The sequence below is a fragment of the Populus trichocarpa genome, chromosome 19 (genome assembly GCF_000002775.5).
Source record: "Populus trichocarpa isolate Nisqually-1 chromosome 19, P.trichocarpa_v4.1, whole genome shotgun sequence".
NCBI lineage: Eukaryota > Viridiplantae > Streptophyta > Magnoliopsida > Malpighiales > Salicaceae > Populus > Populus trichocarpa.
Genome location: NC_037303.2, coordinates 9,528,663 through 9,662,508, shown reverse-complemented (window position 1 = coordinate 9,662,508; position 133,846 = coordinate 9,528,663). Strand labels below are relative to the sequence as shown.

Below are 133,846 nucleotides of genomic sequence, written 5' to 3'. Positions count from 1 at the left end.
TTCGAGCAAAAAAAAAAGGCAAGAATGAGGAGTCGTATTTCTTGAAAAAACAAAAGAAGAGAGGATAGGGTTGGAACCAATCTCTGTGTGCTTTTCTATGGTGTTTTTTACCCTGTTTTTGCAGATTCTTTATCATCCATGTTAACATCTCTTGGGCTTATTACTTTCTTTGAAAGCTGAAAGGTTCCATGTTACTTTTCTTGGACATGGAAGAAAAGAGAATTCTCTTAATATGAAAGTAAAATATAGATTTATGTTCTTAAGGGAAAGTTTTCAAGTGTCCAGGGTAAAAGTCATTTTTGTTGGAATCAAGATAGAACAGAGTTTTAGTATTGGAAGAACTGTCTTGCCTATGTTCTTTTAGGATGATGATGCTGCCTATAAAGGATTTGATAGGGTAAAGAGATCATGTGGGATAAAAATAGGGTTATGTAAAGAGAAGAGCTTGCTCTCAACAAGATTCATGGTGAGGAACAAAAGGAACATGATGTTATCCATTCAAGTCTCAAGAACAAGCTATGATGATAGCGCAGTGTGTGCATATAACTAGTTGTCACCTTGTAAGGGCCAGCGGGGCCCTACGCTCCCAATCCGCCATTAAAATTCACATGGGAGGGAGTGAACACTGAGTTTGAACTGCAGCATGCATGTTGGAAACTCTTAATGGGGCTGTCTGTGGATGCTCCGAGCTGTGACCGCGTTGGAAAGAGACTGTTCAAGACCCCCTCGGCATGGTCCAGAGGGAACTGTTGGTGGCCAGTTTCGATGGGAACTACGTACAAGACAATCCCTAGTGAAGGACATTTTCGGTCCCAGCCAACAGCAACATGAGCCCCTTTATGTGAATAATCGCACACCAATCCAGTAATGAGAGCTGTGCTGATTTCCCTCTTTGCTGCTTTAGGATCCCTAGTTATTATGCTGCTGGTGGTGGACACTTGCTCGAAAAAACTGAAACCATGCACTTTTCTTAACAGTTTTCGAAGGAAGGAAAACGGCTCATTGCCTCCTCATCCATTCATTCATTAAATAAGAAATAATGATTGTTCATATCCAGTTACAAGGCAATTTTCTAGTTCTGCCCTTTCTTTCTTTATTTTATTTTGTAAATAGTACATGCTTCTTAAGTTTAAGTCATAGCAGTGAATATGAAAGCATCTAATTAAATAAATTAATAATTATTTATGTAAATAGAAAATAATTATTAATAATATCAAAGAAAAAAATAAAAAAATTAAAAGATAAATATAATTCAAGATTTATATTCAATCACATAAAATGATATATTAACCCGATTGTATTTACTGAACTTATTTATTTAAATCTATAAAAGATAAATTCATACCCTAAAAAATTCGTAACTTAAAATATAACTATAAATAAAACTCACTGAATAAACCCACACCATAAAAAATATTATGCAAAGTCGAACACATCAATAATATTATTTAAAAATAAATATTTTTTATTTTAAAAAATCAACCTCATTTGTATAAAATAAAATAAAAATTATAGATGAATTAGAATAATATCTTGAAAAAACAAATAGAAACAGAACAACTAAAAAAAAATTATATTAAAAAAAGCATGTTAAACTCATGACCTAGGTTGTCGCACGTGGGTGCACAGCGACGAAAGGCCAAAAAGTTGCCACCTAGTTATTTGGTTTAACGTTGCTAGGAGACCCGAGTGTACTGGTGTTTATCAGAAATTTCAAGGGTAAGAGACTAGTTGTGACTAGGACACATATTAGCACCCCTAGCATAACCTACCTGAGGTAGGCTATATTATGTGATCTAGATATGGTTTAAAAGTTTTGATGGGTTCTTAACCAGTGATCTGTCTATGTTTAGAAAAAAAAATTACTCTTATGAATAAATCTAGCATTTCGAATTTATCATAGACTCGTATGCCCAAATAAATTCTTATTGAAAGAGTCCATGTAATTACCCTAACACGGTTTACCTATCCCAGAAGACAAAAGGGTTTTCCATAACTAGTATATTATGGTGAAAAAATTCCTCTAAAATTGATGAATATTCAGAATAATTTTGAGAATTTTTTGGTCAATTTCTGATATTTAAATATCAGCCTATTTATAGATCCAATATTTATACTAAAATATTAACTATTAATTCTCATGAATTAAAAATTTTAAGGGTTATTGAAATATTGGCAAAATCCTTAAAAAAATTTAAAAACTTGTTGTAACTTTCAAAAAAGAAAAAAAAAATACAAGTATTTTTTAAATGAAAAAAACATTTCTTATAAAAATACAATTTATATAAGGATGGGGTCATATGTAACGGACAAAAATCATTTTTTAATGTTACTATTTTTGTTATCTTACTTTTTTATATTTTTATAAGCCATGTTTGGAAGAAAAAAATAAAAAAAAAAAAACCTTTTGTTTTCTTTAGAAAAAATTGCCAAATTAAAACAGGCCTAAGGAAACATCTCCTTGAGTCAGAAATTTTTTTATAAAAAAAAAATAACAAACCAAACAAAGCTTTAAATATATAAACTGATTTTAACCCGACCAGATTGACCCAAAAACAAATAAAAAACAAAAACTCAAAGCCATAACAGATCAAACATAAAATTAAACTTAACCAAGTTAGAAAGATTACCTAATTGAATAGACACCGAGCCCTTAAGACTATTATTAGACAAAATTAGGATACCAAAACAAGATGAGTCACACTAATTCAAATCCAAATTTTATCTTAAACTTTCTCGACCGCCAAACACAAAACAAGAAGAAATTAAACCACCTTGCTTGGCCTTAAGACTATCCAATTATATATTCTTCCAGCGAATTTCAAGAATTGAAAACAGTAGTTACTCAAATCACCTTGCTTGGCCTTAAGACTAGCCAAACCCTTGTCATGGTTACTTAATCATCTCCTTCACTATACCAACATAAGAACAGTACTCTAAAACAATGTACAAAGCAGTTTCTCTTGACTTGGTATGTTTTGAAAACATCATAGTCAACTATGCAGCTTCTCCACTGCATGAAACAGCGTGTCATCTCGTTTCCTATCAACTGTTTTTTCATCTTCTTCTACCGGAAAATTTGCCACCGCACTGGAGGTTCCATTTCATAAAAAAAAAATTATCCGTTAAAAAACAAGAAACCCCTTTCTCTATTCCTTCTTCTAGCCTTTCAATTTTGGAGAGAAATGAGGGATTTTTTTTCCTGCGACATGTCACAAAGAAAGAAATGAAGAAAAGATAATCAAATTTCTAAAGTGTTATATTTTATATGATAGGTGGTATAGTCATTTCACAAACAATAATTCTTGCTTTGGGAATTGAATAAGCTTGCTCTATTTCCTTTTAATGGAACAAAAATTACTTTTTTAGAACAATATTAAACATAATAAAAATTAATTTTTATATTATCTAAAGGTGCATCAGATAACTTCATAATAAAATTATTATTACCAGACATGATTCTTAATGTGAATATTTGCCTTGAAAGATTCAACTTAATTAGCTCGAACAAGAACCAAATAAAATAATGAAACAACTCCATAACCCGCTACTTGCTTATATATATGAAACTACGTACATCCTAGGTTCTACAACCTAGTATGCTTCAAACATGAGAGTTGCACTGGATGTGGTTAGAATTTGCAATTGTGTTAATTGTATGATGTTGTACCTCTTCCTATTTTGGTGTATTTTTTATAGACTCTCCTTGAAAATTAACTTCAATAACTTCTCGTGGTGGTTACTTCTTCTACGATCTATATGGAGAATAATCCCCGCTAAGTAAAAGAAACATCAACATTTTAAAATAGATAGAAAAATCCTAGAAATTATAGGTTAGGGGTCCGATGGTGCAAAAATTAAAAAAGTCAGAGCTACTTGTCAAGGTTAGTATATGATCCCAAAAAAAAGAGGAAATGGTAGAAAAACTATACATACTTGAGGTTTTTATATGATTCATGGCTATAAATCATGGCACTATATATTTTACTTTTCATACTTAAAGAACAAATTTTATTTTTTGTTGATTTAATATTATAAACAATACATTTTGACTTTGATTTTGTTGCTAGATGAGATCTCGATCATATACATGTGAACCAAGTGATCTTTGCAAATTTTTCTTGCTTTGGCCACTCCTACTAAAGCATTTTATGAGAGAGAAAAAAATATAAATAGAAAACATTGAGTGATCTTAGATAAGAAAATAAGTTTTTTCTTTATTTTTTTTTCATTTAAAATTCAAAATTAAACTAAGCGTAACTATCAAAATTTGATTCATTTGTTAAAAAAACATGTATGCGACATGAAATAATTTTTTAATGATAAAAAAATTTAAAATACATATTTTAGTCGGTATTTTCAATAAAATTAATCCACCAACATATAAGTTAATTAATGTTAAAAAAAAACGATAATGATAAACAAATATTTAACCAAGATTTCAAAAAATGTTTGCAGACAAAAAAAAATAATGTCATGACACATCAAGTCATTTAACATCTTTATTGAATTATGCATCAATTTTATTTTTTGAAAATATAAAAAATAAAAATTGAATAAAAAAATAAGTTGTTAGCACAATTTATTTGTTTTTTACTTTTCTAGCTTTGCTTTATTATGGACTAATTAGAATTAGAATTTTTAATTTCTAGAATGGTTTTGAATAACAAGAAAAATAAAAAACTTTAAAAGAAGGTAAAAAAATACCAAAAACATATACACTAATATCAATATATATTTACATTCAAAATCAACTTATTTATTCTTAATGCAATATCCTAGGAAAACCATAATTAGGATTTAATTACAATTTCTAAACTAAATTTCAGTTACAAGGAAAACAAATATAAATAAATTGTCATGACAAAGCAAAAACATGAGAATAAATTTACACACACACACACACACACACATATATATATATATATATATATATATTCATCATATCAAGACCAAACCGTTTAATATAAGATAAACAATTTTATTCTCTCATGTCCTAGAGTTGTCACACAACATAGCTAACCCTAATACTTTAAATATTTCATCATAATTCATAAAACAATTTAATAATACGTTAAGAATTATTCCAAATAAACAATCCAACAAGTTAGGTTGTCTAAAAACAACCTTTAAAGCTATCGACATCCACCAAAATCTGCTAAAATGCAGTTTTACTAGTGATAACGTATGGAACCATGCACCGCTACACACATATTTATTGTTTTCTATCTCCTTTTCCCTCACCTCTACTCGTAGTTTACTGGACTTGTATGCAATAGTTAATAATCAAAGGTGATCTTCTTACCTCAGGCAACAAATATCCTGTCAGCAAGTTACATGAGATTAGAGAAAAAGGCACCGAACATAACTAACTAGTTGTCACCTTGTAAGGGCCAGCGGGGCCCTACGCTCTCAATCCGCCATTAAAATTCACATGGGAGGGAGTGAACGCTGAGTTTGAATTGCACCATGCATGTTGGAAACTCTTAATGGGGCTGTCTGTGGATGCTCCGAGCTGTGACCGAGTTGGAAAGAGACTGTTCAAGGCCCCCTCGGCATGGTCCAGTGGGAACTGTTAGTGGTTTCCATGGGAACTACAAGACAATCCCTTGTGAAGGACATTTTCGGTCCCAACCGACAGCAACATCAGCCCCTTTATGTGAATAACCGCACACCAATCCAGTAATTAGAGCCCTCTTTGCTGCTTTAGGATCCCTAGTTATTATGCTGCTGGTGGTGGACACTTGCTCAAAAAAACTGAAACCATGCACTTTTCTTATCAGTTTTCAAAGGAAAAAAAAACGGCTCATTGCCCCCACATTCTTGCTAATGCTTGTATGCCGCATCAATCCATTCATTCATTAAATTAATAAGAAATAATGATTGTTCATATCCAGTTCCAAGGCAATGTTCTAGTTCTGCCCTTTCTTTCTTTATTTTATTTTGTAGATGGTCCATGCGACTAAGTCTTGGCGGAATAAAGTAGTAATCTTTGACAATAGATGTAAACATTAAAATTTGTAACTCTGATGAAAAAAAATTCAATGTTTTTCTATGTAATAGTAAATAAAACTACGAAGAGGTATGATTTATACCCTGCATATATAAGAAAATGAAAATATATGGTTTATATATACTCCGTCCTATTATTTTAAAGATTACGAATTTAAAATAAAAAATTAATTATAGCGGTTACTATTGATAGGGTATTGTTGTAATCTTCGTTGTATTCTTTGAAATTTATAATTCTAATAATAAAATACATTAATTTTGGATATAAGGGATGTGATTATTCATAAAATAACATGAAAATATGAATATGATTATTAAATATGAAGAGTACTTAATGAGTACAGGAACAGATTGATAGGCAAAAGTTCAAGAAGTTAGCTTGAAAGGATAAAGGAGCACTACTCCTTGACTTGGCTATAACTTTTAATATTAGAGTTTGATTAGAGCCATAATCCCGATCATGAAAGCTATTTCAGAGCTCCACTAAATATTGGCGACAACAAATGGAGTAGAGGCTATTTTCAAGATCAAAATTTATTTTGAAGACCAAATTTCTAGCCTTTTTAGCGATTCAGCTCACATATTTTTCCTAAATATTGCTCTTGTTCTAGAATAAAATCTATTTCATTTATCATATTTCTTATTTTTACATGCATTTTCATTATTTTTATAATTATTGCTTATTTTTATCCTTGGTTGTCTAGGATAGATTATTTAAACAACGTAATACCATGATTGTCCACTATCTTTAAATTAAAATTACAAATTCGAGAGTTTCTTCTAATAACTTATTATTTTGTTTATAGCATAGTAAAAAAATTATAATAAAATACCATAGTGAATAAAATATTTAGAGATATAGCATACTTTTAACGAGTTCTAAATGACATCTGTAACTTGCAACTCCAAATAAAATTAAATAGCCCCCCTTCTCTCTCTCTCTCTCGCCACCATGAAACACACCCAAAACACCATAAGATCTCTCTCTCTCTCTCCCCTCCCATCACAGGTCAGGCTATTTCTGACCAAAAACTGCCACCACTGGCCACAACCAGTACTCATATTCTATATTTGGAGGTATATTCAACGCTTCTCCTTTACCAATTTTATGTTGGTTAATTGTTGATTTAAAAATGTTAGGGTATAGAGTTAGGGATTTAAACAAAAAAATAGGGTTTCTTTTATAATTATGTTAATTAAATATAATTTGAGTTGATAATTATGTTATTGTGTAAAATAATCAATGATTCTGGGTTGTTGTTGATTATGAATTAAGATTAGAGTTAAGGTTTATTCAGGTTAAATTAAGGATTATATCAAATTATGTATAAAATAAGATAATTGGCTATAAAATATATGAATTGGGTTGATAATTTTGATATGATGGCAAAATTTGATGAACTTAGGTTTTCGTCGATTATGTTACCATTATGGTTTTGTTGATTAAAATATATGAATTGGGTTGATAATTTTGATATGATGATAAAATTTGATGAATTTAAGTTTTCACCAATTATGTTACCATTATGATTTTGTTGATTAGATTATGTACCTTGATTAACCCCACAATGTTAATAAATTAGGCTTGTGTTTTGTTGTGTTGTTTGATCGAATATCCGGTAATTTCATGGTGGTGTCATTGTCAATATCGATATTGGTATCACTTATAATGGAAGCCATGAGTTTCTAATTGCTACATTAGATATATCTCTTAATGAGCTATCTAAAATTTTATGTGATCAACTTGATTGGAATATGTTTGAAATAGAAGTCAAAATTACATGAAAGATGTTGCAAATTAGGGTTAGTCAAGCTCGTTATGTCGATATATCCATATGTAGTGATGTATGTGTGAATTCAATGTATGGGTTTGCAAGCATTAATATGTTAGGCGTAGATGATTAAACTCTAGTATGAGTTCACCCGGGGGCCATGTAATAGTTAGAGAATCACACAAGCATCACGAATAGCTGATCCACCTAGATTAGGTGGTAGTGCAAAAAAACAAACATTGGCACAAGAAAATGTTAATATGGAACCAGGATGTACATGGTATGAGGTTCATCATTCAACTAAAACTTATATTTAGTTGTAATGCATACAATAACTAGAATATAAATGATATTTGTATGGAGGATATCACTAGATATTTAATTCATAGGAGATCTCAAAATTAAAAGGGTCACGCATGTCAAAACCTATTTATTTTGCAACGACGTCGTCAAATCGACTTAGATCTCGTTGTTGAGATAATGTTGACAATTGTAAAAATAGATATAATAAGTACAATTGTTACAACACTTCAAGCTACAAGAGAGGAATTATGTGCATGACGTCTCATATTGAAAGCATGGATAGCTAAACAAAAAATATTGGAGTGGTTGTTTGGTACACATGAAGAATCCTTTCAAAACCCGCATAGAATGCTATTAGCTATCAAAGATACAAATCCGAGAATGATTGTCTCTTGAGATCATAAAATGGTTGATGGAAATAAGACAACATTTAGAGAAGCATTTTGGGCATTTGATGCTTCAATTGATGGGTTTCAATTATGTCATCCTTTGATTAGTATTGACAATACTCGCATTTATAGTAAGTACAAGGCAAAGTTGTTGATTCAGTTGCTTATACTAATTATTTGGTTTATCCATTGTGTTTTTCTATTATCAAAGAAGAGGTGAACAATATTTGGTGTTGGCTTTTAGAAAAGAATTTACTTATACAAGTCAAAACTCATTCAAGTAAAAGTGAAACCTAAAGAGCCCAAGTAATGCATAAAATCCACCTCTCTGAGATTCTTGTCGTGGGTTATTTTTTAAAATGTTAAAAACATGAACAATTTTTTTTATTGTGTAATTAAATCTAACTTAATGAATCAATTTTGAAGCTTCATAACCTATTTGCCTAACTCTAATTTCTAATTAAATCGCGTGAAAGTTAGCTCAAACTAAATTAATTGATTTCATTTGTCCAATTGCAATCTTGATGACTGCTAAAAAATATAGCTTAACTTAAAAAAAAAAACTTCAAGATAATAATTTTTTAAGAAAACATTATTGAGATAGTGATAAATTAGATTGATCTCAGTCCCCTAGCGACCCATATCATGGACTCCATTGAATTTAATAACTTTTTTTTACAAATTGTTTTAATTATATGATAAAAATATATGGTCACAAAATTGAGCATCAACCTATAGAAATAATCACTATAGAAAGCAAACAAAAATAAATCAAGTAGTTTATTTTCAATCCAATCTAACATTGAAGTATAAAATCAAAAAATAATTAAAAACAATTAAAGGAAAACAAACATATTCGATTAGTGGGTGAGCTTGTCAAATCTATAAATCGGATAACCTGAGCTAGCATGTCAAATCTGTGAACCGAGTTATGGACTCTAGTGGGATTATAATTTGTTTTTTTTTTCAAAACTATTTTTTATTTAATTATATGATAAAAAAAATAGGCAATCACAAAATCAAACATCAACCCAACACTAAGATGTTAAAAAAATTAATTAAAAAACAAAAAAAAAGTTAAATTAGCCAAATCTTTGAATCAAGTCAACCAGCTAAACCTGCAAACATGTCATGAATTTTATAAAGTTTAATAACATGATTTTTCTCTGAAACTATTTTTTTCACAATATGAAAAAAAATTCAAGTTCAATAAAAAAACAGAGAAAAAGGACACCCCAACAAACCAATTATGGCTTTGTAATTTTTTTTTCTTAAACAAAATCAAAATTAGAAAAACTAAGAGACAAATATAGATTAAGATATTTAATATTGCAATATGAATTATTTACTTGATTGTATTTAATGATTTTATTTATTAAAATGAATTTGAAATAGAAATTGACACACACATAAGATTTATTACATAAAATAAAAAGAAAACACATAGTATGCAAGGCTGCATATATTAAAAATATTATAAGAAATAAATATTTTTTTCTAAAATAAATTAAATATACATGAAATATATAAAAATTACAAATAAATCATACTAATTTCTTCAAAAAATAAACATATTCAATATAATTAAAAAATAATCATTATTTAAAAAATGATATATAAGCAAAAATAAAAGAGATGTGAAATACAAACTTAAAAATCATTTTAAGAAATAAAAAAAATCTAAATTAAAAAAAATCAAATATATATATAAGAATGAGGTCAAGCCAACACGGTAGCCTAGTAATCTGGATATTAAGGGGCGAGTTAGTCTGGATTAACCTGATAAAATTATGTTCTAGGTCATGATATCGGGATAATTTAATAAAATAAAAAAAATCGACACACACATAAGATTTATTCCATAAAATAAAAACAAAAAACATAGTATGCAAGGCTGCATATATTAAAAATATTATAGGAAATAAATATATTTTCTAAAAATAAATTAAATATATATAAAATATATAAAAATTGCAAATAAATCATACTAATTTCTCCAAAAAATAAACATATTCAATATAATTAAAAAATAATCACTATTTAAAAAATGATAAATAAGCAAAAATAAAAGAGAAGTGAAATACAAACTTAAAAATCATTTTAAGAAATATAAAAAAAATCAAAATTAAGAAAAAAAATCAAAACTATATATATATATATACACACGCACCCAAGCCAACACGGTAGACTAGTAATCTGGATATTAAGGGGCGAGCTAGTCTGGATTAACCTAATAAAATTATGTTCTAGGTTATGATATTGAGATAATTTAATAGAAAAAAAAAAGAAACTGAAGAAAACCACAAAGCTATTTTTTTAAAATAAAAAAAAAACAACAATATCATACAGAGATATCGGAAAAGAAAATAAGAAAAAAAAATGTCAACCCTTAACCCGAGTCATCAGACAGGAAGCACAATATATGACATAATCATGGAGCCCCAACTCTAGAAAATAAAATGTTGAAGTATGAAATCAGAAAAAAAAAATACAAACAAAAAAATCCTAAGTTAAAAATAGCTATTAAAGAATAAATTAAAGGATAACAATAAATTTTCACTTTGAGATTTAAAATGAAAAGAACAAAAACATTAACAAAAGGAAACCGAAAGAATAAGGATGAAAATGAAAAAAAAAAACAGAAAAAAACAATACGCTTTCAACTTGAATTGAAGGGTGAAATTAAAAATATTTAAAATTTTATAAAAGGGTTAAGAAAACAAATAAGAAATTATAAGAATAAGGATTAAATTGAAAACACTAATACATGATAAAAAAAATTTAACATGTAAAAATTTTCAAATTGTTTTTTTTTTTACATTAAAAAGATCGTAAATGTAAATTGAAAAACTTATGCACACATACAATTAAATAAATTATGAACTATTGTGTAAATCATGAACAATTTAAAAAAAATCATTAACAATAAATAAAAACATAAGTGGAAAAAATAAGAGACAAATCAAGATATTTAATATCGCAACACATGTTATTTACAAGGTTGTGTTTAATAAATTTGTTTTTTAAAATCAATTTATAATACAGATCGACACACATATAAAGTTTATTTAATAAAATTAAATACAAATATTATGCAAGGTTGTATATATTCAAAAAATTATAAAAAAAATATTTAATCTAAATAAAATGCATTAAATAAAAATTATAGATAAATCATACTAACTTCTTAACAAATTAAACACACCCAATATAATTAAAAAAATAATCTCTATCTAAAAATGGCTAAATAAGCAAAAACAAAATCATAAGTAAGGTGTATTAATTAAAATATTAATTAAAAAAAATACATATAAAAACATGTATTAATTTTAAATAAAATTAAAAAATAGTAAAACCAAAATAGGCTAGACCATGTGTCTGGCACACATTGAAAGGGCCCGTGTGCGGGCTAGTATTTTTTTAAGTTAAAAGGGCGTCGTCTAAAATCCAAAAATCTGGCCACTATAATGGCTGGAAAAATAAGGTCCATGGTTCTTTTTTATCTAAAAACTCATTTTCAACCTATTTTTTATCCAAAACAAGAAACACTCTAAGAACCTTGTTAAACCAAATCATAGCCTCCAAAAACACACAAAACAATCATCCCAAAACTTGAAATCAACCGGAAACTAAAAATCTTCCCGGGCTCAGATCTGTTTTTTTATGTGTTTTCAAGATAAAAAAAAATACATAATCTTAACTTCCTCATTATATGGAATATTTTAACACAAAAACTATACGTTTTAATGGCCTAAATCTTTCCCAACAACAACTTTCAAAAATATTGAGAATTTTTAAAAGTTTTATTATTATAATCCGCAGTAAAATATAAGAAAATAAACAGTAATTAAGCTACCGTAAAAACACCGCACCATTTAACTTTATTATAATGCAAAACTGACAAATACAAGGATATTGTGGAAAGATATTCTTGCTGAGATTGGATAATGAAAGGACGTTTCTCCGGGTTCCAGTTTCCTCTTCATATGATATTAATTGATATATAAAATTGTGTTATCCAAAGTTTTATATGTGTTCTTAATTTGTTATATAAATGTAGCGTGTGTGTTTGGATCAAATCAGTATCTTATTTATTTTCTTACAACATGTTTCTAATAAATTAAAGCCTCTCAAATTTCATAGGAAAGTGATGCATGAAGACAAGTGACCGTGAGGTGCGGGAGTTGCATGTGATACTAACATGGTAGGTCCGTATCAAGCCCTATATTAATTAATTAATTAATTAATTAATCAATTAATTAATTAATCAATTAAGTAGAAATAAGCATGAGAATCCTTTAGGCAGAAGAAGAAAAATACATGTAAAAGAAGACATCTTTGCAAAAGACAAAAAAAGCAGTTGCGTTTTTCCAACAAAAATAAAGAATTTCTGATCAACTCCCACTAATGTAATGATTTTATAGTTAGGTAATTTATGTTCTTGAAATGATTTTATATTTGTTGAAAAAACACTTCAAGAAGTCCTAAGATCAAATAATCTTATTGAATGTTAGCGAAAGATAATGAGAAATTAAAAGAGAAAAAATAAAAATATTATTTTAATTTGTTTAATCAAATTATTTACTCAAAGACGAATAAGATTATTTTTTTTATTAACGTGGGTGTCTGGGTTAACTTACGTGTACCTCGACTAATCTCACGAGCCCTGAAGTTAACGATCATATAAACCTTAGTGACCCTGGGGTTTGTGGGACTCGAATTAATGACCTCTGGGATATAAACTCAGGACCTGATCAGTTGAGCTACACCCCTCAGAATTAGACGAATCAAGATTTCATTATAAAAATAAAAGAGAACCAAACTAAAATAAAAAATATCATAAATATATATATATATATATAGAAACAAATCTCTCACCAATTTTTTTCTCTCCCAAAGCTCACACAAAGAGCTTTTTATTTTATTTTTTCTCAAAGCACTCTCTAATGTACATGGTGCCGTGTGCCTATAAAAAAAATCCATTTCATTCTAATTCCAGCAATAAGTAGCTAACATAAAAAAATAAAAATTGAACCATTCAATTTCAAGGGTTCAAAAGTCTAAAAGTTTATGCAAAATATTGACTAGGTTTTTTTTAATTATTTACACTGTTCCCTTGTAGAAATAAACTGGTAATCTCCTTGTTGGCTGTTGACTTTTGTTCGGTTGTGTAATCTCCCTCGTGTGTCTTATTTAAAATCTACTACGTACGTGTGCTGCTGACTTTAACCCCATATATTGACAAATAGTGTTTTGTGTTATTAATTTATTAATCGCGACGTTGTCTTCTTTTTTTTTTTTTGTTCTCTCTAGCTAATCATGTTTAAATTTGTAATTAATGTAGTAACTTTATTAAATCTGTACCGGCCAAACAAATTAACCTAGAATATAATTAATTTAATGGTTGGATTTATTTAGATAAAATGAAAGACCGGCAAAAAAACAATTATCAAATTTGATTGATCTGGCGAGTTGATCCATGACCTCGGTGACCCGGCAAAACTTGGTAGAGATTTATTTTTTCAAATGTATTTTTTCTCCTAACTAGTGACTTTTTTTTCATATTTTTTTAGTTAGATATTAACCATTTTCAAAGTTTACTATATAAATATTATAAAAATATTTTATTTTTTAAATATGGGATTTGAAGTATATGTACTTTATGTTCACAAGAAAAAAATTATGTTTTTTAAATATGGGATAAAAAACCTTTTTGATTTAAATACTTCAACTTAAAAGGATAGCATAGTATCTTTTTAATGTGAAATAAAAAATATTTTGAAATAATATTTTAAACTTTATTATTTATAATATATATATAGCATATATTTACATGAATTATTTTTTATTTTTTTCAAATAAAATATTAAAATTTCAATTATTTTTTTAAATTTTTTTCAGATTAATTTGAATTTATCTAAATCAACTTATATAATCTAAAACCGATTCCTTCACCAAATAAACTCCTAATCAGGTTTGATAACTTATGGTAGCCACCGACTAAAGATTCTTGAAGACACTGTCCACAGTTTTGCTAATTATGTTTATTGTCATCCACGAGACTAAAAAAAAAAAGGGTTTTTACGTGGAGGAATTAGGGTTTATTATCATCCTCGAGACTAGAATAGGGATTTTTTTTTATTTATTCTAAAATGATTTATTCGTGAAAAGCTAAATATAATAATTTTAAAATTGAAAATACTAAAAGGAACGAGCATGAAATATTAGATGAATCAAATAAGATCTTTATTTTTATAGTAGGGAATTAATTTGAAAGGGAATTATTTTGTTTTATATTTTTATTTTTTCAGGAAAGTGAAGAGTTAAAAAAAACACATGTTTTTCTAAGGAAACAATTCTCATTGCAAGCTAATAGATATATTCATTCTTTTTCTCTTTTTCTTAAAAAAAGTATTTGAAAATTTAAAAAATAAATCGCCACCTATAATTGAATTTATGTAGAGCAAAAACCCTTCAATGAAACATATCAAATGCTTCTCCCCCACTAAAAAAAAAAAAAAAAAAAAAAAAAAATGACCCCTCAAGTTCCTCAACCTACCTGTGGACTTTGAAAATCCAAATTCCCCAATCAAAGCCCTGAAAACCGCGATCAGCAATTTCAGGCAATTTAAGAAGAAAATTCCACGTTACCATACGTAACAAGCACCACCCACACACACACACACACAAAAACGAAGAACTTAAGCAGGGAAAAAGAAAACAGTCGATGAATGCATGTGCAGGTGGGGTCCTGGGCTCTAGTCTTTGTCAGCTGGTATGGTATGCCTCCTGAGAACATCTGCATGTGCCCTCCGATTCTTTGAAAGAAAATATGACAAGGAGTATCAGTATTTTTCGTTGTGGCTTTGGCTATCTGACATGATAATTTATTAGCTTGTCTCAGCCTCCTCCATACGTCCACATCACAACCGCCCTCGACCTCCACCCCCTTCATTGCCTATATAAAGCGTTCATGCTCTCCTTTCCTTAGCACCAAGCGTCGAGTCTTTCTCACACAAACTCTCCCTCTCCTCGCCTGATAGATACACCTTACCAGCAACAATGACAATGGCAGCTACTATCTCTCTTCTCTTGTTTGCGCTCCACTTGTGCCTTATAGGCACTTATGGGGACTCCGGAGGGTGGCAAGGTGGCCATGCCACTTTCTATGGCGGGGGTGATGCTTCTGGGACAATGGGTATGTTTCAGCAACTTTTCTTTCTTCATAGGGCAATAATGCTACTTCTACTGAAAGGTTTTTCCAAATTCACTTCCTGAAAAGATTTCAATGTAAAATGTAAATATTATTATATATGATGAATTGGGCACATGTCAATCAGTCCATATATCAAACCATTGTGTTAAAGGGGAAAAAGAAATAGTACTCTACTCTTGCACATGTCACGAAGCTCAAATGTCACTCAAAAACTATAGTCCTTAAGATGTCACAGATTGTCTAGTGGACTCAGAGTGTGAATTACATCTTTGATTTTTCCTTTAAATAAAGTTTTGGCTCTTAATGGATATATATACACTAAATATTGCAGGAGGTGCTTGTGGGTATGGCAATTTGTACAGTCAAGGGTATGGTACTAACACTGCAGCACTTAGTACTGCCCTTTTCAACAATGGCTTGAGCTGTGGTTCTTGTTATGAGATGAGATGTGACAATGATCCCAAATGGTGCCTCCCTGGGTCCATCACCGTCACAGCCACTAACTTCTGCCCCCCTAACTCTGCCTTGTCTAATGACAACGGTGGCTGGTGTAATCCTCCCCTCCAGCACTTTGACATGGCTGAGCCAGCTTTCTTGCAAATTGCTCAATACAGAGCTGGAATTGTACCAATCTCATTCAGAAGGTAAAAATCAACCTCTCATTTGAAATATTCAACTTTCATTTTCATATAATTTCACCTAATTGTATATTAACAGATTGGCAAGTGGCTTCCGTCGGTTACAATTAAATATGCTGCAAAATTAAACGAACCAGTTCTAGTTTATTCCATATGCTTATAGATTATTTATACAGTGGCTAGTTATGATCTTTGGCTCTGCGGTTGCTCAAGCTCATGCGTTGGGGCAACATAGCATCCACCATTATCAGATAGATTGAGCTCATCTCATTAACACACTTTGTTTTGGTCCAAACTCCAAACAGGGTCCCCTGTGTCAAGAAAGGAGGAATAAGGTTTACCATCAATGGACACTCTTACTTTAATTTGGTGTTGATCACAAACGTTGCTGGAGCAGGAGATGTTCATTCAGTGTCGATCAAGGGTTCTAAGACAGGGTGGCAAGCTATGTCAAGGAACTGGGGCCAGAACTGGCAAAGCAATTCTTACCTCAATGGCCAAAGTCTTTCTTTCCAAGTCACCACAAGTGATGGTAGGACTGTGACTAGCTACAACGCAGTGCCAGAAAACTGGCAATTTGGCCAAACATTTTCAGGCGGTCAATTCTAGCTTTTGAGGACAAACGATTCTCATTGATTGTTGTGTGATGACATCTATATATGGTTTGCGAGAGAGGAGAGGGGGTAGGGTAGGAAAGGCATGGCCAATATGTCTGGCTGTTGCTGAGGTGGTTTATTAGCACCCGCTGGGCCTTTATATATGCAGCATAAAATTGAAAGATATAGTTCCTTTACAGTTTACATACATAGGAATGTTCATTCGTCGCCTTCTGTTTGATTTCAAGGCCATGAACATCGTTATTGGTTTGGTAGATTTAGTCCCCAATTTGGTCTGAAACCCAGTTGGAACATTTAAATTTGCGTAGTTTTACTGTATACTAATTAATTTCTTTGGTCTTGTACTTAATCTACGAATAAAAATCCGTCATGCATTTATGTATCATCAAATTTCTAGCCATTCTTTGCACTGTAAACGCCATTGCGCTCCACCGTTTTGAGCTTGTAACAACTGGAATGCCAGTGTTCGCCACAGCAAAAATAGAAATCTCTTTCCACAAACCAGCTCCCTCTGATGAGGATCAGCTATATCCCCAGAAACAGTAGGAACATGATATGTATGATCAGGCTACACAACAAGATGGTTGATCAACGAAGGGAAAAGACGAGTGTTTACATGCGACAGCAAATATTAGATGATACCAACCCAAATTATGCATGTATTGACCAGAGGATTCTTTCTTTGGCTCAGAAGTTGTTGTTGAGAAAATGTTTGCACAGACATGTCATTGGTGAGCGTTTTCAAAACATTGTATGTGCTGCTTTTTTGCCTGCCATAGATGAAACTGCTGAAAGAATTCTCAGGAATTGAGGTTGAACAAAGGGGATATGTTCTATCCTCATCCGATTTAAATTCTCCTGGATGATCATTAGAAGTTGCTTCTTTGATTTATTTCTTAAAAAAAAAAAAAGAAGAGAGAATTGCTTCTGATAGAGTACTGAAAGTCTCATATTTCCAATTCCCATAATTGTTATGGAATTAAAAGTTGTTCTGGGGAAAAAAAAGAAAAGGAAAATCAACTTGTTAGTAATCAGAGAAGCTCATGCACCATGGTTCAAAATAGAGGACATTGTTATGTCAATTGATTAACATGATCTATAATTCTGCAGAAAAAAAGAAAAAACAGAGAGATAGGAGCAGCAGAGAATACTTGATAATAGTTTTTATTTTGCATAAAACCATATACCACGAGATAGTTGTGTTACTTGTGCTAATTAACTAACTATCCACTATATTAAGATTGTGACAAGTGTCACAATCTGAAGCAATGTACTCTAATATACTCTAACATCCCCCCGCAAGATCAAGCGGTGAGGAACCAAGCGTGAGATTGCAACAATGAGTGTGGAACAGAGGAGCACTCAGCCCCTTTGTAAGGATATCAGCAAACTGCTCCTGGGAGGACACAAACTGCACTGAGAGTTGTTGACGTGATACTCTTTCGCGGACAAAATGAACATCCACTTTGATATGCTTAGTCTTTTGATGCTGAACAGGATTGAAAGACAAAGCAATGGCAGACAGATTGTCACAAAATAGAACAGGCACGCCAGGCAACGAAATGTGCAGAAAGGCTAATAATTGTTTTATCCAATCCAACTCAGCTGAGGTGAAGGATAAGGCACGATACTCAGCTTCGGTGGAAGATCGAGAAACAGTTTGTTGCTTCTTAGAGGACCATGAAATGGGATTGTTACCCAAGAAGACCACCAAACCAGTAGTAGATCTCCTGTCATTAGGATCCCCTGCCCAATCAGCATCACTAAATGCCTTTAACTGTAAATCGCCTCGAGTATATGAAAGACCAAACTTAAGAGTGCCTTTTAGGTATCGTAGGATTCTTTTAACAGCAGTAAAGTGAGACATCATAGGGTGTTGCATAAACTGGCAAACCTGATGTACAGAGAAAGCAATATCTGGCTTGGTGAAAGTGAGGTATTGCAGAGCTCCTTCAAGACTTTTGTACAGCTGAGGATTTGGATAAGGCTCCCCATTTTCTTTGAGGAGTCGATGATAAGGTAGACAAGGAGTATCACACGATTTAGCCTCACTCATTTCAGATTTAGCTAACAAGTCCTCAACGTATTTGGTTTGGGACAGAAATAAACCAGCAGCAGTGTGAGTAATTTGGATGCCCAAGAAATAATAGAGGGAGCCTAAATTTGTGAGATCAAATTCAGAAGTAAGAGCACTAATGACTTGCTGAATCACACCAGATGCACTCCCAGTGATAATGATATCATCCACGTAGAGAAGCAGCACCACAATCTCATGACCGGCATGTTTGACAAAAAACGAAGAATCAGAATAAGTGGTTTCAAAACCCAAAGAAGGAAGGAACTGAGTAAACCTGTCATTCCAAGCGCGAGGAGCCTGTTTGAGGCCATACATGGATTTATGCAATTTACAGACGAGTTGAGGATGATTGAGATCTTCAAAACTAGGAGGTTGAGACATATAGACTTCCTCTTGGAGAATACCATGCAAAAATGCATTTTTGACATCTAACTGTCGTAGAGACTAGTTAAAATATGCAGCAAGAGCCAAAACTAACCGGACTGTGGTAGGTTTCACCACAGGACTAAACGTCTCCCCATAGTCCAATCCAGGTTCCTAACTGAAGCCCTTAGCAACTAACCTTGCTTTGTGCATGGCAATAGAACCATCAGAATGTCTCTTGATCTTAAAAATCCACTTACAACCAACGAGGTTCATGTTTGCTGGCAATGAAACTAAACTCCAAGTGTCTTGAGTATGTAAGGCATCAACTTCTTCTTTCATGGCTTGTAGCCACACAGGAATTTTAAGGGCAGCCTTGTAATTGGTTGGTTCAACCAACTGCATTTTAGGGGCTGCAGGAACCTGGATAGTGGCTAAGAGAGCCTTCCATTTTATAATCCCACTCTTGCTTCAAGTCTGCATCGAATGAAGATTAAGTGGAGGAATGGACAGCACCACTTGTAGATTATTAGGAATAAAGCCATGAGAATCTAAATCAGATTGCATACTGATATCAGGTGTCACAGGGAGCAGAGGAGAGGCTGTAAGTGGAGCAGTAATGGACTGTGGACTAACAGAGTCTGTAGATGGGGCAGGTGTATGAATGGTAAAGGGGTGAGAAGGAGACACTGAGCTGGTGGAGACAATGGAATTTGTTGTATTGATAATAGTCACAGGATAAAAAGACAGCGGACTGGATTGGATTGTGTTTGAAGGTGTAGACACGAAATCTGAGTATGGAAACTGGTGCTCATCAAAGATAACATGCCTAGACACAAACATTCTCATTGTTGGTACATGATAGCATAGATAACCTTTATATTTTGTGGCATATCCAAGAAACACACATTTTGTAGTTTTGGCCTGCAATTTGTTGCTATTACAAGGCTTGAGAAGAGGAAAACAAGCACATCCAAAAATTCAAAGATGTGTAATAGTTGGAAAGGATCCAAATAACATCTCAAATGGTGAGATATTATGAAGAACAACAGTAGGCATACGATTGATTAGATAAGTGGCTGTTTGATAGGCATAAGACCAGAATTTGGATGGCAATTTAGCGGTTCGTAATAAGGTGATAGTAGTTTCAATTATGTGTCTATGTTTCCTCTCTGCGACCCCATTTTGTTCAGGAGTATATGGACAAAAAAGGCGATGGAAAATGCCCTTGTTAAGAAGAAAAAGTTTCAATCGATTGCTGGTATACTGACCCCCCCCCCCCAATCAGTTTGAAGAGTTTTAATGGTAGAGGCAAATTGAGTAGAAACAAAGGAATAAAAAACAACAAAGATAGAAAACAAATCAGATTTATTTACTAAAGGGAAAATCCAGCAATATCTGTTACATTCATCAACAAAGATAGTGTAGTATCTATAACCATCAACTGAAATAGATGGTGCAAGACCCCACAAATCAGTATGAATAGTATCAAATGGAATTACAGACTTATTGACATGCTGTGGAAAAGGTAGTTTCCTAAACTTTCCTTCAAAACATGGATGACACATGAGAGGTGTAAGTGTTTTGGAGACATACACGTGAGCTTTATTTAATATCAAGGAAACAATATTATTTGTAGGATGACCTAACCTATGATGCCACAAGGTGGACTGAACGAGTTGACTAAGATAAGCTGTAGCTTGATAAGGCTGTTGGGAGGTTGCAGGTGAGAAAAAGTGGATAGGATACAATCCATTACTGCACAGCCCTTTGTAAGGGATCCTCCATGTGGCTTTATCCTGAATCCAAAAACAGAGAGCATCAAATATGAGCCGACAGTTATTATCAAGACAAAGACGGTGTACTGATAGCAGATTCTGAGTAATTTGAGGAACACAAAGCACAGAATGCAATTTGATTGGAGAAATGGATGAATGAAGAGTAGAATGACCAATGTGGGATACTGTCAAACCTTCACCATTGGTAGTATGAATGGTTTCAGTGGATGGATATGGGGAGGCCAGCGATAGATTCGCCAAATCAGCTGTCATATGATTCGTGGCACCAGAATCGGTGAGCCACACTTGAGAAGATCCTGAGGAACAAGATGCTGGAGAGGCAGAGTGAATCACTGTATGCATAGCTTGCATGGAGATTGTTGTACTTCCTGGTTCTATGAGGATTATGCCTGATATGGAGTATATTGCTGCATAACTTGCATAGGAGATTGATGTACTTCCCTGTTCTGTGAAGAGGGAGCCGGATATGGAGGATACTGCAGAGACTGTGGCTGCAGAGAAAATGATGACTGTGGAGAATACAAAGCAATGTAATTTGGACCCTTATCATTATAGAAGCAATACCAGGAGGTATGATTGCTTCTACCACAGATGTTGCATCTGGTTCTCTTAGGAGGAGAAGCTCCATGGAAGGGAGCAGTGTGTCCCTCAGAGTTGCATAGCTGACAGATTAGAACCATGAATGCAGAAGGATGTCGAAATTGCTGAGCAGGGGATTGACCAAGGATTCCAGAATTTGAGTTGGGAAGCATAGGTGCCATGGAGGAAAAACCTGGTCTAGAAGCAAAGAATCGAGAGCCTTGAGGAAATCGACCTTTACCCCTGTTCTTGTTTCCATTATATGGCTGAAACTATCTAGTAGGCACCTGAGACTGCCCATGATGTGGAGAGAAACTCCATTGTGTGTATGTATCACTTGTACTAGCAATTATAGCTAACAAGAACGGAGAATTAACTGAAGTGTCAATAATCACTTCCTCTGCAAGCAATTGTGAGCGAAAGTCCTTTAATGAGATCACATTTTCTCTTCCCCTTATAACACATCTAAAAGTATTATACTCAGCAGGTAAGTCATTCAAGGCAAGAATCACAATGTCTTCATCTGCAAAATATACCCCAGCAGCAGACAAGTAGTCCCTAGCCTCTTTAATTCGATGAAGATATTGTGAAACTAAATCTGAACCCTTTTTAATGGTTTGCAAATTGGATTTCATCTGAAAAATACTAGTCCTAGACACAGTGGAAAATTGTTCCTTTAATCCAAGCCATAAATCTTTAGAGCTAGTGCTACTAATTGCACAGGACATAGCAATCGGTGATAATGTGCCAGTAATCAATTGCATAATCGCTCTATCATGCATTTTCCATACTATATATTCATCATATTGAGAGGAAGAAGAGGTGATACCAGATTCAGCTGAGATTGAACAATGTTGAGGTGGACAGGGGAGTAAACCATCAACATACCCCATAATTCCATTACTTTCAAGTAAAAGTTGCATCTGGAAGTTCCAATTGAGGTAATTCGATTCATCAAGTTTGACATTGACTGATGTAGGAATGGAGAAAATGAGAGCTGTAACTGGAGATTGAAGCAACTGGAGTTGCGAAGCAGTCACTATCAGGATTTCAAGTTTAATCCGTGGATGAGATAATACACCAAACACTTGCTGTGCAAGTTGCAAAAAGAAATACAACTCAAGATGAAGATCACAACGAAGCACTATATACTCCAAATATGAAGAACAATATGTGAGTGCAGAGAAAATAACAGTAAAATACGGAAGCAACAGATGATCAAGAAATTTCAAGCGTGAGCAATAATCAGCTCTGATACCATGTTAAGCTATGTCAATTGATTAACATGATCTATAATTCTACAGAAAGAAAGAAGAAACGGAGAGATAAGAGCAGCAGAGAATACTTGATAATAGTTCTTATTTTGCTTAAAACCATATACCACGAGATAGTTGTGTTTATATATCTTTTTTTAACAAACTAACAGACTTGTGTTAATTAACTAACTATCCACTATATTAAGATTGTGACAAGTGTCATAATCTGAAGCAATGTACTCTAATATACTCTAACAATTGCCTCAGATTGCATAAATTCACCAGCAACTTCCTCCAAAAGTTACAGTCAAATGGATATCTAACACATGATGACTAAACGAGACAGTATAGCAACATCCTCGAACGGACAACTGAGCAAAATAGAGAGGTTTGTTTTTGTTCTTTTAGAAAATAGCACATTTTGCAAATTATTTTTAGGAAATAACACAAATTTGTTGGCGAGTAGCACAACTAAGCTATCTGACAGCGTATAACCATCCTTCAAAACAAAATTATTTCATTGCAAGTGTAAACCTGAACAAATTATGCCTATAATTTAACTACATCTAGCTAGTTTTTGGTAGTTCATTGAATACTGCTCATGGATGGCCCCGCATCGTCCAAATTGCATCTTGGAAATCATGTATATCTTTGTCTTTGTCCTCGTAAAGCTGTCTTATCCTCATCTAGTACAGTATCCTCAGCTATATCAAGTACAGAACGGCAAGCTGTGAACCAATTGTTTGCAATAGAATGTATAGCATTATCGGTTGCATCATGAATCATAGTAGTGGCTCAATGACCCTCCCATACCAAAAACATCACCTAATACATCAAAAAAAAAAAAAACATTACCAATCCATTATATATGAAAGAAATTTAAGCTATGTTGACAAAAAAAAAAAAAAGGCAACGCATACAAATTTATTATATCATGATATTTAATGCTTGTACTACATGTATACAAGCCCTTTGTATGCATCATCAGTTGTTCATAATTGTTTATAATGACATGTACAACATCATCAATTTCATCATGAACTGCATTAGTGACTTGATGACCCTCTCATATAAAAAAACATCACCTAATATATACCAATATATATATATATATATATATATGAAAGACACTTAAGTTATATTGACAAAAATAACTAATGCATACCAATTTATTATATATTGGTGTGTGGAGCTTGTACTGTACACATGGACACCTCGGAATATAGTCTCATATTAGTGTGATCAAGTAACATGTTATATGCATATATCAGTCCACGTAGACATCAATATCAATGATAGGATGTTGCTCCTCAAAGATATGTGCTCTCCTTGCATGCCAATAGTTGATATAATCCACATGTGTTATCAACTAGTTATTGTCATCTCTAGCTCAATGATTGATCACATGCAATCATCAATCATATCAACATCGTTTAGGATATGTTGATGCAATCCAAACTACCACATCACAAGATCCGAGCAATGCAACTCAATAATAACAAAATAGTGTATTGCGACCACTAACCTCCGTATATTGTTGCTCTGGATGCAAATTGGAGGAGTTGCTTGTATCATATCTTTGATATATAAAAGTTTGATTTGAAAAATAATATTATAAAAATAAGTAAAATGCATGTTGTAAATCATAATTGATGAGGTTGTTGTGCATCTAACTCATCCTAGTAGAATGGCCACACATGAGTTGGATTTTCTCAAAAAAAATTAAACCCACACCATCTGACATCAAAACATTTTAATGTATTATTTTTGTATAAATAAAATTAGATAAATCAAAACATTTAAAATAATTATACATGTAGAAGCATCAAACAACCCACAACTTATTTCTCTCTAACCATGTATCCATGAAATATTTGGCAATAAAGATATGCAAACATTGTTAACCCCCAACTATAAATTAGAATCCGCTCAAAATCATCTTGTTATGGTAGAAATGTGACTAGCACTACATTACAGTTAGACTTGTAAATGAGGTACACTATATCATACCTAAGCAACATCTCATTTGTGGCATCATCTAAGGCCCTGAAATTCTCTTCCAGTCATTTAAGCTTGATGTAATCTCCTTTAGTAGCGACTTCGTCACGTGCGCATCTTAATAAATGTCATCATACCTCCTTCTTGTTATACACTTATTTTTTAGTCACAAAACCAACATCTATGAGCAACCTAAGTAATAGAACAACACAGTGGAGCATGGGCACCATCTCCTCAACATGTAGATAGAAAATATGGGTCTCATTACTCCTTCTCTCGACCAATGCACCAAGCGATCCTTGATCAAGCATGATATGTTGGAGGTGAGTGATCCTATAAAAATCGACAGCCATGATGAAAACAAGAATACATAGATGTAAAGGAATTAATATATATATTTCTTTGATACCCTAAAAATCAATCAAATAACATAAATATTAGTATTATTGTAGTGTTGAATATGAATACGTTATAATATAACTATCACAAGTAAAATTAGATGTTCAACCTATATGTCTGCAAACTAATGTTGGTCTTACAAATATAAAACTGAACTATCCACAAGGCATATAATAAAATTACTCTTTACATTGTCCCTTTAGTGGAGGGGACCATCAATAAAACTTGTTTAGTGACCTCTCATACGCATCATTACTTATTGTGTACTTATATGATATATTTGTCAAATGAGTTTCAATATTTTAACAATAATGAATATAAAATAATAACAAACAACATTAATGTAAAACATAACATACATTGTTCAATCTCAAAAGTTTTTCTATTATGCTATCTCTCTCACTACATATGCAAGGTTTGTTTTGTGTATACCACTCTTTTACATCTATATCGTTATGTATACAAGCTAATCTTCTTTAACATCTTCTACATCTTTATATAATTGGATATGCTCTTAAGCCTAATATATTCATCTCGTACTTATTGGTTGGGTAAAGGATAAAACTAAAAAGCATATATATTTTGGAGCATATAAACACTAAATAAAATATTCATAAATTATGCGAATTTAACTCATTATGAGATTCAACTTGCAATGAGATGTGAACATGGTCGTTGAAACATTTTCCATTTATCACTTGTTCAATTTCTTTCATACATGTTAGTTGTTTGTCAGGTCTCTCTTAGACCACTGGGTTATGAGAGTGTTCACTTAAAAATAACACATTTTATGGTTAAACAGAGTTGTCATGTGTTTTTTATTTATTTAAAGTTATTGTGATTTCACAAAGTAGTTATAAAGGCCACAATATACCACAAGATATGAAATCTTGTGCCTTGAATCTTTGATGAACAAAATATTTATTTAACCTATAAAAAGTCAACTAGAATATAGTAGTAATGGGAGATGCATGACCACCATTAATGATAAGATTAAAGAATTTTGATAAATTTATGACCATATTAACATAATTGTGGTCATTATCATATGGAAATGCTCATTTTTCTTTTTGTTTAACTTTTAGCCATTCTTTTATTCATTTGTCATTCTTAATCATAGTACCATACCAGGTATCAAATTTTTACTTTAATGGTTCATGACATATCACATTTAAGGTTTTCTTCAAACTCGAATCTTTAAATATAATATTAAAGTTACTCATAAAGTGGCGTGAATAAAAACAATAAAATTCAAACAGTTCGGGTCATATCTCTAATATTGTATTCTTATTTTCAATATGTATATCTAATAATATATATAGTGTGGTATTGCCAACTATAATGTTTTGACAAATACAAGCTAAAAACCATATCTAATTGTAATTTATCTCTTCTTTGACCAAAGCAAAATATAATGGAAATATCCTATTATTCGTGCAAAAACCAACTCTAACCAATAACTTCCCATTATACTTTTCATATAGATGAGTGTTATCAACACTTATCAATGGTTAACAAGAACCCAAGCCCTTAATTAGAATTTTAAATGACCAAAAAACTCTTTTAAATATCGTTGTGTCATCATCCAGCCTATTGTGATCTCATTGGATAATTATACCATAATTTGATTCTTAAAGTGCTAATAACACTCTAGATTGAATTTGAATGGAATCCTCGTGCAAATAAAACAATCACTCGAGAACCTTTTGTTTAGCTACTCATGTCGTGTAATATGAGACATTAAACTCATTATTTTTGTATTGTTTCTTAGTTGGATGCAAAGTTCATACTTACGTCATCACTTGTAATTGGTAAACCTATATTAGCAATAAAATTTGAATCAAGATAATGAAGGTTTTCCATAACCGATCAATTGGTACATGTATGTGGACACATCAACTTTGAGATCTCAAATAAATTGAAATTCTTATGATTCCATTCATATAAATGCTATTGATATTTTGGTTCATGCGTACATTATAATTGCATATAAATTGTGGTTGAACGTTGCACCTTGTATTCTAATTAATGTGTTATGTTCCTTCTCTTCACTACATTAATTAATTCAGACTTGTTCTAAAAGATTTGTCTAACCTTTAACTGAACACTTATTCCTTAATTCATATAACTCAAAGCCCAATATTTGCATAGCATTTCATCAACCCACTAGCATCCTTAAAATTAGAAATGGAAGGTTCTATAAATTGGTTTATTGGATTATAAAACTCTTCATCTTCATATAGGTCAACTAAACCAAAAGTAACATTACCATCATCTTCCTCATCACTTAGTTCATAGTCATTATTAATGTATTAAAACATGACTATTCTTTAACTCACATTCCAAACCTTGTGTTTTCTTGGCTATTCTTTAACTCAAAGTGCTTGATTCTTTAACTTTAAAAATCCATGTATTAAGACATGTTAAGTTCATTGAAACTTTATTTATTTTCACCTTATTTTTTGGTAAATCCCCTCTTCCACAACCTAGTGCTATTACCACTTGGATTCTAACACCACTTAAATTTACAATTAGTTCTTTGGCATCACCATTAATTTCTCAATTTGAAATGCAAGTTCCTTGATGTGAAGTTTTATCACACTTAATCTCGCATGAGCCCTTACCTGCTACCTCTTCACATAAACCTCAACCCCACTCAAATTTCAGGTAGTCATTACCCAATTTTGACTTAATCACCTTCTACTCATACTATGACTATTCAAGCAAAGAATAACATTCACAAACCTATTAGAAAATTGAGTGTGTATACCTAACTCTTCAAATCCAATAATCTTAAACCAACCACAGTGACCCAAGCTCTCAAACATATTAAATGGTGTTCGACCATGTTTAAAGAGTGTGATACTCTAGTTTGGAATGGAATATAAAAGCTAGTGTCACCTTATTCAAATTATAATATCATTAGCAATAAGTTGATTTTTATAACTAAAAATAATTCTGATGGTTCTATTAATAGATTTAAAGATTGTTTAGTTATAAAAAGCTTTCATTGATATCCAATAGTAAATTACGATGACATTTTCAATCATGTTGTCAAACCAAACAGTATTGATGTTGTTCTCAATCTAGTTGTGAGTTATAATTGGTCTTTGAGACAGCTTGATGTGAACAATATATTCCTATAAGGCCATTTCTCATAGAATAGTTACATGACTCAACCCCAAGGTTTTGTTGATTAGGATAATTCATCTTATGTATGTATACTTAGAAAAACAATTTATAACCTTAAAAAAGCTCCTCAAGCCTAGTGTCATGAACTTCACACCTTTCTTATTCATTATGGTTTTAAGAATTCTCATATTGATACATCTCTATATTTACTCACTATTGATGGACATGTTAAGTATCACATAGTTTATGTTGATGACTTAATTCTCACTAGTGACAATGCTGAGATGGTTAATAGCTTTGTGAAAACTCTTGCTCATCAGTTTTCTATAAAGGATCTTAGATTGCTATCCTATTTCTTGGGTATGGAAGTTGTGACATACAAAGATGATATGTTACTTTCTCAAAAACATTACATCACAGACATTATATCTCGCACATATGATAAATGCCAAATCAATTCTCACTCCAATACCACCAAGTCCTCCCCTCATTTTAAATTCTAGCTCGTTTTTATTTGATGCTACTGAGTATATAGATGTAGTTAGTAGTCTCCAGTACCTCTTAATCACAAGGCATGATATTGTCGCTATCATTAACAAGCCCTCTCAATATAGGCATTGTCTAACAACCAAACATTAGGCCACTTTCAAACATCTCTTACGTTATTTGTGTGGTGTAATTGATTATGGCTTGCAAATTTATCATGATTCACCTTTATGTCTGCATTCATTTTTTTATGCTAATTGGGCAAGTGACAAAGATGACTTTTCTTCTTTAGGAGCTTATGTCATATAAAAATAGCTCGTTAATCCACTAAAGTTGTGTATCATTCATCTGTTATTGTGCCTACTATCTCTTAATTGATCTTGGTGTTAAGTTTTCTTGTTCTCCAATGATATATTGCTGGAGCTAGTCAACTTTGTTCTAATCCAGTACTTCATTCACAAATGAAGCATTTTGTCATTGACTTTGATTTCATTGGAGATCAAGTCAAAAATGGTGATCTTCGTGTTACTTATATGTCTTTTAAATATCAACTTGTAGATGTTTTTACTAAACTATTTCTTGCGCTCGTTTCCTTAATCTCAAGATCAAGACTGGACTTTTCTCTCGACCTCCATCATAAGGAGCCATAATAGAGGAAAATAATCTTTATTTGTCGGTTGTTATTTTTTAAGTTCTAGTTAACTTATCCTCCATAATAGGCAACACATGAATACAAGTAGGGTGTGCAATTCTCACCAACATACAATTACTATTCAATTATCTTTGTTATTAAAGAGGTATTATGCTGTATCAAATATCATGATTTAGGGAATCCAAAATCACTTCAACTTTTAAATTTGTTCTGGCATTTTTTCATGATCTGATAATCGGACCATTGCAGAATTTCCCCAAGAAAAACCAGTCTTCCCTGGACGTTTTTGTGCTCTGATAGCAGAATTGCACAAACAATAGTTGGATCAATTACTTAAGCCTTGAAATCTTATTTGTGTTGGTTGAAATTGCTGTTAGTAGGTGCATTTTGTTCTGTTCTATGATTAAATTTGCTATGTTTGGTTGGAGAAGGCAAAAGAACTGCTCAGGCTTGTTTTGTTCAGAAGCTGGATTCAAGCACCTCTCTTGTGATCACTGAAGATGCAGAATTAATGGTTTACTTTGATGTTACAGACCAATGCGTGTAGGAATATTGTGGGTTCTCTCGTACTATCATATACTGTGACCTTACACTAGATTAGATGAATGCTGGCTACCATGGCTGATTTATGCATGCGATACAGTGTATCTTCTGATGCTCTTGAAGCTGTTTTGAACCTCTGTTATGTCTCATGTGAATTTATCAAGATTCCACTCTCATGTGAATGTATCTGGGACATTCCTTGTGTGGCTGCAAGATCAAATATAACAGCAGCTACGCGCAGAAGGGCTACTTGCATGGATTACCCTCACTACGGTCATGATGACTGCCTGATGAACCTGATCAGCAATTTCATGCGTAGACCTAGACCTGAGGTTGATTGAAAAACTATTTGTACAACAATCGTTAGCATTGAAACTTGAACATTCCTTGAAATCATTTATTCGGTGTTCCAGCATGCTGCACCTGTCTCAGACTTGGAACAAATACAACTAGAAGATCATGTGCATAATTGATAGAAGAACTAGCTCTAAAAACATAATGGTGTAACCAAAATCATTGAGTTTTGGCAGAGTTTGAACTTCTGAACTGTAAAGCAGGCTCAACGATAACCTATATGTACATCAGACTCATGAATCTTTGTCCTTGGATAAACTCTGCGGGATTCTACTAATAACACTCTCATCCACTATCTTATAGTGATGTGATAATTTTCTATGGATTATCCCACAACATCTATCCACACGTTCTTCATATCGGCTATACAAGGCAGGGATTGTAATGGATAAGATTGTTCCTGTTATCAATATCAGCGGTAAACATGTTAATATTTTGGTCAAAACAATATGAAGTATTCAAACAATTTCAAGGAGAGACCAGACAGTGGTAACATCCACATGCACGATAACAAATTTCAAGGAATGTCACAAGGTTCAAGAACAGGCATATATATTGCAAGAAAAGCCTTCCACAAAAATAAACTTTAGAGCAAAGGGAATAGGGCATCCAGGGTTTTAACTAAGGTGAAATAAATTATTTAACAAAAGAATTCACAGTTCCAAATATCAGTTTTTTGGAAACTAGCACAGTGCCCAAATTTTTTTTTGGGGAAATAGCACAGCAGAAAACTTATTTGAGAAAATAGCAAAGTTTGTTGAGCTGCAGCAGCATCATTGGCACGATCAAATTAAATTTTATTGGTTGTGGCAGTGTCACTGCTGCAGCCTTCAAATTTGAAAACAAATTGAAGGTTGCGATAGCGTTACTACCGCAGCTTTTAATTTTTAAAAAAAAAAAAAATCGGCCGCGGCCTTAAATAAATTTGGTTCATAAAACAGAAGAAGATTTGAAAGGAACTGAAGTTAAATTTTCAATCTGCCCTTCCGTAGGCTCAACTTAATAAAACTTGAGGTTTTTACTGGAAAGCCTTATGTTCAAATATTGGAATTAATAAGCTGGTGGATCTGTATAACCCAAGCCTTTTGGACCTCCCATAAACCTAAAAAAAAATTAAAAAATTTGTCTCCCATGTTTAGAACAAGGCTATATTTTGCAACAGTTACATCCAATATATTCACAGAGCAATGGTGAAGTTTTTAAGGGCTGCGGTTTTAATTTTTTTTTCAAAATTAGTTTTCCGCTAATTTCCAATAAGTTTTATGCTGCAGCTTAACAAACTGTGCTATTTCCCTAAATAAGTTTTCTGCTGTGATATTTCCCCCAAAAACTTGGGCACTATGTTGGCTTCCAAAAAAACTCCAAAAATCAAAAGCTGCACTTAACTAAGACTAACAACGCTGACACGCCATACATACCTATATAAGCCAGAGTGAAGAAAGAGAAGTAGCTACCAACAGTAGACAGGAGCCAGAGAAAGACCACCACCTATCAAATGAACAATTAAATTAGTTTGCGAGACAATAAACAAATAGAAGACAGTGTAACTTCATTAAGATAGACTCTCAAGACTCTATTCAACCATCTAGAGATCCTACTGGATGCTGTAGACTGGCAACCTTTGCACGCTTCACTTATAAAAGTACAGAAGGTTGCCAATCAAATATTCCTACTGTCCGCTCAAGGAAAAGAGCATTTAAAAGTATACTTGCAAGTCCCGACTAGTCTGTTTACCCTGCCCCTTAACTCAACTCGCCCATTTCCCCTACCCAATCAAATCAAGCAGTGTCGAATTAATTCTTCTGGAGAAAATTTAGTTAACTCATATTTGATATGCATTTTCTTGAATTACAAATTCAAACATACATATCCATCCATATACATATGTATATAGTAATTAAAAATTTTGAAATTCCTAAAAATTTTTATTGTTCTAGAGTTTTAGTTTCCTTTAAGACTGAATGCCTACAATTTACTACATAAAAAACTACTACAACAAAGAAAAAATCAAACAGCTTAATAAATCTTCAATTACACATAGTGGAACTCTTTTATCCTCTTTAAGCAAACCAATACTTACCTTGAAAAATAGAATCTAACATCTTTGACCCTTTTCAAGAAGATACATGACCTTGAAAAGGACTCTAAAAACTTTTCCAAAAGGGAATATCATGAGCATAAGAAGCACGTTATTAAGTCAATCAACAATGACCTTGAAAAAGAGTCTAAAATCTTTGCCGAGAGTAATGTCATGAGCCATAAGAAGAACATTATTAATTTTCACACGAAATGATGCTGCAGCACTGTTAACCATTTCCTCTGATAAAACTAACTCTGGTAACGACTGAAGCTGTCTGCTCAAAAAAAAAAGTGAAATTAGAAATGGTTTCGGAACTGAATCAATAAGGAGCTGCAAATGAAAAATGTAGATGGCATTAGGCATACTTGTTTATCATATCAGCTATGTTGGCACGGACAAACAGCAGTACAATCAAGATCAGCAACACATCAGAACAAATTGTTAAGAATGGCAATCCAGACCGCTCAAATATGAACCATGATACAGTTGCGACCATAATGACACCAAAAGAAACATGCCACCACTTCCAAAGTAGTACATCAGCAGCTATAAAAGAAAGAGAACAAGAAATTAGTAGAACAACTGCAAACACTGAAAACGATGAAATGAAGTCATACACAGTAGTAGTTGCAGCAATAATATCATATAATTTAGCATATATAATGACAAAGAGTAACAAGTTTAGCCTTTAATTAGGCAGAAACCTTGATGGTGAGATAAACTAGCTCAAACCAGCAAGAACCAATTAGAAATAGACTAACTCAAGAAAACACACATCCCCAGTACACGGAACTGATTACAAATACTTGGTTCAATAGAGAAGAAATGGCAAAGAAGTGGAGCAAAAGAAGTAAGATAAATAAAGTGAAAAGGGCTGAGGCTAAATACTGAAAATGCCTTAGCTTTACAAAGAATCAATTTGAAGTATAGCAGAGCCATTAAGAAACACCACAAGAGGAGGCCTATATTGTCTCATATCATTTCGAAGCTTAAAAGTGAATATGATTCTTCATATTATTATTTCATTATCTATTATTTAGACAACATCCAGGCCAAGCAAAGGTAGTTTTTAACGCACCCAGGTTCGTGGCCTAGCAGTCCTGGCAGGGAATTCCCTGCCTCTGCACCCTAGGTTCGAACCATAGTGTGCACGCCTGTCACCCCTGCGGTGCCTTACTTGCCTACTGGGCTTGCAGGGTGTTCAGTAGGTCCTGGGATTAGTCGTGGTGCGCGTAAGCTGGCCCGAACACCCCGGGTTATTAAAAAAAAAAAGGTAGGTTTTAACATTCAACTTCAAGCCATAAACTTAATGAAGGTGTAATCCCCAACATCCTTTGGTAAAACAATTTCTAATTATTTCAGTTAATTTAATGGGGACACTGAACCCGAGAAATTGTTTACACACTCGTATGATTATAGATGATGGAGGGTAGCCCAACATGTTGTTCATTGATTAGGAGATTGGGCTCATCAAAGCCCTAGTTATTAGATTTTAATTACCTTTATTATTGGACTTCAATTTATATGATTTTATTAGATTTTTATTAGTTAGCGGGTTTTAAACCTAAATTTGATTCTAATTAGGGTTTTATTATTTATATGAAATTTTCTTAACATTACGTTTTAGTTTTTGTTTTTGATGAATTGAATAAAATTTGCAAAGTTGCATATTTTTCCAATCCTATTCTTTCTTTTCTTTAGCTTTTGCTTCTCTTTCTTAGGCTTCTTCTTTTAACTTCTTATTTTCTTTCTTATTGGGCTTCAAATCTCTTTTGTCCCGTTCAACTTTGATATCAAAGCCGAGTTTTTTTATTGTTCTTACAGTTAATCGATCTATTAGAGCTTGTGAAAATCCTCAAAATTCAACACAGTATATCAAACCTAGAAATTGTGTAGAATCATCATCAACGGTTGATCTAGAGAGAGAGAAAATCGTTTAATCTTTATGTTTGCAGGTGAGATCTGGAAGGGAAAAAATCCAATGAAACACCCCTTTACACCCTAACCCTAGCTATTGTTCATCTTCCTCATCCTCCAGCCACCCCCACACACCAATTGTAACAGCCAGTCTTCAGCCTCAGCCACCACGCTGCTGACCAACACGGACACCAGCCACGCCACTTTCCCAGCACAACAACCCCTCATGGCAACACACCACCAACCAGTCACCCACTAGCCCGTCAAACCAGCAACCCTCCCCTCTTTTCATAACCAACACCAGAAAATCAACCTATCAGCCAGCCTCACCCCAGCCACCGCAGCAACATCAATTCGATTCAACACCACCATTGCCCAAAACACCCCACACATACCAGTTCCCGAAGTCACAAACAAAAACATTTCAGTCACCACCCATCTTAACCCCACAGCCTCCTATCATCAATAAACCCAGTACCAAGCCACCAAACCCATTGTCCAGCAGTGCCAAACATCCACATCAATTGATCTCCCAACCGACAGCAGCCACCATTCATCCTTCCCAGCCACATCAGCCAGCACACCAGACAAAATCAGCAGCCCACTGGCACGGTAGACCCCTTCACAGAAGCCACCAATTACTTCACAGCAGTTCCTAAATGCCAGATCGTCAACAATGTCCTTCACTTCCTCAGCAAGTTTCACTCCACCAACCGCCTTGGCTATCTTTTGCCAACTGTTTGGTGTCCTTGTCAAAAGGCTAGTGTCTTTTTAAACAGTTTGTTTTGTCCAAGTAGAGCATAAAGGGATTTGCAAATACAAAAAAAAAAAAAAAAAAAAAAGGAAGAACACTCGGTGCCCAGATTTTAAGAGAAAAAGGCGTGATAAAGAATGTCAAATTCTCTTTTTAATTTACTGCCTAATTCCATAACATTTTTTTATGTTATTTTATTTTTTTATTTTCTTTCTTTAAGTTAATGTGTAGTTTATTGTAAGGGGAAAAAAAGTTAAAAGTCGGGGAAAAAAATAGTAAAAAAAAAATACATTTGGAGGTCCATTACATACATTGACAAAAGTGATCTATGTGGTCTATCATCATCACCAAGCAATCTGGTCAGTAAATTTACTTTACCTTTTGATACGTTGAATTTTATTGTTCTAGTATTGCACTTTTTATTTAAATTATCATTGATAGTAAGTCTATGCCTAAAAAAAAACAATAATTGCATTACAGTCTTATATCATTGCTCATTTTATATTTTGTCATTCAAATTTTGTTATTAGTCTTTTTAATTAATTGTGGAGCTTATCAAAACTACTGAAAAGTTGTGACTTTTATTTGATTAATCATTTACACTTAAGGGTCTAACAATGCATGCTTAAAATTTTCTGGTGTTTATTGTTCTTGATTAATCTCCACATTAAAAAAAGAATGGAATTAATTTTATTTTTTTATTGTGATTTCACTAATAAAAATCATTTGTGATCTCAATTCAATTTTTAAGTTAATGTTGCACGCTTTTGTGTCATGATCATCTAATGCCTAAACTTAAATCTACATTTATCGTGGATCTAACCCTTAGTAATACTTTTAGGACCATTTAAAGGGAGCTGCAAACCCAGATAACCAGCATGTTTAAAGATAAGGCACCCAAATACCAATAAATATCATAGGAATAATCATTACAGGCAAGTTCACCTTAAGTGCCACCAGTATAACTATCATTTAGGTTACTCTAAACACGATGACCTTGAAGAGCAAGTCATAAGCCCTAACAAAATAGAAACCCCTGCTTTTTACAAACATCATGACCCTTGAATATTTGATATATGGATTTGTGATATGGATCAATTCTTTAAGTAGCACAACTTGTCTGATAATAAAAGAGTTAGATTTGCTAAGATAATGCTGCTCATTGGTGAAATCCAACTTTATTGGGAGATGTTGAGGATTGTTTTATGTGGAGAGGTTAACCTTCCGTAATTGATTGGACCAAAAATGAAACAAAAACTACAGGAAAAGTACCCACCCAGTCTTAAATCAATCAAACAATCTGAGGCAAGTCAATGAATATATAGCACAATTTAATGATTACATGATGAGATGTGCCATAAGAGAAAATAAAATCATGACTTTGTGTGGATTTTGTTAAGGTTTGAATGAAGATTTTAGAAAAAAGATCAGGCTCATAGGTGCTTTCACTCTTAACCAAGCCTATACTAAAGTATAAGATTATAAGGTGCTTGCAAAGAGTCAATGGATAAAATGTTAAGACCCTCATCTTACCCCTTTTAGATCTCAATTTATGAATGATGATTCTTTGTTAGGTGCTTCATCATATAGACTTAATTCTAGTAGTGCCCAAATTTATAGAGAAGATAAGAGAGAGAAAATCGTTAATGAAATGTCCAGGATGGGTTCAGAGGTTCACTGTGCTAACTATCAAGGTTTCGGTCATATTTTTATCAACTGCACCTCTAAACTCTTAGTCATCAAAAAACATAAGGATATAGATGAAAAGAAAAATTATTGTGTGCAAGTGTATGAAATCAATCCTAAGAATTTTAGTAACCTGGATGAAGAAGATGTGCAAGACGAGGGAATTAACATTATTAGTACAATTGAGTCTGATAATGAGGTTAATAAAGAATATAATAATTCTGCTTTAGTGGTAGAGGAAGAAGTTTTAGAAAACTCTTTAGTGGAATCGCTCGAAGAAGTAAATATGGTCTTAGAAGAGTCGCATGATATCAGTCCTCTTAAACCACCTAATTCCTCACTCACATGCTTGATGTCCAGCACGTCAAAAGTTTAGAGCAACATGCTCCTCACCCTCTCATGCTTGACGTCCAGCACATCATAGGTTTAGAGCAACGTGTTGAGTTCCCTGATCCCTTACCCCTGACACGTGATGAGAAAGATGAAGATAGTCATAATTTACTAGGTTGTGTCCAAACTATATTGATTATAGCTTCAAATAGTGTTTGTTTCACTCCTCATCCTCAGTCATATAGTGTTCAGAGTTACGAGCCTGGAAAGCTTGTAGATTTTCTTCCTATGTCTCCTTGCTCTAAAATGTCTGATTCAACTGAGTCTTTCACATGCAGAGTTCATAATTTGCATATTGGATTATAAAACAAATTCAAGCAAGTAATGAACAATAAAAATTTCAAGTTGAATTACATATGTATTATGATGCATTTAATATTGAAGATTATTTCATGATAAGATTAGACTTGAACGGTGTCTTTTGAAAACCAATCATAAATTGCAAGTGAGTAGTGTTAGACCAATCAAAGTGTTGCAAATGATTGAATCAAACAGTTATGTCATTAAATTGTCAATAAACTTTGATGTTAGCTCAATTTTTTACATGAAGGACCTTGTTATGTATAAAACACAACAATTTATCCTCGATGATCCTTTTGAAACCCTTGCCCCAGCTAAATGACCAGATTCAGACTATACTTGGATTATCAAAGAGACATCACAGCAGCTTGATAATGATCTTTGGGAGTGTTATTGGAGCCACCTTGAACTACACTCGACAGGGTCGAGTTTCTCCAACCCTGGGAGAGTTGGTGGTGATATTGGACCCGAGACACTATTTGCGCACTCGTATAATCATAGAGGATGGAGGGTAGCCTAACTCATTGTTCTTTGGTTGGGAGATTGGGCTCATCCAAGCCCAAGTTATTAGATTTTATTTATCTTTATTATTGGACTTCAATTTATGTGATTTTATTAGAATTTTATTAGTTAATGGGATTTAAACCCAAATTTGATTTTGAATAGGGTTTTATTATTTATATATAATTTTCTTGACATTACATTTTAGTTCGTAATGAATTGAATAAAATTTACAAATTTACAGACTTTTCCCACCCTATTTTTATTTTTATTTTTCAGCTTTTTCTTCTCTTTCTTCGGCTTCTTCTTCTTCTTAGCTTTTTATTTTCTTTCTTATTAGGCTTCAAATCTCCCGCATCATAATTTAGAGGTAATCTTTAAACAAAACAAAAAAATCTTTGTTTATAATAATTCGTAACAAAAGAAAAGGCCTTCAGTCTACATTTCAATATTAACAATTCTCCAAGGTATATCCACAGCTTAGTCATTTAATTCAAGAAAAGCCATGCAAACTAAAATTTACTCATTATTTTTCTTCAATTCAAGTCCCACTTTCATTTCCCTGAGAATTTCATGAGCTAGTTATCATCAGTTTGCTCAATCTTCAGAAATCTAAACAGCATAAATTTTGTCATTACACATTCTATAAATGCTAAAACCTAAATCCCATTCACCACCGTTCTAGTTTTCGTCTGTCAGATTCTTCTATCTAAACCTCACCGGCCAACAATAAAAATAAAACAATTAAGGTAAAACCATTATCTTGCTAACCAAAGACCAAAACCCCAAAAAAAAAAAAAACTTTTTTTTTCTTCATTTTTAGTATCCCTCCCAAAGCATTCATTCAAGAAAACCCAATTGAAATCTTGCAATCAAAGAAAGGATCAAAGTCGAATAAAAAACCTTTGCCAGCACCCATAAGCTGGTGAAGCGAGTCTTGGCGATCAAACAATCGATACCCAGAAGTTATTGCTCTCGGAGAAGAAGGAGCGGACGAAGTTGAAGCTGCGGCGTCATTTCTTGAGTCTCCTCCTCCATTACCACTGACCGTGTCTATAACGTCACTTGAATTATCCATTGTTTCAATCTCTGAGGAAAAAATAGGTCAAATGAAATCCCCATTCCAATTGGTAGTGATCAAAGAGCTTCTGCAACAAAAATTTCAGGAACCCAAAAAGGGCTTACCTTCGTTATTAAAGAAAAGAGGTCCGTCCCCTCGTCCCTGGACCTGGATGGATCTGACACTGTCTGACAGGAGAAGGAAAGAAAAAGGGTCCTTTATTACAAGGAAGAAACCTCCTCCATTGTTCCTTCCCTCATTTCATTATTGTCCTTTTTGTTTTAGCTTTTGTTTCTTTTGGTACATCATGTTTTCAATAATTTAATTGACCAAAATTTAAATTAATGAAGGAAGAAACCTTCAATATGTGGAATTAGCTCTGTAAAAAATAAATTAACCGTTTATTAAATTATTTTAAAAAATAATTGTTACAGCACTCTCAAATATCTTATAAAAACCTTAATTTAGCCTTAGCATATTACTTTATTATCAATTAAGACTTAAATCTTTTTATTTTATCAGTTTTATCCAATACAGAATCAATATTAAATAATTTTTCCCTTGATTCAATCCATTAGAGATAGTAAAAGAATTCCAACCAATTTGTCCATGATTTTTAAATGCCTCAATCTAGTAAATTTCATCCACAAATCAAAAAAAAAAAAAAATACTCGATCGATAATAGGTAGTAGGTTAACCGCTAAATTGATGGAAAAAATTGGTGCTAGCTCAATATTTTTCTAGCGGAAATAAATGGAGGGCAGTGATCATTAATGGGTATGAAAGTGCAGAGAATAATCAATTATTTTTTAAATTATGGAGACTAGATTATTTATTATATTTTAAGACTAAATTAAAATTTATTCTATTACTATTGGTTATTTAAAAACATACATTTAAGAAACTTGATTGTGGAATAAATCGGGTTTAACTTAGTCTTATAAGACCTTTATTAAGGAGTTCTTTGATTTATATTTTACTATACTCAAGTAATTTCTATTTTATTCTCTTTGATTTATTTTGACTTTTTATTTTGATTCTATCTACATAACCTAATTATTTGCATTTGTGCTGCTAACTCAATGATAGAATACTCACCTTTTAAGTGCGGCTAACAGCTTTTACACATTTGTATGAAGAAAGAGATTCTATACCATCGGTATTATTTATAAGACCACGACTGATCCTAAAAGAAATGAATGGAAAAAACAGCATGTCGTATTAATGGAGAATTCTGAGAATATTTGATTCTTTTTTTATTTTTTTATTTATATTAATTTTTTATTTATATTAAATTTAATTTAATTTTAAAATAATTTTTTTGTATCATTAATGTTGAATCTTTCCATATAATATGTCTGGACCGAATCAGCATATTTTTTTTACGCCCCGTAACTCTTCCTCAGCCAGGCTTGGGCAGAATAGTAGAGCAAGTACAAGTATTAGTAGTATAGCAAAAATGTGTTCTTCGTCATTAAATTCATATGTCTATACAAATAATTCTTCATCAAAATTGTAGCCTCATGAGAGAATCGATGACTGCATCTTTGGTGCACTTACTAGTACTAGTATATCTGAAAATTTTTAATTGGCTAGTTTTAAATAGTACTTATTCAATCTAAGAGAATTATTTTTCTGTATCCAGACTAATATCAATCCAACTCATTTCATGAATAAAATGTGACTAATTAACCAACCAACAAAACTATTTGTTACAAATAACATCTTGTTGTTGCATCGAAACATATAAATGTTGACTAATCTGACTAACATTGAACTTGGTAAAATGAAATGGTTGAATAATTGACATTTGAATTGGTCTGATTTTTGTAAGGGGTTTTCTCTTGTCAAATTCTTTTTTATATAATAATTAGGTTGTGTGATGTTTTATGTTCTAAAATGTATTTGGCATAATGGAACAAATTTCTTTTTCAAATAATTCTTGAAATTGTTTCATTTTAAGGAAGTTTAATATCCTCTTCAATTGATTTGATGAGTGTAGGTGTTTTTTCTTTCGGGTCACAAAACTTTATTTATAAATTGACTTAATTTGAAAATCATTTATTTTAATTGGTCTAGGTGATAAGATGAATCTAAAGATTATTTCTTGACCAAATATTATTGTTTTAATACATTGATTGCTAACCTCTAAAAGGATATACATGAGTAAGGAAGGGTGTTTCTAAAATGATTTGTTGAGTTATGTCTTTAACAAGCACGAAGATATTTTTTATACAAATTCCTTAATTTCATATATGAATGTTCGATAATTTATAACTAATTTGAAGTTTTTAGTCCTTAGCACCGCTTAATGTTTATGTAGTCTTTTTATAATACTTTGTTGGCACTAATCCTTCTTTAATGCAATTTTGATCTCCACTAGAATCAATAAGAGTAATTATTTTGATTTAATGTTCATTATTAATAACCAATGTAATTTCAACATACCATTTTTGAAATTCTATTTTAGTTATTGTATTGATGAATTCTTGAGATGGGATATGTGTAATTATATTCTCTTGAGATGTTGGAGGGAGTTCTTGATTTATAAATCTTCTTGATCTTGAAAATGCTCTAGAACAATTTTAATTGAGTTTCATTTTGATTATGTTGAAGTTGTTTTAATTCTTCTTTGATTTTTTTTAATTTTTGTTGTAAGTCTTGAATTGTAGTTGGGTTTTGTTGCTTAGAAAATTGATTAGAGTTTGTTGAAGTCTGAGGATGTTTGGGAGTGTGGTAGTGGTTACTTTCAAAGTGTTTTTCATTCCAAAACACATTAAAATAATATTTTTTTATTTTTAATTTTTTTTTTGACATCAGCATAACAAAATGATCTTAAAACATCAAAAACATATTAATTTAAAGCAAAAAAAAAATAAAAAAATTTCAAATTTTTTCAAAAGCAATACCAAATACTACATTATGGTTTAATATGTTTTGTCTTATTTTCATTTGATACTAGATCTCTAAGTTTAAAGATATATTCTTTTTTTGATTTTAGGATATTGAATTTTAACAATGACATCTAATATTAAATTTTTGTTTTTGGTTATTACATTGATTTGTTTATGAACATGTACATATTATTGGATTACAATTTTTATTTTCTTGATAACTATAGGAATCATTTGAATTTTAAACAACTAGAACTTCATTGCTATAATCTTATTGAATATCAGTACCAGTATTAGTATCAGAGTTCAGAAGGTTGAAAGTTGATCTTTGATTTTATATTTAATTTTTTATTCTTGGATCTGTCTTGTTATTTTTTTTCATTTTGCATTGACTTTTATAGGGCCTTACTTGACCACATCTATAACAAATTGGTTGTTGTTTTGATGTTATATAAGGTTTATTTGACCATTTTGTTTTATATATAGGTTTTTAGTAATACTTAGCATTTTATTTTTCTTGAAACTGTTGAGAGTCACCTTTAAAGTGTTTAGTGATAGCGAAAATTAAAGTTGAGATAACATTTTCTACCATGACAAGTGTTGAAGTATTTTTATTTTCTACCTTGACATCATTTAATATGAGTTGTTTATCATTTTGGGTGAGATAATGATATTATCAACATTTGAGTTGGCCAGTAAAGTTAGAGATTATTGGTTGAATTATTTTCTTGTCTGATTGATTTTTAAATTGATGACAAGATCCCATTGAAATTGATTAGCAAGATCTTCTATTTCTTTTAGCATTTTTATCTTGATTTATGACAATTATTTATTTTGATAGGGTTTTTTTATATGTAATATTCAATATTTTGAGTAATTATTTTAATAATGTCATCTCATAAGTATAGTTTTATCATTTTATTTTTTGGTATATGTGTATGCAAGAAAAGTGGGTTTGAAATAATTATAGAGGTTTTTGTTGATGGTGATTGGGTAGCTCCTCATTAAGGACGTGAGTCATTTGGTATTTTGAATGGAAACATTGATGAAGACATGAAATTTGGACAAAATCTTTTAAATTTTCACTTATAAAAAATGGATGGACAAATAATATTGTCTATTATCAATTATATTTAAGATAAAATTGATAAAATCAATAAAAATTAAAACTCAACTGATAATAAGTTATATGTTAGCAAACTAAATTGAGTTTTTTTAAAAAAAAATTATAAGTAGGTCATTCTATTTTTATTATTTTATTACCATCAATGCAAGAACAATAACTAATGAAAAAAATGGTGCTAGCTCAACATTTTACTGGTGGAAATAAATATAGGGAAGTCATTAAAGGACATGAAAGGATAAAAGATAAAGAATAATTATTATTTTTTAAAATTATAGTTAAACCTCTATAAATTAATACTCTTGAGAACATGAAAATTTATTAATTAATTAAGATATTATTTAAACTTCAAATTTAAGTCAAAACCAAATAAATATATTATTTAATCGGGGTTATTAATTTATCGAGGTTATACTATATTGAAAAATATATTATATATGTTACTTAAAAATATAGATATAGACTAAACTAGAAATTATTTCTTTTTTACCATTGGTAATGCTTAAATTTTTGCAGATACCTCTATGGGATAGTATTCTTTTTCATCCAAGATTTCAATTTAGTTAATTTGTTTGTTAATGAAAGGAGAAAGAAAAAATAACTATTTTACTAATTGATCTTCACAATAAGTATTTTACCTTTTCATTCATTCAAAGGTTAATCCAAAACACATCCTTTTTATATAGGAAATCATTCACATAATTTAACATAACAAATTTTAATATATAGTTTTGCATTATAAAACTATGTTATTTAAACACATAAATTTAAGAAGCTTGAATAAACGTGGATGCCCCTACAATGCTAATCTCTTACAATGTTGTGTTTTTAAGTGCCATTGTCAATATAGGACGAAAACCATTTAATTTTATAAAGTCTTTTATTTAACTTAGCATAGTAACAAAAAAATTAGAAAAATAACATGGTTAAGAAAATATTTGAAAAAATAATATAATTTAATGAGTCACAAATAACATCTACAACTCATGAGTCGCACATGTCACATGTAACCCTCTTAAATTATTAAATGAACTCATATAAATTACAGTGAAAAGAGAAGAAAGAGAAATAAAAAGATCGAAAAACACATTGAAATTCCAGTTACGACACTAGCAGTACTGTCAAAAAAATATTAACGAGATGAATCCAATGATAATAAGAAAAGTCATCAACAAGGATCAGATTGGACCACATGGGTACTCTAAAGGTGAAGGGTGGCTCATTTTCCTTTAAGCAACTCGTGTGACTTACCTTGATTACAATTGGTGAACTTTCTTGGTATTATTAAACTCATCTTGTTAAGATCTTTATAATATACTAGTAGTGTCGCCATCAGAGTTTTTATGTGTTTCCTATCTTCTTTTTTTCTCTATTATCGTTGTGATTTATAAAATGATAGGAGAGAAAAAAAAAAGACCCCAAAATCATTATAAAGTTCTCATGATAACATCATTGAATATATAACATTAAAAGAAATTCGATGAAATAAATTTAACAATAGCAAAAAAATCATTAGTAATAATCAAAATAGGTCACATAAGCTATTCAAAGATGACAAATCCTGCTGATTCTAATTCGCTCATTTCAGCTAAAACATAAAATTAGAATTCTTTTTATTTTATTTCGTTAATTTTTGATATTGATAAGAACTAAAAAGTCAAATTTCATTCAAATTAATCATTCTTACTAACAATGTGGCTTGTGTATTTCACTTTAATCATCAATTATGATTTTTTTTAATATCATATCTCATCAAGATTTTTATGATAATACCGTTGGGTCATCATCTTAGTTAAATGGTTTATGTACCATTTTTAACGTTATGGTGCCTAAGCTAGGTGGTACCCATAAGTGATGCACTATTCTTGATTGCGAACCGAGGCTCCAAAACTTGGGAACTTGGAGGCATAGTTTTTAGATCCGGTTTGGTGGCCGGCCCGGTCTAAGATTTAGATTTTGGGTTTTGATCGAGTTACCGGGTTGTTTGGGTTAATTTTTTTTTAATCAAAACGACATCGTTTTAGTAAAAAAAAAAGTCAGCAAGTTGTAACTGGGTCTTGTTGGGTCAACCGGGTCGCCGGGTCACACTGAGTTTTTTCTTCCCCTGTTTTTTTTTTCAACCCAGCCTGGTTCTAGTTCTGAATCGACCGGGTCCCGGATCGACCCGCCAGGCCGGATCAGGTTTTAAAACTATGCTAAGAGGTTTCGGGCTCCTACAAAAGAAAAGAATAAAAAATAATTTATTGCCTTCTTTTTTTTTTTTTTCTTTTTTCAGAAACCATGACTTATATTCTATTGTTCATCGATGACTGAGGCTGCAAACGAACGTATTTTAAAATTCATTATATATAACAATTGAATTTGAGCTTAATTGAGTTTGGCATATTAAGCATGTTTATAAATTTGTGAAAATTTAGACAGAAAAACATCCTGTATAAGGTTTCATAAAATAAACTAATTTATTTTTTTTCTCTCTCTCTTATATTTTTTTTTATTATTATTTTTGCTTGTCCATTTAACAAGTTAGGAAAGTCACGTGTTATTTTTTTAATTTTTTTACAATAGTAAATTCTAAAAATAAACTCTAATTTTATAACCTCATCATTCTCATTTAAAATTAATCATTAATATTGATAAAATTAGTTATATATATATATATATATATCAACAACTATCCTTGCACGGAATTCAAAGTTTCCAGCCATCTTTTTTTTACTAGCCTTTTCTGTGTAGTCCTTTTTTTCTTTGAACAATTCCATTGTAGTACTTGATTTTGCAAAGGTATCACAATGGTAAACAAATCTCACTACTATATATTTTCAATTTTAAGTTTATGCATTCACCTGCAGCACCCTTTGAACAATTATTTGAATTGTTCTTCATTGATATGGGATTCGTTAACCATGTGTGTATAAATATATTATTATTTGACATTATTTCTTAATGTTACATCTAGATCCTTATAGATTATTTAAGAGTTATGTTTTGGAATAATCTTTTTTATATGTTTACAGTTAAGTGACTTTAAAAATTTGGAAATTCTATAATTGATATACTTTCATAATTTTATCCGTAGCTCTTGAAAATCTTAACCCACAAACACTACTGTTTTGAAATCTTATATATAAAACCGAGCCAAACCGGTTTTAACCAGTTTTTGTCCTAAAAAACCGAATCGAAACCGGTCAGTTTGAACATGTTTTGTTTTTTTTTTTTAAATTTCGGTTTGGTTACTTTTTTTTGAATAAAAACCGAACCAAACCGAAAATGATCACCCCTACTTTAGCCTACCATTTCAAAACAAGAGCTTTTTAAAGTTGTTATATCATAATTTATCTTTTCTTGCAATTAACTTGTGAATTAGTTAGAGCTTAGTGCTTTATCTTCCTTCCATTCAACTTATTTTCTAAAATTTATTGATATTCTTTATTGCTTTCTATTTATTTATCTTTATTGTGTTTATTTATATGTTTTCCTTTGCGTGCTCTTGATTCATTTATTGTTTTTATATTCAATGTAATCTAATGTCTTTTTTAATCTTTAATATCAACATGCTCAATTAATGATATTCATGATTTATTACTTTGCCAAGTAATGAATGATTTCTATTAATAAGTCCATTTGAATTATAACTTACATGAACTATTATAATTTTGATTGATTTGTATAAAATTTAGTGAACTTTATGAGTTCTTCTATAAATTATAATATATAATTTATTGCTGGAATAAATATCTTTTGCGGGAATAACTTGTTGGCTTGTTTGAAAGTGTGATTGTGATTGCTTTTTAAAATGTTTTTTACTCAAAAATGTATCAAGATAATATTTTTTTTTAATTATTTTTTTAAAATTATTTTTGATATCAACGCATCAAAATGATCTAAAAACACAAAAAAATATTAATTTGAAGTAAAGAAAAAAATAAAAAAAATTCAATTTTTTTTTAAAATACTTTTAAAAATGCAAAAACAAATTCATTTTTTTTAAAAGCGATTTTAGTTGAGGTTTGAATTTATTATTTAAACTAATTTTATAGCTTGATGATTATAATTATTTTATGCTGATATAAATAGTGCTCGTGTGGGAATAAAATTGATTGTTAATCCATACTCTTATGAACTCATTGTGATTTTAAATTATTACAAGTCCATATCTTACTTTATCATGAGATAATAATTAAAATATTTTTTTCATATTTTATTTTTATTTTTCATATTAGTATATCAAAATTATAAAAAATAATAATTTAATATTTTTTAATTAAATATATTTTAAAAAATCATCGCTGTACAATCCCACACGCAAAAACAAATAGTAAAAGAATATTAATATAATATTGTTTAAAACTAAATATATTTTTAAAAGTCATTGAGATACAATTTCAAATGCAAAGACTAAAAAGAAGTGGAATTCTACACCTTCATTGGTCTCGCTGTAGCCGTTTCTAAGCTCCAAATACAATGAATATTGAATAAGCATAATTTTATCTTAAACCCACCCCTACACCTGTCTACAATTACACAAATACCGGTCTCCTTCATTTCCACGTAAAAGCTATTTCTTTTTATGTTTTGATTTATTTTTTAGAAATATCAAACATTGATCATTTACTTTATTTTATTTTTTCTCCATGAGCAATACTTTATATATATATATATATATATATATATATATATATATATATATATATTAACACTCAAAAACAAAAACAAAAAATATAAACAAAATCAATCAAAATTAAATAAACAATATAGTTTATAATTTGACGTAGCTTGCAATATTCTTCATCAGTTATAGAGTTAGTTTCACAGGGTGTTAGCAAATATATTTTAAAATATACATGAATAATATTTTTATTTCTTAAAATATATTTTTAATATTAACATTTTAAAATATATATATATATATATATATATATATATATATATATATATATATATATTTTTTTAAAAAAAAAATCAAGAAATTTGGCCGCGTTACCAGCTATTAAAGCCATGCTCGCCGCTGGATGCGCACCCAGATTCCGCCACCCAATATATATATATATATACACACAAGACTAACTCCAATCTACTCCACTCCTCCCATTTCCTCTCACTTTACGAGTTACTTGCAGGAGTACAATATCATATTGTCGACAAACTTTCTCCAATGGCTCTCCGCTCTCTCGTTTGTCGGAAATCCCTAGGGCTAGGCTCCTCCTCAAGCTTCAAGCTTCATTTCCGTGGATTGCAGACCTTCTCATTGCCCGATCTTCCCTACGATTATGGAGCTTTGGAGCCTGCAATTAGCGGGGAGATTATGCAGCTCCATCACCAGAAACACCACCAGACTTACATCACCAACTACAATAAGGCGGTCGAACAACTTCATCATGCCATGGAAAAGGGCGATTCTTCTGCCGTTGTCAAATTGCAGAGCGCTATCAAATTCAACGGCGGAGGTTCAACTTTTCTTCTTTTTAATAAATTAGACTTTTGGCTTATTAAATTTGATGCGTTTATTCGTTAATAATTTAATTTGTTTGGTAAAGAGAAGGAGAGCTGCTTGAATGGCCATATAATGTAAATAATCTTTTTTTGTTAATTAGGGTACGATTTGAAGTTATTCAAAGTGTTTACTGGATTTTAAGGGTGAAGAGTATTCTTGGGTCAGCTTCCCGCTATGTTGTTATGCGAGAAAATTGAAATCTGGAAAGAGAGGGATAAAGAATGTTGCTTGTTTTACTTGATAATGACTCCGTCTTATTTAGCAGCTTTTCATTAATTGTGCTCAAAATTGATGCTACAAGTTTCAGCCTTTTGCACTCAATTAGGCGGATCTTGGGAAAGTATTGATAACTTGGTATTTGGGCATGGTTCTAAAAATTTCTTGTTATGCCTAAGCAGAGAACACTGTTGAGATGCCTTTAAATGCATGATTCTAAGGATCACCAGCTTCAAAGATTACCTAATAGTTTCAGTTTGATTGGAAAGGAAAAGATTGCTAATATATTTTCTTCTGCTTTTGCTTAGGAAAGATCCACCTATAGTAGTAGAATTTTTGTTATGAAAGGAAACAAATATAACCTTTAATATTGCCGGAAGTTGTTCTTGCTTGTCAATTTGTAGAAAAAGATTATCTCTTTTTATGTATTGCCTTTTATTGTGGTTATTGCTTCATCTTTAGGTTGTTCAACTTAATATGATTTTCAAAACTTAAACAAGAATAGCTTAAAACTGAAACTTTTGTTTGTTGACATCCATGCTAGTTTTGCTCCATCAGCATCCTTGACTTAATTATTCTCATGCAGGTCATGTCAACCATTCAATATTCTGGAAGAATCTCTCTCCTGTCTCTGTAAGTTTTATTGTTTATTTACATATATTTGGCTCTTGCTATTGATTCCGTACCTAACAGTAATGCTTTTATATGGCAGGAAAGAGGTGGCGAATCACCACATGGTAGCCTGGGCTGGGCTATTGATGAACATTTTGGTTCTTTGGATGCATTGATTCAAAAAATGAGCACAGAGGGTGCTGCTCTACAGGGCTCTGGATGGGTGGTAAGTAGTTCAGTGTGTTCAATTTTTAATGGTTTTCAATTTTAGTATTCCTTATAATTATAATATGCTTGTTTGCGACTTCCTTACACACTTCTCTTTTGTTGCAGTGGTTTGGCCTGGACAAAGAATCAAAGAAGCTTGTGGTTGAGACGACAGCAAATCAAGTAAAATTTACAAATTTTGTTATAAAGTCAACTCATAATGAATATTAATTTTCATAAATTGCTGCTGTGTCGAAACTGTTATCCATTGATCATACTAAGTCAAAAGCATAGGCTCCTTATGAGAACCCTAGATAGAAAAAGAACTCTAATTTATATGATTCTCCAATACAACAATGATTAAACATGTATCTAATTTTTTGCCGTATGCTGTAATTTTTTTCCTATGATTCTTCTTGGATAAGATCCTTGTCCTTTTAGATAGGAGAATAAATTTTGCGCTGGACTAATGATTAAACATTCATCTTATTTCCTGCTTATTTGTGAGTTCTGTAATTATCTAACTTTTACAAGTTAGAATGGACTTCCCGGTGCAAGTGCTGAACTTGGTTGTTTTACATATCTGATTTAGATTCTAGAAGAGATAGATGCCCCCAAACCTGTTTAGTCTGCAGATACTTGTTATTGTTTGGTAGTGTTAGTTGATCTAATTATGCTTATGATTCTTGTCACAGGATCCATTGGTAACTAAAGGACCCTTAGTTCCATTACTTGGAATTGATGTTTGGGAGCATGCATACTACTTACAGGTAAAACTTTTGTCCAAATTATGTGTTCTGGTCACTTTGTGATGCTTACTTCTTATTTCTTATACCTGGACTTGATTTATTATACCTAAACAATCTTTTAGCATTACCCACAGCCACAGCCACACCACACCCATCATCCATGATGAAGATTTACCTTACATTAATGTTGAGCTCGCGAGTCAATCAAATTGCAGTCAGTTTGTGGTTCTTGATGTTGGAAAAGAAAAGGGAAAAAATGGCAAGCAATCATCTCCTCCCTCAATTTATTATGTTGATAGAAGAACGTTTCATGTGATCAATTAGATTCACCTTCACAATAATGCGAGTGAAAGCCTGCCTCCTTGTGCATCGCCATAACTATTTTTCCTGTTTAGGCTACCTGCAAATTTAAACGCCCTTTTTGTTTGCTTCCAACTCTCACTTATATGACCTGGAAGTTTATTTTCCATGCTGCAGTACAAGAATGCCAGACCTGATTATCTAAAGAACATATGGAAGGTAATGAATTGGAAGTATGCTGGTGAAGTTTATGATAAAGAACATTCTTAAGTCCAAGCACACCTGCTCTGCACTGGTTTTGGACACAGTTGTGGCTTCGTAGCCTGTTGTCTGGTTAGAAGGAATAAAAATTGATGCAGAATGTATTTTATATTAAGGATCCTTTTCTTTCTCACCATAAAGTGAGTTGCTGAGTTGTTTACTGGTGTATCGAAACTATGGAAAACCAGAATAATTCTGAACCTTTTACTCCTATTTGTTCCGCCGTCGAACGTTGAACCTTCTTTATTTATGAGACGGCGGAAGGGCATTTATACAGTTTTATGCTCGTTATTTGCTTTTGTTTGCGGTACATAGGGCCCCTCAGTATGGTGGCTTGATGAGTGTCTCGCTGTATATATATATATTTTTGATTATTCGAATGTTTTTTTTTTTCTTGCACTGAGTGTCATTTAAATAAAAAAATATTAAATTGATATTTTTTATTGTTTTTTTAAATTAAATTAATTTATTATATTTTTAAATAAAAAATACTTTAAAAATCACGATTATAATGCTTACAGTGTCTCTTATATAAGCTTTGACGATTCAGTTCGTCGTCTACCGGTTAAACAGAGTGCCACAGTGGCTGTACGCTGGAAATTCTCTTCATTGAGTATTGTTCTGATCCGTGTTCCAATAGAAGACCATAGTATATTTGGTACTGATTCCGAAATCATTTTGATCCTGTATAGGGATATTTTTATTCTATTATTTTTTAAAATGTTTTTATTTAAAAATATATTAAAAATATATTATTTTATTTTTTAAAAATTATTTTTAATATAAATAATTTTAAAATATTTAAAAAATATTAATTTAAAATAAAAAAATATATATTTTTAAATTTTTTCAAAAATACTTTTAAAATATAAAAATAAACATAACCATATTAAAAAAAAAAAAATCATTCCAAGGTTTAGCAACAACTAGATCATTGGCCATGTTATATTATTTATCCATTAAAATATGTTATTTGATATAAATTGGTTATTTTTAAGAGTTCAAAAATAATTTAAATAATTGATAAAAATATAATTTGATTTAAAATAAATATTTAAAATAAATATTAAAATAATAAAATATTACATTAAATTAAATTAACTTATCAAATTATGATAACCTATAAAAAATAAATTATAATTTTTAATAAATTTAATTTGAAGAAATAAAAAAAATTAATTAAAATAATTTTAAAAAAGAACTGAGTTAATATAAACTAATCTATCAAACTTGTTACGTGATTGAAACGGAATAATCCAATAAATAAATTAAAATAAATTATAAATTATAATTTTTAATTAATCCCAAAGTAAAATTAAAAAAATATATTATCGTGCTAGGTGAAGAACATTACCGGAAGCAACAATTAAGTTCCGGGGTCAAGATCGTTAGGGTGGAGTTGAGGAAGATGGGCTAATTCAGAGCGAGAATGAGTTCGGAAACCAGAGACACACGTGTTTATGGTGGTTGGCCAGTGCATCATCCTGTAGCTCATTGTGGTTAGGGTTTGGATACGAGAAATTAGGGGTTAGGATTTTTGAATCAGAGAGAAGAAAGTGAGCTTAAGCACTTTCTGCTTGCGCGGGAGGGATTCGGGCGAGAAAATGTTTGTCAAACCTTCTCTCGCGCCACCAGCCACTGTTCATTTCGCCGGCATGGCTAGCCACCTGAGGAACAACGATGCTATGCTTTCTGTTCACTCGTTGCTGACTATTATAGCTAAAAATGCTCTCAAACTCTAAAAATGTCTTAATAACTATATATTAAATGGTTTATAATATTTTAAGATTACCTGTATGCATTTTTTAGAGTAATTCTTAAATTTAAAAAACAAAAATATAAAAAAGTTAAATAGTATAAAAACACACAAGCACGTAGTTTAATAGAGAACTAGCTTTGATACCCGCGCGATGCCGCGGATCATTTTTTTGCATAAAAAATATTAAAAAAAATAAAAAAATAAAAATTTTGGGTTTTTCTGCAAAGTTATACCTAATAATCTTGGGTTTGGCTGCAACGCCTGACCTAAGAGTAATATTTATAATATTAATAATAAAATTAAACTTACATGACCCAAGTTTAAGTGAGTCTGGCTGTAACACCGGACCCACGAATACTGGATGTAGGTCTGGCTATAAGGTCGTGTCATAAAAGTGTGATAATTAAATAGATTAATTAAAAAAAATAAAGAAAAAAAATCAACAGGAAGGAAAAAACTAATGAAGAAAAAGAAAAAAAAACATTGAATTAATTGGGTCAACCTTTTAAACCAGGTTATCCCGTAAAACCTGGGATTTGCATCATGAAAGTTTAATAACTAAATAGAAAAAAAATGACGGGTTTACCTAGAATTAACCGGGTTAACCCATCAAACCAAGTTAACCCGTCAAGCCCAGGATACGTGTCATGAAAGTATGAAAGTCTGATAATTAAATAGAAAGAAAATTAATTTTAACAAACTAAACTAAATGAAAAAAAATAACTCATCAAATCAGGTTAACTCATCAAACCCGAGATTCGTATCATGAAAATCTGATAACTAAATAAAAAAAATTAACATTAACAAACTAAATCAAACAAAAAAAATTTATTAAAAAAAATAAAAAGAAAAAACAAAAGAAAAAAACAGTTATATAATATAATACAATATAATAATAATTATAATGAAAAAACGTGGGGAAAATTTAAAAAAATGAAAAAAAAAGTGGGGAAAGCTAAAGCTAAATTCTCAACCAACTCAATATTGAAAAAATAAATTCAACAAAGATAATTTTAAAGAAAAAACATGTGGGGGAAACACTGTAGCCAAACAAAAACCATGTAAGGAAAACATTGTAGTAATTCATAGTATTTTTTTTTAAAAAAAACTACAAAGCTAATCTCTCAACCAGCTCAATATATAAAAAAAACCGACAAAGGCTATTATAAAAAAAAAAAAGTCAATTTTGGGTAAAAAAAATGAAAAAAAATGTACAAAAAAGGAAACAAAAGCGGAAAAAAAACCACGTGGGGAAATATATAGTGTTTTAAAGAAAAAGACAAAAAAACCTAAATTTTCAACCACCTCAATAGTAAAAAAAAAAAATCAACAAAAATAATTCTGAAAAAAACAAAACAAAAAAAAGAAAATATGTAAAAAATGACAATTTTGGAAAAAAAAAAAATAAAAAAAAAGAAAAAAAAAACATATGTGGAAAGCTAAAGCTAGATTATCAGCCAGCTCAATATTGAAAAAATAAAATCGATAAAGATAATTTTTTTAAAAAATATATGGGGAAACATTGCAGCAAAAAAAAAACTATGTAGGGGAAACACTGTAGCAATCCATATTATTTTTTTTTTTTAAAAAAAACTACAAAGCTAAATTCTCAACCAACTTAATATAAAAAAATAAAATCTACAAAGACCATTTTGGAAAAAAAAAAATAAAGAAATCATTAAAAAAAATATATGAGAATATTATATCAATCCACAATGTTTTAAAGAAAAAAACTACATAGTTAAATTTTCAACCAGCTCAATATTTAAAAAAATTAGCAAAGATAATTTTGAAACAAAAAAATTAAAAAAAAACAAAAAAAAAAAGAAGAAATCAATTTTGGGTAAAAAAAAGTAAAAAAAAAAAAACATGTAAAAAAAAAAAACAAAAGCAAAAAAAAAAAAAAAAAACCTGCTGCTACAGTGAATATCCCATACGTTTTAAAAGTATTCTATATAATTTTCAATAATATAAAAAAAAATATGGTTTTAAAATTGAGTTACGGAAAACAATAGTTTTCTTAGCATGTGTAATTTGTTGAAAAACTAGATGGAAAATTGTTATTTTAATTAAAAATAAAAGATTAATACCCCGTTTAAAAATACGGTGCAAATCGCGTTTTTAAAAATTCAATTTTTTTTACTAAAAGTTATTTTTTTTTGTGTTTTGAATTGTTTTGATGTATTGGTTTCAAAAATAATTTTTTAAAAAATAAAAAATATATATTATTTTATTGTATTTTAATATAAAAAATATTTTAAAAAACAACCACAACAATATTTCAAACAGATGTTAGTAACTTTGTCTCCAAAACAAAACAAAAACAGCTGTATTATTTTCGAAGAAAAAGAGGTATTAATTGACCTTTAAAACGAAAAGTACCTAAAAATAAAATTAATTTTTATTTAAAAATAAAAAAATATAACGAGAAGACAATTATATAAAATATTTTTTTTAAATGAAAAAATAATCAAATTGAAACAAAAATGAGTAACTTCGAAGGAGGTTTGTAAATGTGTTTTAAAATTATTTTTTTATGTTGAGTTTAAAAATAATTTAAAAATAATAAAAATAATATTATTTTAATATATTTTTAAATAAAAAATATTTTAAAAAATAATTTGCCCGAGATAACCTCAACCAACCATGCTAGTCCAAACTGGAGGCCGCTCCACAGTCTAAACCTAAACCCTTCTACTAGCATACTCAGTTTTGTTTTCTGTTGCTCCGTCGAAATTCAATCATATCAGCCATAGCAGCAGCCTCAGCCTCAGCCTCAGCCTCATTTTATCCTTTACACAAGCTAAATACCAACCAGTCATGTCTTTGTCTAGACTCCAGCAGCCTTGTTATTTGCAACAATGCCCCTCCGTTCTCTCCCCCTCCATCCCTCTTCTTTGTTCCTTCTCTTTTCGCGTCTCCCCCTATTCTCAGAGACAAATACGACTCCATTTCGACGGCCACACTAGTAGTGCTGCTGCTTGTTGTAGCTTGTCTCAGCAGCAGCAATCTCAAATCTTATCGTCGGTTACTAATGGAAGTACAGTCTCTGACAGGAAAGAGATTCGTTTAGGTTTGCCTAGCAAAGGACGCATGGCTGCTGACACTCTTGATCTTCTCAAGGTATTATCTACTTGTTTGCTTAATTATTTATAATAATGACCGATCCATCCGTCACTTTATTTTGAGCTTTCTTGGTTTTGTTTTTGGATTAGGATTGTCAACTATCTGTGAAGCATGTGAATCCTCGACAATACGTTGCAGAAATTCCTCAGGTTTATCATCTATAATTATTGGATTGGATTGAAAATGACTGTTTTTTTATCAATTATTTTTGCTTACTATTGACTGTTGTGAAGCTTACCAACTTGGAAGTTTGGTTCCAAAGACCCAAAGACATTGTACGAAAGTTGCTATCAGGAGATTTGGACCTTGGAATTGTGGGTTTTGATACTTTCAGCGAATTCGGACTGGTAAGCAGTAACTAGCTGACATCACTATAAATGATTACTAATTTGAGAGATTTGTTCGTCATTTTGCTCATGTTAGCGATATCATATGCTAACCCAGATACATAGTTCATTCCACAAATTAAATTGTGAATATCGGAAACATGGTATATGCTTTTTATGATTTCTTAAAGTCAACAGATCTGCAACTATCCATGAAGGATATTGAGTTTGTTGTTACTGTTGTTGCCTTTCAAAAACAATGGTTATAAATATCTTGGAATTCCAAAAATATGGTTTTTGAAATGTATTCAAAACCTACTGCATTCTGATATACCTTTTGGTTCAGAACTCTCCTTTTGTCTACTTAATCACTATCCCGAAAACAGAGAAAAAGAAAATCAAGTTTTTACTTTGCAAAATGGTACCACACAGGCTTTAGACATTACCATGAGCCTATAGACTGCTTCTGCAATGCTGGACATCACCAAGTTTAGTTGGAAGTTTAGAGCTCGGTATTATCTATTTCTCAAATGCATGGCATCTGTTACAAAATTCAGTTGTTATTTTGTTTTTCTTTTAACTAGTGAACCCAAATGCTGTAATCTCTACCTTTAAGAAGAGAGTACGTTGTAGCAACACTTTTTTTCTCTCTCTTACCTTGAATCATTCTGACACTGATATCTTGTTTCTTTATTCTTGCTATGATTGTGTAAGAATGCATTATTCAGTTTTGAACTTTTTGTCAGGGAAACGAAGATCTTATCATTGTTCATGATGCTCTTGGATATGGGGAATGCCGTTTATCCATTGCAGTAAGATTTTATCATGTTCTCAATATAAGCCAACAAACTTCAACGTCTAAATGCTGATTTTGCTCATAGTTGCCATTGTTTATTCTTATCGTGTGGCTTTCCTTTCTTATAGATTCCCAAATATGGGATTTTTGAAAATATAAATTCACTAAGGGAACTAGCACAAATGCCTCAATGGACAACTGAAAAACCTCTTCGTGTTGCTACCGGCTTCAGTCATGTATGTGGGTTCATTTTAGACATATCATGACTAACACATTCTAGGAATTATTCCTTTTCATTAGCTTCTAATTAAGAGGTCCCATTTGGTTTTGTTTCTTTTTGCCTCTATATACAGCTGGGTCCTAAATTTATGAAGGATAATGGATTCACGCATGTGACATTTTCAACTGCTGACGGAGCATTGGAAGCTGCTCCTGCGGTGAGACTTTATTTTTTTCCTTGTCTAATTTTGTTTCATCCATTTGTGTAAGTTATAATTAGTCCATAAAGAAAAAAATGACCATATGGTGCATATCCTCATCTAGAGCAAAAAAACTGATTTTTATAAGAATGGTTGATTGCAAGCACACCGAATACTGTTATTGCATTTGGAAGTTTAATCAGTTCTTCAGTGGAAAGTCATCCTATAATGCATGTCTTGGTCCAGTGCAAAGGAACTTCAAATTTATATGAGAATTTATAATATGTTAGTCATTGCTACCTTATTTTATCCCTAGATTGCTATGTTCAAAGATTTATTACTGACGTAGTTGGAAACTAGGTTAATTAGGAATTAAGTTGGGGTTAAATAAAAAGGTCTTGAGAAAAATCCTAAACTTCATAGATAATCTCTAATAGGAGAGAGAGAAATTCTCTTTATTAATTCATCAAAATATCAATCTAAAAATGTATTAAACCCTTTTCATATTGGTTCTAGGCTTAAACCTTTAAGAGAAAACAAATCCTAATAAATAATTATAGAGTTAATATATAATCTCACCAACATTGGGGTTCCTAAAATGAAGAAAAAAAAACTAAGAAAAATATTTATTTTTCAAAAACGCATCTAAATCAATTTTTTTGGGCTGGAAGGAACTCGTCTTAGAGTTCAAGTTGTTCTTATCTCAATTTCAAGAATGTCCAATCAAAACTCTTCCAAATTCATCAAGATCATGCCCACCAAGGAGCTACACCAACCTTAGGAGGTGGATCAAAGCTTTCAATGCATTGGCATCTAAAAGTGGCTCGCCTTTAATTTTCTTCACCTTCACGCTACCTACAACAACAAAAACAACCAAAAGAGTGCCATCCTTAAATTTAGATTAATGATCTAGTCCCAATCCATTTCGAGAGCCTGCTTTGCCATACCCTGGTAGTTAGCAAACCACTTGGGCTTTATCATTGACTCCATAATGTCATGGCTTCTGAAATAGAGCCCAAGTTGCATCTCATTGTTCGTTGCACCTTTTACAATCTTCCTTTTGCAATGCTTCCATCACTACCTCACCTAGGCATCCTTGCAAATTCTACTCCAAGACTATTAATCTTTCCATCAATTGTGAAAATATTAATAAATCTCAAATTGTGACGCTTTCTAACATCAAAATCATTTGAATTGTGTGCAAGAGTGATCTTGACAACACCATAACCTAAGAGTGTCACTCTTTCCCCTTCAATTAATATCCTACCTTTTCCAACCTCAAGGGGAATGCCTTTGTGTTTTAGTGGCAGTTGAACACTAACACCATTACCTCTTGGGTAGCGGAAACAACTAGGATGATCATCTATAGCATCAATAGCAACAATGTGGAAAAGCTATGCCTTGTAAAAAGAGCCATAACAACCATGTTAGTGAGGCATGCCGTATAAGTTACATCAAAAGCTTCAAAAAGTGTGGGACCGTCTGCTCCCATATTATTAGAAGTTTCTGCAATTCCACATCATGTACCACTTGGTCATAGCCCAAATTGCACATTTTGTTGGAAAATGGCGAAGGAAGAGATTTGAGCTTGTCCCTCCCTTTGCATCATGAATTGCAAAATCTTTGTTTGCCTTTGCTATCGCAATTAAACCCTTTGCAAAATATGTTATGTAAGACCATGTGCTTGCACTTGCCTTGAACTATTTTCCAGTTGCAAGACCAAACTTGTTCACTCTTTAGAGCTTTTGATAGGATATGAATTGACTTTCAATGGGAAACTGTTGATTCATTAAGGAAATATAGTACTATATGGCTTGTGATGGCAATCCCTTTCCCATATGAATCACACTAAGGTTGCTTGTACGTCCCAACATTTGCGTAACATCCAACAAACTTAGCTTAGCCATTCTCCCTTTTTGGATTGTAAATTTAAGTCCCTTTGATAATCACAGTGTGAGCAGGCAAATTAACACTCCGAGTTGGAGTTGCAGTAAAAACAAATATTTGCCCGTGGCCATCCTTAAAGAGGTCCTTAACAAGTTGACGATCAATTTACTATATTAGCAAAGCCATAGGATAGAAGATGTTTAAGATCATTGCTTTTCATCAATTCTATTTGAGTTTGGTGAAGCTCAACGACATGCACAATCCTCTCTCAAGAATCTATTCTTGCACTATCCTCTCTTACGAATCTATTTAGATTTTCATTAGCAAGTGCATTGTCCTTTATTGCTTGAGCCATTTTAGCTTGTTGTTATTATTGTCTTAAAAAGGTTAGTCTTTGAATGCTTCAACCTTTCCTCTTATGACAGTGAAATTTGGAAAACGCTTATGGTGATCATCTTTGGAAACCCCTCCTTGAGGATTTTCATAACCTAAATGAAGAGAATGTAAAAGAAAAGGGACATGCCATATTAAGTCCAAATGAGTTTGAGAAGGAGATTCTGGAAGAGTTGTGTTTGCTTTAGTTGTAAGAGAAGATTTAAGAAACTCTATAGTGGAACTGCTGAAGAGGTGAGGGTGGTGTTGGAAGAGTTTTAAGATATTTGTTCTATTGAGCTCCATGATTCCTTACCTCCTATGCACGACATCTAGCACGTCATAGATTTTGAACGTCATGTTGAGCTTCTTGATTCTTGACAAGGAAGAGGAGGATGATCCCAGTTTACTAGGTTTTGTCTGATTCAAATCCTCTCTGGTTCAACGACACATCATAGAGTTTGGGACAACTAGGTTAGGTGGAATTAGATGTATCTCAACATAACCTAAGGGAATCGAAGATTGAAGAGTGAATGCTATTTTTCACGCCTCCATTAATAGTGGAGATAAAAGTTGCAAGATCATTATATATAGTAGGAGTTGTATCAAAGCATTATCTTCTAAAATTGTAGCTCGCTTAGGTCTTAAGTTTGTTCCACACCTTCAGTCATATAGTGTTTATGGTTTCAAACCTAGAAAGCCTAGAGGTCTTCTTTCCATGTCTTCTTATGCTAAGATGTTTTACCCTGTTGAGTCTTTTGCACGTAAAGTTCATGATTTGCACGTTGAAATCACACAATAAATTCAAGTAATGAACAATACAAACTTCAAGTTAATTGATATAGGTGTCTTGATGCATTTAATGTTGAGATTATTTCATAAAACATATTAGACTTGAAAAATATCATTAGGGATAGGGATGGTGAGCTTTAGTGAATCCTAGTTTGTGACCTGCTTCAGACTACACTTGTATCATTAGAGATACATTGCAACAAATTGATCCTGATGACTAGGAGTAATATTGCTGCCTACAGCTATAATTGATCGGTCAAGTTTTTTCAACCCCAATAGAGTTGGTGGGAACAATAGACTAGGGACAATTTGCACATATATGGTCGAAGATGAAAGAGGATGGCCTAACCCGTTACTTTTTGGTTAGGAGATTGAGCATATTTAAGCCTACTTTATTGGACTTTCATTTAATTTATTATTAGATTTATTTTTTCATTATTTTTTGGATATTTTATTTAATGGGTTGTAAGCCCCATTGTTGGTTTTGGTTAGGTTTTTGTTGTGACTATTTATATGTATTTTTTTTATATTATGAACAACTTTGATGAATTAAAAAAATATTGTTGACTTCTCCTCCTCCTCCTTCCTTTCCCTTCTTATTTTTGCACCTTTTCTTCTCCTTTCTTTTCTTTAATTTAGTGTTGTCCTACATCATTTGTGGTAATCATCTTCAACACAAGATTTTCTTCTTCGATTGCGCGCGTGATATAGTTTCTCAAATCTGGAGGTGGAGTTGCGATTATCTGTCTTGTGATCTTCCAAATCCCTATCCACCAAGCAAAGAGTCAGATCCTGAACTTGTCCTTTTAGTTCCTTAATTGTCAATTCTTGAACGTAATGTCTTTTAGGGCCAAACTGATGCATGATAATAAAAATTTGATGAGAAGAAAAGAAGGGAAAGAGAGAAAAAGGTAAGAAGAAAAGGAGTAGAAAAAGAGAAGAGAAAGACAAGAATAGGAGAAGTCTGAAGATTTTTCTTAATTCATCAAAAGTTACTCCATAATATAGAAAATTATGTATAAATAGTCACAATTAAAATCCTAATCACAACTAATAATTAAGATTATAGTCAAAACATATCATAAATTAAGTCTAATAATAAAATCAAATAAAATCCAATAACATAGGTTTGGATGTGCTCAATTTCCCAAGCATAGAATAATAGGTTGGGTTATTCTTAATTGATTTTGATCATATATGTGTGTGAACTGTCTTAGGTCTAGTATCCCTCACCAACTCTCTTAAGATTGGAAAAACTCGATGTTGTTGTCTCTCTAGCAATCTAAGTTTAGTCCGAAGTGGATTGTTATATCCAAGAGCTAGGATTCACTGATCCTCACCAGAGATATATTGCAACAAATTGATCCTGATCTCTAGAAGTAATATTGGAGCCGCCTGGAGTTATACTCGATGGAGTCAAGTTTTTCAACTCTGAAATAGTTGGTGGGGACACCAAACCTAACACAATTCACACACGTTTATGGTTGAAGATGATGGAGGATAGCCCAACCCGTCACTCTTTGATTGGAAGATTAGGACATCCATGCCTATGCTATTGGATTTTATTTGGTTTTATTATTAGATATAAGTTATGTTATTTTTTTTAAACATGTTATTTAGGTGATTATACATCTAAATGTTGGTTGTGATAATATATAGATGTAATTTTTGTACAATATAGACAACTTTTGATGAATTAAGAAAAGTTTGCATACTTCTCTTCCTCCTTTTCTCTTCTCACTTCTACTCATCTTCCTAGCCTTTTCTTCTTCTTTTTCTCTTCTCTCTCTCTTCTTTTCATCTCTTTTATTGTCCCGCATCACGTTGGTTGGTGATGGGGTTCTCGACCTTGGAGATTGGTTTGTTGGGTGGTGGAATAGTTGGTCTGGTTTGGTGGAGATGGCATGGAGCTTTTAGACAGTGTTGGTGCTGTTGATACTATTAGGAAGTAAGGTGGTGGCTACCTTTTTTTATATATTTAATTTCATATTGGATCATTCAGTTGTGAAAACAAAGAAAACTTGACTTTGATACCAAAGTTGATGCGGGACAATAAATATTTGAAGAGAAGTAAAAAAGGGAAAGAGAGAAAGAAGAAGGCAGGAAGAAGAGAAGGGAAATAGAGGAAGATCAAAAGTCTACAGATTTTTCTTAATTCATCAAAAGTTGTCCATAATATAGAAAAATTATGTATAAAAAATAGTCACAATAAAAACCTAATCACAACCAACAATTGGGTTTATAGCACACTAAATAAGATAAAAAAACATAAATTAAGCCCAATAACAAAATAAAAATCCAATAACATAGGTTTGGATGTGTCCAATCTCTTCAACCATAATTAGTTGAAAATCATCCTCAATCATGAAAACATCCTTTACAACATCCAATTATGACAATTTAATTAGAAAAGCTTGGTTCTAATACCAACTAACATAGCCAAAAAGTAGATTAATTAGGATTGAAAAGGAAATCAGGAAAGGGTTGAATGAAAAGGGCTTGAGAAAAACTCTATATGCTGTATGTAATCTACAAAAGAAGAGATAGAGAACAATCTCTTTATTAATTAATAACAATTTTATAATCTTCTGAAAAATAAACTAAACAAACCAATTTATATTAGTTTTGGGCTTAAACTCTAATACTTAAAAGAGAAAAAAAAAAATCCTAATAAATAATTAAAAAGTCAATATAGAATTTTACCAATATTATGATTTCTAAATTGAGTAAGAAAAAAACAAAAAAGTTCTGGCACCAATCAGTTTTTGAGATATAGCCGTGTTTATAGGTGTTTGTCCCTCATTTTTAAGGTTTTCGTTTCTTTTGCATGAGGTTTTGTACCTTATCACTTTTATGATTTTTTGGGACTTGTATATTTGAATTTATTTATTAGTTCGATCGATGTTTATATAATAAAAAGACTTTCAGAAGTCCCGTCTTTGTTTTGGTCTGGTGCATTTGACAATAAAAGAAAAAAAATGAAAGAAAAGGAATGCTTTGTTTTTTTTTTCTAGGCCAACCAAAATTTTCACTCCCACAAGTGAGCTGTTTGGGATGTAATTTGATGGACAATAATACAGCAGGCTGCTGTAGCCACTGTTCATACATGGGACTTTGTAATACGTTGTCCTTTTATCCATGCCAACTTCTTTCTTCCTTTACCTTCCTCTCTTTATCTTCTAACGTAACGTCAAGCAGTCATCCTGTCTTATTATTAGGAAACTAATAATAAATGTATATTATTAATAAATGTATATTAGGAAACTTGGCCATTTGACTAGCAGTCCTAGTGTGTAAATTAATGGAAATCCTCACTTCACTTTTCCTGTTTTGACATCCTCTTGGATAAAGAACTTGTGGCCCAATGGAATGTACCGTAGTCATGGTTCAGTTCTTAATCTACGAAAGTTATTTTAATAAATAAACAATAATCCTATTGAGTTGCACTGATGTGTACTTGCTTCTTGCTTGTATCTTTTGCTACTTGAGCAATGATTCTCATGCTGGATCTCCATGTATTTACGTAGGTTATTTATTTTTCTTGTATATTGTATATTAGATGGGGATAGCTGATGCTATTTTGGACCTTGTGAGCAGTGGAACAACTCTGAAAGAGAACAACTTGAAAGAAATAGAAGGTGGGGTTGTGTTGGAGAGCCAGGTAAGTTAACAAGTCCATGTGGACCTTACCAAGCATGTGATCTTGTAGGTTAGAAGCGGGTGATCATGCTGTTGGTTTTACATCGTGCCTTTGCCACATGATGTCTTGCCTTAAAAAATTCACTTGTTTTATAGGCTGTTCTTGTTGCTACAAGAAAATCATTGATCCAACGGGAAGATGTGAGGAGCATAACGAAAGAGATTCTTGAAAGGTTTGAGGCGCATTTGAGGGCAGGTGGTCAGTTCACGGTGCGGATATAATGTCTCTATTCCTGTTCCCCCACCACACACACAAATAGAGCCTATTTTTGTTTTGACACTTTCATGGCAGGTGACTGCAAACATGAGAGGAAGTAGCACAGAAGAAGTGGCTGCTCGAGTACTGAGCCAACCATCTTTGTCTGGGTTGCAGGTGAGGTTTGAGACAGAAACCATGTTTTTTTTTTTTATTGTTGTTCCTATCTCTAGTTTTCAGACAAAACAACCACAACGTGTTTTATTAGCATATCCAAAATTTTTCGCAACCATGTTTTTCACTGCCTTCATTCTAAAGCTTTTCTTTGGGAGGTGGGGTAGGGGTTGGTCCTGCACCACCCCATCTAACCCTCGGGGGGCTCAACTGAAAGGGATGCAGTAGCACTCAGACCCAGAACCAAGGCTTCAAGGCAATAATCCTAAGATGCATGCCTTTTATCTAACTCCTGGTTTTTTAAGTTGTTTTCTAACTTCTCAATTACAGGGACCTACTGTAAGTCCAGTTTTCTGCAAACGTGATGGAGAGGTTGTGTCAGATTTCTATGCCATAGTCATATGTGTTCCCAAGAAGGCATTATATGAGTCCGTACAGCAACTTAGAGAGGTAAGCCCTGCACATAAAGTGGGATCCTGTCTCTGTTTTTAGTGTTAAAAGGGAGCGCTTGCTCTTGGGCCCATTACTCGGCTTGCCAGTAGATACAAAAGTAAAACCAACTCTTATCATCATGCATGTTTGAATGTTTCTCTCTCTATACCAATTATCGCATGCTGTGAATTTCAAATTATTGCATTGATGGTGTCCATTTAAACCACGGATTTATCTCCAGTCTTGTATTTCCCAAGGTATAGCATATGATTCCATGTTCAACTGATAGACTTTGAAGTGACTAATAGAACAACTCATGTGAAGCTCCTTTCAAATGCTCTGGCAAGACCTGGTTAATTTTACAGCTTGATCTATTTTGATGCAGATTGGAGGCAGCGGAGTTTTAATTTCTCCTTTAACATACATTTTCGAGGAAGTGACACCAAGATGGCAGGAGCTTCTTTTAAAACTCGATTTATAAACACGCTGCAGCTCATGCTTCGGTTGATGTTTTAGCGTTCTTCTGATTTTTGAGAAACTTTTGCTTTCCTCCTTCAATCTCAACGGTGTTAGAATGTCTAATGAATGGCTATTGGTGTTGTATAATGATGCAGTTCGAATTTTGTTTCGGTTGAAATTTGCATGATTGTGCCATAACTCCTGCATTCTTCTTATAGTATTATGTCATTTGAAGTTTATTTGTGAACTTTTTTTTAATTTAGTTGGCAGTTGACAGTTTTTATACACAACACTGTTCTCTGATACTGTAGTCATATTGAGAAACTGGCAATGGCAGATCATCAGATGGCCCTTGCTGAGGTTTTGGGTTCAGGTGCCGTTATGAGATAAAACCTAAAATGACAATGAGAAAGTGGGAGATTTTACCAGGTCTGTCTATTTGAGAAACCTTCTGTTGGCTGACTGTAGGGTTTCAGAAATGAAGTGGAAATGGCTAGAGAGCAATGTGAAAGGGATTATATGGTGAGGATAAGCTTTGCTTAGTTAGATAGTGTTTGTGAATATGGTTGATATGGTGTTTTTTAAAAATTTAAATTTTATTTTTATTTAAAATTAATTTTTTTATATTTTTAAAATATTTTAATATATTGATATTAAAAATAATTTTTACTCTGATATATAGGAGGAGCATGTTGAAGATTTTACCTATCATTTGGGAATTATTACCTTTTAAAAGCAATTCCTAGAATTTAAACGTTCTAAATAAGTGTTTCTCGAACGTGCTGCGCAGGTTCGCACTTTCCACCTTTCCTAATTTCTAAATGAGCCTTTTCCCTTTTTAAAAAAAAAAACAATATCGATTTATTTCTACTTTTCTGAAGGAAAAATAAAGCAACCACCTATCTATTTCATCTGCATTTTTAGTGGGTTTATAAATTGTTTTTTCTTTTCAGTATATAAGTTTTTTCAAATTATTTTTTTACTTAAAAATTATAAAAGTAAATAAAAAAACACATACAAATATCTAATTAAATAAATTAACAATTATATGTGTAAATAAATAAATAAAGGCATTAACAATAATTAAAAGTAAAACTAGAAAAAATATGAAATAAATGTAAATCAAGAGACATTTATCCAATTGTATTTAATGAGTTTGTTTATTGAAATTAATTTTTTATTCAATCAAATGATAATAGAAATAGATAAATATATATATAAAAATCTTATGCAAGATTGCATATATTAGAAATATTATCTAACAATAAATACTTTTTATTATTAAAAATGAAGTTCATCTAAATAAAACATAAAAAAGAATTATATACAAATCAGAAAAATATCTTTAAAAACTAAACACATACAAAATGTTTTTTAAAAAACATCTATTAAAAAAAAAGGCTAAATAAGAAAAATAAAAAATCAGAGGAGAGATATTAATTGAAACATAAATTTAAAAAAAGATAAAAGAAAAGATATTAAAAAAAATATCAATTAAAATAAAAAGAAAAATTAGAATAATTTTTTTTTAGAAAATGTAGTGATAGTCTAGGTGCTGCATGCGTGTTTAAAAGAAATAAAAAAAACCAAATCACTTGGCTTACCTGGTCGAGTTTAATAAGTTAATTCTATTTTAATTAGACAATAAAAAAAATAAACAACTATCATAAACAGACAATTTTATTTTTTTAAAAGATCATGATAACTTGGAAAAAAACCATGGAAGTATAAAATTAGATTAAAAAAAGGAAAAACAAAATGGTCCAAGTCAACCTGAGTTAGCTTAATAGATATGTAACCGGGCAGTAAAGGATGAGCCAACCTGGGTGAACTTGCAAAACCTGTGGCCCAGGCCTTGAGACCGAAATAACCCAAAAGAAAAAAAATTGAAGAAAACCACAAAGCTATTTTTTTAAAATAATATTAAATGATAAAATTAGAAAAGAAAATGAGCAAAAAAAGGATATAAACTCGCCTTAACTTTTTAAAGTCATGACTCGAGTCATTAGAGTAGAAGCACAATGTTGGTTGTTGGGTTAGGCCTAGTCCGCTTATGATGGATGAGCTTGGTCCAAGTTATGAGAGGAGTTACTAAAGGAAATAACCACCTCCTCAAATCATATATAAAGGGACATAACCCATATGAAAATAAGAAGGTTTTCATTTGTTGAATAATCATTCTCTCATTTTCTTCTCTCATCTTGGACTCTCTGCATTACTTTGACAAGATTTACAAAGACGTTTGTACTGTGGAATATCACTTTGGTTCTAGTAATTGAAGTGGCACTGAAATAATTGATCCAGGAATAAGAAAGTGAATTCTACAAGTAAGTTTTCCTTTCCAATCTACATTGGTATCAGAGCCATGATTTTTAATATTGTTTTTATGCAGTATATCTATTATTACATGAACGATAGATGTAAATTTTGTGTTAAAAGAATACTTTCATTGAGAATTTTGAATTTACAAAATTTTATGAAATAATTTAGTTATAAATTTGTCTTTTCTATAATTAATTAGAAAAGACTTTCTGCATAGCAGTTATATAATTCTATTATCAATTCATGTGTGAAGTGATGATAGAAATAGAGATTGGAAACTGCCACTTCCATTTTCAATTGACTACAATTGCAGTAGTCAACTGGAGTCATTTGACAGTTAATTAACTACCATTTGACAGTTAAAAAAACAAAAAAACAAAACCCGAAAGAACACATCTCTTAAGAGATGTGTAACTGCCATTCGGCAGTTAATATTTCCATTTCCAATTGACTACAATCCCAATAGTCAATTGGAATTGCCATTTGGCAGTTGAAAAAAAAAAACCTAATGAACACATCTTTTAAGAGATGTGTAACTGCCATTTAGCAATTAATATATATTAATATCAAGAATAATATTAAGACCATTAATATTTTTTTTGTTAATATAAATTGTTAAATTGTGGTGCCAATTTATTTACAGTTAAAATAAATTGCTTAATTTATGTATGTTTTTTTTTAACATATATGATGATACATGCTTTAATTAAATATTAAGTATAATATTTATGTGCTTTTTGGAATATTTGGTTGTAGTGGATAGGTAACAACAAATTGATCATTTATTGGTTATGCCTTTAATCCTGTTCATAAAATTCAAGAGCACATTGATTATATGTATCATTGGATGAGTAGACTAGGTATGAGTGGTGTTTACGAATTCTACATGGAACATCAAATGTTAATCGTTCTCAATTCTCTGCCTGAGGAATGGATGACGGTGCGACTATCGTTGGAATATAGGCTGGAATACTTAGATTTCAACAATCTCGCATATGAAATGCTGCTTGAGAGGGAACGTCAGTATGCCGAAAAGGGTATACGACGCATTGGAAGAAGCACAGGTCATTTGGATGCTGCTGCTAAATTCATTTCATGGTTTGAGCAGAATGAACTTGGAGGAGATGACTTTGATGAAGTGGATGGCATAATTGGAGACCCTACTTACGTGCCTACAATATAAAATAATTCTGAAATTTATTATTCTTAATATTGTATTTTTTTTTTTGTAATTGGTTGATTATTGTGAACTGCATATTTTATGTAATTTAAGTTTTAATTACATTATATGCATATATATGATAATATCTGCAACCTGATTAGTGGGAGTTGTTAGTTGAAACTAATAACTATAATTTTGCACTCATTTAAATTTCCAATAATAAATTAGACCATACAAATAGAAATTGATTAAGTGTTTAACATTCTTTTCATTTCTATTGTATGTGTTAGATTATTATTTGTTTAATTTAGAATGGAGTGGCAAAATATGTCAATCAAATTGTACTAGATACTAATATTTGTAATTGTTGTCAATAACGCTTAATATGGTTGCATTTAAGAGTATTATTGCTTATTTGAACCATGGAGACAAATTAAGTGAAAAGAATTACGATGTTTGACATCGTAAGATTGAGTATCTCCTGGAAGAGCAAGAAATGCTGAAAACAATCACACAACCGATGGCTGAACATGAGCAAGGAAACACTGCTAAACACAAGCTTGATATGGAAGCATATCAAACCTATAAACACAAAGATCATGTAGCTCGCATTTTGATGTTGAGCAGCATGAGAAATGATATTATGCTGCGTTTTGAAAGGCATCGTTCAACTCAATCTGATTGGGACGCAGTAAAGATTCAGTATGAAGGAACCTCCACTACTAGACTTCACCAGCTAACTCTTAAATTCGATGGTTATAAGAAGCGCCAAAATCAGATAATGAGGTAGCATCTTATGGTCATGTCTAACATGATCAGTGAATTAAAAGGTGTTGGACATGAGATGACTGATGAACAACAAGTCCAAGCAGTTATCCGCTCTTTGCCAAGCAATTGGAAACACATGCATGTTAACCTTACCCACAATGACAACATCAAGACATTTGATGATGTTGCTCGTCATGTCGAGCTTAAAGAAGATCGATTTCACGCTGAGAAGCCTATAAACGAGGCTTTTATATCTGAGAGTAAGATGCGTGGAACATATGGCTCTAAATATAAAAAGGGTAAGGCTAAAGGTCCCAAATATGGCAAGAGAGGAATAAAAGCAAATAGTAGTGGACATAAGCGTAAGCATGGGAAACGCGGCGGTAAGAAAGACAAGAATATGAATTGTTTCAATTGTGGTAAACCTGGTCACTTTGCTCGTAATTGCACTGAGCCAAAGGTAATGTTTAACCACAATCATCCCTCTAACTTATACGTTAGCTGTTGTTTAATGCTTGCTGAATCTGTTTCTTTTTGGACTATAGACTCAGGAGCAACTGACCACATAGCAAGGGACCAAACAACCTTTGTGGAATTCCATCGAATTCCAAAGGGAAGTAGATACATATACATGAGGAATAATGCTTCCGCTGTTGTGCTTGGGATCGGTACCTATAAACTGGATTTGCAGGGCGGTCGCACACTTTATCTTCATGATGTACTCTACGCTCCAGAAGTTCGACGAAATCTTGTGTCTGTTCTTGCTTTTCTCCAATTGGGCTTTAATATTGCATTTGTTGGTTGTTGTGTAAAAATACATCTGGATAATATTTTTTATGGTTCTAGTTTTGTATTAAATGGTTTTATGGTGTTAGACACCGTTAATGTATCTATTAATTATGATGTTTCAATTTATGTTGTTCAAAATTCCAGCACTATCAATGATAGTAATATCATAACTTGACATGCTAGATTATGACACATTGGACAAGATCGATTACATAGATTAGCAAGAGCTGGTCTTTTAGGATCACTTACCAAAGAGGAATTGCCCATTTGTGAGCATTGCCTTGTTGGAAAAGCAACTAGATTACTATTTGGCAAAGTTAAAAGAGCTAGTAGTCCATTACAGCTTATTCATTCAGACATTTGTGACCAAATGAATGTGAGAGCAAGACATGGAGGAAATTATTTCATCATATTTATAGATGATTTTACACGGTTTGATCATGTTTATTTGATCTCACATAAGTCTGAAGCATTGGATTGCTTCATTCGATACACCGATTTGGTGGAGAATAAACTAAGTATCAAGATCAAAGCTTTAAGAACTAATCGAGGATGTGAATATTTGTCTGAATAATTTAAAAAAATTTATGATGAAAAGGGTATAGCTAGACAACCAACTATTCCTTATACTCCACAACAAAATGGTGTAGCAGAAAGGAGGAAAAGAACCCTATTTGACATGGTTAAGTCAATGATGGCACAAGCTAACTTACCAATTTCCTTTTAGGGAGATGCATTGTTAATTGCTGCTTACATACTTAATCGTGTGCCCTCTAAATCAGTCTCATCCACCCTATATGAACTGTGGAATGATTTCAAACCTAATCTAGGTTATTTCCATCCATGGGGGTGTGCAACTTATATTCACAATACTTCTCATGAATATGGGAAACTTGGTCATAGGGGAAAGAAGTGTATCTTTATATGATATTCTGAATATTCCAAAGGATTTGTATTTATTGGTGAAAAAGCTGATGGAAGAGTGATGGAGATTGAATCGCGTGATGTTGTATTCTTAGAAAAGGTTTTTTCAAAGACAGGTAAGGTTGAAAAGATTTTCAATTATATGAAATGGAAAATCTAGATTATGGCCAACAAGCCATTCAGCAGAGGACTTAGATGAAACTTTTAATCCTCCTAGAAATAGTAGGAGTGATATTTTATCTATCCCTACTCTCATGGAGAAAAATCATGAGCAATCTCAACCTCGAAGAAGCATTCGTGAACTAATTCCTTATTGTCGATTTGAGATTGAGGGGGAAGCGTTCATGATTGCTCTATAAGATGATGAAGAGCCTAAAACATTCAGTCATGCTCTATTTGATCCTAAAGCAAGAGAATGGATCAAAGCTATGGAAGAAGGAATAGAATCGATGAAAATTAATCAAGTCTGGGACTTGGTTGATTTACCGTTAGGACAAAGATCCATTGGAAATAAATGGGTTCTTAAAATTAAACGTAAGGTAGATGGGTCAATAGAATGTTATAAGGCTCGGCTAGTAGCGAAAGGCTACACTCAAGAAGAGGGAATTGATTATGAAGATACATTCTTCCAAGTTGTGAGGATTACTTCAGTTCGTCTCATTTTAGCTATAGTCGCACATATGGATCTAGAGTTATACCAAATGGATGTTAAAATTGTGTTTCTCAATGGAGAACTAAATGAGGAGATTTATATGGATCAGCCTCTAGGATTCGAGACTAAAGGACAAGAGCGCAAAGTTTGTAAGCTTAAAAGATCTATATATGGTCTTAAGCAAGCCTCTAAACAATGGAACGTCAAGTTTCATCAAGTTATCCTTAAGGATGGTTTTACAATGATGGAAGAAGATCATTGCGTGTATTTAAAACGTTATAACAGTAGTTTTATAATATTGTCCTTATATGTTGACGACATCTTAATAGTTGGAAATAGCAAAAAGATGATTGATACTACTAAAAAATAGTTATCATCAAACTTTGAAATGAAAGACATGGGTGAGGCTAGCTATATTCTTGGTGTGAAAATCATAAGAGATCGCTCTAAAAGGCTTTTGGGTTTAACTGAAGAGACTTACATCAAAAAGATGTTAGAGTGTTATCACATGCAAGATAACAAACCAATGGACACCCCTGTTGATAAAAGTTTGAGCCTAAGTTGTGATATGTGTCCCAAGACTTTAGAAGAAAAGGAGAAAATGTCCAGAGTACCTTATGCCAGTGCTGTCGGTAGTTTGATATATGCAATGATGTACACACGTCCCGATATATGTTATGCTGTTAGATTGGTTAGCCGATATCAATCAAACCCTGGTCAGAAACACTGGATGACAGTTAAAAGGATTCTACAATATCTAAAAGGAACTTCAAATTACATGTTATGTTACCAAGAAAAGAAAGATTTAAGATTGATTGGTTACTCTGATGCTGATTGAGAAGGAGATGTCGACCAATCCAAATCAACTTCATGATGTGCTTTATTGCTTAATGATAATGCAATACTATGGAGGAGCAAGAAACAATCCTGCATAGCCTTATCTACCATAGAGGTTGAGTATGTAGCTTGTTCCGCAGCAACATAAGATGTTGTTTGGTTAAAAAATTTCCTGTATCATTTGAAAATTATCAAATCAACATCAAACCCAATGACAATTTACTGTGATAACACTGCTGCAATAGCTGTGGCCAAAGATCCAAAATACCATGGAAAGACCAAACACATCAAGATGAGATATCACTACATTAGAGAAGCAATTATTGAACAATATGTGATCCTAAAACACATTTCTACAAATTCTATGGTTGTAGATCCACTCACAAAACCAATAGTAAGGGATGCATTTGTTAGACATGTGAGATCCCTTGGCTTATGTAGAATGTAATTAGTAATATAATTAGTTTTAAAGATCATACGAAATCTTACAGTGATTGAGTAATGAATAAATGCCATTAGAATATCATTTTATTCATTATTTGTTTCATGGATTATATTGAGTATCGTATAGTACAATTTGTTAAAGTATGTCGATAGACTTAGATTGGCTTACTCACATGAGCAATCACCTCTAGCACTTGTAATGTGAGTAGAGATGAGACTATTTGAGTTTTAATGCTTAATAAGCGACTTGGGCACAGTGAGAGCAATTTTAACTCAAAATGATTATTAAAAACATCACCTTGGCTGGGACTAAGATGTGGTTCTTAAATAAAAGAATCGGCATGAATGAATTCCCGTCATTCATGTGTTTATTATGATTTAAGCCGAGTATGAAATTATTCATCCACCACTAATGAAAAATAAGCAAATGAGAATTTCTGATTTGAAGTCTATGTTTTTAGCAAATAAGACTATGACTCGTATAATGTATTTCCTCTAACAAAAAAAGCAACGACATACACTCTTTATCTTAAGAAAAGAAAATAGTAAGCTCCACTATAACATGTATTTCATACTACATGTGCTAGCGACCATTACAAGAATAAAGAATGGATCCCTGCTTCTTTATTATGTGAGTCCTGAAGATCATATCTAAGATATCAAAATCTTACCCTTTGTGACTTTTGACTATATCATGAGGTGATGTATTAATGATCGCTACTTTAAGAGTATATCCTATGGTCATAGAATTATTCGACTTAAAGGAATACTCTTAGGAAAACAAGTTAATTCAGATTTGATTGATATGAGAGCGAAAGAAAAAGTAATTTTAGTTCTACACCTGTTACTTGTATTCACCGACCGGGATCATATCACTTGATTAGATTTGATATGATTTAGAATACTTGTAATTGTAAGGATGGATTGAATATGAAATTCTTGAGGGATTGAATTATATTGAGTCATGTGTAACTAAAAATCCTTGAGGTATATTAGTACACTTTAAGGAATAATTAATTATGAGGTTGATGTCTCCTATATGGCTTGTATTAGGCTTATATATTGGAGCTCCTTTCACTGTGTGCTTCAGGTCGCACAGTCTGTTTGTCAAATATGAAATTCTTCTGCAAGTTTGAAGTATAATGTATTAGAGAGATTCAGTCCTTCATGGACGAGTGAGAGATATTGGTTATTGGGTTAGGCCTAGTCCGCCTATGATGGATGGGCCTGGTCCAAGTTATGAGAGGAGTTACTAAAGGAAGTAACCGCCTCCTTTAATCATATATAAAAGGACATAACCCATATGAAAATAAGAAGGTTTTCATTTGTTGAATAATCATTCTCTCCTTTTCTTTTCTCATCTTGGACTCTCTGCATTACTTTGACAAGATTTATAAAGACGTTCGTACTGTGAAATATCACTTTGGTTTTAGTAATTGAAGTGACACTGAAGTAATTGATCCAAGAATAAGAAAGCAAATTCTCACAAGTAATTTTCCTTTCCAATCTACACACAATAAATGGAAAAATAGAGAAACCTAATCACCAATAAATCAATCACTGAATGATGAAACTGGAAGAAAAAAAGCAATCACACAAAAAGATCTAAACATAAAAAACTATAACTAAAAGAATGAGGGTGAAAATTAAAATAAAAAATAAATTAGAAGGCTACAAAATTTCTTTGATTGGAGGGTTAAAGAAAAGAAAAATACCTTTAACAAACAAAAAAAATCAAAAGAATAAGGATGAAATTGAAAAAAAAATAATACATCATAAACCTTGATTGAATGATAAAATTAATAACTAATAAAATTTCAATAGAAGGTATGTAGTATGATTATTAATAATAGTAATTGTACTGATGTTGCTAGCATAACCTTTGTTAGAAAGTTGAACTTAATTACTACCAAGCATGCTACATTGTATAAGTTTAAATGATGGAATGAATATGAAGAAAATTAGGGTGATTAAAAAAGTTTTAATTTCATTTTTATTATGGAGATATGAGGATGAAATTTCATGTGATGTTGTTTCTATGTTCTAAGGTTTATTTTTTGTAGCTATTTTTTTAACAATTTTCTTTCTTTGTTGCTTTGCATTTCTTTGAGCTGGTAGTTTTGACATTACTTTTATTTCATTCTTTAACTTGTTAAAAGTAAAGTTAAGAATTTCAGATTATATTTGATTAGCTCTGATGATTAAATTCTTAAAAGAAACAAAGAATATATAATATATTGGTCAAGAAATCAAGAATCGAACACCATGTTCATGGCAATCGTTCATTACATTGTTTGATAGATCACCAAAATTTATTTTCAACTTTTAACATATATAATAATTGTTATTAAAATATTATATTGGGAAAACCAATCTTAGTGAAATTTTAATTTATAATTATGAATGCATGGTAAGAATGATGATTAATTAAGAACATATTAAATTAATATGCTGTAAAATTAGTATGTTAGTGTTCTTGGGTCGGATGTGGATGTAAAGAACTCAATCCTAATTAACCTAGCCTTTTCTGATTCCTAATTTCAACAAAGCATCGTCTCACATTGGTATGTTCCACTCTAGAAAATAAATTCTTTTAGTCATAGTTTTCAGACCCGGTTCGGTGGCCGGCCCGGTCCAAGGCCCGGGTTTTGACTGGGTCACCGGGTCGCCCGGGTCAATTTTTTTAATCAAAACGACGTCGTTTTAGTAAAAAAAAAAAACAAAAGTCAACGGGTTGCAACCGGGTTTTGAACCGGGTCACACTGAGTTTTTCTTTCCTCTATTTTTTATTCAACCCGACCCGGTTCCAGCCCTAGGTCGGCCGGGTTACTGGTCGACCGTCGGGCCAGGCCGGGTTTCAAAACTATGGTCTAAGTTTTGAGACTTTTTGATTGTCTTAATATTAACTTTCTATTTTTAAATTTATTTTCAAAGAACAAATGCTCTCATCATTTAATGAGGTGATAATACTTTGAATGAAAATACTCAAAGGACGAAATGTTTTAGTTATCATAGTAATTAATGGTTGGTTGAGGGATGAAATTGATAAAATTAAAAACCTTAGAACTTAGTTAGTCAATAATAATATAATACATAAGAGGGTTCCACGTAGGTTTCCAAGAAAAATCAATCCACGTCCAATTCGGTCTCTATTCCAAGATATAAGGGAGTCGGTGAAGCAATCCACATGGAGTTCGGTCTCTCTTGTCCGCCATTATAAAAGGCTCGATTGTGAGTTTATTTGCCACACCCCGTTTGACATCAAAATGGGATTTTCTCATATATTTCTCAGGAACAAAACTAAGATTACTCCTGTCGAAATAGTACGAGAAACTCAGAGGCTCTTGTTGTGTATTAGTTCTGATCATGGTTTAAAACAAGAAGAGAAGAAGAAGAAGGCAGATTTAAAACAAGAAAACAAGGCGGCGGCAGCGCTGGCTAAAAATATCAGGGCTTTGAAGTCAATTGCTTATGGCAATGATGAGTCTTCTGCAGTCTCAAGAGCCTGTGCACAATTGACAGAGGAGTTCTTCAGAGAGAACACACTTCCTCTCCTCATCGTCTGTCTTCCGAAATTGACCTTGGAGGCCCAGAGAGATGCCACTCAAGTTGTTGCAAATCTACTACGGCATAAAGTTCAGTCCCGGTTGATTGCATCAGAATACCTGGAGAAAAATACTGATGTTCTTGATCTTTTGGTAGCAGGTTGTGGAAACATGGACATGGCTATCCAATACGGTGAAATTCTAAGGGCGTGTCTGCGTCACCAGAGTGCTGCGAGATATGTTCTTGAATCACCAGCACATCTGAAGAAGTTTTTTGATTATATACAGCTTCGGTATTTCGACATTGCCTCAAATGCCGCCTTAACGCTCAAGGAACTATTGACAAGGCATAAATATTCTCTAGTTCCTGAATTTCTTTCTAAGAACTATGAATGGTTCTTCGCGGATTTTAATTCGAAGCTGCTGGAATCCTCTGATTATTTTACAAGAATACAAGCTACCAAGCTGCTGGGACACATGCTGTTGGATCACTCTAATTCAGCTGTGATGGCACGATACGTGAGCTCGAGGAACAATCTGAGGATTGTTATGAATCTCCTCAGGGATTCAAGTAAGTGCATCCGGATAAAGGCATTTCATGTTTTCAAGCTCTTCGCTGCAAATCAAAATAGGCCTTTCGACATCATCACCGTGCTTGTGGCAAACAGGAGCAAGCTTCTTCGTTTCCTTGCTGATTTCAAGACAGATAAAGAGGATGAATGTTTCGAGGCAGACAAAGCTCAAGTCATGAAAGAAATAGTTGCCCTCGATCCTAGAGATCATGAGAGCTATGAGTGACCTCGGTTGCTGCTTGTAGTAATTTGATGTATTTCACATAATTAACTTCGCACATGTTTTCATGTCAAATTATGTAAAAACTATACAAGTTGAATGCAAGAGAAAACGATTTTATTTTCTTAATTTTTATGAGCAATGGTGAGAATTTCTTTTTACTAGAAGAACATAAAGTGTTCATTGAAACATGCATCAGTATAGGATTTATCTCGTTTACTGCTTTCATGGATTTATTTACACTAGATTTATGTGATTATGAACATAATATATGGTTTAGTTACGGTTGCATTTTACGGTGAGTTTAGGTTGTGGAACATTTAGAAATAACACTTTGATGTAATAAGAATCTTATAATTATAATAATTTTTTAATTTTTATTGTAAAATATTTTTTGTCCTAAGAACTTTATCTTTACTTTAAGTTCATTAATAAAATATTTGATTAATATTAAAGATAAATAAATCTTTATTAATAAATCAAATATATTTACATGAATAAAATTAATTTCATGTTTAATTAACCGATTGGCTATAATATTAGGTTGTTTAGGAGTTGATTTTCATAAATGTTTTTAATTTATTTTTATAGAATTATCCCGATCTTATGGATTTATTTATTTTTAATCGATTTTGACCTTCAATGTTGGATATTTTGGAAATGGAGTTTCATAATTTTTTTTTATGAAGTTATTTCAATTTCATGAATTAGGTTACGAGTTTAATAGGTTAATTTGAGTTGACTTGGGTTTTTTTTTATCATTTTTAATTAATTTTTTTATTTCATCATTCAGTATTGAATTGGTTAAAAATTGAGTTTCGTATTTTTATATTTTTTTTTCTATGGTGTTATCCCAATCTCATGATCAAGGTTGCGGATTTGGAAGGTTAGCATGAGTTGACTTTGATAGTTTTTTTTGTCCTTTTTTAATTTAATTTTTTTAATTTATTTTCTATAGGATTATCATGGTCTCATGACTCATGTTGTAAATTTTATAAGTTAACCCAGATCGATTCTATATGTCGTTTTGTTAATATTTAAAAAAAAAATATCATATAATATGTCATCACATTAATATTTAAAAAAGATATCATCCATATGCATTATATTTTAAATTTATAATATTTTTTTATTAAAAAATATTAACATCGTTTAATTTTTTTTATGTTAAAAAAATTAATCTAACTCACAGCAGCAGGACAACAAGTTATATTTAATTTGGGCTCTTTTTGGGTCCTTTTTTCCATGTGTGTAAATAAAAAAATAAAATTTTAAGAGATCAATAATTCTTTAGAAGATAGAAAGTGTTTTTTTTTATTTATGAAACTTTAAATCAAAATTTCGTACAATATATTTTTTAATTGTTTTTACTCCAATCAATTAAAAGTTTAAATCATAATATATTTAATTTCCTTTTAACCCCAAGGTCATAAAATAGAAAAAAAGTTTTCTTATTGCAAGTCAACTTTTATCATAGATCCTTTAATTATTAAAAAATCTATGATAGCACAAAAACAAATTATATAACATTTACATCCTTATTGTTTTTCAATTTAGCCTTTTACTAATAAAAAATTAAATTTATATGATATAATGTTTTTAATATTTTTTTTAAAAATAAATTCTAATTAAGAATTTAAATTAAAACAAGAACACACACACAGATATGTATATAAGGCCTCTAGGCCCAAATTAAGACCGGCCCGGCCAGTGAATAGCGAGGGTATAACCATTCACACCTATAAAATGTCCCCTTTGCAACAAGTATCATCTCGTCTCACCCACAAAAAAACCCTAGCGGCCGTGCTGAAGAGCCAGCTCTCTAAATCCCTAAGCTGCCTTCACTAACAACCGCCAGCAACCATGGTGAGTTCGACGGATATCATTTCTACCGCCACCTACAGCAACAAACAAGATCTTTCCGCCTTGTTGCTCTAACGATCTGTTTATTTTTTATTTTTTGAATTGGTGCAGACATTCAAGCGAAGGAATGGAGGCCGCAACAAGCACGGCCGTGGACACACCAAGTTCATCCGATGCTCCAACTGCGGCAAATGCTGCCCGAAGGTACATCACGAAATTTCTATCTTGTCTTGTCTATTCGCTCTGTGAATCGTTATTTTCAGAAAGACCCTGATTGATTTGTCTGTTTATTTTGGATTTTAATGAATAATAAATAAATAAAAGGACAAGGCAATTAAGAGGTTTCTCGTGAGGAACATAGTGGAGCAAGCTGCTGTCAGGGATGTTCAAGAATCCTGTGTTTATGATGGTAAATCACTAGCTAAACTAGTTTTTAATCATGTTTTACTTTGCTCGATTTGGTCATGGACTTTATTGTTTCTTTGTTGTGGTTTTAGGGTATGTCTTGCCCAAACTGTACGTCAAGATGCAGTACTGTGTCTCTTGTGCTATTCACTCCCGTGTTGTGAGGGTTCGCTCTCGCTCTGAGCGCAGGAACAGGGAGCCCCCACAGCGTTTCATTAGACGCAGGGTACCCTTTTCTTATCTCTTTGCTTAATTAATTATCATTATCATTATTAATTCGCAATGCTGTTACAAATGTATATTTAATTTGTTTTTTTATGGATTTGATTTGATTTTCTTTTTCTTTTTTAAATGTTTAGAAATTGATGGTTTACTTGTTGATGATGGTAGATCATTTTGTGCCTTGTAATTTTAATGGTTGTAATCCCTTGTGAGGTCTGTATCTTGTTCGTCGAAACAGATCCTTTTTCAATATGTTATTGTTCTGCTTGTCATTTACAATAGTGCATTGCCAGGTATTGGATGTCCATGGTGTAGAATATCCATTTAGATGCATTTACAAACATTCTTAATTTACAAGATGATGTTCTTTGCTTGTTAGTTGAAGTTTGTATTCTTGATTCTAGGCTTTTGTTTTTTGATTTGTAAGCATTGAATGTGGGGAACTGAGTCATGAAATTAAAGTCATTTTCTCCATTTTATTTTCCTTTGTGTAGTATGTTAGCTTTTCTCGTGTGAATGTGGCTGTTTGTGTATCTGTATTTACAACTTTCTTGTGGCTGCCGTCTTGATCCTAAGCCAATCCGAGCAAATGATACTGTTAATTTAGCCCTGTTTGGGATTGCGCCCCAAACATAGGGCGGCCAAATTTCAATATTTTTTTGTTTAAAATTAATTTTTTTCATGTTCTAAAATGAAAAAAAAATATAGATATTTTATTTTGAGCGAAAAACATTTTGTGCAATCAAACTCCTTATTTCTTGTGTTTTATATATCGCAGGATGACATGCCAAAGCCAGGGCAGCCTGGACAACCTGGGCAAGCACCTCGTCCTGCAGGGGGGGCACCTGCTGCTCGTACCTAGAGAATCAAATCAAACTCTTCTACTGGCTATTCTGCTTCAAGTTGCTGTTTGAACTAGATGAATTTGTTTCGGTATTTACTGTTAAGACTTGTGAATTATTTTTAGGTTGTCAAAGTTTTGACTGATGAGAATGCTTTCTGAATCCTTTGTTGCTGAGTTTCATTTAAATCCTATCAGTCTGTTTTGCTACAGCTAAGATAATGGTAATACATCGAAGTTATCCATGGTATGCAGTCAAAACTAGATTTATTTAAATGGGGTATGAACTTAAAAGTAATTCAAAATAAATAAAATAATAAAAAAGTAAAAAGTTTTTAATATAAATCAAATATTATTTCTGCATGGTGTGGTGTATGTAGGGAAAGTTATTAACTAGATATTTTAATAGATTTAATAGATTGTTACTTTCATGAAGCTTATTCTTGCCATCAAAATTGATCTATTCATCCTCCTCTTCTGAAACAAAGGCGCTTCAATAAAAGTTTGGTTTTTGAAGAATTTACTTATTCAATAAGTTAATATTATCGAAGTTGATAGGATTTAAAGTATTTTTTATTTTATTTAAATTCTTATAAATTATAAATATGAAAAACAAATTATGTATATTAGTGATAAATTTAATTTTGAAAAAATAATACATATATGAATATGATAATATTAATATTTTATTTTTTTTGTTGAATTTTTAAATTTTTGTCTCTTACACTTATAGATCATAAAATTAGAAATAAATCCGTCGTTATTGGAATTTGGCGTGAAAAATTCTTATAAGATATACTTGTTTTGCTTTGTTATGATAGTATCTCTACTATCAATAAATAAGAAAAAAATAATATTTACTCAAAATGTTTATAATTGTTTGTTTAATTCCTTTTTCCTTTGTCTTCTTCACTCTAAAACTACCTATAAGCTGTAGGGTCGAGATATTAATGTAAGATGGATATAAAAAGGGTTTTAGTTATATTTCACAAAATACATATTCCATCAGAAAATGGTGTCGTTTCAGACGATGAAGACACAACTGGAACCGAGCTCATTGGCAGGTGTTTTGATCCGAGTCTGAGTCAATTTATCAATTGAGCTATTCACAGCACTGATTAAAGTTGATATATATATATATATATATATATATATATATATAAATGCACATTGTAAATAATTTACCCTTTACACATTTGGGGGTTAATTCTACTTGCTATGAACATATAATTTTTGCTTTTACAAATACATAATGCAAATATAACTTATTTACATAAAATATAAGAGGAAACAAATTTAAACATAAATTACAATAATCTTATTGAAGTATTATGAAATTAAAAAATAATTATAAAGATTAATTACAAATAAAAAATAGTTAAATTAAATAAATGAAAAAAATAAAAGGAAAATAAAAAAAATTAATGAAAAGTAAAACAAAAAAAAAAATACAAGTGTTCTTGGGCCTACAAAGATGATTGCCTATCCAAGAATGAAAATGTTTGGGCACACTAGATAACGCATCATCATCTATTGTAGTAGACAACTCGTCATTTACTAGATAATTTTTCAATCATTTTTTATGACTCCAAAATTGAGGGTCTAAGTTTTTGAACCCTAAAAATTCAAATTTCAACTTGTTTTCATCTTAAAAAACCTAAAAAACACAGTACAATCCTTAATAAACTCATGTTCAATCTTTTATCACCCTCTAATCACTCTAAAAGATAAAGATTAAAAAAATAAACAAATTATGAACCTCAATTTTTTTTTTTTTTGTCATGGTTAAAAGAAAACATCACCTTCATTAAATTTCTCTCGTAAATACAAACATATTGCAACCAAGATTGACTTTTTAATGGTTAGAATATGTCTCTCTTTCCGCAACTATTTTTGATGTCTCTCTTTCCGCAATTATTTTTGACGACTCTCTCTACTCTCTCAAACTAAAGCGCGAAAAAAAAAAGAATTTTGTGGTTGACATATAAAATGCTAAAATAATAAGGACCAAATAATGCAAAAGATGAAACTTTATGGACCAAAGTGAAGTTTTATGCTCCAAAATGAAAAAAAGTTTTTTTTTTTTTTTGTTAAATTTGATCTTTGATCTTTTAATTTTTTTAAACTACAACATAAAATCATATTATGTAATATTTATCTTTAATCCATCATTGAAGTATTCCTTGACATTTCGCAAAATAAAAGAAATTTTAACGCATAAAATCATGCTAATATAATTTGGAAAGGTACAATTGCAAACAAATAAAGTTAGATGCACTATTTTAAATGATGGTTTTGGGTTGGACAGTGGTTATATTTGTCAAATTAATGGTCGATCTGAAGGAAAGTGGATAGGTTGATTGATTGAAGGTGAATCGAATGCGATAATTAAGCGAAAAGTATGAGATTTTAGCAGAGAGAGGAAGTGTTTTGTTTTTCTTCTTTCATCTTTTATTTTTTACGTGGGAGTAATTTTTTTTTGTAAAAACGAGTTTTTATTGGTCTTTTTTTTCTATAGGATTTTTCTTTTCATCAAGATTTAATTTATACCATTGGTTTCTATTAAAGCTTGAAAAATTGAAAGATTTCATATTCTTTCCTTGGAAGAAATCTCCAATTAGGAAACTTTGTGGTCAAATATTACTTAAATTTTTTCTTTTCTTGACTATGCATATCTCTTTCTACAATATTTTCTAGTTTTACTTGAATATTTACTTTATAGAAAATAATCTCTATTTATTTATTTTTCTTCATTTATATGATCTTCAATTATATTTTTTGATCCTTCATCATTATAGTCTCTTTTTCTTCCTTGCTCATCATTTCACCCCCTAATGTTTTTCTATTTTTTTATGGTTTTCATTTTTTTTATCTGAACTTTTCATACAAAATAAAATACATAATTTTGTAAAAAATTATGAACTGGCCATTATTATAAACTCTTATACCATGGACCCACTTCGATGGTGATGATTTATTATTTTAAAACAATCATATTCATTTATTTCTTTCAATGATCATGTTTTACACAATAATAACTAGTATCATCTATCCACCTTATTATACAAACTTATCAATCCGAATCGATGTTCATGACACATGTTTTAATTACATTTTTTTTCAGGATACCTTAACTTCATCCATACACTCATCTTAATACTTAAATCAACTTTATGGATTTATTTATCCCATTCATTCACTTAACTCATTCATCACATTTCTAGATTTATTAATCCCATCCATACACTTAATTAATACTTAAATCAACTTTTTTTGGATTCATTCAATCCATTTCCGTGCTCGAACTTGTACTCTACATCATCCATGATCTCCAATTCTTTTTGATTTCTCATAACTCGTATTTTAAAACATAATATCTCTTGTCATTGCGGTCAGATTAACATTTAGTAAACTAGGCCTGCCATTGCGACTAATTTAAATTTTACACATTAAATTTCACTGTTATGATCAATTCAAATTCATGTAATAAATCCCACCATTGTGGTCAATTTAATTTTTCATATATTAAACTCCATTATTGTTGTTGATTCTAATCTCATATACTAATTTTGTCACTGCAGTCAATTATAATTTCACGTATTAATAACTCTTGCCACAAAAACTTATTTCTTTTTATATCATTTTCTCTCTGTTGGTGTATTTTTACTTAATAGTGTTTTTCATGCCCCATAGACAATATTCATATGATTATATTTTCTTACCCTATAAGCAATATTCACATTTTTTTCCTTGCCTCATAGGCAATATTCAAATAATAATATTTTTCTTATCTAGCAGGCAATATTCACATGATTTATTTTCTTGCTCGTAAGCATAATTTACATAAAATTATGTAAGTCTTCATATAAACATTTGACTTTAATATATAATTAACTAGTCTTGTCCAAACGACCGACTAAGATATAAAATAGATAAGTCTTTATTCAAACAACCGACTTTAACATATAATTAACTAGTTTCTGTCCAAATAGCCAACTAGGATATATAATAGACAAGTCTATATCCAATCATCTAAATTTAACATATAATTAATTACTCTTCATCCAAACAATTAACTAATATATAAAATAGATAAGTAATCGACTAACATATAAAATATATAAGTTTTCATCCAAACAGCTGTCTTATACATGTAATTGGTCAATCTTTATCCTTGTAGTCAACTTAACATTTATGTTATCAAATTTAACCATTGCGACCATTTTAAATTTTACATAATGATCTTGCTGTTGCGGTCAGTTTAACACACAATAATCTTCACTTATATGACCGACTTAATTTTATCAAGTTATCTTCGCTTATGTGACCGACTTAATTTTATCGAGTTATTATTGTATGCTTGTTTTATATAACAATCCCATGTTCAAGGCTTCAAGCTATGCTTCATTGGGCACCACTACAAGTAGCTCAATTGATAAATTGACTAGGACTCAGATCAAAATAATTGCCAAAGAATTGTATATATACAATTCCTATTTTGAATTTATATTAGTGCTTTATATCAAATTTCACGTAGCTTATAATAAATTTATACACTTTTATATATTTCATTCACATAAATTGACATTTAAATAAAATACTTCTTTTATAAATAAAAAAGAAAGGTGATGAGCACCTACCTAGTCTTCATTAACTCAACATTACACAAAATAATTCTTAAGGATCACAATCATACATAATATACAATTCCTATTTCATAACAAAAAAACTCAACACAAAATCAACCCAAATATTAAAATTTCCAAACCGTTTTAACCGTAGTCGGCACTAACAAATCTTAAACTCCATGTTCTAGTCCTAATTTCTCTCATTTGTCATCAAATTAATCCATTTCCAACACTAATTTACCAAGAATTCAACCTAATTTAACAATTCCATAAAAATACATAAGCCCTAACCAGCCTAAAAAACAGGGTTTTTCATTTCTTCATGAAATTAATCCAGATTAAATCATAACCGACTTTCAATTTCTTTTAATTAACCCTTAATTATGTTGCAATATCAAAACTAACCATTAATTTACATCATTTAGCCTTTATCCCTTAAATTTCATTAACCTTAACCTTGTCACGTACCTACGGTCACCTTCTATATTCCTAATCTCGTGATTTCCATTTTTATTACAATACTAGGTTCGAACCCAAGTTTAAGGATTTTGCTCAAAACAGAAAACCCAAGATTCCATGCAATGTAAATGGCAGGAGCAATTAATCATGATACTTAAACCATTTATATCATATTCAATTCCTAGAAATTCTATTTCTTTGGACAAATAAACCATAATCTTATAATATCCCATTTTAGCAATTGCTGAAAATAATTTATCAATATCAAGGTTTTTCTAACAAGTAGGAGCCTAAAGGATGTTAAAGCATCACTTCTGTCTTTAAACCGTACCTTTTCAAGCCTGTTGTCACCGCTGATAATATAAAACAAAGCTCCATGATATAGTTTTTAGATTCAGTCCGGTTTAAAATTTGAGTTTTAGGTTTTGATCGAATTACCGGGTCATTCAGGTTACTTTTTATTTTTTAAAAAAATTTCAAAACAACGTGTTTTAGTAAAAAAAAAATAAAAATCAACGGATTGCAACCGGGTCAGCCGGGTCACACCAGGTTTTTTTTTTCTCTATTTTTTTTTCAATTTAATCCAATTTCAGCTTCAAATTAGTCGAGTTTCAGATTAACCCGTCAAACCAAACTAGATTTTAAAACTACGCACATGATACTTGATACATTGTTGAAGATGACATTTAACAAAAGCCAATAAATTCTCACCATCATTGTTATCACATTTATGTCCTTGCAATAATTATTTTTTTGGTTTAGATTTTAGTATAAAAATAATAAAAATTTCTTTCTCTTTTATAATTTATAGATAATATTTTAATTATTAAAAACTCTACAAGTTTGAATAAAAAAATTAATTATGTATATAAAAAACACAAAAGATTAAGATTTTACTAAAAAATATTCTCTAATATAAGTATTTAACATGAAATATCAACTTGTATAAAACCATTTGTGAGTAAAAGATAAAATTGATTTTAAATAATTCTCGATTGAAAAATTTAAAATCCAAAAAACATTGTATTTCTACGTTGAAAGATTTTAAACGTTTCAAATATGACTTATTTATATAACGGTGGAATGAAAAGTTAAAAGTAGACTCACATTAAATCGAAGAATTATTTGATCTAATTTATGTGATCATTGAGCTTAAAACACATCCATATACCCAGATTCAAATTGATTATAAAACATTTTTTTGATAATTTTTTTTCCAATCAACCCATAAACTAATATGTATGAACAATTTCCCCCCACAGTTTTACTTTTTGTAAAAAACGTTAGGTTATTTAAACTGAAAAAAAGTTTTGAAATTAAAATAATGGCTCAATCCAAACAATCTTGTATAATTAAAGGTTGGAGGGGAGCATCGGAGCAAACTTCATTGATTATATAAGTTTTCAGTTAGCCTGAAAGAATTTAAATTCATAATTATTGAAGAACAAACTAATACCTCACTAGTTTAGCTACTCTTCAAGTTAATTTAATGCTTATTTTATTCTTAAAATATTTTATGTAATTCGGTTATAGCATGCTTTGTATTTAAGCCTGTAAATTTTTATTCTTTTTCGTATGCTTGTTCTCTTTCATGTGTTTTAAAGTTAATTGGTAATTTTATGTTTACGTTAAAATCTCCATCACATTGAATTGTACTAAACATTTACAAATTATCGATGATAATTTTCCTTAGGATTGCTTGTACAGGGATGCTGCCAAGACCCCCCAAGTCTCTACCTTTAGCACTTTCATGGCGAAAGAAGGTCTCTCCGGTCTCTAAGATCGAGGCCCCCTTCGCTTTGGAGCTCCGATTGGCAGTAAATTCCATTAATCCGTGGTTTATAGTGTTGAATTTTGGGTTTAGGGACAGTTTTGGGGTCTATGGAGAAATGGGGAATGGGTTTGGGTGAGGTACTTTCACTTTTAGTGGAGTTTTCACATTGTGAGATGGATCAGTTAATTAACTGTATAGATGAACAACGGTCCAGATCTCTTTTGAACTAATGAAGCTAGCCCCACCAAGATCTTGCCACGTCATCATCACCCCCCTCCTTTTGGAACCTCTGGCTCTGGGCAGTGGAGTAGTGCTATAATATAGTTAGTGGTTTAGGGGCTGTCTAAGTCTTGGTTTCAGTCAGGGAACTGAAAGGTCAGGGGCTGGGGCTTGCCCTGTGGTTGTGTAAAAGCTCTTTCTGTGTTTGAGACTTTGAACGGAGATGATGTGCCTTTTGTACTGCATGCATGAGTGCAGCAGCGAGGACAAGAAAGATTTGGAAGTTAATCGAAGCAATAAGGCAAAGAAAAAGAGAAGAAAGAAACCATTTTGGCTCTTCTTATCAAGGTGAACTTCTTCCCAAGTTTTAAGAGTCTTTCTGCTGCTGCTTTCAGTTTTAGTATATTCTAACAGATAGAGAGGGAATAAAAACTGCTGGGTTTTGTTATTTGTCTATCCAACGAATTGGGTTTATTAGAGAATTTAGGATTTTTGTTGCATTTCCTATTTATGTTTTTTACTATTTGGTGCAATTTTCTCTAGTTTTCCTATTTTAGAAATTTATTCCTAATACGGTTTTAGGGTTCATTAAAACATGGTGATAGTATAAGAGCAATTATTTCTCCTCCTCCTTCCGTTTTTCTATTCTTCTCTCCTCTCCTTTCCTCACCAATTTGCTTTTCTTGTCCCGAATCAGTAAGTCCCACATGGTCAATACTCACATTGTTACTGTGACTGCTGGACTTTACCCTGGTATGGAAGAATTTGGCCTGGTGGGTTGGTTCTTAAAGCTGGGATATATCATCAAACAGTTCCCATGATTGTTGTGTGCAAGAATCATTCCAGCATGATAATTTGTGATTTTCATAAGCTAAGGAATAAAAATCATAATGGTTGTTCAATAGAACTGCAGAAGATGCCTCAACATAGCTATGGTTGCAGCATCATGTTTGCTTGCTTACTTCTGAAAAGGTACAGTGGGATATTTGCTCAATTTGGTTATGAACGCTGTGAGCTATTATATCAATTTTTGATCTAGGAATGTCACGTAGTTGAGCTTAGCAAAGTCTGCTACTAGAGCTCGAAACTAAGCCAACCATTTGTGCAGACCTTTGGATTGACAAACATTTGAATTGTAGAACTTGGGTTGCTTGTTAGCCATTGAGGAGGTTATCTTCTCATTAAAATCTTCACCATGTAGTTTTTATCATGTCTTCATTTAGTTAAAGTAACACCTCTCTCTCTCTGTTTTTTTGGGTATCTGTGTCCTTTCAGAGCACCGCAACAAGTCCTCCATAGCTTGTGACTAGTTGCGCCAGGGCACTCTAGTTCTTGGGTTCACAAGGTCGACCTAGTTTTTAGATAAAGTAACATCTGTTGCATGACTCAACCACTTGTGTCTAACACATGTCATTGAGGATGGGGATTTGTGTCAGGCTTCTTGGTTCAATTACAAAGCGCTCTTCATTGCACAGAGAGAGAGAGAGAGGATTTGCCTTGTAACTTAAAAAGCCACATACAGGCGCAAAATCTAATTTAGGTCTGTTTTATACTATGGAATGTTCTCGACTATCAATGTGTCTGGATCTCAAAGTTGGGCATCCTCATACTGCTAGGTCTGAATAATGGCCAAATTATTGTGGTTCACCAATTTATCATCTATACTCAGGATGGTCTCATTCAAACTAGGTGCTGTAATTGGAAATGGACATAATCGCTTTGAAAGGAAATGCTCTTTTATGTTTGGTTCCTGTGATACTTTTGTGGATATATTCTGGTTATATGGTTATTGTACTCAAAACATCCAAAATTTGTCTGTATTGACTTCATGAATAAGGTCCTAGCTACATACTTGTAGGTCATCCTGAGACATTTGGGCGCCTTGAGCTCTACAGATGCAACTCTGATTTCTAATAGCCTCTTGTTTTGGTCACGGAAATTAGTTTAATTCCGCGAACCCAAAACAATAACATTCTCAAACATCTCATAGACTTGTATAATTTTCTTTATTCTAGGTATCTGGTAATTTTACCAAAAAAGGCTAGAAAATTAATTCAGTTGATTAGCATTGCATCTCTATGCAATGAATGTAATTAATAGGCGATATCTTGGAAGATGTGAAAACATTTAGCACTGGATAGTTTGAACTAGAAAAATAGGTATTAGGTGAGATATAATTAGAAGTGTATAAAAATTGATTTTTGGTCAACACTAAATGCGCTATGTGCAAACATGGAAACTACAACTTTAGTATCATAACATTCTTACTTTCTATGTTGGCCCATTAATGAAGAAGAAGCCACTTTGTCAAGAGAATCTCGGGAAATTTATGACAGGCAAGACTCTTTTTTTGGCTGTGAAGCCTGACTCATGTATTTTACATTTGGATAGCAGGAAAACCCATCAACAAGAAGATTTATTTGATCTTTTACTTATTTAATCTCTTCGACATTTTTAATTTACTTATGCTCATTTACGAATCCACTTGCTGAGTTACCCTTCAAGTTGAAAAGGAAGGGAGAGAGGTGGAAGCAGGAACATTTTTTTTCTGTTATTATCACTTCTGTGCTCATCACTTCAATCCATATTTGGAGAGAGAAATTATTTTCCTTGATAGTGCTATCTCATTTATGTTAGAGTTCCTTTCTCAAATCCTGGCACCTTTTCTCATTTTACCAGAACATGCTTCATATTTTAGATAAAGCATTTTTTATGGTTGCTCCTGATTTTTTCTTTAGTGAGGAACTTCTCTTCTTTGTTCATATAAGAAGGCTTGAGAAAAGTTTTCGGAAAATGGTATGCAGTGCCACAGTCTGAAGCCGATATAAAAGTAGCTTCAACTTGTCCTGAAGTGTTGAAATTGTTGGTTTTCTTCTCTGCTTGGTGCCAATTTCTTGTTTAGTTGGTTTATTTTTAATGCTTTTCTGGTTTTCTCTATCACCACTCACCATGGGTTCCCTAATCTGTTATTGATACTGGCTTTTATTAATCCATTTATTTTCCGCTCGCACTTTTATCCTCCTTGTATTTGAAAATTTTCAATTTTTTTTGCTTTCAGTGTTTTGCAGTACTGATTTATCTGTAGTCAGATTTGAAATTTTCAATGGGGCATTGCTTTGGTGAGTGCTCTTAGGCTGCTTTTCCTGGAACTGAAGCATCTATCTCACAATCTGGATATGGGAAATCTTCAAAGGAGTTTGTCACCTTCCTCCCTTTCCACCTCTTCCTCCTCTTCACATGGTCCACACCCATTGCAAATTGATCCAGAACTCTGGCTAATGGCTGAAAAAAGGACCCAAGAGATACTATATACCATTCAACCTACTTTTGCTTCTGAGCATAAAAGGATGGAAGTCATCGATTATATTCAGAGTTTAATTAAATATTATTTTACAGTTGAGGTGAGAATCGTCCACTACCTTTTCTAGATGTTTCTCTTTTTGGCAGAAACATTGAACAAAGCAGTCTGTTTTTTTAATTTTTTAATTTTTTTTATCCCAACATTTAATGTAAAAGCATAGAAGTATAAATTTGTGGTTCCTTTTCTGGTTAGTTTGCACAGTCATGTGCCTGTCAGAAGTTTCTTTTTGATGTTTTCCTTTCGGAATAGGAAATAAACTAATTTTGACGTGGGCATCCTCATTAGGGACTACTCTCTGCTTTTAGTGTTGGAACCATGAAAATTTGAACTGCAATAGTTGATTGCTGGGCTCATCTCAAGTTATGCATCTGTATGATGAATTTGCTGGTTTCTCCTAGATTTGTTTGGTTTCTTTATGAAGAGAAACTTCTGTATTTTCCTAAAATCAGAGATCTCTTGCTGGTTAATTTGCCTTTTCTTCTTCATGGAAAAACTAGCAATGTCCACACATATCATCATATAGCATGCTGTTGTAGCCTGTCAGGATGTTGTAATGAATGTTTAGCCCGAAAATCTCAGAGTTATTTATACAAGTCCGCCTTTTAATATTCAGTTTAACTAGCTTGCAGCAGTGTTCCATGTAGAATTGCTTAATCTTCTCGTCACTGCCACCTAGTTGGATGTTTATTCTTTGAATCTGAAAGTTGATGCTTTCATGTACACTTGCTTGATCCTTCATGTGGATCTGAAATTTTAATGCATCAACATGTGCAGATATACAAAATTCACGTTTATGACTGCTTTTTCTTGATTTGGACTCTTGGCAGCAATCTTTCCCTGAAGTTAAATTAACATCAACTTATCTTGCATTGGCTTGCCATTTTTACAGGTCTTTGCATTTGGTTCGGTCCCTCTGAAAACCTATCTTCCAGATGGAGATATTGATCTGATGGTCCTCAGTCACCAAAACATGGAGGAAGAATTAGCCAGGGGTGTCTGCACTCTCCTCCAACGTGAAGAGCTTGACCCTGAATTCCAAGTAAATGATGTCCAATATATTCACGCTCAGGTTAACCTTTTCAACTCCGATACTTTAAAAGTGATGACTATGTGCTCTAGTCAAATATTGAGATGATACTTAGACCCATAAACATATCCCTCAGCACATTAGTTGTCTTTCATTGCCTATTCTTTCAGTTACTCCACAGTGAGCTATTTGTTTATGTATTTATGATTATGATTATGTTGTTGTTGCAATGTGCTTGTGTCCGAAAGCTGAAAAAGATTATTTCTTATCCTGCCTTATCTAACTATTGCGTATAACAAGAGCTTGATTGTGTACTTGCAAGCTGATACTGTTGATTATGACGGTATGAATTTAGGTGGTCAATAAATCCTCTCTTCACAATACTTAGTTTCCAATTACTTCTAGGTACTCCAAGAATATGGGACTTATAGCATGCTTCTCCACACCAAATACTGCGTTGCAATCTTATTCATCATTATTGACAAAATCTGTGTAATAATGTCCAAAAACTCTTGGAAAACTTACAAACAAGAACATTTTTAATTTTCTCCAAGATCATATCAACCAAGCATAATATGTTTTTTTGTTTTGGAATTTTGTGCATGGAATTGTAGCTTTTTTTCAATTGGTTAAGTCTCTAAAACCAACCTTGAAAATTCAGCTTGACAACTGATTTGATCATCATAATAAATTTACCAGCACAATACACACGCACACAAGCACACACACATGTATTCTGTGAGTGTATTAATGTGTGAGCATGCGCATGTGCATATATGTTTAGTTTTTGGAGTAGATGTCTATGAGGCTGCATGCTTTTGTTACAATGTTAAATGATGATCTGAGGCAGTCAAAAAATCTGCAAAGCAGTTCTTGAATCTTGGCAAATGATGCAGCTTGCTTTCTGCTAACATTAATTATGATACCACAACTATTGACACCGTTACCCTCCACACCCTATTCATCCAATTTTCTTGTATCAACTCATATGTGATAACAGGATGAGCAGAACCTCATCGAATTTCAGAGAGACGAGGGAAGGATGTATATTTGTCAAAAACCTAGTGGATAGTCGGTGTAATTTATAAGAACCATTTTTTGTGTTTGCCAAGGAGTTGGTAGAAGTGAACAAGAAAACTTGAATTCCGCAACCCATTCATTCCAACATGTACAAGATCAAATTTCTCATATGTTTCCTAATTTGGTAGCTGGTAAAATAAGAAAGAATTCATTATAGCCTGAGTTTGGAATCTGGCTTCAATGGAGTTTTAATGTTTCTGCTACTAGTTAATTTCTTGAAAATTCTTGTAAAAGAGCCTCTCAATAGTGTATCTACTGTCTAATTGAAATGTGAATTCTATATTAAGTTGTGGGAAAATCACAGTTACTATAAATCCTCACTCCCAGTGGTTTTCAATTTTAATCTCCGTTCCAACATGTGGGACGTTTTCAATTTGAAATGTTAATTTAACGGAAACAACTATTCTGAAATAAAACACAATTATCTCATCCTTTGATTGCATGTATAAGTAATATTTTAGGCTAGAGTAACCCAGTTTCTAATTTTTTCAGTTGCTAGTATTCATTTTTGAGTTAAGGTGATGTTTGAAAACAAGTTATGGGACTATATTATCTCATTATATGATTTTGAAGTGACTTCTGGTGATCCACATGACTCTGTTACGTTAATCCTTATAACTACACATTTTATACTAGGTTCCATTTTAAGTTTCACAATACACCTGTTTATAATTTTTTTTTCTATTTTTTTCTGTGAATAAAAAAGTAAAGCACTATCCTTTTGTTCCGATAACGACCTTCTCTATTGTCCTCCCTTAATCATAATTGAAGTAATGTTTAATGATTTCCTGAATCAAAATGGAGCTCTTTTCTTGTGTATGTTGCTTCAATGTTGTGAATTTGGATGGCAGGTTAAGCTTGTAAAGTGTTCTGTGAAGAATATCTCCGTTGACATCTCTTTCAATCAAATGGCAGGGCCCTCTGCTCTATGTTTTTTAGAGCAGGTATGATCCTACACTGTCCCTCACTCCCAGAATCGCTCAGAAACTTGCTTTCTTCTATAAATATACTAGCCATGTGGCACACATATAACAATCTGTCATTGTATTGAGCCTTTCACATGTAACATAAACGTGAGTCCATTCTACCGAGTATACCACAATTATATCATAATTCTGCTTTATTTTGATGGTGTTGAAACTCCTATCTCTGCTCGTAAAGGATTCCTTTATTTTATTATTTTTATTTTATTTTTTATTTTTTATCTTCTATCCAGCTTCTTAGAATTGTACTCTTTATTCTGATTATATCTCAAATCAAATAGCTAAGGTCCTGTACCGTTGACCTATCCCTTTTATCCATTGTTTTGTCTTGTAAGCAATCATGCCTATGTAATATAATCTTATTTTGCTTACCAAAGTGGTCTTACTATAAGTAAGATCAAGACTTAAACCTTTTTCTTTTGTGTTGGATTCTCCTCCTCACAATAGTTGTCTTTTGATTCTTGTTTCCTTTTGTTGTTCTTTGCACTTTTCAGTTCTTATTATTATCATCTGGTTGGTAGATTGGGATCTTTCCTTTTTCATTACCAACATTCCTTTTTGTTTCTCTATTTTAATTTTTTTTTTCTGTATTTGCATAAGAACTCTTCAGCATTTCTGTAAAAATTACCATTTCATTCTTCCTAATTTTTTTTTCTTGGCTTTTATTAACAATCTGATGGTTGAGCTTTTAAAATTAAGTAATTCTTTCCCCCCCTTTTTCTGTGCGTGGGTTCTTCCAAATCCTTGCTTCATCCATTAAGTGAGTTCGCTGTCTCTCTCTCTCTCTCTGCACATATGAAATTAGTCTTCAATTGTAACATAAAATCCAGTACATGCTTGACTTCTCTGATGCTAATTGTTTCTCAGGTTGATCAACTTATTGGGCAAGATCATCTTTTCAAACGCAGCATTATCTTGATCAAAGCATGGTGTTTCTATGAGAGCCGAATTCTTGGTGCACACCATGGCTTGATCTCGACATATGCATTACAAATCTTGGTTTTGAATATCATTAATGTTTTCCATTCATCTCTACCTGATCCTTTAGCGGTGAGTACTTTTCATCTCAGCATTTCCTTTTTGCATCAGCAAATTCACAAGTTAGCTAACTTTATGTTATGTTTGCAGGTCCTCTACAAATTTTTGGATTATTATAGCGCCTTTGATTGGGACAATTATTGTGTCAGTATAAATGGCCCCATTCCCATATCATCCTTCCCACAAACTGGTGAGCATCTAAATGTGTTTGATAGCATCCTATTTGTTCACTTGATTACTTGAGTTTCCCCCTTTTTCTTTAACAGATTCAACACATAACAATGGGAACGAGTCACTTATCAGTCAGGAGTTTCTGAGGAACTTTAGAGACAAGTTCGCATTTCTGATGAAAGAACTTGAGAATGGTGCCCATGAATTTCCCATTAAGCATCTCAACATAGTGGATCCTCTTAAGAGCAGCAACAACTTAGGACGTAGTGTTAACAAAGGTATGTTTAACAGTATAGAAGCAGCTGTTTTTGGATATTGTTCTATAAATCTAGAGCTTAAGGGATTGAATATGGTATCTGTAAAATTTGGAGGCTCTGATTTTTGGGAATTTTTTCTCTACTCCATGGGGACTTTCCATGGTGACATGGAGTAATCGGTACCATGAATGGGATAGTATTTTACACATTAAATTCTGAAAATAGACAACTAGTTCACACCATGCAGTCATGGGATAAAAATAATTTCGTTTCACAATAAATGTTGGAATATTAATGTCCCTGCTAGTGGAAGTAAGAAAGTCTGATGTTCTATTACATGTTTTCCATCTTAAATAATATATTTACATAGTAATAGTATGTTCATGTATATTCTTTGGGTTATATTGTTTGCTATATTTATATGCACCTAAAAGGTGGAATTAATTTCTGGATTTGTTTACATGTTTGGAGAGTGTAGACACTTTGTCTGTTAAGTACTTAATGTAAATACTTAGCTGATGATGACCTATCTATTTCTTACTAGGAAATTTTCATCGAATAAGAGGTGCCCTTTCTTATGGAGCTCAAAGGCTTGGAGAAATAATTGCGTTACCAGGAGAAGCAATGGGTGGTAGACTTGAGAAGTTCTTTATGAACACTTTGGACAGAAATGGTAGGGGTCAAAGGCCTGATGCTGATGTTCCTGTCCCTGCATTTGGTACTGGAAGATCGGAGGCGTCTGATCTCAATGGAGACTATGACAAGTATTACAGTGGTCTCCTACATGGCCAGTGGTATCACAGTTATGCATTGCCTGTACCTCCTCAGCCCAGTTCGCCATCATCACCTTCACAAATCAAGCAGAAAAGTGCTAGGGATGTGCTGCCTCAGTTGCTGCAAAGCAAGCAGGATATTCTTTCTCAAAGAGGCACAGAGGTGTTCTTCCCAAGGCAAAAATGTCACCCTTATGCTTCACAAGTCCATGTGGCTATTTCTGGTATTGATACAATGAGGAAGTCAAGAGGAACAGGCACATACATCCCTGACATGGTATATCTGTACTCTGCTGTTTTTCTTGCTAATATGACCAAATGACTTAGTTTTGCTGCAGTGCAAACAAAATGAATGATCAGTCACTGAATGAAGATGCTTGAATTTTGCAGTGCCATAATCGTTACAAAGATTTGCTATTATGGATGACAATGAGCAATCCAGATTCTAGTCATAGACCATTGTTGAAATCACCTCGAAAGAGTGACTATGCTGAAGATTCCCCAATGACGGTGAAGAGTAGGAATGGCAACTGCCTTAATATTTCACCAGATCAAATCTCACCAGGGATGGAGAAGAGTGAGAATGGCAGCTGCCTCGATTTTTCACTAGATCAATTCCCACTTCTTCCTTGCAGTGAGAATTCCATGTCATCAGAAATCCATCATTCGTATCAAACCACCACTAAGGCTTGCCAGGCGAAGAATTGTTCTGCCACCTTAGGGAATATTCAGTTTGGATCCTTACCATTACTGCTAGGAATGCCTTCATCAGTGGCGAAGAAGCAAGCAGATTCAGGAGTTTTAACATCTATGTATAGAATGCCAGCTGTCCAGAGAAAAAAAATGCAGAAGCAACAAGGGTTCTTGGAGAGTCCTGAGAAAATGTATGGTATTCTCTATCACATTAAGGTTTTGATGATATAAAAATTCTCTGCATTTCATTTGTACTGCTTGGTGCACTACAGGGTTCACAGACAACATTTTCAAGTGAAGAATGATACGGCTTTCCCCCTCTCTGACCACCAGGGCACTCACATGTGGAGATTTAAGTAAAAGAGTGGAACTACAGCTCAACAGAAATGCTGATACCTAACCTGACATGGATCCTTGCTTACACAGAAATAACGCTGCCCTGGGAAGGCTTGAAATACAATTTTGTTTTTGTTTTCCTTCTGTCAAACCCCAATAATGGAAGCATTTTTGTTGAGGAGGGTCCTTGGATGGGTTTCTCATCCTTTCCACCTCTTTTGAAAAATCTAAGGTACTCTATAGGAACTTTTGTCAGGAAAAAATGGTTATTTTTCTATCCTCTCTCATCCTCGCTAAAGCTTTCTCCACTGTTTGGTGAGCATTCAGCGAGGAGTTTTTAAAGCTTGTATCAGGGTGCTTTCTGTGATAACACTTTTTTTTTTTTTTTATCTACCTATGTGTTAGCTGCTTTGCTTTGAAGCACTTTTATTTTTTTTGCTTGTTTGATTTAAAGTAAAAAAATAAAAATATCATTATGAATTTATGGAATGACAAAAAACCAAAATCGATTACTTGCCCCAGTGTATCATTTGCATTTGCAAATATATATATATATATAAAATAAAAAAAGGATAATCTAACAATATTTTCTTCATATTTTTCTGCCTGTTTTTATCAATTCTTTACACTTTGATCCCTATAGTTTGCATAGTTTATGATTTAGTTATGAAAACTCATTTTCTTCATGTTTCAGTCCCTAAACTTTCAAAACAAAAAAGGTAAGAAAAGAGAGATTTTGTGCGACCATATTCCAACAACTAAAATGTATCAATTTATTTTCTATCTAATAGTTAGAATTCTTAAAAACATTTATTTTGATTATCGCAAATTAAATAAAAATAAATCTCTAAAATTGCCTTTTAGCAGCACAAAAGAATTTAGTTACTAAAATCCTAATAAATTCTGTAATATTTTTATTTATTTTCAACCAATATTAATGTGATCATTTCTCTCTTTTTTTTTTGAATTAACATTAATGATGATGTTCAATTTGCGAAGATTTATATACTCTTACCATTTCTTTACTATTGAATAACAATAAATTCCTATATTATTATTTAAAAAAAAAAAAAAAACCTTGCAACTTCTGATTCCCTTAATAATCGTCATTTTATATCAAAAGATAAAAACAGCACAACACAACAAATCATTGGTCAAATAAGCTCATCTTTCAGAGCTCTCAATCAAATATGAACCTATTTGAACCAGTGAAATGAAAAATATTCCCAGCAGAATTGTTATCGAACAATAGTACTCTAGGGCAGGACAGCAGTTATTTATTTTTGTCCACACAATATTTTACAAAGTTGCAGCCCGAGCTTGTACAGGGTCACGCACTTAATTACTCACAATCCACAAGTACTTTACATATGGGTATAAAAGGACTTTCTTCTATGCGATCAACTTACATTCCTTGCCATGCACGGAAGAGCAAAATCACCCCACCATCTTCAACCACTGTTGTCCATATAGAAACTAATTTTCAGAGTGGTACACTGAATGCGGAGTAAAAATAAATATTAGGCAATCATGAGCATCGACTCGGGCACCAAATGACGCCACTGCATCTCCCACGATATCTTTGCCCTGCAAGCGAAAAGGGATGCCAAGTGAGCATAAAATTAGAAGTTTGAAGGAATACTAGCTCAAGCAAGTCTTAAGAACTCAATAAGAACAATCTAAGACCCCAGACACAAATAACTGAGAAAAATGGACTGTTGAATGCCTGAAACTGGTTTATTTATTTATTTTATAGCAATTCTATAGCGGGACATGTTCATATGGAAATGTTAGAATTCACAGTCACACATGCATATTGCCTAAAGCGCACCAAGTTAAACTACAGGAAATGTATGAACAAAATGGACACCAAGCCGGTGCGGCAGGTGATAGTTGGTGTTTAACTATACAACAGAACAACACCAAAAGTCAATACTCAATAAACAGTAGCTAATAAACCCAATAAAGATTAATGTTCTATGTGAAATGTTAAAACTTAAAAACCTTTAAGAATTGCAAAAGTCTTGGCATGGGTTAAAGTCCAGCAAATAAACTCAGATTCCTAAACATGATTGAGGGTGATCATGCAGCAAAGTGGCAGTTGCTACCTGATTAGGCAATATTGAAAATTTTTTAGTTTCTAAAACATCACTGAAGCTATTGTTTAGGTCTTCTAATATCGAAAACCTGTTCCAGATTCAATTTCCTCACCTGCCACAGGTCTCTTACACTGACACTAGTGCTGGATTCGAGCCCAAGTGCACCCCATCCAGCGGTGATAGTTGCAGCTTTTGAACATCGATTCCAGAGAGCAACAACTATGCGATGGCCAGACAAAGGACCTGCCCAGACCTGTAAAACACGATCACAATTATGGTTAAAAACAGGCTTGTTAAGTAGAAATATTGTCAACAAACTCACTCAGTATGACATTAAATTTTACCATATAAATTTGTCAACCAAAAACGTTACAAACTATGATGTCGTTTCTGCTTATTTTTGCAGCAAGCAATCTTTAGTACTTTTATAGATAGCATGAGTGGGTGAAGATTCTTTTCCATTGATGCCCCAAGCAAGAGTGGATACAATTCCTCTTCAATTGGAAAAAATATACAGAATGAAATGTAAATTTGACCCAGAAACGTTCAATTACTTGTCCATAAATCATGTACAATATTGGTTGAATAGGCTATAAATTGGTGTGAGAGCGCAGGACCTGTAGGCAACCATCAGTTCCGGTAGAATAAACCTTCCTTCCCTGAATCCCTAGCGGATCTGTAAAAGAAATCCTTGCTTAATTTTCCAGAAAGAATAATTTGAAGAGAAATGATAGGAAAATAATACCATTACTACCAACAACAAACTGTAACACACCCCCTAGCCCCCAACAAACTAACAGAGAGAGGATGGACTTCACCTTGATTTACAGCAATGATCTCCTTGTTGGTTAGAATTTCAATAGTTTCTGCAGTCATGTTTCTTACATCACAACCAATCAAAAGGGGGGCCTGCACAACCAAGCTCACAATAAGTTTATAAAGGACACAAAGTCAGACCCAGCATACAAATATGACACTATGTTCATGCAAACTCAAAATGAAGCAAAATTCCTCGACATGGAATGCGAAGGAAGTTCGCAGAGCAGCACAGCTGACAAATGCATTTATGACAAAAACATTAACATGTAAACAAGGGTCAAAAGGAAACTTAAGCATATTATAAACAACCACACAACTCACATCCGACTCAAAAAAACATTAACATGAACAACATGGGATGAATTAGATGACTTTTCCAGTTGGTTAGCTCTGTTGATGATATTTTCCATCTGAAGTGCTATCTTGATAAAATTCATGTAACACTTGATGAAAATCAAACAACTTAATAATTGTGGACATTATCTTTCTGGCTTGCAAAAGGGAACATATATTTGAAGCCAGATTAGGATAAAGAAACAGAATTTGGAGGAGAGACCTTCATTAAGGCCCAGATGCTGAAATGAGCACGATACTCATGGTAAGTCATACCACCATTGCCAACTTCCAACATATCAGGATCTGACCAGAGAAAAATAAGATGGCAAATATGTCAAATCTATTGAAGCACCATGCCAAAACTTTCATGTAATCATATTCACAAAGATCTCATTTTTACCATTCCATCCACCAGGTCCAGCATAGGATGCCCATTTATCATTCAGATCGGCTGTGGTAGTCATGCTTAACAACAAGGAACATAACTCAATCAGTCTGACAAACAATATATAGATAAGAAATTCATATATTTCCAACACTTCTATTCTAAAACAGTCTTAGACAGTCATTAACAAAATATGTTCAAGATCTTAGGATGAGATGGGAATTTAGTAACAGCAGGATATGATGCGCGCAGGCATTTAAACTCTGCATTGGTCCACAGAAAAAAGAAACCTTTAAAGGTATGCATTTTGTGAATTCTTGTAACTGAAGGCAATACAAAATTGAAAAACATGCAATGAGGCTTGATATCAATGTCTAACCATGTTTTTTGACTTTTTTAATTTGCAATAGTAGATGCTACAACCTCAAGTATTTATTTCAGCATTGAACATCTGCAGTAGACCCTGCTCCAAAAATCTTCTGGTCTTAAATGGTTTATATTATAACTATGGGAGTGAACAATATAACTAAATGTCATATTTTACCCAAAAGATCTTCTGATCTGAAATGGTTTACTATTGAAGATTTCTCAACCAAGTTTCTAAACCAGGGCTCACTCTTTTAAAAGTGTATATTTGACATGATTTAGTGCCAAAGAACTGATGATCCTGGTAAGCCTTTACAATTCATCCTTTAGCAATATGATTTTGTTTTTTTCCACATTGTAATTACAGGGCTGCTGGTAGATGAGCGTGTGACTGTAAAGTTAGGTTTATTTGTTTTTCCTTCATTTAGTGGAAATCAAGCATTTTTCCAGAGTAATTCTAAGATTTCAATAAGAAAGGACCATTCCTTTTTTCGGTCAGGAATGACGAAGGGACTCGTGCTAAGAAAGCTTAAATAACCAAAAAGTTTAGTTATATATATATATATGAAGTACACTTAGCATGATATGTGCTGTACGAATAATATACCAAGCATTGGAGTCAGAAGTTTAACCTTGCCCATGAATCATTGATGTCATCTGTTGTACGCCAACTATTTCCAACTTTACCAGCCCATAATGCAGGGTCATCTACTCCCCTGTCAAAACCAAAACAAGAGGGCTAAAATCACTCAATGCGACAGCGAACTAGGACAATCACACAAGTAAAGAAAGTACAAGGTTTACCATTCACAAAGTGAATAAAAAACTGTGCGTCCAGTTGAGTTTAGAGCATCACGCATAGGTGGATATCTGGAAAAGATCAGATCACATAAGATCAACCTAGAGGTAATTGATGATGATTATTTAGCAGTTAGATGACCCTGTGAAGGAGATAAAACCTTTCTTTTGGATTGATGCCCAAATTGAAACAGTTGTCATACTTCAAATAATCTACACCCTGAGGAAATAAAATAAATCATTAACTTAAAATAACATTCCCCTGTCAAAAATAAAGAAAAGAAAAACCATGTAATAACTAATGAAACCTCACATGTCGTAAGTGACTAGACACAGAATATGTATACTTCAGCAGTAAAGGGGCAATGAAGTGAATGTCCAACTAGTTTTAAAGCCCATTTGTTCCTATGATTCTTGATGAATTTTATAGCAAGTAGAAGATCAATTAAACATTTTAAACAATGACTCATGAGTCAAGATGTTAGCCGATTCCACCATTTATTGTTCTTGAATTAATTATTTTTAATGACGGTTTGACTCCTCATTTACATACAATAGCAAAAAGCAGTTCAACTCCAATGCACAAACAAACACCCCCAAGAAAATTAAGAAGCATTTGATCACAAGGGACACAGAAACTCACCCAAGAAGCAAAAAGTTCTGCATCATCTTTTTCATGGAGAAGCGATCCCGGTCGAACTTGACATGTAAAAGCCCTATAAAAATGAGTTTGGTGAGTCTAGGAGTGAATGGAGACTGAAATAGCAGTAACACACTTTTGGTTTTAGAAAAAGTGCCCATTTATTATGATCTAATTTCAAGGCCTCCAAGCAAGTGCTGAAGAGAGTTCATCCTACCCAGCATCAGAATAAATGCCAAGCTTGAGGCCCTTCTCATGAACATAATCAGCAAGAGCTTTAATTCCCGATGGAAAGGTTTTTGGATCAGGGATCAGTTGACCCTATGAAAGAAAAGAAGTCATAATAAGAAACTTGGCATTATTAGCAACATCAAAACTTCATCAGTTCATTCCTTTCTTGTGCACAAAGTAGGATCATATTGACAGTAAACACATTCCTAGAAAGAAGACAGTACTGATATTAGACTGGGACCAGGGTCTTCTTTTAATTATTAATTTCTGGTACCATTGAAAGCAGAAATTCAAAATCTCACAGAAAAATGAAGGTAAAAGCAAAAAGATCAATAAAACTAGCAAACAGTAGTGAATGTATCTTCTCAGAAAATATACATTTCTTCCCATGAAACATAAGATAGCTCATAGGGATCTCATGGAATTGTTGATCTTGTAGCAGTTGCATAAAATTTCACATAAATCGCCGCAGAGATATTTCTTTATATCTACTTTTTTATTTAATAGATTTTGTTGAAGTGCAGAAGAAGGCTTTATTAAGCTACACAGATAGAACTATAGCTTTCCTTTTGTTGTGGGTCTATTCTGCACAGCACGTGTTTTATCTTCTAAGAAGATAGAGATTTGTTCCCGTGAACCATAAGATAGCTCATAGACAAATTAGACCAATCAAGATTGGAAACAGAAAGAAAGAAAGAAAACAACTGACCTTTGAATCTCGTTTTGTGGAAGACCAGCAATCATCTGCATTGAATGAATTGAGATAAGTATATAACAGAATAAAATAAGAAGTTCAGGAAAATAAGTGAAAATGCTGGATGAATACCTATGTTGACATACACATAACCCAACTCAGCCAAGCCGGTTGAAATAAGTGCATCAGCTGTTAAGCATGGAAGTGAACGTCAGTATTTTTAGTGTAGTTTTCGACCAAAGAAGAAAGAGATGTGCACGATCTTTGGGATCCTTTAAAATCTGATTTTGAAACCCCATGGAGCTGTAATGGATAGCAAGTTCAAATATCTTTTGTACATGTAGGCATCAGTTTACACAAGCAAACTTTCACTAATTCAAGAAAGCAAAAGGAGTTTTACGGCATGATTGGTCTAATCTATTTTATAAAATGCAGGGTAACAGTATTAACACAGATTTCTAATTTTTAACACACCAACCCAGCCAGAGGAACAGTTTTCTATTTTTTCACCAGTTATGCAGCACACGGAAATACTATATTCCAACTTCCTTGGAATTTGCTAGCAATTATCAGCACTCAACTGCAATTTTAGTCCCAACTTCTGATTCAAGTCAATTCTCATTAATAATCTTAACAAAGAAAGAACCATAAATGCAAGTAGTGTATATGAGCAAGCATCAGTATCGACAAAATGGAAAACAAAAGGATGAGAACGGGAAAACAAAAGCACCTGTTTCCTTGATGACGGTTTCATTGATATTGCAGGCAAAGAAATTCCAGCTATTCCATCTGCAAAAACACCCACATCATACAACCATGCAAAATCAAACACAAAATAAAATTTCACAACATGACAGTTTTCCCGCTCGCATCAGTGAAGCAAATTACAGAAAAAAAGTCCCTCCTGATTATAAGCAAAACCCAAGACCTGTACATCCCCAGAAAACTAGATATCCAATAAAATCCAACTCCCAAAATACTAAAAAAAAAAAGTGAAGGAAAAAGGCGTTAGAGAGAGACCCCATCTGAGGAGTTCTAGCCAATCCATTATTGAGCTGGAAAATCCCATAATTTGAAGTAGAAAAAACGTTATTGAATGATCTGCTATACCCATAACTCCCTTCCTCATATCCCTGCAAAAGAGGCGCTATGCTGCCTGCAAATGCCACCTTAAGTACCCATGATAAACTTGAACCTAATAGAAACAATTCAAAGTAACAAGTAATTTTCTTTCCCATTAATCTCATGTAATCAAACAAAATTCTTTTCTATCAATCTTATGATCTTTTGGTTGTGTAACCAAAACAGAGAGGATGCTTGATTGACTGAATCACTTTCACTCGGACAGGACAAAACACACAAAGTGACGGGGATATAAAGAACCTGCGGGAATAATCTTTTTTATAATAGAAAATGATAACCATGGATAGACTTTGTGTATCGAATTTTTATATTTTATCAATGTGACCTCTCTACGCTTCATATCTATTCAAGAAAAATGCGATATCTCCATCCAGTTTCCGTCCAAAGTCGTGTCAGTACGTGACCTACCATCTCCTGGATGAATGTTAACTTGTAACTTAATTTCTAGTGAATAAAGGTAACAATTTCACAAATTAAAATGGAGCTGTGGAGTTCTAAACTTAACTTAAACATGTTAAGAATAAAAGAAGACTAATGCCAAAAACAAAACTAGAAAAATAAAATAAAATATAGCAGGTAAATAAAGTTGTATGCAAAAACTGTAAAGAAAAAAGAGAGATTGCGATAAGAAAAAGAAAAGAAAAGAAATAGATAGTAAAAAGCTATGAATAAATTATATATATAGGATTAATTATTGTTTTAAACATGATGCTTAGTATTCAAGAGTTGCAATGTTAAGTTATAATTAATTCATAAGTCAACCCTTAATCATTCTAAACAAATCCCTAATTGTTCTCTATAAAAAATTAAAGATTTTCATAAAATACCCTAAATTTACTTCTTCCTTCAAACACAAAAAATAACATCTTTAAGTTCTACATAACCAAAATCTTCTCTTATCACTCCCTTCTAAAACTATACAAACTGTTAATAATGTCTTAGAAGGTATGATAGAAGAATGTCTTGTTCTATACCAAAATGTTTTTTTCATAAGAATGAGATAATACATCTGTTTTAAATGTTGAGAGAGAGAAAGGGAAGGAGGGATAAACTTCATCTACAAGATAAGCATGTCAATCTTAATATATGAAAAAAGTCCATCTCCACATAGCCTAGTGTTGCTAATGTTTACATCAACTAACTGAATATAATGCAATAACACTTTGCAAGGAATGAAAGTTCTAGATGATCTTTGAAGTAATTCCACTGTTTAAGATACCCACCAAGCCAAATAATGAAGTGTTGGAAGCCCCATCTTTCTTTTAGTCCAAGTTAAACAACATCTTCATATTCAGATAAGGAATACACACCATTAATTTATATGATTTGGTTTTAATAAGAGGTTTATATTTGGGAGGTAAGGAACTTTATACCTTCACACAAATTCTTACAAATTCATTTAAAGACTTGTTAATCGGGACTCTAGAGTATAACATTCTAGTAAAGATGTAAAAGAAATAAACCAATTTTCCCACTGAAAAAGAACATGTATCCTTCCTTCTTCTACTAGGTGTGTAGGTCTCTAGGTCTAAAAAAACAATCAATGCCTATTTGAAGATAATAGAACCTTGGCCGAGAGTAGAATTATAGCCTTAAGACCTTTCATTCTAAGCCATATATACATGGCATTAAAGAAATGCCAAGCTAGGAGTGAGCATCACTTTATCAAGGTGAAGAGAAGTATTACGGTAGGTTTAGGTACAAACAACAACCTATTTCTACGAATCCAAAACTATATAATCAATTTTGTACCTATAGTTAGTTTATATAGGAGAAATTTTACTGAGAACCCCCTTCCATAACTTTCCTTTCAATAGATACATAAAGATTTTATAGCTATTGCAAGAGAAGTAATTAAATTATGTTACTCTAGTATCTATGAGAATATGCTCATGATGGTTGTTGATTCCTCCATTTCAAAGGATATATGTTGAGAGAGAAACAAATGATATAGATTAAAAGTGCATTATAATTTATAGGGATATATAATTTAGGTTAGTGATAAATCCAATATAAAAGAACAATTTGCCGAAAAACATCATATTATTCCAACACCAAAATTAATTTAAAAATGCAAGATGAGCTCAAACAACATCAAAGGAGGTTTAAACATTAAGAAAACATGAATAGGCAGGCCACATGGACCCTTAAACTTTTACATGGTTATACCTTCTCCAAGTTTGCTGGCTATGGACTAATGTTTTCCTTCTCTTTTCTTTCCTTCTTTCCCTTTTACTATCTTTTCCTTCCAAAACTTATTAGACCCTTTATGTTAGGCTCTTGAACTTTCACATCAGGATCTTTTCATAGTGTGTTTCTCCATGTTTTTACTCTCTTTTTTATTTTATTTTTAGGAGGTATTTATAGGGTTTTTGAAGGGGGCTGTTTAGGTAAATTAAGTCTCACTTGGGTTTTCATTAGCTCACAAATTAGTCGAATCAATTTTCAACCTGTTTCGATATAAAACTTAGTTTAAGTCATATCCTAAATAGATAGGTCAACCACTCTTTTCAAATGTTATCCCCTTCAACATATCATTTTGTCCACCTACCCATTTGTTAACCAAAAGATGCCCTTTGTTTTCAGCTTTCTCTTGAGGTGACTATAAGCTGAGGTACCTTTCACAATTAAAATTATACAATTGTTTTATTTGATTTTTGTTCACATGAAATAAATTTAGAAAGGATATTTTATATCTAATTCAATAATTTTTTTTTATGATAATGGATATTCGAGATTTTAAAAATTAAACTCTACTATAAAACAATCTTAAGAGTTATACTACTAAGTCGGCTATGCAGTGCTCGAGTTTTGATTTCTTAAGGGACGTTCGATTTGTTAGAAGGGTAGTGTTGTTAGGACTTGGTTAACTGAAATGTATTACATAAGTTGTAGATAACACAGTACTTTTGTTTATTGCTATGACTAGGCCAAGTAGTAGGGGAAACTTTTTCGCTTTTTTTTTTCCAGGACCACACAAACTAATCGAGTAATTAGTGATATTTTGCTATTTTTTGCAATAACAAATGGAAGAAGAAGAAAGAATGGGGTAGAGGAGGGAATTAACCCTAACAAATACACTACTTATGAAAAATTTATTATAATTATTTTTTTGTGAATTAACCCCAAACCTTAAATTGCAAAATTTTAATATAAACATATCAAAACTACCAACAAGAACAATAACAATAACAATAACAAACATATAATGTAAAATAAACACAAATTAAATGGATTTTCTTGTATTGGATAATGTTTTTTTAGACAAAAAGAATAAAAAACAGAGTAGAAGCTATCACAAAGCAACACAAACTTAAAACTCACAAATATAGCAAATAAAACCCAAATAAAAGAAAAGAAAATGAAAACCCTTACCTTTTAATCCAACTCAGTAAGGCTTGCATAATTTCTTGCAATGATAAAAAAAAAAACAAGCATGCACAGGGAGCATCATAATGCAAAACATTAAGCTTTGAAAACCTAAAAGTGGCTTGATATTTACCTGGCAAAGTTATGGATGTGTGGTGGGTGAAGGATGAAGAAGTTAAGGGGAAGAGAAGGAGAGAGAGAAGAGATTGACATAGAAAGAAGTGATTTTTTGCTAGAGGTAGAGAGAAGAAATAAGAAGACATGTTTGATATGAAACCAGGGATTCTGGTCTTTTAATTAGGGCTTTATACCGATAGAATTACTGGTGAAATATTAAATATTTATATTTTTAAATATCCATCGGTAATTTCATTGGCAACTAAAACTTAAATTTTCAATTAAACTTGAAATTTTAAGAAGAACCCCTTAAATTCTCTAATGAATTTTAAGTCCGTCGATAATTTTGTATGTAATGGTTAGTGATAAAGCCATGTTATTTTTCTCCAAATCTCTGAAACTCCCCAACCAACTTAATCCTTAGGTAATTCCATATGTAATTACATTAAAGTCAATTTCATTACACATTGACATTTTACAATTTAATAAAAATATCTTTTTCTTCTTTAATTTTATCATCTTCATGTCTATCATAATCCTCTTTATTGAATTGATGCTCGTACATTCAAAACACCATTTAACTCAACATCAATATCAATAAAAATATTCTCAGCCATAAAAATTTGAATTTTCTTCTAAATCGGTAGACATAGCAACTTGATATGCATCAACTAACTTATCAATTTGAAAGACATCATCTATTGCATTTAATTCATCATTATCTTCTTGAACAGCTTGAACATGACCCTTAAGTTTGGTTTTTACTATGGACAACCAATCAACCCAAGAACGATCATTTTTAAACGAAGAAGTGTATGTGTAATAAACTTGTTGGCATTGTTTAGTGAAAACATAGATATCATCGACGATGCAAAGTTTAGTTTTTGTATTAATCTTTACCAAACCATAACGAGGATCTATTTTGATTCCTCTATCGATGATATCATACCAATAACATTTGAATTATAAAACATAACCTTATGATAGATTGACTCAACTATGCAAAGCTATAAAACTGGTTTAGCTCATAATCCAGTCCAAAGCCTAGATTATAGGTTGACGGATCAACTCAGGTTGACCTGTATAAATCTGAAATGACATAGTTTTAATTTTTTTTTTAAAAATAATGTTCTTTATGAGGGGGGGTGTTTAGGTAAATTAAGTCTCACTAGCTCACAAATTAGCCGAATCAACTTTCAACCTGTTTCGATATAAAACTTAGTTTAAGTCAGGTCCTAAATAGATAGGTCAACCATTCTTTTCAAATGTTATCCCTTTGAACATATCATTTTGTTCACCTACATGGGTCTATTTGTTAACCAAAAGACGCTATTTGTTGTTAGCTTTCTCTTAAAGTGACTATAAGCTACGAGGTGCCTTTCACAATAAAAATTATACAACTGTTTTATTTGATTTTTGTTCACATGAAATAAATTTAGAAAGGATATTTTATATCTAATTCAATAGTTTTTTTTGATGATAATGGATATTCAAGATTTAAAAAATTAAACTCTACTAAAAAAACAATCTTAAAAGTTATACTACTAAGTCGGCTATGCAATGCTCGAGTTTTGATTTCTTAAGGGATGTTCAATTTGTTAGAAGGGTGGTGCTGTTAGGACCTGGTTAGCTGAAATGTATTACATAAGTTGTAGATAACACAATACTTTTGTTTATTGCCATGACTAGGCCAAGTAGCAGGGGAAACTTTTCCGCTTTTTTTTTTTCAGGACCACACAAACTAATCGAGTAATTAGTGATATTTTGCTATTTTTTGCAATAACAAATGGAAGAAGAAGAAAGAATGGGGGAGAGGAGGGGTCGATTATCTGGTTATAACTTAAAAACTACTGATGGATATTAGCGACGAGTTTATTTTTTCGCTAATACTGTTTGTAATAATGACACATCATTTTTTGTTATTCTTTTATTTCTAATTGTAATTCTCTTGGTATGCATGAATGAAAAAATTCTATCGATATATATCGAAGGATATAGAGAGAAAATATTTCGTTGGTAAATATCATAAAAAATTCTTCAATATTTCTATTTAAATCTACCAATTTTATAATAGTGATATAAATATACTATTTCAATCCATAGTATTTTGTATCCCCGTAACTTTCGCTAGTGTTTTTTTTTTTTTTTCATAAGTTAATGTTTAATCTCTGCCAGTTAATTTGCGAGCTTTCTATTTATTGCAGTGTTAACAATGGCCAGTTAATTTGGACGCATTAGACGCAAGGATGACGCCTGTAAACTGTCAAATGATCCAAAATGCTAGTGCAAACTAAAGTCATAAGACTGGTATATGCATGGCAAGTGGAGATCAATTAAGAAAAAGAAGGTTTTTACTTTTCTTGACAAGACACTATGGCAAGGAAGAAATCTTTCAGTGTCACTGGTCTAATTTGCCGCATTACCAAAAGTATATATAAAATATATGGAACCCTAAACTTACTTTCCAACAAATAGAAGAAAGACGAAGACCCACCAATTGTGGGGACAAATGAACATGGCGAATTGGTGATTGATCCCGATAATATTGACATCTTTACTCTTAGTTTATGTTCTAATCCCGCAGCAAGGCATGAAATAATTTTCTTTTCTTTTTTGGATCAATGAAAAATGTTGCAAATCTCGTCTTACACTTGACTTAAATCATAGTTTTAATTCTATTCTAATTCAAAGCTTCATTCTATTCTAATTCTAACTCTAAAGAGTACTACATGAATATGCATGGAAGGAAAAGATTGCTGAGAGTTGAGCATGGTAAGCAACTCTGGCAAGTCCTGCCATGGTTATCACCATTTACAGATTAAATGGGGTCTCTTTTGTCTGGACAATAATGAATGAGTGCTAAATCCTGTCGGGAAAACTAGAAAATTGAAAGCCATAAGAAAGCCTTGTGTACAAGTTTCAACCGATGTCACATGCGCCATGAAAGTTACCAATAGCACTATTATCTTGATAAAGTTCTAACATTTCCAAGGACCCAAATACCAGTTTTAGTATCTCCTCACTTACTCTCAAGCACCTGTGCACCTTACACCTTCTATCAAGGGAGATTTATTATTGTTAATTAAGCTCTGACTTCATGGTACATTAATTTCACATGCCATGAAATATATGGCAGCTCGGTTTCGCATTTATGATCATGAAGTGTGAATTAAGACGAAGAATTCTATGGATGTTGCTAGCCATTCGTGTGTAAACCTTCTCAAGTCTTGCATTTGTTAAAATTAGCATATATAGCTCTCTTATCGAGCTAAAGTTGATTAATGAAATAAATATTTACGTGAAGATCATCGTCAACAAAGCCTTCAAATTCAAGATCTTTCCGACAATCCTATATATTTATCATGGATAGCATAGCGCTGAGGTCAAAAAACAGTCATGAGGTTTGTGAAGATGTAATGTCTTTTCCCCTCGTAAATATAATATAAATATTCAGTGCTCATTACCGAAAGGAAAAAAAAAGGTTCATGTTGACCCTACATCAATGAACTCGTAAACCTACTTTACTTTTCTAAAACTTATTCCACCATGAGAATGCCCTATAAATAATTCGGGTTGGTATTGCCTAACCTCCTTCAAAAGTGTTTCTCCTTGGTTTTAAATTAAGCTCAAGAAATGGCGAGGAGGGAGTTCATGTCCACTACTCAGGTGCTGATGGTGGTGTTTCTTGTATTTTTCATGTTTCAAAGCAAAGTGGCTTCCAGGATTGGCATGAGTTGTACTCTTGCTTGCCATGTTGATGAAGGAACAAGAACACAAGAGCATGTAGATATGGAAGATGATTCAGGAGATTATGATTACTATAGAAGGTATGGTGATGTTCCAAGCCCAGGTATCGGTCACTGAATTAGGGAGAGGTGGCCTCTTCTATATATATCTCCTTGACGGTGTTTTTCTCTTTTTCCTTTTCTTTTGTCCATTATACATATGGTTTTAAATCTGTTGATTTGGTTGAATCTCTGCTCCATCTTGTTCCTTGTATAGCTATATTATACTATTTTTTCTTCACCTGTTTTAATAAATATAAGAAATTTTAATATGGATTTGGTCAAACTCCTGATTCTAGGTTATCCTCATGGCAAATCAATAGATTTCAGCCTAATTTTTATTGTTTTTTTTTCTCAGTATAGTCAAGGGGTTCGTTCCATCGAGTCCACTTTTTGGAAACTCACTCTCTTTATATATAATTTCTCTGGGGCATACCTGGTCTGCAATTGCGTGGACATATTCCAAAGAAAGTCCCTCGATTATTTTCACAAGCGATCATGGCTGATGATAATTGCTCTTATTTTATTGTTTTTCTTTCCCTTAGAAAGGGATAGCTACGGAATTCAGATCACCAAACTGCACGCTTCATGATGTGGTTTGCTAGCTTTTATGCATGAATTATGAACATCATAAACCCAGCAATTTCGTTTTTGTTTTGTTTTTCATTCCCAACAAGGAGCGATGAGCGGAGATATATGGTAAATATTGGTATCGATTTAGATACCAGACTCTCGTGTTGTTCTTAACAAAACAGTTAACATGTGAGTGAATGCTAGTAAAAGGTAATTCAGGTGAATATTGAAGGTATTTCGAATTTTTTTTTCTTTGATTTTGACGATGTGTTAATCATTTAGGCCAACTAGTCGTTAGCAAATGTATAGTAATCAAGGTTAGGGTTTTTTTTTTTTTTTTTTAAACTCATCCCTTCAATTCAGTTTTTATCTTTTTCTGCCATCACAATCAAGAGCGTAGTAATAATTACTGTTTAAAATATTTTTGATTTAAAAGTATATTAAAATATTATTTTTTATTTTTTAAAATTACTTTTAATACCAGCCCATTATAACAATTTAAAAATATAAAAATAATTTTAAATTAAAAAATTAAAATTAAAAAAATATAATTTTAATCACATTTTTCAAAGCCAGAAACTCAAAACCATCACGCAAACAAAACTAAAAATTATTTTTTTTCTTTGATTTTGACTGACGATGTCTTAGTCATTTAGCCCATCTAAGTCGTTAGCAAATATATAGTAATCAAGGTTGGGTTTTTTATTTTTTTTAAAAACTCATCCCTTCAATCCACCCTTCAATCCACTTTCTATTTTTCTGTGATGAAAATTAAAATTAAAAATATTATAGTAATTATGATTTAAAATGTTTTTCGTTTAAAAATATATTAAAATAATATTTTTTTTAATTTTTTTAAAAATTATTTTTAATATCAGCAAATTACAATAATTTTTTTTTTGTGTTTACCTGGATATCCTCACACCCTCTCTTATTTTTTTAAAATTATAAAATTAGTCTCGTTCAGGGTTTGTGGTTGCTTCTCCTAATAAATACTGCACATTACAATAATATAAAAACATAAAACAAAATTTTATATTAAAAAAATAAAATTTTTAAAAAATATAATTTCAATCCCGTTCCCAAAAGCGATAGGAAACTCAAAACCATCACGCAAACAAAACGACATTGTAGAGGGAAAAAGACACAAGAACAAGCATCCGAGGTTAGCATTTGGTTGATTGGTTCGAAGTACACCATGGAAAGGATAGATACGAGAAAATCCAGAATTATCTCTATCTCATAGGGAATGTTTCTACCTCTTTTTTTGAGGGGACACGCGAAAGAGACGGGGACGGGAAATTTTGATGTGTTTTTTTCAACTATGTCCATAAATTTCTTGTTATTCCAAACTATACTCTTCCCTAAACAATCCTGACCATCCATCTTATCCGGGTTATTTTCCGCCTTTAGATCTACTTAAACAAAGAAAATTCAAAGTAAAAAACAAAAAACAAAAAATAAAAAAGAAGGAAAAATAAAGAAGAGAGAGATGGGAAAGAGAGAGAAAATTATTGTTGACAGAATTTACCAGCCTTCAAATAAAAGATCTTATCTCTAGGGAATTGATGGACACAATTGAACTATTTTATTATTAGAATTGAAAGATATATTAATTTGAAATTCTAGATTAAAAAATTCAAACTCAGTGGTTGTGATTATTTTTCAAAATACTTTGAAAATGTATCAAAATAATATTTTTTTATTTTTTAAAAATTAATTTTGATATCAGCGCATCAAAATGATCTAAAAACATAAAAAAATATTAATTTAAAGTAAAAAAATAAAAAAATTTAATTTTTTTTAAAAACATTTTTGAAATAAAAAAAAAATAAGGTTGTTTGGATATGTTTCTTGGTAGATGAACAGAAAAAACAAATTTGATTATTCTCGTCAGAATAAAAAGAAAAAAAATGCTAAAATTCGATGATCAAATAAGGATTTTTTTGCAAAGCAAGGTACCTCATCCACATAGATAACACATCTTTCCACTCCTTTCCTCCAACCTAGGCCTGGATAGTGGTACATGTTCATGTGACACTTTTTTTATTTTTAAGTTTTTGTTTTCATCTTTTTTTTTAAAAATTTTATCAATTTATTTTCTTATTTATTTATGTATTATATATTAGAATTAATTAATTAATTTTTATAATGAAAAAAATAATTAATTGCTAGTTAAATATGGTTCAAGCAAGGTGACATGCCATTTAATAGATGTATTCTTTTATTATGTTTTTTTTATATTAAATCAATGTATTTTTTTTATCACCATAGGTAAATCTAATAGGATGGATATATAATTTTAATCATATATATAATTTGTTGAAAATGTAAGCAAATAAAGAAAATAAATATCAATAATTGGGTGGTAAAACTGATAACTGGATATAATACTTAAAATAAAAATTAATTTGAATAATAAAATCAATCACCAAATGCAAATTAATGCAATCAAATTAAAATAAATTGGACTACAAAGCCAACCAGTACTAAATGAAAATATAATTAAAATAAATTTGAATTATAAAAATAAATTTCTATATAAAATTGATGAATTAAATTTCAAGGACTAATTATATACTAATTTGTATTCAAAATTTACCAAAATATTTACTATTTAGAAATAAAATTAAAATTTAAAAGAATTTATCACCTAAATGAAACTAAAATATTTGACAAAAGTAAATTAAAAGAACAAAGAATTGACCACCTAAATTAAACTAAGTGTTTGTTAAAAGTAAATTAAAAAAACAAAGAATAAAACTTAAGGTTGTAGAGATAATAAAAATAAATCTAGAGGTTCTTATTTCATCTAGCTATTCCCATGCAATTTATTATTTCTTGTTATAAAAATCCAATTCTTCATGTTGATTAAAACAAATCACTTAATTATTCAATATTTTTTGTTGAATAATATTAGAAATATTTTCACATAATAATTAAACATATCTCCATGTAAATTAAAATCTTTGAAGATTCATTGAATTCTTTGTATTTTTTAATATAAAAATACACCATTGCAGTAAAGTATTTTTATCTTTCGCTTAACTAATGGTTTTTAATCTAGGAAGTTTTTAATCATAAATTATTTCTTGGTTTTATTATGATTCATTTGATCAAACAATAATTGGCTAGAAAAAATGTAAGCAATAAGATAAATAATTGAGAATTTAAATTGTGTAATCAAACTAGACTACATCAATGTCCTAAAAACATAAAATTGATTTCATAATAAACATGAGAGCAGCCATGTTTTTATTGGAATACATCAAAATAAAATTAAGGAGAAGAATTAAACTATTTTTCTTGAAATCTATTAATGAAACACTTTACCTCAGCATGACTTCTTCTACAACATCTCTCCTCTTTCGTTGTTTCTTCTCTCCTCCTCTTTCCCTCAAGTTGTCAATGGTGAACTTAGCAACTCTAGTCATGTTCTTGACCCCTTAATTAAGCTCTATTTTCTCCATCAAATAAACTTATTTTAAGAAAGTTATAAACATCAAAGTTGTAGATCTTCCTTTTTATCTTTCTTTTTCCACTAAGATTACTTAATTTAGATATTTATAGAGATACGTTATGTTTGATTTACTGAGATATGCTTTTGAAATTTCTAATAAGAAAGTTTCTTGATTTTTACAATAGAAAATTTCACTTTCCTCTTTCCCTACTTTTCCAAAATGTATGCACAAGTGAACCTTACCTCTTTAAGGTAAATTTCTTATTTTAATTGACTTTTAAATGGGCTTCCTCATACCATGAGCCTTAATCTAATTAGTATTAATATTTTGCTAGAATTCAAGGATTGATGCTGAATTTTCACTTCAAAACTCATGATTCCATGAATTTATTGCTCCCTATATATAATTAAGAATAAATAAATAAAAATTATATAAAATAGAGATATTGAAGATAAGCTAGCATAAAATTAAATGTAAGAGTATGGTAAAAATCATATAAAAATTAAGGACATCAAATACCCCCAAACTTACTTATCGTTTATTTTCAAACAAGAAAAAAGAGGAAAACAACTAAAAACAAGAATTGACTTAATTCATAAAGTTTCCCGCCTCAAAGGTTGTCTTAAGTTTATAATCTAAAGGAATCATCAAATATCATACAAATCTAAAAATTAATTTCAAACTTAATTATACCTCATTATCAACCCTTTCATTCATGCATACCTATCGTTTCACTTCATTCTTAGCTCCTCAGATGATTTGTTTATGAAAACAAGTAAATATAAAATTGATATCTAGTTATGAAATTGATATTTTAAACTCTATAAGCTTGCTTTTCAAATCAATCTCCACTAATATAGAATAACAATATTACTAAGGATGAATAGGTTTGTATTAGGTTTATAGTGTCAAGCTAAGGTGAGGACTCCAAAGAAAGGATAGGATTCAAACAAAGCAAAAGAACTTAATTTTAAACACAAATAACCATACTCACTTTTAACACATACACTATTCCTCAAACCTTTGAATCTCACAAAACACCTCTTTATCATACTTTCATAGATTCCTTTTTTTTTTCTTTTAGGAAATAAAATAACTTCCCAACACCTTGTTGACTTTTCACACCTCTAAACGTATAACTTTGATAACATAAGTTGTGGTAAAATTTACTTGTAGACTTTCTACCTTTCACACCTTATATACTTTTCTAAGAATGAAATTGTGTAAATTCAATTCTTTTAAAAAATAAGGAAGTTGGTGTTTAAGGTCAGGTAGTGTATATATATATATAACAAGTTCTAGAATTTGTTGAGATCATACAAATTTACAATATTCATATAAAGCTTCTCTAAGCATGCAAAGTAGTTAATAATCATTATAAATATTCATTGAATATAGAAAATATCAAATTACGCAAAATCAAGTCATGGATAAACAAATAGACTTAAGAGATAAGGTTTTTCTTTTTCCAAGAATTATAATCAATTTCAACCATATTTAGGATGATATGGTGTTGCCATATGATGAGTAACTCCATATTTAGCAAGTAAAGATTCAAATTGATGGTTGCAAAACAGCTTCCCACCATCATTAATTATCATCCTTGGAGTGCCAAATTGAAAAAATGTATTTTTTCAAAGAAAACTCACCATAACCCTAGCATCATTGGCTGACAAGGTAGAATCTTCCACCCATTTGAAGATGTAATCTACAACCATCAAAAATAATTTTTTTAGAACACAAAGATGAAAAAGGATCTATGAAATCTATTCTCGATCGAATGTTAAATAATTCAATTATTAAAATATTATTCAAAGACATCTCATGTTTCCTATAAATATTCTCAACTCACTAATAAAGATCACATAAATTAACATTAACAAAGGTAAAGGAATCCTTGAAAATGGAAGATCAATAAAATCCATATCGAAAAATCTTTGCTCCACCAAAGTGGTCACCCACTTTTAATGAATGGCAATGTCATCTTAGAAGGTAGAATTTGCGACACTAAATAGTTGACTATGTTGGAATCCTATGGAACAAATTGCACAACCATCAAGTTCTCATAAAAAAATGTTTCATTAATTGGCAATTGCTACTCATCTCCCCCCACCTTTGTGCTCAATCAAGTTCTCACAATTGGTATTTAGTGAAAGGTAGTTTCGATAGTTTCCAGTTTGTTCAGCTGCTTCCATTAACTTTACACCAGTGTGTTTACTGTAGATTATTTTCATCTCAGCTGTAGCCTTCTTATTATGATGATTAACTCTACCATTGACGCTGGATTAGATTTTTGAGCGACAATGTGATAGTCACTACATGATTGATCATAGTACGTGGTCCTCTGTGAAAGAATTCTGAAAGTGAAACCTGTGTTTTGGAGGTGTGTCCTTATCATGTTATCTTGAACATCCTTGTTGAATGACAGGTCTCAGGTGATGAATCTGAAGATTCTCCTAGTGCGAAAAGAATGGTTAGTGTAACTCACAGTCTATGACTTTCTGCAGAACTCCCCTCCGACAGAGGTGATTTATATAGAACTTGCTCTCATTTGAATGATTGATATAATTGTCTATATGCATTTTCTCTGTTGTACTTCATGGGATTCTTGTGTATCTCTAATCATACCATATCATACCTATTGTAGACATGTTCTGAACCATGCTTGTCTTTGATCCTACAGACAAAACCCCATTTAGTCAAAGAGGCAAGGGAAGCTCTGTTGAGGCATCTCACATCTATTCTTGGAAATGATGAGGTAGCTGCTCATTTCATGTTGTTGCATCTTCTGTCTAGGGTAAATGATTTTCTTTCATTCTCACGTTTTCAGTTATAGTTCATCTATGTTGACTCTACTTCTTTACTGTATTCCGTATCTTTTGTGGACCTATTCTCTTCCCACATCTGGTAATTCTGGCCTGTAAAGTAACGAGTTTTCTTAAGCAGGTACATGCCAGAGCAGATAATGTTGCTGTTGGGAAGCTTTCTTTGAACCTTACTTGTTTTAGCAAAGAGATCGCATCTGTATTCAGCACTAAACTAAGTGTTCTCATCAAGAATCTTCTTCCCTTCACAAAATGCATACTCCTGACTGTGGAATATCTCAACACGACTTCTCTTGCTCCCAAAAAGGATTATCAAATAAATAGGTAGTGAATTTGTAAATTTTGCTACTGCAAATCAGTTGTCCTTTACACAGCACGTTATATTGGAACCACCAATCTCTGGATAGTGCTTGACAGTCTAACATGCTTGATGTTTCAGACTGATACCTGGAGTTCTACAGCTAGCTGAGGGCTCACACTTAATGTTTGATGAGACATGTTTGGAAACAGGAACCCTCAATTCTGCTGGGGTGGAGAACGCAAGGCTGCTGAAAGCCCTGACAGAGTTGCAAAAGGTGATGATCATTCGTGAAGTGTCCTCTTTAGTAGATAGTTAATTGGATTGGAATGTTCTGTTTGATTTGCCCTTCTCCTAGGAGGGTGACTTCCTGTTGTAGTCATTTCTTTTTATTAAAAAGGCCTACTCTTAATATTATAGTTTGACTGGTGGAGCGTGAATGTCAGAAACTATTCATGTTTTTTTTCCACAACAGGAATTAAACGAGAAATTATTTATATTTATTTTCTATAAACCTGCTGTTTGGTCTCGTATCACTTGCACTTTATTGGGAGTAATGAGGTTACTCACTATTAAGAAATTGTTTGTCTCAGGTTGAGTATGATTTTAAGTATTACAAGATGGAGATGATGGCTCATGTCCAAATGCTAATATCGTCAGAGGGGAAATCAAACATCTTGCCAGCAGAAATCCTGGAAGCTTGGAGATGGTACTTGGCTACTGTTAGATCAATGCCTCAGTTGATCGAGTCAGATGTGTATAAAAATTAAGTTTAAGTATTTAATTAGATTTTTAATAGTTCAATTTGATTTAATTATAAGTTTAATTAAGGTTCTAATTAATTTTAAGAATTAATTTAGGCCACAATTAAAAGAATTAATTAAGTGTAGGAATTTAATTAGACTTTTAATTGGTCAAATTAATTTTATTAATGATTTAATTTGTGAGAAATTTAAGTTTGGAAGCCTAATTCAGGTTTAATTGGGAAAATTGTAATTTCAGAGGACAAGATTTAATTTTTACAAACTTTAATTGGATGAAACCAGGGGTAAAATTACACGAAAATCAAAGTTTAAGGCCAATTAAGAGTTAAATTGAAGAAATTCAAGATTGATGACTTTTTCGCAAAAGGCATGCAAAGTCGGGAGCCAAATTCTGTTGAAAATAGGGGTAAAATTGAAGAAATTAAAAGTTTGAAAATCAATTGAGGATGGAGTTGAAAATATTTAAGACTAAAGATCATGTTGAAAAACACGTTAAAATCAAAGGATCATTTTGAAACTTCATATGGGTAAAATTGAATTGATTCATAAAATCAGACGCAATTGATGGTTTAATTGAACAAACTTAAAAGATTGAGAGTTTAAATTAAAAAGAAAAATTAAAACCCTAATTGATCTAGGGTTATCAACACTACATCATTTTATTTAAATGAAATAGTGCGTTTTGACCAAAACTACACCGTTTTGTTTAGTCATTAACGAAAAATAATAAGAAGAAGGCCAGACGATTCGTCTTTTGGTTTTAATACCACCTTCCAAGCCTAAAACCTCTCTTATCTCTCCCTCATACCAAATAAATAACAAACCTCCCTCATGCCTTGACAATATACTCCTACCCAGACAAAACAAAGGCTCATTTGTAGCCTTGAAGGTGTTGCTATAAGAGCTCAAAACCCACACCCTAACCAGTCTTGCTTTCCAGAAACTAACAAAAATCAGCTAGTGTACTCCCCTTGTCAACTTGTAAATGTTGAAAGGCTGATCCTCAACCTCAATGGATGACTAGGATTCATTCCTCGACATTAAAGGGTGAGGATTGTCCAGCTCATAGCCTCCGGATGATCCTCATTGCCCTTTAAAAACTTATGCCAAAAGCTATGAAAGGAAGGAGAAAATCTTGAAACTACACACTCTCACACTACAAAACCCAAAAACCCTTAGCCAAATCATTAACCAGTCCAGAAAAACAATAGAAATCCTTTCATAATCCACTATTAGAACTCCAAACTTGGTTTAGAAATCCCAAATTAAAAGGTATTTTTGTTGGAGAAGGTATATCTCTAACTTTGAGGAAGGGATGAAACTCAATTAGCACATCCTCTTCTCTTTCATTCTGCTTATTAAATATTTGTATTTGATGTTCATTATTTATTCTCCTTTTAGCTATTTATTATTTTTTATGCAGTTGGGGCTTAATTTGATCTTTTCAAATGCTTGGTTATGACATGATCTAGTATGTATAGGTTTTGTTTGAGGCTTAGTTTGATATTTAGAATAGTTTATTGGAGTGTTAAATGGTAAATTTAAACACAATTTAACATGTTTTAATGATTATAGATGTTTAGTAAAGGCTTAAGGCAAAATATGTTAAAAATAGTATTGTTATTTTATTTTATTTTTATGTTAGGTCATTCTTAATGGTTGATTGGGTTTGTTTAATCCAAATGCACATTATTTATGGTTAAGAATGTGAAAAATAGCCAATAGAACAATGTTTAAAGGTATTTTTGGTTGTTATAGGAGATATGGACTTGGCTTGCTATTTTACTTTTGATTTTATATTTCTTGTTATTTTCAAGTTTCAAGCAAGTTGTGTTGAGCATCCTTAAGCCAGTGTTATGATGTCGCGGTCGCACAAATTAATTACCCTAGCTTTAAACACAACACACAAGATAGTATAGAGCAAGCAAAGGGTCGATCCCACAAGGAAGGTTCAAGTCAAATTTTTATACTAGATGATATGCACTTTGGGGGGGAGTTTGGACATTATCTAGGCTAAAGCAAAATAAAACAGAAAACTATCAAGCGAAATTAAATAAAATTAGAAAATTATCAAGAGAACAAACCTTGGTCGGAAGCATATATCCACCTACAGAAATCAGAACTGATCATGGAAACGAAACATCAATTTATATTCTAAATATTTATCTCTTCTTAACATTGGTTAGTTAACGGATCCGTCGTATAACTAACCATAACTATCAAACAACCACAGTGTCCGCACTAGTTATTTAATTCAACGGTAGCCTTAAGAACTAGATAAGTTGATTAATCAAGAAAACACAACTGTCCGCAGTCTATGTTTGATTTGATTGAATGTTCTCCCTAAGATTAATAACGTAGATCTGCCATAATTATTAAACTCAGTTGCTTCACAAGTTCATATACCACAACTCCGGTTTTGATATCAAACTTAGCAATAGATTGTCTACAATAATAACTTAGAGTCTGCTCTAGCAATTAAAATAAACAATCATATAAAAAATAAGCATAAGAGAACAAACATATTCATCATATAAACTGAAAAGAAAAGGTAAAATAAATCTCACAGTTCTTGAAATCCGAAAGTTTTCGTGTCCTTGCAACCAAGAAAAAGAGTTTAGCCTTGCATGTTTGTTGAAAAACTAATAAAAAAAGAAGGAGAAATACATGATTTCAGGTTTCTTAGAGGAGGGGGTGTTTTTCTCCTCTTGGCTGTCTGTCCCCCTTCTCTTCTCTCATTCTTTTTATATCCTAGAAAACCCTAGTCTCTATTTTACAAAATAGTCCTCCCTTAAGTATACTGTTTACATTTAAGTACTTCATAACTATTTTCCTAAAAAAGAATAAATAGCCTTGCATGAAATCTTCAAACTTTGACTTATAGGAGCTAAATTTCTGAAATAATAACTTAGATATCGGTTTAGATGCTTCGAAACGTAATTTGGGCTCGTTTCTTCACGAAACTTGTTTGTTGGCAGAATTTAGTTGTCAACTTTGAAAACTCATATCTCCTTCATATGACATCGTTTTTGGCTGAAATGTGGAGCATTGATAGGCCTTTGAGTCAGGAATCCAAAAAAATTGAGTTTGCATCAATTGTACTTCTGTAGCTCCAGATATTCAAGTCGGAATGACCGAAAGTCAACACTGGCAGATTGCGAATTTGACTTTGAAGGATGCGATTTCCATGCTCTTCCTTATTTTATTTTCTTGCCTTAGATGTCCAAAAAAGCATGGATGTTAGCTTTTTAATGCCACTGGAATCACTTCATTTCAACCTCTAGAGCTCACGCTCTGCACAAAACATCAACTGAAGGTTAAATTTGCCAATTACCTCCAATTTACTCCTTTTTGCATCTTTCATCCAAAAGTGCCTTCAAAACATAAAACAAAGAATATCAAGGCATTTTATATATAAAATATAGGCAACACATTAGTTAAATGTGGGTGAAACTATCGAATAATATGGTTGCATCAGCTAGAGTTGATAAGTTTAGGCTATTTCCTGGCTTCTTAAGGCTTGTTTCTAGGCTAAACTCTTGTTGAGCAGTTCTGGTTTTTTCTTGGTTTTTGGGTTGACATTCATTAGATGAATATTGTCTTAGGTCTTTGATTTCTGTGTCTTTTTATTGTTTGTTGGCTCTTACATATGCAAGTATGCTTGTTGATCATTAAGGCTTAAAAACATTGAAATCTTGGCATTTGATCTTCAATTCTTTGTTTTGTATTTTTTTTCTTAAAATCAAATAATCGTGACATTTGATTGTTTGTTGTGTTACTCCAACCCCAAATCTTGTTTAAGTGTCGTTTTTACATGTCTTAGTGCCCTGAATTTGACGTGATCTGGTCTGAAATGAAATTCATGTTGTTGGGTTCTTCAACATGTTCTTCGTGCTCTTCATGAATTTCCAGCAAAAATCTCTAGTTTGATCTTTATTTTTTTTGTTTTATTTCTAGGTTATGATTTTGGTCTTGGGCCTCAGGCCATGAATCCCAACCCATGTGCTTAGGTTGAGCCCATTTTAAGTTGTTTTTCTAGACTTAGGCTAGAAAGCCTATCACACATGGTTGGGCTGAGCCAATTCCAGCCACAAGAGTGTGTTTGACAAGCCTAGTTTTTACCATAGTTTTTAAACCCGATCTGGTGGTCGACCCGGTCTAATGATTGGGTTACGGGTCAGATGGGTTGACCCGGGTCAACAAAAAAAAAACATTTTCACCAACTCCTCACAAATGCCCTCGATTAAAAACCCAACAAAAACACCAATAAAGAAAATCCAATTCCAATTCCAAAAACTCAGCAAATGCAAACCCATTTCCATAAATTTTCCATGAATCCCACCACCAAAAACACAAAAAAATTTGATTGAGAAAAGGAAAAGGAGGCTGTATTGCTGATATTAGCCCTCCAATTTCACTTGTTTTTCCCTTTTTTTTTTACTGTGTAAAGAAAGAGAAAGACGAGGGTTTAGGAATGGGATTTGCAGAGAGAGGGAGAGGGACTTAGTGAAAGGTATAGGTTTGCTTTAGAGCCTAGGACGGCTTCCCTGTAATTCATAAAGCAAGTGGATCAGCTTGTAACTTTGAATGAGCCTTTAAGCCTGCCTTTGACAAGTAAGCCTTCTACTCTAAGTCTCTTCGCTTTCCATGGTTGCCCATTGGAAACCATCCCCAAGATCCATAAGCCATAGATGGAGCCAGAAGGAAGAGATGATCCGACTTCGTTCTTTATCTTCTCTTCTCTTTGGTAGTGGAGATAGGTCGGGAGTATGGCTCCCACTTTGAAGTGAAGGGATGGGAATTGAATTCTTTCTTTCCATAGCTCGTTCTATGGATTGCTATGAAAGACGTCTGACGTCTGTTAATCGATTGTTGAGACATTCTTTCTTCTACTAGTTCGGTCGGGTCTTAGCCGGGTTTACCCGGGTCTGCCAGGTTTCGGGTCGGCTGGGTTTTGCTGGGCCAACTCCCAGGTGGGTTTTTACTTAGACCCGGACCAGTCCCAGGCCCGGGTCGGCTGGATCCCGGGTCGACCCGCCGGGCCGGTCCGGGTTTCAAAACTATGGTTTTTACCACATGAAAAATGTTTCTTTTTATTCTTAAGTCATGTTTGTCAAATATAATCTTAAGGCATTTTTTAAGCTCCTATTTTTAGTTAAGGGCGTGTTTGGTAAATTACCCTACTGATTTTCTAGCAATTTTTTTTTTTGCTTTTGCCAAACAAGCCCAAATAATTTCCAAACAAATTCTGAATAAATTCAATGACCATTTTAAAATTATTAGTGGGTCCTTCATGTATGTTTCCAATAATTTGACCTAATATCGGGTTGTAGATTTACATTGTAAAATAATGACTGATATTTAAATACTTGGTTTTTCTCCGAAATTTAAAAAAAATAAAAAATTCAAAGAAATTTCCTTATTTCAAAAATACAAAAATATGTCTTTTTTAAACAATTTTACCTAATATCGGGTTATAGACTTACACTGTAAGATATTGACCTGACATTAAAAATACCTAATTTTTCTTTGAAATTTGAAAAAATAAATTCCTCATCTCAAAAATATAAAAATATGTTTTTATTTGCATGCATACATCCAAATTGTAAAAGTTTTTCATGTATATTTTATAAAAAACTAAAAATTGCATTTATTTTTCATGTTTTTTAAAATATAAAATAAGTATCATAACCAGTTGATGGTTATCCATTAGAATTTGATCAAAAATTAAAAAATATCATAAAAATTAATTAGTTTAATTATTATTCAGGATATGAACTTCACTACATAATGCATACTCTCGGTATTAAATTAAATGAATTAATATCAATAAATATTATGAATTAGCTGTAGACTTTATTATATGAGGATATAAAGTTACACTGTAAAGTATACCCTTAGATATTTAGGATACAAAGTAGAAAATAAATATGATGCTAAAATTTGGGTCCTATAACGGTTAGGATTTAGCCCGATAAGTCAGAGATTTCCTCACGATTCGAAGCGAGGTCTGTGTTGAACCTTAGATAAACCAACAGATAGAAACATGAGCTAAAAAAACAATTAATCAACAATGCAATTTACCATAGGTAAGGTGCACTAAGGGTGATGCGTCTTTTTCTTACACAACTAGTCTTTTTACGTAAACTCTCGCGGACCTTTAGGTTTTCTAGTGACCATGATACTTGGTGACAACTCCTTCAAAATCATAATTTTATTATTAATCCTAAAACCCTTTAATCCATGAAAGAGACCCGCCATTCGATATTGTGCACGCCACAACAAGATGGTAACTCCATTAGGGAGATCTTTGGTTGTACTATGCTTGCCTTATTTATTTTGTTGGTGTGTGTGATTTAATTTTAGCATGCATTTTTTACTTGTTGTCCATGTATAAGTACATCAGATATGGATTAATGCCTTCATGCATTTTAATTATGAGTATAAACCTAATTCTAGGCTAAGTGGGGGAGTATCAGTTTGCTTCATGCTTTCAGTCGGGGTTCTGATTTGTGAAACACACATGAGCTAATAGTTTACTTGGTAATTACATATATATTATGCCCTAACTATTCCTTATAAACCCCTTTACTGCCTTCATGAGAGGTGGTCATTTGGCAGATTATAAACCCTTTTGAGACTAGGTAGTTAGCATACACCTTATATAATGGCTAGAACATGCCCTTAGGATGTTGACCCCTAAATAATTCATTTTGCATTAAAGCAGGCTTGATCAAAAATCTTGAACTCTGTCGGATTTATTCAAGTTAAGAGCATGAATTCCATGACTTTTTCATGTGAGAGTATGTTAAACAATGGAGGGATCTGGTTGCACAAGTATATCCCTCACTTTTAGATAAAAAGATAATCACTTTATTTGCAAATACACTCAAGTCGCGATATTGTGAGCATATGATGTATAGTTTGACCAATAATGTACTAATGATATAGCCATGGTTGAGCGTATAGAGCAAGGAATAAGAAATGGTAGAATCTCCTCCCCTCCCCCAAGAAAAAGGTCTTGAGAGAAAAGAAGAAAAATACTGATCATATCAAGGGTGACTATAAAAGCAAGAAGAACCATTTCCAAAACTATAGTCCTCCAAACCATTCATCCCAGATTGCCAATTTAACTTTAACTCATCTTTTTCTTGCCAAAAGTCATGAATCCCCAAGTAACCAAGTCAGTAACCAAGCTGAAAACCAATCTAAAAAATTTACCATAAAAATCCAAGAACAACCACCCTCGCTATCGCTACCCTTGAGCTAGATGTATTAAAAGCTACTGAGCATTGAACAGGTAGCTTAGTACCACTCACACCATTATAGTCACTCTATCCTAACTTGTACAAGCCAGAACTCACCTGTGATATCACACTGGCGTCGTAAGATATAATATTAACACCTGTAATGCTTTTACGAACAAGCTCCCATAGTTAATCAAAGTTGGATGAATAACATTTAAGGAGACTTCAAATATGAATACAAATCCACTACCTAATTATATTATGGGTAGCATATCCGTAAATATATTGGAGACTGAAGGCCCGATGAGCTTTTTTTAAGCAGAAAGTTGGAGGTCTGACCCGTAACGGGAGTTTTTTTACCCTAGAAGAACTTAAGAAACAAAGGAAAGCTAAAGGGAGAGAGGTGGTTGACCTGTTAGAGGAAGTAAATAATCTCGTCATTGAGGAAGAGACCAATGAGTTCCTGAAACTAATGAAACATAGTGAGTATAGTGTCGTTAAACAGCTTAAGAAAACTCATGCTAGAATATTATTGTTGTCATTAATTTTAAGCTTTGAGCCACATAGCAAATCTCTGTAAAAGGTGTTAAACGAGGTGTATATGCCTCAAGATATCAACCAAGAAAACATAAAGCACTTGATGGGAAGAATCCAGACATTAAATTATCTTTACTTTATCAAAGATGAATTGGATCTCAATGGTACTAGGCATAACAAACCAATGTACATCATAGTGGGATGCAGAGACATCTTAATAGGCAAGGTATTAATCAACAATGGTTCAGCATAGAATGTGCTGCCAAGAAACATGTCGAGGGAGATGCTTGTCGATGAATCACACATAAGGCCATGTATTATGATGGCGAGGATGTATAATAGCTTGCCAAGACAAATAATTCGGACCTTGAAAATAGAGTTGTATGTATTGAATGTGCTGCCAAGAAACATACCGAGGGAGATGCCTATCGATGAATCAAACATGAGGCCAAGTACCATGATAATGAGGGTGTATGATGGCTTGCCAGGATAAATAATTGGGACTTTAAAAATAGAGTTGTATGTGGGGAGCGCAGGTGTGCTTGGTGACACTACAAGTGATGGACATCCATCCTTCTTATCATATGTTATTAGGAAGACCTTTGATCCACACGACTGGAGTGGTAGCTTCCTTGTTACATTAGTGCTTGAAATATATCATAAATAGGATCCTGGTAACTGTCAAGGATGAATAAATATTTTTCATGATAAGAAATATGGTTGTACCATTCATTAAGGCAAAATATTGCAGGGATGAGAATATTCATGCTTTTAAAATAGTGAATGCTAAGTGGGTTTCTGAGAACATGGTTTTTTAGAAGGCCAAGGATTTTAGAAACATCAAGAATGACAACTAATTGCTTCTTGAAGCATGGGATTTCCTTTTAATTTGATTCTGACACCGGAATGTCACAACGAGTTAATTTGATGAAACTAAAATATGCTGACCAAAGATTGAGGATCGAATATATGCCCAAAAAGGATGAGTATAGGTGAGTTATCAAGATTGTTGCTACCTAATTTTTTACCTGATTTTTGATAGATTTTCAGAAAAAACCAAAAATAGAAAAAAAACAATGAAAACCCTAAAAAATGCATTTTTGATATATTTGCATTGTTTTAGGAATTTTCAACGTCATCTCAGAAGAATTTAAATTTTCTAAGGTATTTTGAACGCGTTCAACTTTTAACGCGTTAATTTTACAATCACTGATTTTTCTTATTGAATCGACGTTGGTATTGTTTGTTTTTAAAATAAATACAAAATACAAAAAAAAGAGTTGAGGGACCAATATGATTGTTACCAAGCCACACTTCTCCTATAAATACCAGTCTACAGTGAAAAAAAAAGGGTGGAGAAAATTTTGGTGGGCGGGTGGAGAAAATTTTGGGGGGCAAAAGAACACAAAAAAACCTTAAGAGACTGAAGCTTTCATCTCTTTCAAACCAAGCCGCCGCACACTCTCCCCTCCTTCTCCCCGACTGCAACTCCCTTTCACAGCCTCCACACCGTTCCCCCATCTTCTTCTCCTCTTTCAACCAATAAATACATACACAAGAGCACTTTACGCTTCCAGGAATTCTAAAAGTGAATCTTCCACCAATTCACAAACTTATTGCACTAAGAATAATTGGTCAAATTTTGATAACATGATTGCAATAGATGATGCGGAGTGGGAAGATGAGGACCTAAAAGAGTTTACCATGTTTGTTGAAAATTTTGAGAAATCTTGAAAACCTATTAAGAAAAAACTAGAATTAATAAATTTGGGTATCAAACAAAATAAGAAAGAATTGAAGATTAGTACTCTTATTACGATTGAGGAAAAGGATGGTTTGGTCTCCATGTTATAAGAGTATGTGAACATCTTTGCTTGGAATTATGCAGACATGCTTGGATTGGATATTGACATCGTGTTGCATCGGATTCCCTTAATGAAAGGAAGCAAATCGGTCAAATAGAAGACAAGATGAATGTGCTCGGATATGCTACTCAAGGTAAAGGTAGAAATTCATAAACAGTGGGATACATTATTCTTAAATGTAGTCTATTATCCTCAATAAGTGGCTAATGTAGTTGTAGTTCCTAAAAAAGATGGTAAGATCAGGGTATGCATGGATTATAGATACTTGAACAAGGCAAGCTCAAATGATGGCTTTCCTTTGCCACATAGATGTCTTTGTTGGCAATGCTGTGAAAAGTGCCACGTACATTTAATGGATAGGTTTTCAAGGTACAATCATATTAGAATGGCTAAAAAAGACAAAGAAAAAACTACATTTGTCACACCTTAAGGAATCTTCTATTACAAGCTAAGTCATTTGGATTGAAGAATGTTAGGGCCACTTATCAAAGGGCAATGGTCATCTTATTTCATGATATGATGCATCGAGAAATAGAGGTATATGTGGATGACATACTTGCCAACAAAGAAAGAAGAAGATCATACGCAAGTATTGAAGAAGTTGTTCGAGAGGTTACAAAAGTTTTAATTAAGGTTGAATCCTGCAAAGCGTTTATTTGGAGCAAAAACAGGAAAATAGTTGGGCTTCTTAGTGAGCAGTCAAGGAATAGAAGTTGACCCAAACAAGGTAAAGGCAATCCAGGATATACCAACGCTTAAGACAAAGAAAGCAGTTAGAAGTTTTCTTGGGTGTTTGAATTACATAACCTAATTCATATCCCAGCTTGTGACGACTTGTGAGCTAATATTCTGATTATTTAGAAAGAAAAATCCAGGGTATGGGATAGTGATTGCCAAGAAGACCTCTGATCAAGATACTTGCGAGCTAATATTTTGACGACCAAATGTATTGCACACCAGATGAGTTATATAAAGTCAATAAATAAAGAAAAGACAAAAACAAAGTAATCAAAGAAAACAGAATTTTATTTTTATGGTATCCAAGATGAATCTTGTATATTCTTACCCTTTAACTTTTATAAAATAGACTTTTCTTTTTAAGTCTTTTCTATATATCCTTGCTCTCTTTTGTTTTTATCAATTTCAAATTCTACTCCTCACCTCTTCCAATATGATATTATAGTGTCGGCATAGAACAAAATTTTATTATGGTCTAATTCTGATCAGTAATAGATATTAGGGCTATGTAGTATTTGATTGATCACAATTCTATATATTCTATTTGCTATAGAAGTTCCTATGGAATTCATTAGAGGAATATTTTCAATAAAAAGTATTTATTCTTGTATTCTTGCATATCCCTGCTGTTTTTCCAAATTAATCCCTTGGATACCTATAATTCAGAAGAATACGTGAGTATTCATGTACATCATCTCTTAGAATATTTAGGATAATTCAAATCAAAGCAATTAGATGTCTAACTCTCATAATTTAGTTTAGAATATAGAAATTGAATTATAATTCAATTCAATTTAAATTTAAATAATTCAATTCCTATGTTACATTACACAAGAATCCATAATAAAGGCTTAAAAGAAAAAAAATCCTTCTATCTTTTCGAAAGTCTTTTAAGTTGAATTAATCAAATTTAATTTTTCTTGTTTTAGAGTATTCGTTCACTTGAAATTGATCTGTTTCTATTTCAGCTTTTCATAAGTTGGCATGGGATTTTTCCATATGAAAACAATCAAAAAATAAGGACAAAGTCTTTGATCTTTATTTTTCAAATTTGAGACCTTTTGCTAAACATTTTAAGTGCTTGTAGGTTTTTAAGTAAATAACTCATCATGACTTTTCTTGAAAATATGCAATTTTCTAAACCTAAAAAATAGATGGAATTCTAGGATTTGTTTTTTATGAGCAAATGTTACTTCATAACCAATCATTCCACGATCTAATATGAGGAGAACTAACCCATGGATCTTAAGTATTGAAATATACAATTTGATAGCATTCTCATCTTCTAATAGATATTTATTAAAATAAGGTTGTATTGCTTCCCAATACCATCCTCTAGTGTGCCTTTAAACTTATCTAATTGATGAGCCTCCTTAATAGGAAATTGTATTATGTGTTGGTAATTCTTTAGTGCTTTTGGAATGTGTTAGTGCCTTTTGGAATGTGTATGTAGATGAAGTATGGGAAGGACATATACTCCAATAATACATGGTATTCTTAAATATTTAGAGTGAGGTATATTATTGTCAAACATGAAATATTTGTATTCAGGATCCTAAATTCCCGTCAAATCTTGAAAAGCCTACATCTAAACCTCTATTTTTGGTAGCATAACTATTTGCCTATATCTTTTGACAAACAATGATTGGTCAATATGATAATAATAACCCTTTGATATCACTCATGTAACTTATCCTAACCTATTTATGCATATCTTTTTACTCAACTCTATAGCTCACTAAATCATGTTTGACTAGATTCTCTTCTGATATAGTAAAGTTCTATATAAAGATATAAAAAAATTTTTATTATGTATATAAATACATCTCTTTTTGTCCTAAAAGGTTTGGCTATAGGATAAGCTCTAAGTTTATTAAGTGTAGTTGCACTTGGTTAGGATTAACTAGTCTTGAAGTCTTTTAAAACATCTTGAGATTATCCAAGTTACTAGTAGGGTTATTGAGTCCTACTTTACAAGTAATGAATGATAAAGGGTATTAAATCCTACAAAAGCTTGTGAAAAAAGGTGAGTTCCAATATAAGTTAAAGACCTCAAGAATACTTGTGAGTTTAGAGCTACGTATATCCCACGATACTTCCTATCAAATTCTAGTTGAAGCTCAAGCATAGAGATAGAAAAAAAAATATGGGTAACATGTGTTAGTGGATCATATACGAGAGAAATCATTAATAGTCTCAAACCTAACCCACACAACAAGATACTAGAAGAATAGAAAAGCATAATGAAACATCAACATGAAAGCTATAAGAATAAAAAGAAAATTTCCATAGTAAGAAAAAAAAGGTTTAATCACTTAAATCTTTAGTGGAGTCGTTATACTGTCACACCAAATATATAGGCAATAAATGAAATAATGGTGGTTTAAAACGTAGAGTTTCCAATCATTTTTATTCAAGGTGAAAACTCAGAAAACACTTGAAGGGCACCATACATTTTTAACCAAAGAAAATTTCTTTTAGCAAGCTCATGTTAATGCTTTTTTTATTTCTCTTGATTTCTTGAATTATTTATGAAGTGGATCTAAATTAATGCAATTACAAAGCCCAATAAATTAACAAACCATTCAAACATGGCTTTATAATGTTGTTAACATAGTTAATGAAAAATAAATAGAAGAAATCAACTAAGTTAAATAAATTAATACAAAAATAAAGATAAAACTAATAACAATCAAAGAAAAGCCTAGTAATTGAATTCATGTCTTGGCTTGATGATTTATAGGGGTCAGCATGTGTTTGGTGAAGAGACTTATTGAAGCGATAACATTGACTTTAAAAGGCTTATAAAAGAGAAAAGATGATGGAGT

The 133,846-nt window shown here is 32.2% G+C and overlaps 9 protein-coding genes across 15 annotated transcripts; 7 read left to right on the top strand and 2 right to left on the bottom strand.

Annotated features, from left to right (window-relative positions):
* The first annotated feature begins 15,454 nt into the window (after positions 1–15,454).
* On the top strand, positions 15,455–17,329 carry LOC7459236 (expansin-A8). Its single transcript, XM_002325889.4, has 3 exons — positions 15,455–15,674; positions 16,024–16,336; positions 16,636–17,329. Exons 1-3 carry the CDS (start codon positions 15,539–15,541, stop codon positions 16,937–16,939), a joined length of 753 nt encoding a protein of 250 aa, XP_002325925.3. The 5' UTR covers positions 15,455–15,538; the 3' UTR covers positions 16,940–17,329.
* A 13,265-nt stretch (positions 17,330–30,594) lies between these two features.
* Positions 30,595–39,562, bottom strand: LOC7455232 (reticulon-like protein B16). Of its 2 annotated transcripts, none has more exons than XM_024591835.2 (6): positions 39,399–39,562; positions 39,117–39,302; positions 33,031–33,211; positions 32,798–32,942; positions 32,004–32,073; positions 30,595–30,985 (listed from the first exon to the last, which is right to left on the bottom strand). In XM_024591835.2, the coding sequence occupies exons 2-6, from the start codon at positions 39,289–39,291 to the stop codon at positions 30,819–30,821; spliced, it is 738 nt and encodes a 245-aa protein (XP_024447603.1). In that variant the 5' UTR covers positions 39,292–39,302; positions 39,399–39,562; the 3' UTR covers positions 30,595–30,818. The 2 variants fall into 2 exon arrangements, with proteins under 2 accessions (XP_024447603.1, XP_002325482.3); XM_002325446.4 differs by having other exon boundaries at positions 32,798–32,939.
* Positions 39,563–48,311: 8,749 nt separating this feature from the next.
* LOC7455231 (superoxide dismutase [Mn], mitochondrial) lies at positions 48,312–51,417 on the top strand. The gene is made up of 6 exons (XM_002325888.4): positions 48,312–48,734; positions 49,584–49,630; positions 49,710–49,835; positions 49,943–49,999; positions 50,512–50,586; positions 51,043–51,417. The coding sequence occupies exons 1-6, from the start codon at positions 48,443–48,445 to the stop codon at positions 51,133–51,135; spliced, it is 690 nt and encodes a 229-aa protein (XP_002325924.1). The 5' UTR covers positions 48,312–48,442; the 3' UTR covers positions 51,136–51,417.
* Positions 51,418–55,531: 4,114 nt separating this feature from the next.
* Positions 55,532–65,802, top strand: LOC7455230 (ATP phosphoribosyltransferase 2, chloroplastic). Of its 3 annotated transcripts, none has more exons than XM_002325887.4 (11): positions 55,532–56,008; positions 56,101–56,160; positions 56,245–56,358; positions 57,084–57,149; positions 57,262–57,369; positions 57,487–57,570; positions 64,163–64,264; positions 64,399–64,512; positions 64,595–64,675; positions 64,817–64,928; positions 65,003–65,122. In XM_002325887.4, exons 1-10 carry the CDS (start codon positions 55,706–55,708, stop codon positions 64,898–64,900), a joined length of 1,116 nt encoding a protein of 371 aa, XP_002325923.3. In that variant the 5' UTR covers positions 55,532–55,705; the 3' UTR covers positions 64,901–64,928; positions 65,003–65,122. The 3 variants fall into 3 exon arrangements, 2 of the variants coding, with proteins under 2 accessions (XP_002325923.3, XP_024447591.1); XR_002979414.2 differs by having other exon boundaries at positions 55,533–56,008; positions 64,840–64,928; XM_024591823.2 differs by lacking the exon at positions 64,817–64,928 and adding an exon at positions 65,490–65,802 and having other exon boundaries at positions 55,534–56,008.
* Positions 65,803–76,727: 10,925 nt separating this feature from the next.
* On the top strand, positions 76,728–77,849 carry LOC7455229 (putative MO25-like protein At5g47540). The gene has a single exon (XM_002325886.4). It carries the CDS (start codon positions 76,728–76,730, stop codon positions 77,802–77,804), a length of 1,077 nt encoding a protein of 358 aa, XP_002325922.4. The 3' UTR covers positions 77,805–77,849.
* Positions 77,850–79,515: 1,666 nt separating this feature from the next.
* LOC7455228 (40S ribosomal protein S26-3) lies at positions 79,516–81,374 on the top strand. Its single transcript, XM_002325885.4, has 5 exons — positions 79,516–79,664; positions 79,773–79,865; positions 79,986–80,070; positions 80,159–80,292; positions 81,067–81,374. Exons 1-5 carry the CDS (start codon positions 79,662–79,664, stop codon positions 81,148–81,150), a joined length of 399 nt encoding a protein of 132 aa, XP_002325921.1. The 5' UTR covers positions 79,516–79,661; the 3' UTR covers positions 81,151–81,374.
* Positions 81,375–87,586: 6,212 nt separating this feature from the next.
* Positions 87,587–98,317, top strand: LOC18108317 (uncharacterized). 4 transcript variants are annotated; one of them, XM_024591839.2, is made up of 11 exons: positions 87,587–87,827; positions 87,924–88,557; positions 91,268–91,610; positions 92,460–92,639; positions 94,529–94,621; positions 95,528–95,710; positions 95,789–95,888; positions 95,965–96,147; positions 96,671–97,176; positions 97,290–97,783; positions 97,865–98,317. In XM_024591839.2, the coding sequence occupies exons 3-11, from the start codon at positions 91,386–91,388 to the stop codon at positions 97,950–97,952; spliced, it is 2,052 nt and encodes a 683-aa protein (XP_024447607.2). In that variant the 5' UTR covers positions 87,587–87,827; positions 87,924–88,557; positions 91,268–91,385; the 3' UTR covers positions 97,953–98,317. The 4 variants fall into 4 exon arrangements, with proteins under 4 accessions (XP_024447607.2, XP_024447608.2, XP_024447609.2 ...); XM_024591840.2 differs by adding an exon at positions 88,907–89,181 and having other exon boundaries at positions 87,587–88,557; XM_024591841.2 differs by having other exon boundaries at positions 87,587–88,557; positions 91,299–91,610.
* A 702-nt stretch (positions 98,318–99,019) lies between these two features.
* Positions 99,020–105,760, bottom strand: LOC7455227 (alpha-galactosidase 3). Its single transcript, XM_002325445.4, has 15 exons — positions 105,317–105,760; positions 105,027–105,085; positions 104,429–104,485; positions 104,312–104,346; positions 103,589–103,692; positions 103,375–103,447; positions 102,893–102,951; positions 102,738–102,803; positions 102,566–102,649; positions 101,583–101,647; positions 101,403–101,485; positions 100,846–100,936; positions 100,645–100,703; positions 100,140–100,280; positions 99,020–99,515 (listed from the first exon to the last, which is right to left on the bottom strand). Exons 1-15 carry the CDS (start codon positions 105,541–105,543, stop codon positions 99,405–99,407), a joined length of 1,314 nt encoding a protein of 437 aa, XP_002325481.2. The 5' UTR covers positions 105,544–105,760; the 3' UTR covers positions 99,020–99,404.
* Positions 105,761–118,913: 13,153 nt separating this feature from the next.
* On the top strand, positions 118,914–120,637 carry LOC18108315 (mini-chromosome maintenance complex-binding protein). The gene is made up of 5 exons (XM_006371215.3): positions 118,914–119,269; positions 119,428–119,541; positions 119,691–119,893; positions 120,009–120,144; positions 120,461–120,637. Exons 2-5 carry the CDS (start codon positions 119,518–119,520, stop codon positions 120,635–120,637), a joined length of 540 nt encoding a protein of 179 aa, XP_006371277.1. The 5' UTR covers positions 118,914–119,269; positions 119,428–119,517.
* Positions 120,638–133,846: the final 13,209 nt, after the last annotated feature.

Bases quoted from the DNA above. Each gene is read 5' to 3' on its own strand.
- LOC7459236 (XM_002325889.4), top strand. From the start codon at position 15,539: ATGACAATGGCAGCTACTATCTCTCTTCTCTTGTTTGCGCTCCACTTG. The intron at 15,675-16,023 runs GTATGTTTCAGC...TAAATATTGCAG, and splicing joins TGATGCTTCTGGGACAATGG to GAGGTGCTTGTGGGTATGGC. The intron at 16,337-16,635 runs GTAAAAATCAAC...AACTCCAAACAG, and splicing joins GTACCAATCTCATTCAGAAG to GGTCCCCTGTGTCAAGAAAG.
- LOC7455232 (XM_024591835.2), bottom strand. From the start codon at position 39,291: ATGGATAATTCAAGTGACGTTATAGACACGGTCAGTGGTAATGGAGGA. The intron at 32,943-33,030 runs GTATGCCTAATG...TTTTTTTTTGAG, and splicing joins ATAGCTGATATGATAAACAA to CAGACAGCTTCAGTCGTTAC. The intron at 30,986-32,003 runs GTATGTATGGCG...TATTGATAACAG, and splicing joins CTTCACTCTGGCTTATATAG to GAACAATCTTATCCATTACA.
- LOC7455231 (XM_002325888.4), top strand. From the start codon at position 48,443: ATGGCTCTCCGCTCTCTCGTTTGTCGGAAATCCCTAGGGCTAGGCTCC. The intron at 48,735-49,583 runs GTTCAACTTTTC...ATTCTCATGCAG, and splicing joins TATCAAATTCAACGGCGGAG to GTCATGTCAACCATTCAATA. The intron at 49,631-49,709 runs GTAAGTTTTATT...TTTATATGGCAG, and splicing joins AGAATCTCTCTCCTGTCTCT to GAAAGAGGTGGCGAATCACC.
- LOC7455230 (XM_024591823.2), top strand. From the start codon at position 55,706: ATGTCTTTGTCTAGACTCCAGCAGCCTTGTTATTTGCAACAATGCCCC. The intron at 56,009-56,100 runs GTATTATCTACT...TTTTTGGATTAG, and splicing joins ACACTCTTGATCTTCTCAAG to GATTGTCAACTATCTGTGAA. The intron at 65,123-65,489 runs GTAAGCCCTGCA...ATTTTGATGCAG, and splicing joins CCGTACAGCAACTTAGAGAG to ATTGGAGGCAGCGGAGTTTT.
- LOC7455229 (XM_002325886.4), top strand. From the start codon at position 76,728: ATGGGATTTTCTCATATATTTCTCAGGAACAAAACTAAGATTACTCCT.
- LOC7455228 (XM_002325885.4), top strand. The intron at 79,866-79,985 runs GTACATCACGAA...AATAAATAAAAG, and splicing joins GCGGCAAATGCTGCCCGAAG to GACAAGGCAATTAAGAGGTT. The intron at 80,071-80,158 runs GTAAATCACTAG...TTGTGGTTTTAG, and splicing joins AGAATCCTGTGTTTATGATG to GGTATGTCTTGCCCAAACTG.
- LOC18108317 (XM_024591839.2), top strand. From the start codon at position 91,386: ATGGGAAATCTTCAAAGGAGTTTGTCACCTTCCTCCCTTTCCACCTCT. The intron at 92,640-94,528 runs GTTAACCTTTTC...TTTGGATGGCAG, and splicing joins TCCAATATATTCACGCTCAG to GTTAAGCTTGTAAAGTGTTC. The intron at 97,784-97,864 runs GTATGGTATTCT...GGTGCACTACAG, and splicing joins TTGGAGAGTCCTGAGAAAAT to GGTTCACAGACAACATTTTC.
- LOC7455227 (XM_002325445.4), bottom strand. From the start codon at position 105,543: ATGAGATTAATGGGAAAGAAAATTACTTGTTACTTTGAATTGTTTCTA. The intron at 104,347-104,428 runs GTATTCATCCAG...CATTCAATGCAG, and splicing joins TTATGTGTATGTCAACATAG to ATGATTGCTGGTCTTCCACA. The intron at 102,650-102,737 runs GTAAACCTTGTA...TGGTTTTGACAG, and splicing joins TTTTATTCACTTTGTGAATG to GGGAGTAGATGACCCTGCAT.
- LOC18108315 (XM_006371215.3), top strand. From the start codon at position 119,518: ATGTTGTTGCATCTTCTGTCTAGG. The intron at 119,542-119,690 runs GTAAATGATTTT...TTTCTTAAGCAG, and splicing joins TGTTGCATCTTCTGTCTAGG to GTACATGCCAGAGCAGATAA. The intron at 120,145-120,460 runs GTGATGATCATT...TGTTTGTCTCAG, and splicing joins CCCTGACAGAGTTGCAAAAG to GTTGAGTATGATTTTAAGTA.